Source organism: Myotis yumanensis, unplaced genomic scaffold (genome assembly GCF_028538775.1).
Source record: "Myotis yumanensis isolate MYYU_CA2020_CCGP unplaced genomic scaffold, mMyoYum1.0.hap1 SCAF_1, whole genome shotgun sequence".
In the NCBI taxonomy this organism is placed as follows: Eukaryota; Metazoa; Chordata; class Mammalia; order Chiroptera; family Vespertilionidae; genus Myotis; species Myotis yumanensis.
In genome coordinates this window covers 44,569,752-44,674,338 of record NW_027223752.1, presented here as the reverse complement: position 1 = coordinate 44,674,338, position 104,587 = coordinate 44,569,752, and the positions used below count along the sequence as shown (strand labels likewise).

Sequence of the window (104,587 nt, the reverse complement as noted above, 5' to 3'; positions counted from 1 at the left end):
CCATGGTCAGGAAGTTTGAGGAGACTACATATGATAACCTACTGGTGGGAAGGTACCACCAACAAACAAGGCATTAACCAGTCTTATTGCAAAGAAACCCAATATTTCCCTCGTGTGTTTAACTACAGGAACTCTGTCTGAATAACTCCCTTTCCACGGCAAGACTACCTGAGGGTGTTCCCGCTGCCGAGGATGTGGAACATCTGGACCCCCTATACACTATTGGTGGGAATGCAAAATAGTATGAATGCTTGGAAAACAAATTGGCAGTTCCTTAAAAATTTAAACAGATACATACTTCTAACCCACCCATTGTACTTTAGGACAAATGTAAGTATATGTCTGTACAAAGATTTGTACACATATCTTCATAGAATTTTTATTTCTAATACTTCAAAACAGAAACAACCCAAGTGTCCATCAGTATGTGAATGGATAAACAAATTGTGGTATGTCTACTGAGCAATTGACACACTCAGCAACGTGGGTAAATGTCAAAATATGATTCAATTCACATAATATTCTAGAAAGTGTAAGCTGCTATGTAGAGACAGACAGAAATAGTCTGAGGACAGGAAAAGGTATTACAAAAGGATATAAGGAAACCTTGGGGGGTTATGCATATGATCATGGTGATGGTTTCACAGGGATGCACATGTCAAAACTTATGACAATGTATACTTTAAACATGTATAGTGTATATTACATGTCAATTTCCTCAATAAAACTGTTTTAAAAAGATCAGAAAATAGTTTTCTGAAACAGAGTACCTATTTAAAAAAATAATAGCTAAAATTTATTGAACACTTTTAATATGCCAAACTCTATGCTAGTTAAGAATTATTACTACCGCCCTGGCCAGGGAGCTCAGTTGGTTAAAGCATCATCCTGATACACCAATCAGGGCACATACAGGAATCAACCAATGAATGCATAAGCAAGTGGAACAACAGAACAATGTTTCTCTCTCTCTCTCTCTGTCTCTCAAATCAATAAATAAAATTAAATAATTATTATATCCTTTCATACCCTCAATAACTTTGTGACAGAGGTACTATTATTTCCATTAGGTAATCGAATCACACAAGCCATTGAGATGCTAAGCCAGAATTCAAACCTGGGATCACTTCATTTCACTACCCACAATTATAACCACTGTATAACCTGGTTCCAGGAGGCCTTCGAGGAAATTGCAGTCCCGTGGGGACAGACACCCCTTCCCCCAACTTACAAGAGTCCGTGAAGGGGAAATTTTAGTGAAGATGGAACTAATCTCTGGGTTCAAACTGGACCACTGACCCCAATAGCATGGGCAGGGCCCTGGGGAAGGATGGGCAGCCTATGGCCGAGACTAAAGCAGATGGGACCATGCACACTTGGTTCAGGCAGCTCCGCCAGTCACGGCTCCTCCAGCTCTGCCCACATGAAAGACAATCAGAAGCCACAAAGCAGACATGGCCTTATTCCACTTCAGGAGTTCTGAGAGAAATTTTAAATAGAAAACACCCGAGATTTAGAACCGTGAGTGAGTCCTTTAACTGCTCGGTGTTCCCACTTCCTCATCTCTAAGTTGGGGAAGTTGACAGGTGTTGTTGCTGTGGTCCCTCCTCGGCCTCACGTGCTCTGTCCTGGCCTGTGTGGTTTTCCGTAAAAGGCCCCGTGGGCATCACTGACACGTCTAGGAGGGTGACTTCACTTCTCTCGGCAGCTCTCCTGCTTACACAGATATGTACTGAGATCACACAGCAGCGTCAAGAAGTCACCAAAAAAGAAAATCATTAACGGTGGGTGCCTTTATATTAATGGTTACTTTTCTGATTGTAAAAGTAATACAGGTTCGTTACTGGCATTTTAGGAAATACAGACTGAGAGGAAAGAGTTAACACAGCATATCTGGTTGCTTACTCCTTACATGTCTCCAAGGGACCCATGGTGAACCCTGGGCCAGTGCTGGCAATGCGGTCTCTAGAGTGTTCTTTCTGTTAGTGATTGATGGGTTGGTTCTGTACACCTGGAGCAATGGCTATACCTGCTTGTCTGGTTGCTTTGCACAAACATTGAGATCGACGATGTGCACCTGGTTTCATTGTTAGGGTCCTGAGTTTTGTTTGTCATAGGTGGTTGCGTAGCAAAATATACCTACGTGACCAGCTCCCCATAAAAGCCTCGGACTCTGAGACTCAAACAGGCTTCCACGTGCAAACACATTCCACACATGTCCCCATAGTTAAAGGGCGAGAGGAGTACCCTGTGTAGCCTCAGACAATGAATGACATTGGGAGCCTGTGTTGAACCTGTCTGGACCCCGCTAATGCATATCTTTTCCCACTGTTTTTGCTATGTACCCTTTGCTATAATAAATCTCAGTAAGTGTATAAGCTGCTGATGACTCTCGTGGGTCCTTCTGGTGAATCAGCTAATGAAAGGCAGACACATGTAAAAAAAAAAAGGAAAGAAAGAAAATATAAATTAACCAAAATCCCCCCACCTAGGGATCATTGGCTAGCTTTAGAAACATGACCAACCAAATCATCTTGCAAAAATTCTTCTCACTTGTGAGAAGCAAACAAAACTTCTAATTAAATCCGTAAGTTGCATTGTGGAGAAAAAGAGTAAATTTTATAGAGACCCCATGGTAAGTGTTAAAAGAATAATCTTACTGTTTTAAATGTTACCAACATTTGCTGAACTTGGCCTTTGTACCGTAAGAATGGTTTCTTCTATGACTTAGTCCTTAATGTGGAATCTGACTTTCCATCTTGATTGGGTTCCTATGGGAGGAGATCAGCACTTAATAAGAAATTGTGTATTAATGTCCCAGGAACAGGTGGTGAAAAGCAGCGACCGCCTGTCCGTGTGGGCTTTGGGAGACAAGGGCCGGGGGAGTGAACGGGACTAGCTACCCTTCCACGTACCCCTCACTCTTCTCTGACAGCTTCCCTCGGTAACCTTAATACTAATAACTGCTAACATTTATCAAGTACTTACTCTGAGCCAGGCACTATCCTAAGCACATGTTTTCTCTTATTTCATCTTTATAACAACCTATTCAGTAAATGTTACTATTTTATCCTTTATACAAACGAAGAAACCAACACTAAGTATGATTAAGTAGCTGGATAGGACCAGGGACTTAAAGCTCAAATCAAAAGATCAATTGCTACACTTCGTGTCTCTTCATGTTCGTTCAAAGGAGATGTCACTGTTATAAGTAGAATTTCTTCTTTAGGAAACTTCAGTTTTTACTCTTAAAAAATAAGGCTCACCCACATTATGGAAGGTAAAAAACAAAAGTACCAATTTAAATGTTAATCACACATAAAATCAACCATCACCGTTTGTTTGTTTTTTTTTATTACAGTTTGCACTCAACACTTTCATATTAGTTTTAGGTGTACACACAGTGGATAGTCACATAGATTATAACTGTTCCCTCTGATATTTTAAGTGCCCGCCTGACACCCCCATGTATAAGATGCCCGCCACTTTTCCAAACCAAAATTAAGATATCAATATTTTAAACATTTTGCTGGTTTTCCTCTTAAGGACTTCTTTTTTGGCATCTTAAGGAGTTGTTTTTCTTGTTTTCTCCACTGATCAGACACTCAGTGGGAGGAGGTCCAAATTGTCTCTCCGCAGCTCTATTTCCATGCTCTTTTGCATAGCTGATTACATTCAGCTTGAATTTTGCAGAGTAAGACAATCGCTTACAGGTACTTATCTTTGTATTTTTTGACATATTTATGGGCTCAGAACACTCCATTCCCTGTTGCATCTGCGCACTCTCCACCTCCACCTCCAATTTGGCATCAGCTGACCTCAGTAACAATAAGGCTTGTGGTTGGAGGAAGCCTGTTTGACAAGGTATGGGCAGCTAGGCACCCGTGAGGATTCCTCCTCAGCTCCCTCCGTATTTTTCCATGTGTAAGACGCCCCTCGATGTTCAGTCTAACGATTTCAGAAAAAAAAAGCATCTTATACACGGAAAAATACGGTAGCTATTTCAACATTGTTGACTGTATTTCCTAGGCTTTACCTTTCACCCCCCTGCCTATTGTGTAACTACCAACTAATACTTCTTAGTCCCATTATAACCATCACAGTTTTGAGTTTTCTTTTTTTGAAGAGGGTGTGTCTCCAAACATGCTTTATTAAGACTCATCCCAAGGGATCCTGCTCCCAAGTGAAAAATCAGTCCCGTGAGTTGGCAAGCCCCTTGGTTAAGCCTTGCAAGTGTGGCACTGGCCAGAAGAGGGCGCTGCCTTCTACTTGTGTAACAATCCGCATGGGAACCAATAGGATGGAAGAGATTTTGACACCACTTTCAATTAATGATTTTTTACAGCCCCTGATTTCAATTTTGGTAAAATAAGTGCCCATGAACTTTTAGTTTTACTATGAGACCAAAGCACCTCGTTGACACTTTATGTTCGATACTGCAGACATAAAATGACTGCGACCTTTGGTTTCCTGGTGTGTTGTAACTGACGAACCCAACCAGTTTTTCCGGATCAGGCCAGCTCAGGCTGATGCAGGAGAAGAAGCTGGGGCAGTTGGCGACTGAGAGAAAAAACTGGGAGGACCCCTGGGACTCCAGGCAGTTGAGGGATCTTCTACTGAGATACCGAGGGCAGGCTTGGGTTTGAGAGAGTAATACGACAGCAGGCCGCACTGGCACTACAATTCTGTCTAGCAGAGCAGTTAATCTAATCTCTGGGTTTTTAATTCGAAATGGAAATTCACATAAACATAGTTTTTCTTTAGTTCTCATTAATAATTAAGAGCCTCCCTCCTTTGCTCTCATTTTAATGACAGCTTACACTTGAGCAGCTCCAGCCTTCCCAGAGGGCTTTCCCACCCACAGCAAGTACTAGAGTAGGTACTAATTATTTCCAATTGACAGTCCGTTTGCTCTGGCTGCCCTGTAATTCAAGCCTGGGAGGGGACCAGAGGCCTGGGGCCTGGTCTTAGCTCTGTGCTCTGTCACCCGTCAAAAATACATTCCCAACTCTCACTCATTGCTGTTTCCAAGGTCCATTAAAGCTGAATGTATGCAAACACTGGGACCCAGCAATTCCACTTGTAGGAATGTCCGCAACAGAAGTGTCTGCATTGTTCATACAGTATCGTTTAAAATAGCCAAAACAACCCCACATTTCATTAGCATAGAATGGATAAATAAACTGTGGTGTATTTCTATTTTTTTTTTTTTAGTTTAATTCTTTATTTTTAATCCTCACCCAAAAACATGTTTATTGATTTTAGAGAGAGGGGAAGGGAAGGAGAGAGGGGGAGAGAAACAACAATGTGAGAAAAACATGTTTATTGATTTTAGAGAGAGAGGAAGGGAGATAGAGAGAAAAACATCACTGTGAGAAAAGTATCTATCAGTTGCCTCCTGTATGCACCCCTCCAGGACCAAACCTGGAACCTGAATATGTGCCCTGACTAGGAATCGAACCCACAACCTTTTGGTGTGTGAGATAATGTTCCAACCAATTGAGCCACCCCAGCTGGGCAACTGTGATATATTCCTATCATGGAATACCATATACTAGTGAGAATAAATGAATAAGAGTTCACAGAATGTGAATAAATTCCCCCTATCTATATAAAGTTCAAGAACAGGCATAATTCATGTACATCTCTAGGGTGAATGAAGTTGAACTGTTGACTCTGAAACAGCTATAATTCCAAAAAGTTAACACCACAGTGGAGGTAAAGAACCCTGTAACAGATTAATTATCCTTTTGATGTCCAAGAAAGGAACTCTAACTATGAGTGCTTATGCTACACTTACTATAAGAATGATCTTATTTATTGTCTTCTCCTGGGCTGGATAGTGGACTGCATTTTACTATAGTTTTGAAAGATAGCTGTAGTGTTGCATAATAGACTGCCCACCTTAATAACTAAATACATAGCATATCAAACTGTAAAAAAAAAAAAAACAGGCATAATTAATATGAAGTGTTGAAAGTCGGGTTATGGCTGTACCTCAAAGAACTAGTAGCTGGGAGGGGGCATGGGGTCCTCAGGAGTGCCATAATGTTCTACTTCTCGACTTAGGTAGCGGCTACCTGGGTAATATAGGTGTGTTCACTTCGCACATTCACCAATCTGTACATTTATGATGCGTGCACTTTTCTGTATATATGTCCCACTTCAACAGAAAGTTGAAAAATCCTGGTTTGTCTAAATAAATTACTTTTCCATGAGCAAACTTTAGTTTTGCTTAAACTGCCCACACATAGCTTATCCCTGATGAAAGCAGATTTGTTTATTGTTCTACTCTGACAGTGATCACACCACCATTCCCTGAAGAGTCTCTGAAGGGTTGAAAGAGCAGGTCAACATCTGCCTTTGCATCTGTGTGTGCAAGAATGCATTTCGGGAGGCTGCCACACAGCAAGTTCATCCCCTGCCTCCAAGACCACAAACACATGTTCCTTCTGTAAGGAAGAAGGAAACTTCCCATCAGGGTACGCCAACCACAGCAAACTTCTCATTCAAATGACTGTCCATTTTTAACAGCCAGTGACACTAGTACTATTTTGCAGGGAAAACGAGAAACCTAACCCCTGTGTCCCAAAGGTGCAGATGGCACCTCTAGATGAGGGCGGCCGAAGGCACGGAGCAGCAAACAAGCTGCTCGGAATTGCATGGCAGGCCCTGGTGAAGTCATAAATGGAACCAGATTTCCTGTTTCCCAGAGTATAGCCTGCTTCTCATTAGCTCCTATTGCTTCTTGCAGGACCCGGGTACTTGAAAATCTTAAAGGACAAAAAATACGACGACACATTAGATCAAAGTTTGGCTCTCTCTGTCCATGAGCCAAGGACATTTGGTTCAGGGCTAAACACACATACACATTTCCATGTGTGTACACACACACACACACACACACACACACACACACACACCACTCTCCCTAGCTCCCTCTGCTGCTTTGGAGCGCTTCAAGCATCACTTCAGCTCCTTGTTATCTTCTCTGTCAGCGATTCACTCCGTTGCAGTCCCACACTCCATCCCAGGGGCAAAAGAGAATCTTGAAAACCGCTTTGATAGACACCCACTCTCATGCTTTCTCCAGCTGAATTGCATTTGAAGAAGCTGGCCCCATTTCTTTCCTCCAAATGGTCAGAGGGACACCAGCTGTACTTTTGCATCTTTCTATGTCATGGAAGGGTCATCAGAACGGTGATGTCTGGACCATGAGGTATGCTGTGACCACCACAGCAGAATGACCAGGCAAGAGTGGAGGCAGCACCGAGCCAGGGGGCGTTCTTCCAGGGTCTAATTGAGTCCTGGAAGTAGCAGAGGTGCCGTAGGGTATGCACAGGAGTTTTCTGGCAGTGGCAATACTCAAGGCCAGGTAGACATATTTACAGAGGAGTTCATTGTAGCATTGTTGTTACAGAGAAAAAAATGAGAAGCCACTGAAGCATCCAGCAACAAAAGTATCGTATAATATGATATCGTTGTGGGCTATCACGCAACCATGAAAAGAATGAGGCAGCTCTATATTAACTAACACAAAGTGGTCTATGCTATAATGTTAAATGATAAAGGCAAGGTGGAGAAAACTAAGTATAGCATGGTTCCATTTATGTGTTTGTTTGTTTTTTAAATATATTTTATTTTTTTTTTACAGAGAGGAAGGGAGAGGAATAGAGAGTTTGAAACATCGATGAGAAACGCCGATCAGCTGCCTCCTGCACACCCCCCACTGGGGATGTGCCCGCAACCAAGGTACATGCCCTTGACCGGAATCGAACCCAGGACCTCTCAGTCCGCAGGCCAATGCTCTATCCACTGAGGCAATCCGTGTTTGGCCCATTTATGTGTTTTAAAATTTCTGTATGCATGCGCACACCGCCTCACACCCAGTAGCACTGCTAAACAAAAAGATCAAGGACACACGCTGTCAGGTTATCCCTGAGGAAGGGAATGGAAGTAGAGAGTTGAGGGGAAACTTTTCAATATTGCCTTATTTTTTCTATAGTATTTGTTTACGATATCCCAATAGGTCTTGTGTAATTTAAAAATCAATTTTAAACACTGAGGCCATGGGGATGGCGTGTGGAGAGGCCGTTTGATGGGGAGTGGTCAGCATAGTCAGAAGCTTCTGTGAGTCAGGACTGAGGCGGGAAGTGGGCTCTCCCACGGTTAAGGGAGAGGCTCCAAACTCCTGATGATGCATAACCAATCTTTTCTTTCTTTCTTTCTTTCTTTCTTTTTAAATATATTTTATTGATTTTTTTACAGAGAGGAAGGGAGAAGGATAGAGAGTTAGAAACATTGATGAGAGAGAAACATCGATCAGCTGCCTCCTGCACACTCCCTACTGGGGATGTGCCCACAACCAAGGTACATGCCCTTGACTGGAATTGAACCTGGGACCCTTGAGTCCGCAGGCCGAAGCTCCATCCACTGAGCCAAACCGGTCAGGGCTCTTTCTTTCTTGTTTGCCCGCTCTGGGCCATGTGCTCTTGGCTCTCTGTCTTCGGGGTCATGTGCTCTTGGTTCTCTGTCTTCGGGGTCATGTGCTCTTGGTTCTCTGTCTTCGGGGTCATGTGCTCTTCTACATAAGGTACCAAATATCCCTGGCCTTGTCCCTGCATATGGGGACTAGTGGGTCATGTGGTGGCCCCAGTAGGAAGTGAATCATACATTTGGGATCATGGCCAAATACCTTTACAGCTAATCACAACCAGAGATAGGTATACTCATTAGGAAATAGTTAAAATAATCTAGGGGAGAGTGAGAGCTTGAATTGGGTCAGGACAGTAGTGGGAGGCAGATTCTACACAGCTGGGCACCTGAGCAAATGAAGGAGACTACAGAGTTAGAACCAAATCCTGGAATGTAGGTGGCGTGCTGAGGAGGGGATCCAGCCCTGCAGAGCCCCTGGTTGTCTGCTTGCGGGTGTCAACCTCCCACAGTCTTATTATTAGGGATAAAAGCTGAAAGTGTAGAAGGTTTGCAACTAGGAGATTCTGGCAAGAGACGCATGCCTACAGGGCTCTTTAACAAGAAGACGGTACTGTCTATTTGTTGTTGGGCCAAAGGAAACATGAAAATGTAATAGGAGAGAGAAAACTCAGGAAAGGCAGACAGCGAAAGGGGTCTATCAGCAGAATATCATGATCCCTTTTTGACCCAAATTCTGAGGCCCTGAGGGAAAGAGTGGCAGTGATGTGGCATGATTGGTGGGGCACCAAAGAGCCCCCTGCTAGCAAATGTCCTCCTCACCCAGGCTCCCTGTTGCCACTCTTAGGTCAATTCCACTGGGATTATCAAGCATTACACATTTATGGTTGACCTCTTATAAAATGCAGACTCTGAAAGTAGTAACACTTGGATTCAGGAACAACTTAGTGGAATTATGATTTACTCAGTCAATTTGAGTACATTGTAGTACCAATCAGTACTGGGTACTACACTGGGAACTAGGTAGGATACAATGGAAAGAAGACTTTGTCATGGTGCTAAGACTCAATTCCATGCAGAAGTACCTACTGGACACCTGTCACCTGATAGGGAGCTGGTGCTGAGACAGGAGGAAACAGAACAATGCACAACACTGTCACCTCCCTCAAGGAGCTTTTCGCTTTGTTGGGGGAATCCAGCACACAAAAGACAGATGGAAAAAGCCACTGCTGCCCTAACTGTTTTGGCTCAGTGGATAGATTGTTGGCCTGTGGACTGAGGGGTCCCAGGTTTGATTCCAGTCAAGGGCACATGCCCAGGTTGTGGGCTTTATCCCCAGTAGGGGGCGTGTAGGAGGCAGCCAATCAATAATTCTCTCTCATCATTGATGTTTCCATCTCTCTCCCTCTCCCTTCCTCTCTGAAATCAATAAAAATAAAAAAACAAAAAGCCACTGCTTATGAAACTGCTAATATAATCAAGGGCCAACATGAAGAAAGGGGCTAAATGCCTGCATGTCAAAGAGCCTTTTCAGACGTGCTCACGATTGAACCACACTAACTCTTTTCATTAGGAAGCCTGGAAAAGAAGCTATTATAAACCCACTGTTTTCTGAATATTAACATGGGTGTGGCTTCTTGGCTCAGGCCTCACCTTAGTTTTTGCCCTACACCATATAGCTCTGGCTAGGCTGAGCACTGCTGAAAGGGAGTTATTCATTACGCATTTATTTATAGGGTGTATAGGGGCCCGTCTCTGCTTGTGCTCCCAGCTCTGGCCACTTGCCAGGTCCAAGTTCAGGTTTCACTTTTAATGAACACGCACAAGATAATGTAGTTTCTGTTTGTCATAGTCATGTCCACCAGATATCCTCCTGAGAACAGCCTACCAGCTGCTGGCTCTGGCTGTCACTAGGGAGGGATGACTGTGACAGTCACCCAAGTGGAGTAAGAAAGCAAGATGTAGTAACAGAGGAACAGACCTGGCTCAGAAGCCAGGCATCATGCAGCGCCAGACAGGGTGCTATTACCAAATCTTGAAGAACGATGCCTTTTTATGAAATTGTCATTAGTAAAGTATCCTGGAAGCACATTTGAGTCCAGAGATCCTTTAGGCCCCAGGAGGAAGGAGGAATGTGGACTAGTACAGGAACAAAATCGATATCTAGCCTGAAGGAGGGGCAAACTTGCTGGCTCTGGGGATAGGGACAGACTGGGGGCCGAACTGGAAATCAAGGAAGAATAGACAAACACAACCTGAGGCCAGGCACTGAGGGGGCATGAGCCTCAGAGGGGGGAGAACACAGAGTGGGCACAAGATGAAGATGGGAGTTCAAAACCAGGAAGTTCATTGAGACGAGAGAATAAGCAAAATGTTCATTGCTTCTGGTGGTGGTGGGACTGACTGGGAAGATAGAGAGGGAACTTTTTGAGGAGATACAGAGATTGTAACAGTGGGGAATTGCAACCCACCCCACCATTCTTTTGACGTTTCTGTAAATGCTGACTCTGACTCATGTGTAGCTTGTAGATAAACAGCATGTTTGTACAAGAATTCTGGAAGCTAACTTCCTAAGATATAGACTCTGACAGTCATCCCAGTTCCGGGAGATTTGCTGACCTTCAACTGTAGAACCAGGATGACAAAGACCAGCTGACATACACCAGACCATCATTTGACCAGTTTTGAGATCCTTATTGATAGATCCTCCCTTCCCCCAACTGGTGGGCGGAATATGATGTAACCTGCAGCCCAGAAATACCTGAGTGATTAACCATGTACTTTACATGCACTATACATTGGACCACCAATCCACACCTGCCAAATACCCTAAGCCCTTGTCCTATATGGACAATGCAGTAAGCCACCAATCAGTTTGCACCGAGTACACTAAGCCCCTACCCCTTTCCATTCCGCCCCTCAAAAGGCGTGCTCACCCCTGCATGTGCTGCTGTCCTCCCCTTGCGAGACAGCCCGGCAGGTCCTTCTCCTCTAATAAAGCCTGTAGTCCTGGTTTTCGGCCTCTGTCTGATCTTTCACTTATTGGAATAGACTGTGCTAGTCTGCATGTAGAGAACTTTACAACCTCCTCCTCTTGTTCTATTTGTTCTGCTTTCCCTCTCCCTCCTCATAAAAACCTCTCCCTGAACTGAAATGTTGAGATGGCCTTTGGACAAGAGTCCCCCATCTTCTCAGGTGGCCGGCATTTGAATAAATCTCTTTCCTTTTTCACCAGCACCTGCCTCACAAGTTTGGCTTTCAAACTTGAAATTAATAAGTACTTTGTGAGAGCATACCTTATAGCTCTTTAATTATCTATTTCTTATCAAACTACCCATCAGTATTATTATTTTTATTTTATTTTATTTTATAAACCTGATGGCAGGCAGCCGAACCTGGATTTTGATTACAAGATGAGTATCTTGTATTTTGAAAGAAGTGTGGGTTACACAGGTGTATCCATTTTTCAAAAGTCATTGAATTGTATATGTAGGTTTTGTGCATTTCAATGTTTGTAAATTTTACCTTAAAAATTATAAACAAGCCCTGACTGGGTTGGCTTGGTGGATAGAGCATCGGCCTGTGGACTGAAAGGTCCCAGGTTCGATTCCAGTCAAGGGCATGTACCTTGGTTGTGGGCACATCCCCAGTAGGGGGTGTGCAGGAGGCAGCTGATCGATGTTTCTCTCTCATCGATGTTTCTAACTTCTCTGTCCCTCTCCCTTCCTCTCTGTAAAAAAATCAATAAAAAATACATTTTAAAAAATTATAAACAAATTGAACTCTCACAGGCCTGCTTTTAGCAATGCTATGAATTAGCAATTCTGAAACTACAATCTGTGTATTATTGAGTTGGAGGCTAATGGAAGCTGAATTCCTCACTGTGCAAAAGAAGTTACAAAGGCAGAAGGGGTATTTTTGCATTGGAGTTGCAATTATCAGTATGACTATATATCATTGTCTAATCTTAATATCTCTCTCTCCAAATATACATATATATTATATATATATACATATATACATTTATCTACTTCTCTGTGTGTTTGTGTATGTAATATTACCTATTACCTAATTTTGTCTGTGAAGAGTGCCTAGAAGCAATAACACACCAGTAGGAATGAGCACATTTAGTACTCAGATCTTGGTTTCTAAATACCATTCCCCTCTAAAGGAACCAGCAACCCTTGAGAAATTATATATCCCAGGGTCATGCCATGGAAAGTAGAGGATGAACTTGGCACATCTTGTTTTATGCAAAAAAAAAAGTGTTTAAAGAACCATGGGAATATGTTGAAAAAAAACTCAGAAGCCAACTTGAAGAGACTCCCACTGGCCAAATTGAAGACAATTTAAGTATCAGAATAAGTAATATTTGTAATGGATTAGACCCCATTGAATAAATAAGAATCCATGTTAATATAAACAAATAAAAGAGGTGAAAGGAAACCTCTCATTACAGTAGAATGCCAACTAATAAATACAAAAGGAGGGACAGGAGTAAAGTCATTAATGGGTTCTAGCCATTTGGCTCAGTAGATAGAGCATCGGCCTGCGGACCAAAGGGTCCCGGGTTTGATTCCAGTCAAGGCCACATACCTTGGTTGCAGGCTCTTCCCCGGCCGGAGCCCTGGTTGGGGTTTGTGCAGGAGGCAAACTCACACTGATGTTTCTCTCTTTCTCTCTCTTTTCCACTCTTCCTAAAAATCAATGGAAAAGTGTCCTCAGGAGCGGATTAACAAAATAAAATAAAATAAAAATAATAATACTGATGGGTAGTTTGATAAGAAATAGATAATTAGAGAGCTATAAGGTATGCTCTCACAAAGTACTTATTAATTTCAAAGGAAAGAAATAACTTCACAGTAGTAGATACCACTTAATCAACTCATCAAATCTAACATCACTGTATTGGTTTAAACCAACATTGAATACCATGTGCCTTTTGTTGGGACACTTGAAGAAAGACACATCTTCAATTCTGTGATATTCCTACCAAAAATGCATCATCTGAATCTAATCATGAGGAACTGTGAGGCAACCCCAAATTAAAAGACATTTTACAAAAGAGCTGTGCTCTTAAAATGTCAGGGTTGAGAAAGGCAAAGAAAGGCTGAAGAGATGCTCCGGAATAAAGGAAAATAAATAGGTCTGACAACTAAATGCTGTGCACGATCAGGAGAAGGGGTGGGGCGTGGGAGGGAGAAGTACATTTTGGGCAATCAATGAAATACAGGGTGGAGCAAAAGTAGGTTTACAGTTATGAGTACACAAAACAGTTTATGCTTGTATTATTTATGTGTTTGTTTATTTAATTTATCTATTGTTGAAAGTATTACAGATGCCCCCCCCCCTTTTTCCCACTGACCTCATTCTCCCCACACCCACCCCTCCCAGGCCTTCACCACACTATTTTCTGTGTCCATGGGCTATGCATATACGCGTATAAATTCCCCGGTTAATCTTTCCCTACCCAGCCCCTCACCCCTGCCTTTCTCCTGAGATTTGTCAGTCTGTTCCATGTTTATCAGTTTATTTTGTTCATTAGATTCCACATATGAGTGAGATCATGTGATACTCATCTTTCTCTGATGGGCTTATTTCACTTAGCATAATACTCTCCAGGGTCCCTCTTTCTGTCTCAAAGGTAAGAGATCCTTTTTTTTTACAGCTGCATAATATTCCATGGTGTAAATGTACCACAGTTTTTTTTTATTATTTATCAATTATTGTATTATTTTCCATATGAACAACTATAAACCTACTTTTGCCCCACCCTTTGCCCACACTAATAAAGAGTGGTATTATGTTGGATGTTTAATTTCCTGTTTGTGTTAACTGTATTGTGGTTATGTCAGAGTACAGCCACCTCTCTCAAGGAGCTTTTGGAAAATGCTCACTGGAGTATTTATGAGTAAAGGGCCACCACATCAACTTACTGTTAAATGGGAGAGAGAGAGGAGGAGAGAGAGGGAGAGAAAGAGAGAAAGAAAGGCAAAAATGTAAACAAATAGGTCAAAGTTTGTACTATTCTTGTAATTTTTCTGTAAAATGAAAATTATATCAAAATAAAAGGATCCTTCCTAAAACAAAACATGCAAATAAACCTGCAGCTGTGGTCAGTAGCCAGGCAACCAACACTAGGCTCACCGCAGCCAGGAGGCCTGTGCTTCCTGTTGGAGCGGGAGCCAGCCCAGAGTGTGGCCGTTCCAGAGCCTGCCGGAGGCGACGGGCAGTCACCCTGCGGGGTCGGCTTCGTTGGCTGCAACAGGTATTATGAAAATTCTGTCTGAATAATCCATAAATTGGTGTGCAGTTCCTGACAGTGACCATCATGTTCTTCCAGCAGAGAGGCCTTGTGTATAGCAGCTTTGTGTCAGATGATTCATAGATACCATGCAGCAAACAGAGAAGCCATTGGTAAATGTGTGAATTGTGCTCAGATTTCATCTCTTTTTATAAAACTAATAATTGTGTAAGTCTTTTGTTTTTGTTACAGCCCATCAAGAAATAGAAATGTGCCCTGGCCGGTTTGGCTCAGGGGATGGAGCTTTGGCCTGAGGACTGAGGGTCCCAGGTTCGATTCCAGTCAGGGGCGTGTGCCTTGGTTGCGGGCACATCCCCAGTGCGGAGTGTGCAGGAGGCAGCTGGTCGATGTTTCTCTCTCATCGATGTTTCTAACTCTCTATCCCTCTCCCTTCCTCTCTGTGGAAAATCAATGGAATATGTTGGAAAAAAAAAAAAAAGAAATAGAAATGTGTTTGCATTTTTTTAAGGAGGGCTGATTTCTTGTTTAATCTGGTAAGAGTTTAAGGTTAAAAGAGTTTAAGGTAAAATCAAAGTTTTCTCATTTAGTTAGAGTACAATTAAAAACACTGTTTCTCTAGGCCCTGGCCCGCTAGCCAGGCTGCGGGTTCAACCCCTGGTCAGAGCACATATAAGAATCAACTAATGAATATACAAGTAAGTGGAACAACAAAATGAATGCGCTCTCTCTCCCCACCTCCCTTTCCTCTCTGTCTCTAGAATCAATAAATAAAAATGTAAATATATATATACCATTTCCCTAAGCAATTCCTTGCCAAAGAGAAGCACACATTCACAAGCAAACACAATCCACTACTGTCTCTCTGTGGTCATTATCCAGGGCCCGGCCGTTGCCACAGCTCTAGTGCACAGTGTTCTCTTTCCCTGTCCCATCTTTTGATGTGGCCAGAGATTCTGAAAATCTCTGAATTGCTAATTGTATGATTTTCTCCACCTTGCCCCCAGAAGCTTAATAGCCAGATCGTTTTTTCCCCAGCAAACTGAATGCCCCACAAATCAAAGACCCAATTAATTAAAAGTAAACAGGTTTCACCAGGCTGGCGTGGCTCAGTAGTTGAGCATCAACCTATGAACCAGGAGATCATGGTTCATTTCCTAGTCAGGGCACATGCTGGTTGCAGGTTTGATCCCCATTGTGAGGTGTGCAGGAGGCAGCCAATCAATGATTCACTCTCATCATTGGTGTTTTTATCTCTCTCTCTCCCTCTTCCTTCCTCTCTGAAATCAATTTATTTTTAAAAAGTAAACAGACTTCTCCATGAAACCCCTAGTAACTGTATTTATCTCAAAGAAGAAATCACCGTGCCAGATGCCTTCAAATCGATCCCACTGTGTAGGTTCCTCCTGACATTTAGCTTTTACCTCCCAGGCTGGGCCTGGGAAGGGCCAAGAGATTGCACTGTTAGGGAGTGGAACAACCCAGAATTCACCTTGCCTTTCCCTCGGCCTGCCTGTGGAGGGCGTTTTTCACTCCCATCCTGGCTCGAGCAGGGCAGTGCCCTGGCCCGGGCAGCCCCTGGACAACATTAGAGGAGGCGCTGCCCCAGGAAGGCCTGGAAAACACAGCTCATTAGCTGAGCTGAGTCACTGGGGTGTGGACGCTGGTGAGTCACATTCTTGCAACATAACAAACAACCGAGAACAGGGAGAGATTCTATAAAACTCTTTCAAGGTCAGGCTCGCCTTCACTCTCTGGCCGGCAGCCAGGGCAAGGTCATCGTGGAGCAAAGGGGAAGGTGCCACCGGCCGGGATGGCCGGAAGCAGAGCCTGCGCTGGCGACTCTGTGTCTACCAGCTGGTGGGGGACATGAAACACTGGCCCAAAGACACCCTGGAGCCCATCCTCACGCCGTCGGTAGAGGAGCTTGGAGTCCGGGAGACCTGGTTTCAGTGAAGAAATCTGGGCCATATGACTCCTTCCTCCGAGACTGGCTGTACGTGCACCCCCTGGGAACAAGAAGCCGTTTGAAGAGGAGAAACTGCGAAGATGAGAGGGAAAATGAGAAAAGATCCAGACCAAGGCAGGTGAGGCGACAGTGAAATTTCTGAGAAGCTGTCACTGCAGGTGGGGATGAAGAACAATGTCAAACGGGAGCTCAACCCTGACACAGTTGCCTGCTCCTTTCCCAAAAATCTGTAATAGAGTTAACAGCAACAACAACAATAAAGTAAAAAATAAAAATATAATTTGAAAGGTTGAAGAAAAAAACCGTGGTGTTGTGGTAGCCCTTCATGCACTGAAGTTACCAGAAGAGCCCGTCCCACGGTGGGGCGCGTGTTGGTGTGTGGCCATGGTGAATGGGCTTGACACTGTCAGGGTAGCTGTGACTGTGGTGAACTTCGAAGGCCCAAGACCAAAAGATGTAAGTACTGCTTAGCCCAGCAAGCTGCCAAGGGAGTGACCCCCAGCTTCCAGACGATCTGAACCTACTCTCCCTCAGAAGCTGTGACGCAGAATCCGAGGCGCAGGGGAGCTGTTAGGTCGAAAGGGGGTCCAGGAGCTGATGCATGCCTCCACCAGGCAGATGGTGACGTAGATACTGGGCCCTTCCTAGAATGGGTAACAGGCCAGTGCCCCAGGTAGATGGTGACGCAGATACCGGTCCCGCCCTGGAATTCCTAACAGGTCAGCTACCAGACAGATGAGGACACCTGGAAACCGTGACGACCCCCGTGGCGGGAACTCCCACAGCTCATGCTCCCCTGCCCTCACTGAACAGCTGTATAAAAAAAGCGTCCCCCTCCCTGTTGGTGCGGATCCACGTGCCCTGTCTTTGAGGTCTGTGGGCCGCCCTGGGGACACAGAATAAAGCCTTTCCTTTCTTTCTTTTCTTATTAACTGGACTCTCTTTATTTCCTACGCCGCCTCCTGAGCCACCTAACCTAACAGGAGCCACGATGAGCCAGCTCTGACCAAATAGGGAATTTTAGAGAGCCTGTGGGGACAGGGGCTAAGCTGCATATGCGTGTTGAATTCTCCATGTCTGCCCTCTCCATCCTTGACTGTTATCATATCCGGCCTTCCTGGGACAGTCCTGCTCAAGAGGTACCGAGCTGTAGATTTGATAAGCTGAATATTAATAGACCAACAGATACTATGTCCTCTTCCCCCATTGGAATTCATTGGAACAAATGGAAGAGCTAGCCATTGTCATTAGTCCTTGGCTCGTCTGCATCATCCAAACTGAACATTTATGTCTCAAGAAGAAATAAATAGGTTGTGTTTAAAAAAAAAAAAAAATCCACCAAAATCCTTTTTCTTTTTTTTTTTTTTTTTAATATATTTTATTGATTTTTTACAGAGAGGAAGGGAGAGGGATAGAGAGTTAGAAACATCGATCAGCTGCCTCCTGCACATCTCCTACTGGGGATGTGCCCGCAACCAAGGTACATGCCCTTGACCGGAATTGAACCTGGGACCTTTCAGTCCGCAGGCCGACGCTCTATCCGCTGAGCCAAACCGGTTTCGGCCCCAAAATCCTTTTTCAAGGCCAGTTCACAAAAGCACTCACAGCTCTGCAAGAGTGAAGTAAAAGGTGAGCAGAGCCACAGCTCCCGACTCAGGCCAGTCCCAGCTCAACAGGTTAGCCTAGGGCTGACCCCAGAGAGCAAAGGAAGAGACCTCTTGAAAGGCAATACTCTCTGGGGTCTGAAGGCCTCGGCAGAGGAAGGGCATGAAGTCCTAGTCATGAAAAAGTCTTCAGATTGGAAATGACCCCTCCCGGGCCATCTCGGCAAATCTCCTACCAGCCTCTGGTCTCCAGCTGTAATTATTCTTGGTCTTGAACTCCTAGCCGGACAGAATTTACCAAGACAGAACGTAGCCCTTCATAACCCAAGGACCCAGGCAGAGAGGAGTGCTTTGAAACTGAGCTCTGTTTCCAGGGCATAATTGGTTCAGACCTATGAAACCGGAAGACAACACCCCAGTTTATTAGGGATCAAAAGCATCTGAGAGGCAGGTTTGCTGGAACCTAAAGTTTCACTGGACTAGTAGAGGCAGGCCTGGCTTGTTTTCCTCGGAGCTCAGCACCATTTCTTTTAGGCAATGATCTGTAGTGGGCCACCTCGGCCTGAGACCCAAACTAAATGTTCATCCTTATGAGTAAATGCGTCTGGTAGATCAAATGGTGGGAACCCACAAGAAGCAAAGAATGCTGAGATTAACACGCTGGTGTGATGGCCACACCTGTCTACAGTGTGGACACCACTTCCCCGACAGGACATCCCAACCTTGGCTTTTAATAAACTGAGACACTGTTTTCACTCTCTTGGTGAAAATACAGGGAGATGCTTCCTGAGTTGGCCTGGGGAAAGTCAGGAAGAAAGGGAAGGAGAAACCCAGGAAGACAAGAGAAGCTGCTCTGGTCCTTTGACAAATTTCTGCCGTGCTCCTCTGGCTGATCTGCCCACTCACATTCTGGTCATTTTCTCTCTAAAATAAGGCTGACCAGTACCTGCATTTGTGTTGAATGTTTCCATCCAGGGCTTGCGGACAGTCTTGCAAATGTGTCATTGGCAGCAAGGAGGTCTAGGTGTGGTTGTGGATGGTGAGATGCAAATTCATCTTTGCCTCTGGAAAAACAAGTCAAAAGGTAGGGCTTGCTGTAGGTAGTCAGGTCCTCTCTAAATCCAGTATATTTTACTGCAGAGTGGGATACAGAAGAGACGAGAACTAACATTTATAAGTGTGCTGGGCGCTTTAGTTATGTTCTCACTTCATCCCCCAACAAGTCTGAGGCAGGTGGCATTCTCCCCATTTTACAGGTGATGAAACTGGGGCTGTGTGTTTGATAAGGTACTAACTAGGGGATCTTAGGGAGCTGGTGAGTTGGATTTGAAGCCACGTTGGTACATTCAGTAGTCCATGTGCTTTCCACAGGATCATGCAGCCTGTGCTATAACCACCTCTGGTCATCCAGCACTTCGTAAATTTCCATGGTTTTTCAAAGAGTGCCAGGAGTGATTGGCACTAGTGATTTGGATTTCATCTTTTAAACATATTTGATTTAAATTTAAATTGATTTGAATTTCATATTTTAAATATATTTGCTTTGTCTTTTTAAAATATATTTTCTTTGAATTTTATATTTTAAATATGCTTCGATTTCATTTTTAAATATATTTAAAACTGTTTTTTTTTATTATAATTAAAAACACAAACATGCAGTTGTTAGCTACCAAATTATAACACAATGGAAACCCATGGCACATAAACTTGTGTTGACAGATTATTGAGCCAATCTTGAGATAAAGCTTCTTGGGCTCTCCCTCCTTTCTCTCTCTCTCTCTCTCTCTCTCTCTCTCTCTCCTAACAGAACTTTAAAAAAATTTTTTTTTTACTGATTTGAGAGAGAGAGAGGAAAGGAGAGATAGAGATAGAGATAGAGAGAGAGAGAGAGAGAGAGAGAGAGAGATTTGTTGTTCCACTTATTTATGCATTCATTGGTTGCTTCTTAGGTGCCCTGACCGGGGATTGAACCCAAAAACCTTGCCATATCGGATGGCGCTCTAATCAACTGAACTACCAAGCCAGGGCTCCTAACAGAACTCTTACATATAAATGTACCTATGGTAAAATGCACAGTTCCTAAGCATACAGCCCATGACTACTCACACATGCAGTATACTACACCCACATAACCACCACCTCTGTCAAGATAGTCACAATGTCCAACACTCCCAAAAGTTAGTTCCCTTGTGCCCTTTCAAGTCACTAGCACCCCTCCCCCTCACTAGTCTGACTCTAGAATCAGAGACTAGTTAGTCATATACCATTGGTTAGGAAGGTTGTGGGTCTGCCCTTCCAAGAATGCAGCGCTCAGTCAACAGCCACACAAGGCTCAGAAGCACGTATTTGGTCCATGCTCCTCTCAGGCCTTGGTGAGCTGTCACAGGCCCATGTGGAAGCTGCTACAAGGCTCTACTGCTTATAAAAAGGGGTGTGTATTTCAGGTCTGACTTTTGTATCTAGCTCAAGAAATTTAATAGTCCTAATAATAATTTGATTTGGAAATTTTAAAATGTTCTAGTGTCAGGTGGATACTAACTTATCTGAGCAATCTGTTATATAAATATCCAACCACTATGTTGTATACCTAAAACTAATATTGTATGTCAACTGTAATTGAAAAATAAAGTAAAAAACATCTGTGAAAAATGCAATAAAATGTGGTGTGCCTATAAAAAAATGACAAGACAAGCTTTAAAAAAATATTTGCTTACTCTTTGCAACTAAAATAATAGAAGTAAATTAAATGCTGAGCTTGATATAAAGTTGCAATGGTTATACCTGTATTAATTATTGCAAATTTTGGTATTCATCAAAATAGTAATTTTTTCTCATAGATTAATTTCATGGGAAGTATAAGCGAAATAATTTTTAATTTAAAATGTATAAAAGTAAATTATTTTTAAAATATTTAAAAATTAGGGTTAATATAAGATTTGTCTGAAAAAGTTATACTAAAAAGTTTGCAACCCACATCCTAGGACATAATTTGTTTGGGCATAGAAATTTGATGCCCTTCAAGTAAATGAATTTTTCTCTTCTTGACATGCAATTTATCTCAGACTTACATTTTTCTGGACCGCCCTTGTTCTTTTCCTATCCAGTTTGAAGCACTTCCTCTATTTGTGGGCACAATGGAAACAAAGTAGTTGCCATTCTGCCACCTTCACTAGGAGAGCCCCACCTGAGACCTTCCTTGTAGGCCTGGATTGTGGGGTGTGTGTGTGTGTGTGTGTGTGTGTGTGTGTATTAATAGCATTGGAGACTGTCATTCTTGTCCCATATATCTAAAAAGAATTTTACTATTTTTTTTAAAGAGCAGTTTATTGATTTAGAGAGAGAGGAAGGGAGAAGAGAGAAACATAGATGTGAGTGTGTGACATCAATCAACTGCCTCCTGCACCCCCTCTACCCGGGATCCCGCAGGAAACCTGGGCATGTGTCCTGACCAGGAATCAAACCAGCAAACTTTCGGTGAACAGAAATGATACCCAACCAAGTGAGCCACACCAGCCAGGGCTTAGTATTCTTTTTTTTAAAAAGGGAGAGAGACCATTCTCAAAAGTCATTTCTTGAAGTGGGGGGGCGGGGGGGAGAGTGCATAGGCCTGAGGGCAGTGATTCATCACAAAGCAGCTTGGAGAGAGCACAGGGCTATGAGCAGGTGAGCTGGGGAACCTCGCTTAATCCCCACAGGACTCAGGTCAGTGAGTTGAGCTAGACATCGGGCCCTTCTGACACAAGGACCAGAGGGGGCGGATTTATGTACAAGATGGTGGTCATCAGGGGCTGTTGGAGGTACAGGTAGAAGGCAGACGGGTCCTGGGATGTCGGCTGGGGCCTCTCAGCTGCTGGAAAATGGAGGCTCAGAAAGCTGCTTGGACTGTGTGAAGCTGGACTCAGGATAGAACCAACCTAACACTTGGTTGGGCAACACACACTGAACTGGACCGTGGAAACAGGCAGGACTTCCATGGTGGGAAGCGGGAGAGGAGAGTGGGAGCAGGATGGGCAACTCAGTGCAGAAACCTGAGGCTCCGAGAGAAATCACAGGGTTCCCAACCTGGACTAGATTCAAGCAATTGCTGAGTAGAAGGGCCAAGAGGCAACCCAGAGGGTCTAACCAGAATGGAAACTGAGGAAGAGGTTCTGAAAGAGACTGCACAGCTCACAGTCAGGCAAAGAAGGGCAACCTAATTCCACTCCCCACCCACTAAAATTGGAGAGCATGACTGTTGCATCCAACCCTGTAGGCTGTGGGTGTGGGGGAGGATGACTTTCTAGATAAAACCTAAGAAGGAATTAGGGAAGTGGGACCACGAGATGTCTGGTCCCATGTGTGACATCACCAGTGACTTATTCTGCTTTGCTGTGGTTAACTGCCCACCCCTCAACTTGCTACCTTCGTTATTTTCTATTTTTCAGTAGTTACCAGTACACAGCAGCGGTTATGGTGGTCAGCCAGACTGCCTGGCTTCATATTCCAACATCGCCACTTACTAACCGTGTGGACTTGGCCAACTTGTTAAATGTCCCTCAGTTTCTATTTCTTTTCTCTGTGAAGTTAGAATAATAATAGGACCAACTCATGGGGTAACTAAAATTAAGTGAGGTCATGGATGTATGGCACAGGGTAAAGGTTCAATAACCATTTGCCTGTGTTGATGGTGAGGGTAGAAATACTGGTAGCAGTAGAAGCAATGACAAACCAGTGGTCATGCACTTGTTTCAGAGATGGGGGCGGGGGGAGTAGAAGGGTTTGGGGAATGGTGCCCTATTGGCTTGGGGCCCAGAAGAATCTGAGAAGGAGAGCTTCCTACTGTGATTCATCTCTGGGCACCTCTCATTCCGGGTTGGTCCCCACAAGCCTTGCCCACTGGACAGCCTTCCTTCCTTCAGATCTCTGCACTGAAACCGTCTCAGTAGATTTTTTTTCCTGCTGGGAACCTGACTGTCCCAGTACCTGATGGTGTTGTGTGCCTTTCCATCAGTCTTTTGTGCTAGTCCTCAAACCAACCCCTTCTCCCAACTTGGCTGTGGGTACCAGCATTCTCCCAAGCGCCTGAGTGTGACTTTTAGTCATCGCTGAGTGGTTCCTCCCTCTCACTGAGGCCCCACAATCCAACGAGTCCTCGAATCCTGAGACTCTTACCCACAGAATCCCTCAGATCCTCCCCCTCCGCTCCCCTCCCACGCTATCTCCTTCCCATTCAGATCTCCTTTTCTGCCCACTTGAGCTAGGTCAAGAGCATCCTAGAATTTCAGCCTCCAAGTTCCTCCTCTGCATTCCTAATTTAGCCTATGATTTGCCACCAGATTAATTTCCCTAAAGCTGGGGTTTACAGAGTTTTTTGGCTATGACTCACAATAAGAAATAAATCTTACTTCCCAACCCTGTACATACATACAGAACTCACAAAGCAATACTGTGCTTTGATATTGTTTTTATTCATGACCATGAAATTGACTTTGTAACCCACTAATGGATCATATTCCACAATGTGAAAACACTGCCCAACGGAGCTCTAATTATATCACCACCTTAGTGAAAGCTTTCGATAGTCCCCATCATTGACTGTTTACTATAAGTTCTTTTTTTAAAAAAATATATATTTTATTGATTTTTTACAGAGAGGAAGGGAGAGGGATAGAGAGTTAGAAACATCGATGAGAGAGAAACATCAATCAGCTGCCTCCTGCACACCTCCCACTGGGATGTGCCCGCAACCAAGATACATGCCCTTGACTGGAATCGAACCTGGGACCCTTCAGTCCATAGGCCGACGCTCCATCCACTGAGTCAAACCAGTTAGGGCACTATAAGTTCTTTAACCTAGCATTAAAGGCTTCTTTCTATAGAATGACCCCAATTTTTCTGTCTAACCATTTTGGTACCTACTTCCATTCATGTCATTTAACCTCTCTGGGCCTTAATGATCTAATATATGAAAAAGGAAAAATATTCCCCCAGCCTGAAGGCCAGAGATAAACATGATGATCCATTTAGTTTCTTCTATAACAGCTATGATTCTGGGATTGTAAACGCCCAGAATCCAATAACCACACATCTCTCTTCTCTGGTCTCCAACACTCCCATATCTACTTATGTCTTTGTTCGTGTTGCCTCCTCTAGCTGCCTCCATTGAAATCCCATCAAAATCCAGCAAGAGCAAAGGACACAGGAAGAAAAGGTCAGGACATACTCAAGGAATGCAATTAGTCTACTAAGACTGGAGCCACTAAGCCTGGTATTTTACACACCAGTGGGAAGAAAGATGAAACCAAAGAAGTGGGCTAAGCTAGTTTATGCCAAACTTAAACCCTCAGACTGAGATTTCATCTTAATTTAGAAATAATTGGGAGTCATTAATATTTTCTGAGTAGGTGTGACACGAGCAAAGGTGAGATGTAAGAAGACTGATTTGCCTGGAGTTGGGGACATCAGAGGTTATTTCAATAGTAAAATGGACATAACCTGGAGGCAGTTGGTGTTGTACAGGCCAGACCAGAGATGGGTCCTAGAAATCCAGGCAGACAACATCAAGGAGGTTCAGCTCCGGCCACAGATAAGCCTCCTGGAGAGCAGAAGGAGCACATTGTCGAGATACAAGGGGCAGACTCGACCAGAGGGCCAAGAAGGTGCTGGCTCCTGCCGGCTCTGGCAACACAGCACCAGGACATAGCCAGAAACTGATACTCCGGAGCAGGAGGCCACTCCTTGACAGGACTGCTGAGAGCAAAGCTTCTGGCGGAAAAGAAAAGGAACCACACTTTCCTTGTGTATGTTCCCCCACGTCCCGCGTGGGGTTCAGGGTTCAGGATCTGGAGGAGGGGCCGCACACAAATGAAAGAGACGAGACAAGAATATTAATTTGGAAATATAGGGGGCCAGGCGGGCAAGCCCAACTCAAGGGGAAGGACTTCCACTGCTGCCCAGGCCTTGCCAACCTTTTATTCAATCTTGGATACACATCTAGCTCGTAGGCAGGCAATTGCGGTAGCAGACAGACTATCTTGAAGGTCAGTAAATATTAGAAGGATTTACTCTGAGACTATTTGATCAGGAAATAGCTTGAGCCCCCATTGTCTGGACTAGACAATCGGTGCATAACTCTGGCCCTTGCCATGGGTTCAAGGTTCACCAGCGTTCCGGGATCCTTGTTTGCACTTCTCTGCTGGTGAAGATGATGGGCGGCTTCCTGCATTTCCTCAGGTTCTTTATGTGATAATTTGACTACCAAGCACTTTCACAGGCTGGTCTGACTCACAGCCTGAAGTCTGAGTGACATCACACTGCCTCCAAGGTCTCTGAGGATCAGAAGCAAATCCTCTCTCCTCCTGGGCCCAGTGCACGGCTCATTCAGAGTTAGCCTACATACCTGTGTGTTGGATTGGATTGAAAAGGGATTATGATCTCTATCACCCCACAGATGTCACTGGCTGTTTGTCTATCTTAACTGGTGATTCTTGGTGTCTGCACCTTACACTGTTTATCTGAAAAAGCCTGCATACCCATGCTTTCTGGTGGATTATGCTGATACTGTGAGTTCATTAACCTGAATGTCTTTCTAGATGAAAGGCTTGAGGTGCAGCCTTGACGACGATGGTGTGTGAACGGCTAAGGGAGAAGTGAGAGTTATGTGGTCGTAAGATTTGTTTCCCCTCATGCAGAGAGAAACCAGCACCATTCCTATTTCTCCTCATGTGCTGTCTTCCAGATTTACCATAAACATCATGGTCTCCCACCACCCAAGGTGCTCAGTGGTTGGGTGGAGCCCCTCAGGGCGTAGTGGGGGTTGCGAGGAAGCTGAGTCTTGTGCTGGAGCTGCTGGAATCTGTGTGGGTCCCACCATAGACAGTTCTGGCAGCCCCACCACAGGTGGGAGAGGCTGGCTGTGGTTCCTTCGGGGCAGCACGCTGCTGGGGATGGACAGGGGGCATCTGACTGCCAGGAAAAGGGCACAGAACTGTTTCTCTTGGTAAACTCTCTATAAGCACCCGTTAGTGAGATTTCATGGTTCGTAGTTATTCAGTCAACACATACTAAATGCCCCTCTGCCAGCAGGAAAACAGAGAGAAGGCAGGTCAATTCCACTTTTGTTTTTTGTTTTAAAAATATATTTGTATTGATTTCAGAGAGGGAGAGAGAAATAGAAACATCAATGATGAGACTCATTGATCGGCTGCTTCCTGCATGCCCCCCACTGGAGAGCGAGCCCAAAACCTGGGCATGCGCCCTGACCAGGAATTACCATGACTGCCTGGTTCATAGGTACATGCTCAACCACTGAGCAACACTGGCTGGGCCACTTTTGGGCCTCCTAGTATATTTTTTAAATATACAAATGGCTAAAGATTTAAAAATCTTAATATATTTTATTTTTAAAAAATGTTTTTATTGATTTGAGAGAGAAAGAAACATTGATCAATCAGTTGCCTTCCTTATGCACCCCTACCGGGGACAGAACCTAAAATCTGGGCATGTGCCCTGGGAATGGAACCAGCAACTTTTGGTGCATGGGACGACGTTCAACCAACTGAACCACACAGGCCAGGGCTACAAATCACAGTGTTTTGTAAGTTTGTGTTTTTAAAATTAAAATTGCATGATGACTATTGTCTTCTTTTCCTCCTATAGGTACAACTTGTGTCTGAATTCATGATTTCGTTTACAGAAAGCACAGAAGTCCAAATCTGAGGCTCTTTATGAACATGGAGCCTGGATCTCTTGCCACTCCACCCTCCCACCCCAATCCCTCCCAGGGCTCCCCTCCAAGGCCCTGATGCAGAGAAGACAGAACTCCCTCTCATTATGGCTTTGATCAATGCCAGACTGTTCACTGCTTTCATTCAACCACAGAAGGATCTCCCTTAGACTTCAAATTGAGCCTGGAGCTTTGATCTGCCCCAAGGGACTACACCCAGATGCAAGACTCTGTCCGTGTCTGAAGCAAGTCTTCTGGGTCGTGAGAGCCTTTACTGCCATCTCATCCAATAAACCATGCTTCTTGGCTTGAGTTCTCTCTATGATTCTCCATAAGCACGAAAAATGTGAGAACGCCCTATTTCTAAAAGCTTAGACACGCTCACCTGTAGCAACAGGAAAAGAAGGGATTCCCCAAAGAGACTCTTTGGCTTGGGCACGTGACAACCGCCTCTAAACCACTGAGCCAGCAATAGAGGTGCCCCGATGTCCGAACACTGAAGCACGTGATTTGATTTCCATCGTGATAATATGAGGAACTGCCAGTACCCTCTTTTAAAGAAACAGCCAAAAGGACCTAACCCAAAGCATTAACATATTTACAAGATTTTGGTTTTAGGGAGCAATGGTCAGAGGGACCTATTTCTTTGAAATCTGCTTCCTTTCCAGCTTTGAGGGGACCCACACTGGGGGCTTCTATAAGGCCAACTGACCTCTGAGTCAAAACCTTGCTGGGTTTTCCTTACTCAGACTTTCCCCCTAAGAATTTCAAGCCAGTTTTGAGAGAGTTAAGGAGTTAGCACTCAACCCTCACCATCTTCGTGGAGAACAAGGGGTCTGTCTCTTCTAGAAATGGGGAATCTGAGACCCTGGCACCTCTTCTGTGTCTTGGGTGGTGGGTTGGTTCCTGCCCCAGAGTGCACTGACAGCTGAAAATACAAAGAGGTGGTGAGGACCGAGGAGTGATGCGGGTAGAGAGAGTTGTCGAGAACTCGGTAACCTGGAGAGTGTTGGTGTGGAAAAGTGTCTACTCTTCAGAAAAAGTAGATAATCAGGTGAGAAAGAGCGGAAGGAATAATACAGAATCTAATAATAATATGATATCATTAAAGGAATAAAAATATTTTTTCATATCAACCTCATCTTAATTATAAAGAGGTAAATATGATGATGTAGTCGTCACGATTGTGGTTTTTGGCAAACAGCTATGTAATTTTGTTTCTTCATAGGCTGTAGCAAAGGAAAACATTTAAAAATGTTTTTTCATCCCAAGGAGGAAAAAAGACACAAGTAGAAGGATCTGTTTTTCTCCAGACCTGATCACACATTTGAAAACATAGGACACCCTTAAACATATTTATTTTAGAAAGTTTCTGTCCACTAGAGAAATGCTAGAAAACAGAGCTAATTACTCTGTGTTTATCTTAGTGTTAGTTTTTGAAAGAAGAGGAAATTATATAGTACCACATCCATCATTAACTACTGAGCTTTGGACATCCTCAGTCAAGTGACTTTTAGTGTGTAATTCTAAAGGAAATGACTGTTTCCTTCCCTTTCTTTGCCTTTAAAAGTGAAAATTCAGGTATAGATTTTATATGAATCCTGGTAAATGTGATCACCACAAGATCTCCATCTCCTGATAGCAAGAACATTGGCCCTAGTGATTCTTTTTTACGTCTAAGAAAAAAAAAATGCCATTCAGCATGTATTTATTCAGTGTCTGATGTTTTACTGGGCACTGGGGATAAAATAATGACATCCCCCTACCCCCGCCAAAAAAAATAGAGCCTTGTGAACAGTATGGAGACTCCTCAAAAAATTAAAAATATGGCTACCATATGAGCCAACAAATCCATCTCTGGGTATTTATAAAAAATAAAACACTAATTTTAAAAGCTGATGTACCCCTATGTTCCTTGCATCATTATTTACAATAGCCAAGATATGGAAGCAACCTAGGTGTCCATTAATAGATGAATAGATAGTGAAGATGTGAGATATAATGGATTGTTACTCAGCAATAAATAAGGATGAAATCTTGCCATTTGTGACAACATGGATGGACCTAGAGAGTATTGTGCTAAGTGAAATAAGACAGAGAAAGATGAATTACCATGTGATTTCATTTATATGTGGAATCTAAAATATATATAAAATCTTATCTAATAAAGAGTGGATATGCAAATTGACCATCACGCAGTAATGGTCAAGATGGCTGCACCCACAGTGGAGGCAGGGATTCCATAAGACAAGATGGCTGTGCCCACAGCAGAGGCCGACAATGAGCCTTAACAAGCAATCAGCAGGGATCTGAGGCTGCGTGGCGCTGGGCCAGACAGGGTACCTGAGGCTGCGCCCCCCACCTGGTGGGGCTTAACAGGGCACCTCAGGCTGCGCCCCCTGCCCTGGCACTGGGCCACGGGACCTGAGGCCACACCCCCATCCAGTGGGGCTTGATGGGGGACCTCAGGCCGTGTCCCCCGCCTGGCGGAGCTTGACAGGGGACCTCAGGCTGCACCCCATGGCCCAGGCTAGGGAATCTCAAGGTGCACCCCCCAGCCCAGGCCGGGGGACTTCAGGCCATGCCCCCAGCCCTGGCACTGGGTCAGGCGACCTCCCCACCCAGTGGGGCCACGGTCCCCACTCAGTGGGGCTTGACAGGGGTTAGGCTGGCCGGGTCTGGGTCTAGCCCAATGGGGGTGGGGCCAGCTGGGTCTGGGTCTCATGCAATTTCGAGGTGCACGTGGGTGGGTGGGTGGAGACTTGACTCTGGTTCCTGTGGCGCAACCCAGACTCTGACAGGAGGAAGATTTTCATATACATTTTACTAATTTTCTTTCATCTCTGACACTTCTATTATAAAGGGCAAATAGAAATATTAAAATATTTCCTCTAATTAATTCCCTTTTGATGTGCATGAATTTTGAGTTCAACCAAATGAACGCTGGGGGAAACCCATATATATATGAAAGGGGCCACATGCTAACCTGACAAGCTCAGGGAAGGCCTGCCTGGCAGTCTTGCAAACTCAGAGACCTAAAGTAACCACAAAGGATGGTCTGAAATTAAACTTTAACTTAAAAGTTTAACTGCTTTTAAGTTATGGTGGGTAGTTACGTCCTAGGCCAGTATCTTTCCTGACAAGGCCAACCTTTACCTTAACCGAGCCTATCTGTCATTTTGCATCTATAATAACATATCCTTGAAATGTCTGGGTAACTTGTAAGGTCCCTTTTCCCAGACCCCGTGGGGCACAACCTGATGTGGCTGGGCGCCAGGACAGATACTACAAATTCCTTCATTGTTATCATGTTAATTGTTGACTGCTGGCTATCCTGCACCCACCTAAGTATGTGTCTGTCATTCTACTTTTTATCCACTCCCAGAGGTCTCTCTGCTTTGCTTTCTCCCGGCTCTCTAACCTAACCCTAATGGATTTCATGTAAACCACTATATCCCTCTTTTGATTGCAATGTATAAAAATAGATGAAAAAACCCCACCATTCTCAGGAGCATTATCCCAACCCATTGAGATACTGCTTCCCGGCAATTGTTGACAGTTTGGCTCAAATAAACTCACAAAATTTTTTTACAGGTTTGAATGTTTTTATGTTAATATATATCTAACAAATTAATAAATAAAACAGAAACAGAACCACAGATACAGAGAGCAAGCTGATGGTTGCCAAACGGGATGGATGTGGGGGTTTAGATGGGGGAAAAAAGAGAGAGCTTTGAACTAGTGATAAGAACCACATCAATAGACATAAAATTACAGTCAATGATAACTGTTTATTTTTCCGAAGAAGGAATCCTCCTTGTACTTAATTCATCCCTCTTGCTTCCTTGTATACCAGTGGCTTCCTCCCTCCAACTTCAATCTCTTCCTGTTCACTAGATCTTTCTTCCCAGCATGCTCCAGTGTCCCCCTTTAACCCTGCCTCCAAACATCTTGAAAGAATAGTTTTAGAATCTTCACCTTCTTTGCAGCCTCAAAACAGTGTAGCTGGATCCCACTGACACCCACTGAAAATGCTCCCTCAATACTGGCAACAAGGATCTCCCGTTACTGAGTCCTCAACCTCCCCACAGTGTCCAACACCCTGACTACCTCCACCTGCTCATCTTCTTTCCTTCTCGGACAGTGCTTTTTCTCTCTCCTTACACCGCTGAGAGAGTGGTGCTCCCAGAGTTCTGTCCTCAACTGTCCCTGTCTCTGACCATTCTGGGAGATAGCATTCTCTTTCCAGGCTTCAGTGACACTCTCTGTAATCATAGCTCCGGTCTGAGTTTCTCCTGAGTTCAGATCCGCATTTCCATCTCAGCCTGTACTCTTGCATGCCCTGTTGCTTCCACTGCCCTGCCCCACTCTTCCACTCCCAGGAAGAATGCATTGTTCCTTGCTCTGTCCTCCCATAGCACGTGCCACACCCCTCTGCGCCAGCAGCTGTCACGCTGTAGCGTATTTGTCTGACTCAATAGTTGGGGGTTCCTTGAAAGCAGGGAACATGTCTTACTTACTTTTATATCCTCCACTTCTAGCATGGGGTAGATCCTAAATACTAAATAATAGTTTATTTTCTGGAATACTATTGCCGTACCGGGTATGTGTTCTCCTGATCTACCGTACATCGCCAGGAATCAATTACCCAGCTCTGACTTTTTCTCCGCCCTCCCCCCCTGCCCAAGGGCTTTTATTAACTTAAATGTTATAATGCTCATTCTCATCTCTAGAAACGTGCACTGCACTTCTCCTGACCCAATTCCAACCCTGCCAATTCTGTGCTAGATGTAGAACAAAAAACCAGAAGCTCGCTATTTGATTGTAAGACTCTTGCCCTATAGTCCTGATGGGATGTTGGCCTGAGGTCTGAGGGTCAGTGCAGAATATCATTGCAACTAATACCAATAACAAGGGACTTGGAGAGCTTTGACTTACAAGTTGGAAGAGAAAGCATCCGCCCTCTCCTGAAAAATACCTACCACTCTGCTGCCACATTTTCTGGGTGTCATTTAGAATGTGCTTTTGTGGGCAGCAGACTTCACAGTTTGTCCGAAAACATCCAGGCATAACAATATACCTCTTAGCTTCTCTTTAAGGTTTATGACTTCAGTTCCGCCTTTGTAGATTCAGAGCACCTGGCCTGCCCTTCAAACGTGCAAAGAGAAAATCTCTCTAGGTTCTCCTACTTTCTGCATAAACCACATCCCCCAAACATTTATAGTTGCTAAGTACCAGATGCACTGAAAATCCGCACAGCACGTTCCAGATGTACAGATCTGGAAGGATCTCTGAGCAGGAACCTGTCAGTCCTGCTCCGCCCCACCCTGCCACCGAAGAGCTCTGTTTGGGGCTCCACTGAGGCGGAGGCAAGAGATGCTTATCAATAGCTGGTGGCAGACGGCTTTCCAGCTGACTCCTCTCTGCTTCTCCTAACCTAACAGGCAGGTTGGAGAAGACGTACCCTGAGAATATTTTTGACTGTTCCACCTTTAGTAAAACGCTGGGGGAAATACTTATAAAGTAAGCCTGTGTGTTTGGGGAGTGGAGAGTATGATTTTAGGAGAGAGAAAAGAAGAAGACAGAATCTGCTGAGGGAGTGGTAAGCAGAGTGACAGTCCTGGAGAATGCAGCGAAGTGGAGGCCAGACTCCGGAGGATTTGTTAGGGGTGAAGACCAGAACATCGTGGATCTGAGCAAGCCTGAGCCAACAGTGGATAGGCAGCTTAGCAGAGACAGCCCAGCCCAATGCAGTTCCCATTAAAGCCTCCCCGGGAGCAGGGTGTCTCTAGGGCCCCTGAGCCATGGGTGGCAGTGTGGGTTTCAGTGGGGAAATTCTGGAACATGAGTCAAAGAGCAGTAGCGATGGCAACAACACTGAAAGCCAGCTCTGTCTGGCTCAAGTCTGGAGCAACACACGCAGAGGACCCAGCCTCCCACAAGTCACATGGCCCTCACTGAGGTCTCTTGAGGGCTGCGTTGGGGCTTTCTGCTGGCAAGCGACCAGCTTCAGCAAGCCCCAACAGAAAAGGGCAGGGGTGGGCGGGGCAAGAGTGACATATAAAATCCAAATGCAGAAATGAGACTAGTCCCCTGCAAGGGCCTGGAAACGGACAGAAATGCTTCAGAACTCTCTGTGTGTCTCATCTTCCTCTCCACGCAGATGCTTTTTTCCCCCTTTTCCTGTGCAGATTCTTGATTCGTCTCTACCAACCATCTTTCTCTGCTCCTCATTTCGTGGGGCAGAGCATTTCCTGTGGTTCCCGTTTCCTGGTACAGACACAGCCACATATACCAACTGACTGATGGTCTCTCCGGAGCACAAATCCAAGCTTCCAGGTGAGAGAATCCAAATGGCCAGCTTGGCCCTGACCGGTTTGGCTCAGTGGATAGAGCGTTGGCCTGCAGACTGAAGGGTCCCAGGTTCAATTCCGGTCAAGGGCATGTACCTTGGTTTCGGGCATATCCCCAGTGGGAGGTGTGCAAGAGGCAGCTGATCGATGTTTCTCTCTCATCAATGTTTCTAACTCTCTACCCCTCTCCCTTCCTCTCTGTAAAAAAATCAATAAAATATATTTAAAAATGGCCAGCTTGTTTCAAGAGCTCACTCCTGATTTTATCAACTCCAGCTGGGGTGCAAGGTCACGAAGTGCCAACATGGCTGGCAGGAGCCACCCCTGTGAGGATGGCATGGAGGGAATTCTCAGACAAGTGGGCAGGAGAAATATCCAATCGATATCTATTCTGTCACTTGTCTCTGTTGCCACTCTCAATGTTGTTCTTGCTGTCCTCTCTTTCCTGAGATCTTTACATGGCGGTACCCTTCTCATTATTGAGGTCTCAACTCCAATATCACCTCCTTGGAGAATTGTCCCCTGAGCACACTTGCTAAAATAACAACTTCCTCTCCCTCCCCCTTTCCATTCTCTCCCTGTTATGGGCTGAATGTGCCGCTCCAAAAGTGATGCGTTGAAGTCCTAACACTCAGTATTTCAGAATGTGACTGTATTTGAAGATAAGGTCTTTAAAGAGGTAATTAAATTAAAATTAGGTCATTAGAGTGGGTCCTAATCCAATATGACTGGTATTCTTATAGGAAGAGGACATTTGGACAAAGACATGTACAGAGGGAAGACCACATGAGGATACAGGGAGAAGGCCATCTGCAAGCCTAGGAGAGAGGCCTCTGAAAGAAACCAACCCTGCCAATACACCGATCTCCAACTTCCAGCCTCCAGAACTGGGAGAACATGCATTTCTGTTCTTTAAACCACCTATTCGGTGGTACTTTGTTACAGCAGCGCCAACAAACTAATACACTCTATCCCTTTCCCTCATTTTATGTTTCCTCAAAGAGGCAGTTTGCATAGTGGTTGAGTGCACACGCCCTAGATCTGGGCTCAATCAACAGGACTGGCAGAAGCTACGATGGGTCTGGCGGGTATGCCAGAGCTCTGTGGGCATAGAGAAGTGGCTGTGGTTGGAATGTGGGTTTTGATGGTAGCTAATGCAGAAGGCAGGCCTGGGGTCGGGCTTGAAGGACAGACAAGAAAGGGCTGAGGCTGGTCTGGGGAAGGGCCTTTCCACCTGCTGTCGCATCAGGGAGACCTTTCACTCCCTGGTGCTGCTGCTTCCCCATCCAAGAACAGGGAAGGGTCCCCTCCTAAGCGGGTTATGACCTCCACTGCACCCCTGAGCGTATGCAGTTTGGCAGGGAACCTTGCAAACCAGCATTTGGCATGTCACTGCCACCGACCCCATTTCATTTGTTGACCAGGTTTTGCTGAACCTGTTCATTTGATGAGTTGGAAGGGGTGGGTTTTGTGAAGTGGTTGAGGCATGTGTTAGGACCCCCACTAAACACTTCTGAAATGAAGAGCATATGTGCACATAACGAAATAGAAACAGCATATAGGCCCAGTCATTTTGTTCTGGATTTGGAAATTGCTCTGTCTTCAAAGCATTAATTGTGTCCCCATGACACCCAGCCTCTCCTTCAATCCCCCGTCTGCCAGCCACATGTCCCACATGTTTCAAACTCCAAATCCAGTGTTGGCATCAAATAGGCCAAATGTCCCAATGCCTGACTCACCTTCTCACTTGTCACCTAGAAGTGTCGACAGTCTGTGGACACAGAATTACTAAACTTGCCATCAGTTCCCAAGTGTCCAAATGTGAAAACTGGAAAGATCTGTTTGTTTCCCCTTTTCTGGCTATTCCTGTATTCTGCTGTCTGTAAGACTTACCAGTAATATACTACTTTTGTTTATGCCTCGTAAGAGCTTCATCTTTTGTGAGATGTTCTTTCCTTATTTGGCCTTGTTGTGCTCGCTTCTGGGTGGTTTCTCATCTCTACTTCCAGGGTCACAATTCTATTTTCCAACTTAAAAATGGGCTCTCCTGGTGTCATTTTGAAGGAAAAAGTGGGTTCTGAAAGTTGTAAGGCTTGTGAGGAAGGGTAGTTTGTAAGTTATATAAATGACACATTCCAGTAAGCCAGGGCAAGTAGAATAGGGAAACTGAGATGGTTAAAGGGCAATTTGGAGCTACCTAGTAAATCCCATCTTCCCTAAACTGGAAACACTTAAGAGTAAATGATTTGCATTTTTCATCCCTAACCAGAGGGCAAATAGCTTATATCAAAGTGCTCAGGGAGACAGATAGCAGAAGTCCAATTAGTGTCATTTGCTGACCATACCCAAGGAGAAATGGAGTTAAACTTTTTTTCTTGACCTAGAATTGGCCTTCAGTGATTCCATTAGGCCCTGGAATGCCTCAAGATCTTCCTACAATGGAGACTAGGGACCAATTTCTTAAAACTATGTACTGGGTATCTCTTCTACTTTAATGTCTCTCAAGTTAGAAGGCCTTCTGGCTCAAAGCCCTCCTCTTGAGTTTCCGGTTCATTACCATCCACTGGGAGACTATATTCATTCTAATCAAGACTTGGAAAGGAAACAAGTTGGAACACTCCTGGGAAGGACTCTACCACGGAGACTGCTGTTCAGACTGCAGAAGGAGGTTGGCCCCATCACACACGGGTTAAGGGCTGACCACCAGCTTCTCTGGTGGAGACACCTCAACTTGGACGGCCATACCAGGACATAGCCCCTTGAAATTAACATTAAAGAAACTGTAAGCTGTCTATTTGCCTTAGGTATGGCAAATTGCAGGGGCTTACAATGTGGGCCTGGGAAATGTGTACAATCCAGATCGTGCTTACCCAGTTAAGTTATTGATCATAGATAACTTGAATGACTTGGATATTTCGGCCTTTAGGCCAAAAAATTGGCTAGGACTAGATTTAGGAATAGATGTCACAAGACAAGATCCCCTAGGCCACTGCCATCACCATGCAAACAGAAGTAGGATATAAGGGAACGAATGCCTGGGTAGAATGGATTAAATATTCTGTATGAGCCCTGAATAAAAGCGACTGTTACGCTTGAGTAGCAGGAAGGCTAGAGGCCCAAGTGGTCCCATCCCCATTCGGATGGACCTCAGCCAGTAACGGGGTGGAATGTGTGCTTGCCCTGTATCAGGAGGAAACCGCTTGGGGAAACGCTGCCCGTAAGACGCTCTCCCTGTTGTTCCCATTCAACAGAGGTAAAGAGCAGGGATTCCCCAAAACGATCAGGCCCCGATCGGCCCCGTCCTCCAATGTAAACTATACCTCCTGCCTCTCAAGGGGAGGAACAGTGCTCAGAGTTTATGAGACATTTATCCGGATGCATAAATGGCCGAGTATCCTCAGAAGCCAATCATGCTGCACTGTCGATACCCTGTGCTGATGTCTGGTGGTGTTATGGAGGACCCTTACTTGGGCCTTGCCCAGCAAATGGAGTGGAACTTGCACTCTGATACAATTGGCTATCTCTTTCACGTTGGCATATCGTAAACCTTTTTCAATGGACAGACAGACTAGGAAGAGGAGAGAGAGTCCAAGGGGCTCCTTTGATCCTTATATGTACATAGATCCCAGTGGGGTTCCAGAAGGAGAGCCAAGGAGTTTAAGGCTGGAAATCAGATTGTCCTGTTCTGGTAGTCCACTGTAAACAAGAATGTGGTTGGATTAATTATATTTACTAGGACCAGCAAAGGCTTGTTAACTATACTTGAGATGCAGTTAAAGGGACAGCGAGCAGCTAGATGCCAGCAGAGGATGACGTGGGAAAATAGATAGGCCTTGGATATGATTCTGGCAGAAAAGGAGGAGTTTGTGTAATGTTGGGGACCAGTGTTGTACATTCATCCCTGACAACACAGCTCCAGACAAAACCATCACTAAGGCCCAACAGGGATTAACAACTTTAGCCAATGAGTCAGCTGAGAATCCTGGAATTGAGGGTCCTTTCTCCGATTTAGCAATGGTCCGGAGAATGGAAGGGAATGACAGTAGTGGATATTATATCATCCCGTGTATAATAGGTCTTATCCAAAGGTTAATTGAAACCATATTAACCAAGCAGCAAAATAATCTTCTCCTAGAGTCTAGGACCTAGACACTGCAGAGCATGAAAGTCAACAAATGTTAACCAAGTTTGAAGAAAAGAGTTAAATAAGAAAAAGGGGGAATTGTGAGAATAAACAAGTAATCTTTTCTGTCAAAGCAGGGAGTTTAGGCAGCTGCCATTTTGGCTTACATGACTTGCAGCAACCCTGCGGGCTGCCATCTTGAAACGGCAAAGGTCAACCCCTTCCTTTAAATTAGCCAATCATATAAGAGTGTGAGCCTAAGCTCTGTGACCAATCAAGAGTGAAGGACAGATCACATGCATCAGAATAAAAGCCCAAGCAGACCACCCACTCAGTGTATGTGCTGCCAGACTCTGAGTTGGTACATACCTTTCTGCAGAAGTAAAAATATTTGCCTTGCAAAAGAAAAAAAAAAATTGACTCTTCTCTCTCCTCCAATTTTTTTCTTTCTCTTTTTAAATCATCCTAGAAAACCCTTCCTTTGCTTTTATTAGTATTTTCATTTCCTACTTGTTCCTGGCTCACTCTAACCCAAGTTCCACTCATCCAGATCGGCCTTCTGGCATTGCCACCAGCTCCCTCAAACTTCCTCTTCCTGGTCCTGGAGAGATGCCTCTCATATGCTTCTGGATTTTTATCAGGGTCCCCAAATCTCTGTATTAGTAGAAATCAGCCATCCTGTTGCTTGAGGGCTAATACTGCACTGGTCCCTTATTTTATTTTTTTATTTTTTATTTCAGAGAGGAAGGGAAAAGGAGAGAGAGATAGAAACATCAATGATAAGAGAGGATCATTGATCAGCTGCCTCCTGCACGCACCACACTGGGGACTAAGCCCACAACCTGGGTATGTGCCCTGACCAGGAATCGGACTCTGACCTCCTGGTTCATAGTCAATGCTCGACTACTGAGCCACGCCAGCTGGCCCTGGTCCCTTATTTTCAATAGCACAGTAGTTCATACATAAAAGTTACTTGACAATATTTTTATCATTTTTATTAGATTGCTTTCTACATAATCTTGGAGGAGTTTATATAGACCTCAGGTTGGGTACTAATGAGCCATTTATTGCATGGGTACAAATTTAAATTCCCATGTACACCCTGATCACAGCAAAATCCTGTTAGCTTCAAGGGGCATGAAGTTGGCACCCAAGGATACATGGGGATGTGCAAGTAAGGAAGTGAAGCCAAACATACGTCTTACCACATTATGTGCAAGGTGTATGTGAGCCCAGGCGTAAGTGAATAAGAGTATGAGCTTTACCTATTCCTGAAATCACCGAAGATTACCAGAGAGAAAGATAAGGGGGTGGTGACTCACCCGTCATCTTCATAACAGCCCATTGGCTATCCCTTTTTCTTATTTACCAGCAGCTAATCCACTAAGAGCACTGGTGCCACTCCTGCCTATGTGGCCTCATGACTCAAAGTCTTAAGATTTACAGCATTTTCTTAAGAGACAAAGGCCATGCCTGTGGGTAACTCCTTTTCAACACCCATAGGTTAGTCATTTATTGCAGATGATCCATTCATGTGAATTGATTGCCATGTTCCCTCTTCAGAGGAGAGGTCGTGTTTTCATAATTGGTCCCCAGCCACACAGTGACTCATCCCCAGCACACTGTGACTTCTGTGTGCCAGCCTGGAGGGGACAACGAGGCAAGAACAGCACCAGCCACTAAGGACCTTTCTAATTTACCTTAGAGCAGCGGTTCTCAACCTGTGGGTCGCCAACCTGTGGGTCATGACCCCTTTTGGGGTCGAACAACTCTTTCACAGGGGTCCCCTACGACCATCGGAAAACACATATATAATTACATATTGGTTTTGTGACTAATCACTATGCTTTCATTATGTTCAATTTGTAACAATGAAAATACATCCTGCAAATCAGATATTTACATTACGATTCATAACAGTAGCAAAATTACAGTTATGAAGTAGCAACAAAAATAATTTTATGGTTGGGGGTCACCACAACATGAGGAACTGTATTAAAGGGTCGCGGCATTAGGAAGGTTGACAACCATTGCCCTAGAGGATGCCAAGACGACTTCTCAATCCCAGCAATGGGTCCTTCATTCCACATTTCCCCCTATGCTGAAAACTGGGTGAAATAATTTGTCTTTCCACCATTTATTAATTATTTGGTTATTTTAGGGAGTACAGGAATTACTGAGGGACCAGATGATATACCTGGTTTTCTCCCTAGTTCACATAAGCCAGTCCCTGCAAGCATTCTTTGCTCAGTGTTTTTCCAGCTGAGTTGTAAAAGTCAGGACTCTGGATTCTGCCCCTGGACAAAGAGGATGAGCTTAGATAAGCAAATCACTTTCCCTGACGGTAAAATGAGATGATAATACCTATTTCTCCCAATGAAAAAGAGAGTATACACAATTTGAATTTCCTGTGCAAAATGTATTAAAGAGGTGGCTGATAATTGCTTCATAGTGAAGTTGCTTTGAGACTAGGTCACTTATCCAAAATAAGTGGTCAGTCTTGAATCAGTTTCCTGGGGAATAGACATTACATTTTTTTCATTGTATTTTACAAATGTAGTAACTCACTCACTGAAGTTTTCACTCTTATATGTTTTATCATTTTTAAGGGGCATTAAATAGCTAACTAGCCCAGCCAGCATGGCTCGGTGGTTGAGTGTCGACCTATGAACCAGAAGGTCATGATTCCATTCCTGGTCAGGGCATATGTTCAGGTTGTAGGCTCGATACTCAGTACGGGGCGTGCAGGAGGCAGTCGATCAATGATTCTCTCTCATCATTGATGTTTCTATCACTCTCTTCTTCTCCTGTCCTCTCTGAAATCAATAAAACTTAAAAAAAAAAGTTAACTAAAGTGGAAAAGCATTGAAAATGATAATAGCAAACAGCCAAAGGATTTTCCTGCAATCTCCATACTATATGAATTTAGTCATTTAGCAAATATTGAATGCCTACCATGTACCATTTAGCAAACATTGAATGACTAACATGTACCAGTCAATAAAACAGCAAAGACACATGGGCATGTGTTGGGGTGAGGTGGTGGGAGGCCTGGGAGAAGTCAATGAGGGAAAAAGGAGACATATGTACTACTGTTTGTAAGACTTTAAACAATAATAAATAAATAAATAAATAGGAAACAGCACAGAATTCTGCGTTCAGGGAGGGGAGTGGAAGAAAGGCAGGGGCACCAACAATAAATAGTAGACATAAGAAATAAGTGCCAAAACCGTTTTGGCTCAGTGGATAGAGCGTCGGCCTGCGGACTGAAGGGTCCCAGGTTCGATTCCGGTCAAGGGCATGTACCTGGGTTGTGGGCACATCCCCAGTAGGAGGTGTGCAGGAGGCAGCTGATCGATGTTTCTCTCTCATCGATGTTTCTAACTCTCTATCTCTCTCTCCCTTCCTCTCTGTAAAAAATCAATAAAAAATATATTTAAAAAAAAAAGAAATAAGTAAAGTCTATAGCATGCTGGAAATTGATAAATATTATGAAAAAATTAGAAAAAGTAGAACAGTGTAAAGGGGGATCAGCAGCATGAGGAACTGGGGAAGGTTGGAGCTGCAATTTTTAAAAAATCTTTTATTTATTTTTATTTTTAAAATGTATTATTGATTTGAGAGAGAGAGAGAAAAGGGAGGGGAGAGAAACATCAATTTGTTGTTCCACTTATTTATGCATTCATTGGTTTCTTCTTTTATATGCCCTGACCAGAGATGAAGCCCGAAACCTTGGCATAGCAGGATGATGCTCTAACCAACTGAGCTACCCAGCCAGGGCCTGGAGCTGCGATTTTAAACACAGTGGTAACATGGTACATGCATGGAGAAGGTCATATTTGAGCAAAGACTTGAAGGAGATGAGGGAGTTAGTAGATAATGGGAGAAGAGAGTTCCAGATACAGGCAACAGCCTGTGCCAGGATGCGAGCGGAGAGGGAGTCTTGTGTTCAAGGAAGACCAGCCAGGGGGCGCCCATGGCCTGGGTGGGGTAATCGAGGGGCAGGGTCATAGCAGGGAAGGCCCAAATGTAATAGTTTGCTTCCTTCTGGTTTCTTACAGCTTTATGGATCACGTACTCATTGTTCTCTGACATCCCCGGATCCCAAGTCGCCAACAAGATAAGGCTACTTGGGTCACTTTCTGTAATTTCTAAGTTCATAGAAACATTGCAGCCCATTAGCGCCGTACATTTTAAAAACATTAATATACCCATGTCTTGTCTCTTGTCAATAATGCTGCAGTGAGCATGGTGCAGATATTTCTTCACGATAGTGATTTCATTTCCTTCAAATATAAACCCAGAAGCAGGCTTGCTTGATCATATGGTGGTTCTATTTTTAACTTTTTGAGGCACCTCCATACTGTCTTCCATAATGGTTGTACCAATTCACATTCCCACCAACTGTGCTTAGGGTTTCCTTTTCCCTACATCTTCGCCCAGATTTGTTACGTCCTGTCTTTTTGGTGCTAGCCGTTCTAACAGGTGTGAGGTGATTTACATCTCCCTGATGGTGACTGATGTTGAGCACCTTTTGGTGTACCTGTTGGCAATTTGTATGTCTATTCAGGTCCTTTGCCTGTTTAAAAAATTGGATTATTAGTTGTTTTTTTACAATTGTGTGTATGTATATTTGGAGGACTAACCTCTTACAACTATACAGTTTGCAAATCTTCTTTCCCTTTCTTGTAGGTTGCATTTTCATTTTATTGATTGTCTCCTTTGCTATTGTGGGAAAGGAACACAACTTCTCAAGGTTCTTCTGCCTGACCTAATAATCAAATAGACATGAGACAGATTAGCAAGAGGAAATAACCAAATTCAATACACACAAATGTATGGGAGCCACACATCCATGAGAGAGTCAGAGGTCCCACATGCAGGAGAGGTTCCGAGATAGAAAGGGGATGGAGGTACATGACGTTCTGAGGTAGGAATGAGGTAACACACCTTGGGGGCTTCAAAGGGTCATTCCAGGATGATAAGAAGAGCAGATGTTTAGTTAATAAAAGTCTGCCTTCCATATAGGTCAGTTGAAAAAGTTACCACTGATAATCTCTACGGGCAAGGCCCCTAATTCAAATTCTTCTAAGCAGTTAAAGGGGGTGCAGAGGGTAGATGTTTCTCCTGACCCTGAAGCTAAAGTTGCCTTTAGCTCAAAACAGTTTGTTTACTACAGAGGCATAGCTTGGGGTGACTCGTTCTGGACCCCGCACTGTGCAGCTGTTTAGTTTGGTGCAGTCCCACTTGCTTATTTTTGCTTGTGTTGCTTGTGCTTTGGTGTTGTCCAAACAAATCATCGCCAAGACCAATGTGAAGGAGCTTTCCCCCTGTTTTCTTTTTTCTTTTTTTTTTTTTAAATATATTTTATTGGTTTTTTACAGAGAGGAAGGGAAAGAGATAGAGAGTTAGAAACATCGATGAGAGAGAAACATTGACCAGCTGCCTCCTGCACATCTCCTACTGGGGATGTGTCCGCAACCCAGGTACATGCCCTTGACCGGAATCGAACCCGGGACCCTTCAGTCCGCAGGCCGACGCTCTATCCACTGAGCCAAACCGGTTTCGGCTCCCCCTGTTTTCTTATCGGAATTTCTTTTAACACTTTTATTTATTGATTTTTAGAGAGAGAGAGGAAGGGAGAGAAAGACATCGCCACCTAGCCACACACTCACTGGTTGTTTCCTGTATGTGCCCCACCAGGGATTGAACCCACAACCTTGGTATATGGCCACGACGCTCCAACTAACTGAGCTACCCGGCCAGGACTCTTCCAGGAATGTTATATTCTCAGGTCTTACATTCAAGTCTTAATTCATTTCAGATAATAAGGTTAATTATCTGAACTTAAAAAAAATTAATCTTGGATGTCCTTAACCATTTCAGTCAGCTATTACCCACTTACATGAAACCGAATACTACATGCAATCTCTCTCCCAAGCATCAATATTCTTTTAACAGCCTTTCCTAGAGGAGTAGCTGTGCCCTATTCCCCCTTTACTAAAGGTATTTTGTATTTAACTGTTCCCTCCTTCATCTCCAACTTTTGTGAAAAAAGATAGATTTTCTAGGAAGTGATTCATTATCTCATTCATTCATTCATGAAGCAAATATTTCCGGAGAAGCTGCTACGCACCAAACACTGGGTAGACGCTGAGGATGCAGTGGGGAGCAAAGAGCAAAAACAAATGAGCTCTCAGTGTGAGAGGCATGTGTCCACGTCAGAAAGCAACGAACATGGGAGCAACTCACCTGGGATCTCAGACAACTGGACAGGGCCTCTCCCCCGACGCAAGTGACTGGCACTTCTTGGGACGGCTTTGATTCTGAGAGAAGGGTTACGTCAAGTCAGTGCAGAAGGGATGAGATTGCCTGCAATTCAGGCAAAAAATAAGCAAACGCCATTAAAACAAGCAAGCAATCATGCCCTGACCGGTTTGGCTCAGTGGACAGAGCGTCAGCCTGCGGACTCGAGGGTCCCAGGTTCTATTCCGGCCAAGGGCATGTACCTTGGTTGCGGGCACATCCCCAGTGGGGAGTGTGCAGGAGGCAGCTGATTGATGTTTCTCTCTCATCGATGTTTCTAACTCTCTGTCTCTCTCTCTTCCTCTCTGTAAAAAATTTTAAAATATTTTTAAAAACAAACAAGCAAGCAATCAAAAAATAAGTAAACACCATTAAAACAAGCAAGCAGGCGCAGTACGTGCTTCGCAGACTCTTCCTCCCCACCCCACCCCCCCTCCCCCCGACCCCGCGCGTCTTAGGTGAGGATGGTGAACTGACCACCCTCCAGGCCCGGGGGGCTGGGGAAGGAGCCGCCCTTCAGGGTCCCACCCGCCGTCTCCCACGCCCGGAGGGTGTCCTTTGCACCCGGCGGGGCCTGGGGCTCACCCAGCAGGTTCCGCAGGGAGAGGCCGGGTGGGCAGGGGTGGCGGCCCCGCCCTGGGAGAGGCGGGCCAGGCCGGGCGTATTTGAGGCGCGGAGCTGCCGCCCCGTCCAGCACAACACGACCTCCCCAGGAGCCACACCCGGAGCAAGCGAGCGAGTATCGAGGCGCAGGGTGAGTGGCCTGGGCGTCCGGGACCGGAGACGGGGACCCGACCTGCTGGCCGCTCGGCTCGGGCAGGGGCGAGGGCACCGGGCACTGCTCGGTGCGCGGCCCCCTTTGCAGGGCTCGGGGGGCAGGGGGGTACCTGGGGCGGCGCTTGGCTTCCCGGGGCCCTGGGCGGCGGGCTGCAGGTGGGACGGCTGGAGAGCCCGGAGCGGAGCGGTGGGCGCCGCCTGGGCGCGGGTCCTAGTCTTTGACCCCCGGAGAAGCGGACTCCGGCGGAGTTAGCAACCTCTCAGGGAGACAGACTCACATGCACCTCCTGGGTGTGGTGGGGACGGGTGTGTCCGGACGCCGGGCGTCGGCGCAGAGCACCCTCTGTCGCCACTGGGAGGCTGAGCCGCGCGTCCCGCCCTGGCGCCGCGGGACCACCTCGGAATCGGTGCTGGGAGGGCTCGCCCAAGCTCGGCCTTAGGAACTAGGTCCCCCGGCCCAGCACGCGGACGTACTCCCCGGGGCCTCTAGGACGGCACCAGGCACCCATGACTTGGCTGCCCCGCCACTTGATCTTGCTGTGAGCTGTCTACCAAGCCCAGCAGCGTCAGGGGTGCAGCTGCCCTCTGAATGCTGATCCCACAGGAAAAGGTGCTGCCCCACGGCCGGCAGGGGCAGGTGACCGGCTGGGCAAAGACCGAAAACCCTAAGCTTTTGCAAATCCCTCATCTGAGCATTAACGATCACAGATCTGTGCTTGAGGATGTGTAGGGTGTGGCAAAATGTTGGTCCGAGTGTGCAGAGCTAGTTGAAGTTGGGTGTGTGTGTGTGTGTGTGTGTGTGTGTGTTAAAAACACGTTTGAGGATTTATTCTGAATGATCAGTTATGCAAATAAAAACACTAAAATGCACCAACTCTGAGGATTAGGAGCTCAATACCAGGGAATCGGGGACACATAGGTTGAGGCTGTGACAGGTTGCAGGCTAGCCCTTAAAGCTAGTGATTCCTGTTCCAGATACTGTGGAATATTTGTAAAGTGACTCCTGGGAGTTGGGTTGCTGGACAATGGGGACAGTTGGTCCTCCGTGACCCAGGCTGTTTCTGCTATTCTGGGAAAGAAATAGAAGGCAGGCGCAGTTAATTCTGACAATAGTAGTAACAATAATTAAATGATAGCAATAAAAATTGACAACTTGGGCACAGAACATGAGAAAAAAAATTTCACCAACTTCCAAAATTCTGACTCACTTGTCTCAAGTTCATAACATTCATCTTTCATACTAGGGAATTCTGTTTCCATAAAAGTTAAAATTTAATAATAATAATGTATTTTTCCACAATGGTCATTGTGGAAAAGACATTGACTTTGAATCCTTAGGGTTTCTCCTTTCTTTATGGTTGTGCCTCATGCTTGATCTTTGGGAGACTGGAGCTGCTTCCTAATCTCATTATGTTGGGGGGGTTACACTTAGAATCAGCACATTTGATGACAGTCCTGGGATGTTCTGAGACCATGGTAACTGATCTAGAAGATAGCCTCTCCTTTGGAACGCAGGCTCCTGCTGGAGACAGCTAGGTAACATGGTGTCTGGTGCCTAAACTGGTTCTGCTCATTAAATCCTGAGTGGCTGGCTTGCCAGATAGGGCTTGCTGCGGGCTTACAGTTTGCTGCTGACTAAGTATCATGTGTTCTATCTTGACTGATGATCAGCTTTTCCATGGGGGGAAAAATCAGTAACTGAGAGGCACAAAGTAACCTTACCTTTCTTGATGCTGAGGAATTATGATGAGAAAGAAATCCTAGTGAAGGACCCGTTTCCTTTATTCCAACTCATTCTCACCGACTTTGGCTTTGGAAAGTGGACTTTTCTCCAGTCCTGCCCGGTGTTTAAGCGAGGACAGGAAGTAGACGCCCCGCCTGTGTTCTGTGGAGAGAAGTGCCTTGGGGTTCTGAGGAAATACACTCACAATCGACTTCCCTTACGGCTTGTGTAAAAGGCAGGGCCCTCTGTGAGCAGAAATTTCAGAAGAGCTCCTGGGAGCCCGAGCAACTGGATTAACTGCTAGGTGAGCCTAGAATAACATAGTAGTGTGGGCACTGCTGTTTATTAAAGAGAAAAGCTACAATTAACAGACGGTCAACCTTCAGACTCATGTTTAAATTCCTTATTCCAAACCAAACTGAAGCACTTCCTGCAGGATTTTCCAAATGTGAAGACTCCAGCAGTATTTCCCGTCCTTTTTTGTTTGTCTTTAATGGAGTCTTTCTTTTCTGACTCTTCAAAATTCTCTGATTCTGGAAATGCCAGAATGGAGTTTACATATTATAGATTCAGTTGCATGGGGAGAGTTTTCTTACATTTGATTGTCTCTCGCAATAAAAACTACTCATCTAAGAAAAAGAAATAAATTTTCCAGGCAAGTAAGGAAGGTATTTATCTAAATAGATGTTTATCTATCTATCTATCTATCTATCTATCTATCTATCTATCTATCTTAAGTTCTAAGTTTGCTGACCTTGATTTCAAAAGAACATTGGTTGCCCTGGCCGATTTGGCTCAGTGGATAGAGCATTGGCCCACAAACGGAATGGTAGCAGGTTCAATTCCAGTGAAGAACACACACTTCAGTTGCAGGCTGGATCCCCGGCCCGTTGGTGCAGGAGGCAACCAGTTAATGTGTCTCTCTCCTCTTCCCTTCCTCTCTCTCTCTCTCTCTCTCTCAATCAATGGAAAAAATATCCTCAGGTGAGGATTAACAACAAAAAAGGATCATTGGTTATAACCCTTTTCAAAAAAAGAGATCTGATGGTTATGAGTTGACAAAATCAAAATAGCACACACCCAACTTTTGGAAAAGTACAAGTTGTTGGTTTAAATGTGTTTATAATCAGCCCGGTGACTGTGCACAATGGCATTCTTGTGTTCAATATCATTGCACACTGAGTCACCCATGATCAAAAGCATGATCTCTTTTTAAATTTGTTTACAACTTCAGCATGTTATGTAGCTCTGAATGAAGAAGCTACATCATTTCTAAATGAAGTAATTAACACTTTCAAAGTGTGAGGTTTAATATTAGTGTAAAATGAGCCTGAATTAGGGGTCATGTTCCTTGGGCTGCTAATGACAGAATGACTTTGGGCCACCATGTCAGCTCTCTGAGCCTCAGTTACCTCACCTCTAAAAGTGTGAATATTTACTTTTCCCTGTCAATTTCATAAGATTATTATCAGACTCAAAATAGGTAAGGCATGTGAAAGTGCCTTGTAAACTGCAAAGCGCCACACAAACGCAGGCTGCAATTATTCTGATGGGCTCGCCTAATGTGTCACAACACAATCCAAGCTGCCATCCCAGGCGTATGTGAAACACAGTGGAAGTGAAGGGAAGTCGGCTTTGTTCCTCAGATTGTTTTGGTCATGTTGGAAAATGAACTGAATATGCTTGAGCAGAGACTTTATAAAGAATAAGTGTTAAATCTTGGACATGCCATTTTCATGTGAATTTCTGGTTGCCTTTAAACACATCTTAGTTTGATTGGAGTTATGATAATAAGCCACTTTATCAGGCCAATGGCACAGATTTGGCTGGTTTTAATCATTGAAACTACCCTTGTTTCTTATTGACCTATATGTAGGGAACCACATGCGAATCAGTCTAGACCAGTAGTTCTCAACCAGACAGGTTTTGCCTTTTCCCCACTTCCCCCAGTGATATTTGGCAATGTCTGAAGACATTTTCTGTTGTCACAATTGGTGGTGGGGGGGGGGGGGGGTGCTACTGACTGTTCATTAAAGCCAGGGATGCTGCTAAACATCCTACAATGCACAGGACAACGCCCCCCCCCCCCCGCCCCCCGCACAACAACAACAAAAAGCATCCGACCTGAAATGTCAGTGGTGCCGAGGTTAGGAATTAGCCCTACACAAGGGGGATATTTAAAAGAAGTGAAGACACTCATAAAGTTATCTCTGGGTCTTTGGTATGTTGCCCAGGAGTGGACGTTTATGCAATAAAAGGATCTAAGCTCTCTGTCCACCATGAAGTTCAAGACTGTTTTCTATTGGTGTCCAAAATGACACTAGCAGAGGCTTTAGTTTCTTGACTTCCTAGTAAGTAATGTCCTTTCTCCTCCTTTTCCGTAACAACTCCTCTCTCGAGTTCCCCCTGTGGTAGCAGCGGTTTCCTTGACAGTGGCAGCCTTTTGGGGAAGGAAGCGCAGGCAGAAGAGCGCCCGCCTTTTGCTTCCAAAGGTCAATTACTATAGGAAACACAGTGAATGGAGAGTCAGCAGTTTCCCAGCTTGGAAGGTGGACACGGTGATAACCTACTTCCAAATACGTTTGAGAACGCCCGGATTATAAGGGAGACGGCAAGAAATAAATATCGTGTGTATAGATGAAGCACACATGGAGTCCTGGAGGAGCTCTGTCTGAGTTTTTACCAAAAAAATCTAATATTTTACATTTTTAGGGCCTATCAAATAGCTACCATTTGTTGGATCCCTTGTCATTTTTAAAAATGATTGAGCCCGGCTGGCGTGGCTTAGTGGCTGAGCGTCGACCTATGAACCAGGAAGTCAGAGCACATGCTTGGGTGGCAGACTCAATCCCCGGTGCGGGGTGTGCAGGAGGCAGCCAGTCAATGATTCTCTCTCATCACTGATGTTTCTCTCTCTCCCTCTCTCTTCCTCTCTGAAATCAATTAAAAATATATTTTAAAAAAGAAAATAATTGAGTAAATATCATGAGTGAGCAGCTCAAGGAAAACAGAGATTCTGACTGTTTAAGGTCCAGGCAATTTTGACCATAGCATAGGTGATCCTGAGTTGAGAAAACTCACACCCTGGCCTCAGGATTCAGACACCGCCCTCCTCCCCTCAGTGCTGGAGTGTCTGCGGTGGGAGCAGGTATCAAACACCCTGGCAGTTACAAGGAGGAGCAGGAGAAAGCAGGAATGGTGTGTCAAGCAACGCCATCCCTTGAGGCAGCTTTGGGCAAGGCAAACCCAAAATATTTTCCTCCACATTACCCAACCTTTTTTTTTTTTTTTTTAACTTTAGTCTGTTTTAATGCCAAATATTTCACTTGGAACAACAAGTACTTTTTCAAAATAGCAAGCATTTGTGCCTGCCTGTCTTCTCCATTGCTCCACATGCGAGGCTTAGCTCAAACAACACCTCCCTCTTAGAAGCAACTGTTCTGGTTGTGACTTCCCGCAGCTCACAGTCTGGCTCATGGCATGGTTGTTTGTGATCCCTCCGGCCTGTGGAGCCTTTGACCACACAGGCCTTGGCTTATTCATCTTCACACCCAGACAGGAGCCTTCACCGTGCCCGTGCAGAGCAGGCACAAATGTGTGCAAACGAAGGAATACATAATCTGCAGAACTCCATCTGAGGGGCATGTCTTTCAGATCCTAAGGATCAACCAACTCTGCTTTCCTCCTAAAACCCTGAAGAGGGCAAGGGGCTGTCGGTGAGAACCAGGGCATCAGGGGAGGTTGATATTAACATGCAGACCTTTGTAAGAGGTGGTGGGGCAGGAGCACAGGAAGGACGGTGATTGAGGACCAAAGGTAAAGTAGGGCTGTGCGCATTCATCACCTAGGAAAGGGGCAGAACGTGTTCGCCCTCCATCTTCTCTCTCCTGCATTGTGTGGCTGGCGCTCCCAGGATTCAGAACACCCGCTAGTGTGATTGGAGCTGAAAGCTCGGGTTAAAGAGGATTTGGTAATCCAGTTGGAGTGCATCTCCACCCTTGGATGAGACACCTTTGTGGTTCCATGCTATTGATTTAGACGGATTTTGGAAGTAGATTGCCTTGTGCTAGAAAAATGCCTGTAAATTGACTAGAACTGCACAACAAACTATTTGTGATCTTAAATTTTAATGGCAACTCGTGAAATCTTTTCAGGTCAAATCATAACCTATCTTCTTCTTTTTTTTCTCCTCTCAGGAAAATGGCAGACGGTTTTTCGGTAAGTGATTTTTGTCTGCTGTCTTACTTTCTAATCCCATGGAGGTGGAGAGTTTTGTTTTCAACACCAGACTTTCCCTTCTAACGCTTTGTGCCTTCCTCTGGCCTCACCTGTCCAGTGTGGGCTTGTTGGCCGGAGCCGTGTTTTTCCAGTAGTAGATTTGGGAAGAAAGCCGGCTAGAGAGAGGCCTGGGACTCACTAAGAGCAGCCCCTTTACCGAAAGGTCTGGGGCAGAAGTGGGTGGATTCTGTGGGCCAGGAGCTGAGAGATAAGCCAACAATGGGAAGTGTGGTACAGTCTGAGCATCCTGATTTTTGTGCTATTTTTCTCATGTCAGTTAGAAAATACATGCTTTTACATTGAGGATGGATAGCTCTATTTTAGCAAATTACCAAAATGCAACCCTACACAATATAGACGATGGGTGACATATACTGATAAAGTGCACATAATCCCAAAGTCTAATTTTAGCCTTTGGGACTCAAAACTATTTAATAGGTGGAAACATTTTTATGGATATGAGTTGTATATCTTCATATGTCCCTCCACTTTAGATCTCTGATTCCTGTTTTCCTGAAAATTCTGTTTTTGTGAATGTTTTTCATCCAGGAATTGTATCTTTTTTTTTCCAGCTTAATGATGCCGTATGTGGGTCTGGGAACCCCAACCCTCAAGGATGGCCCGGTCCATGGGGAAACCCGCCTGCTGGGGCAGGAGGCTACCCGGGGGCTGCCTATCCTGGGACCTACCCCGGACAGGCACCTCCTGCCGCCTACCCTGGACAGGCACCTCCTGGCGCCTACCCCGGACAGGCACCTCCTGCCGCCTACCCTGGACAGGCACCCCCTGCTGCCTACCCCGGACAGGCACCTCCTGGCGCCTACCCTTCCCCTACAGCACCTGCTTATCCCGGACCTAATGCCCCAGTAACCATCCCCGGACAACCAAGTGGGCCTGCGGCCTACCCTGGTGCGGGCCCCGCTGGTGTCCCTGCTGGACCACTGGTAAGATGGAGTCAGTCATTTCATGTACTTGATTGTGACCAGGGCAAAGCTAATGAAGAACACGGGAATCGTCTGGGCTGTGGTGCCATCACTTCGCAGTGCTCTGGCTGGGAGCTGGTTCTGGGCACTCACACCTGCATAGCGCTGCAGGGAGACGCGAAGCTTTACTCTCACTGCTTAGGGCCATATTCTAGGACCAGCCACAGTGTATGCTGGTCCAATAGAAAAAAATCGTTATTTGTATTGAGTTTAGTATGAGCAGTGTTGGCATAAAGAGACGCTAATGCGTCTTTTGAAGGCATCTGTAAAGCAGCTTTAATAAAAATCAAGTTAAGAGCATAGTAATGGGGGAAAGTTTTCATTATTAGTATTAATAACACTACGTAAACAGCATGTCCAGCAGTGTGCTTCTACATGATGATCTCATCTGAACCCATAACCACCCGATAAGATACTGTTATTATCCTCACTTTCCACATGAAGAAATGGGACAATAGCATTATATTCGCTTGCCCAGGACCATAGAGAGAACATGGGGGAGGCGGGGAACCAGGTAATCTAGTTTTGAAAAACCTTCTAAAGATAATTTTGTGATCTAAGGATTGAATTTTCATTTATATTAAATGAAACCTTAATTCTGTAGGGCTTTAGACACAAAACCTTAATTCTGTGGGGGCTTTAGACACATCTCAGACACAGATCCTTCCCTTCTAGAGTTACAGTCCAGCTGGGAAGTAAGTAGATATGAGGAAAGAGTTCAGTAACAGCCTAGGGGCAGACCCTCTCAGGAGTAGGTGGAAGGTGGCACAGGTGGCATCTGATCTGCTTTTAGGTCAGCTTAAAGGAAAGTGCAGAGAAAGCGTTGGGGGTGTGGGTGGCATTGGGCAGGGTCTAGACCCAAATGGTTAGTCCACTTCAGATACAGGGCATAAGGAGTCTATACAAAGGAAGAGGCAGGTGGGAGAGAGACTACAGAGGAAGAACCTCAGGATCTGCTGGTTAAGTCTTAGGAGTTAGACAGGACTGGCTTTTCAAGACAGGACAGCTAGGGCACCAGGAAGGGGACTGGTGGGGAAGGAGGCAGGAGAGACGGTTCGTACCTGTTGAATCTGCAGCACCAGGAGGAAGTATGGGACTAGTACTGATCAGGGCTAGAGATAAAAGACTTGGATGATAGTTGGACCTGGGGTTGAGGGGAATTATAAAGGGGAAAAAGAAGAGGCCAATGATGGGGCTTTGGGAATATTTACAGTACCTTGAACATAAATATTTGCAGAAAGGACTAGGAAATGTATTAACTGGAAGATGTTTATTCCACAAATACGGAGTATCTGCCACACACTAAGTACTCTGCCGATGCTGTGAGTAAAACATATTGTGCACGCAGGGGATTTATCTCTTCAGACCCTGGGCAAGGTGGCCCGAGTCTGGACAGATGGCTTAACTTAAGGTTGTGTTAGTCACACGTATTAATAGTATTTGAATGTTAGCAACATCTTTTTCTTTCTTTCCCCAAGAAAACATGACTCTGTATTAATACACATGTTTTTCATCCCCAGACTGTGCCTCATGAAATGGCTTTCCCTGGAGGAGTCATGCCTCGCATGCTGATAACAATTATGGGTACAATAAAACCCGATGCAAACAAGTAAGAGCAAACTTTAAACATCTAACACATTTGTTGATTGGTTTTTGAATAAAAACTGATCTATATTGAAATTTAATAGACTTTTTAAAACTACACATTTAGAGTCTTGGCTCTTCCATAGTATGGGATTATCCCATAAATCAATACGTGTTCCCACCAAGGGGACAAGGTTTCCCTCACTAAATCTTGGTTTTCTCTCAGAACCTGAATAGAACTGAGTTCTACATTGTGAGGAGAAAGAGGAAGAGCAGGGTTCTTCCTGGCAGGGAAAGCTTTAGCATTAAAGGCCAGTAGAGTCTTTATAATGTCATGTTTGGCCATCCCTCCGCTCTGAACCATATAGTGTCTGAAAAGCCAAGCCTGCACTTTAGATAACCATAAAAAATTAGGATGCCAAAGCAAGAGGTCCCACTTGACATCGTGGTGGGTTGATCCGAGAGCTTGAATGGTATCCCACTGCGTCCTCATGCTCATGCAAGACTCACAGGTCACCGTGCCGTCTCCGCTCTCGAGCTTGGCTGCCATGCCCGTCTTCACAGTGGGTGCAACTGCAGGGTCACAGATTCCCATGGTGTTGGCCTGGTCTACAGATGACAAGGGGCAGGGTGGGGAAGCCCAGTCTTCTGAGTAGTCACTATTTACTTGAAAGGTTTGAAAAAATTGTTCAAGTTAAAGACTTCATCCAAATAAGTCAACCTTTGCCATTGGAACTGGTTTGATTGAGGTGAGCTAGGAGGGGTAAGACTTTAAGCTGCTTTAGAGAAATCCATGCTGACTTGTGGCTGCCCTGGGACGCCTGGCTCTGGTTATTACCACTGGTTATGCTTACATATAATACAAACAGGCTAAGGATATCTATCCTGAAGCCCTCCAGTCTGCCTGTCGCTGAGGTTAGTGGTACCACTAAAGCTCCTGCAGCCATTAATTAATGTCTCTGGGTCTTATAAGTAGTATACAAAAGATACTAACTCAAGCTGTGTACACAGGTTTATTCGAGGATCCACAGACAGCCTCTATGAGCATCTGTCACCTTGCTCCTCGTGAATCAACAGGAACCACCTCCTCTGTTACCAGGAGATGGACTGGCTTCTGCTCTGTTCATTTTACATTCAAATAGCCCATTCACTCCAACCTCTAGCCAGCCTCCTCTGGATTCTACTCTAAAGCTTACCTCACAGCAAATTACAAAACATATGTATCTTCTGCCTATGTTCTTAGCCATCTTTCCTCCCAATAAGTACACCGTATTCTGTGCATACAGCACTCACAATTTGTTAATTTTTAAAAAATATATCTTTATTGATTTCAGAACAGAAGTGAGAGGGAGAGATAGAAACATCAGTGATAAGAGAGAATCATTGATCTGCTGCCTCCTGCACACCCCCTACTGGGGGAGCGGGGGGATGGAGCCTGCAACCTAGGCATGTGCCCTGGACTGGAATCGAACCTGGGACCCTTCAGTCTGCAAGGCTGATGCTCTCTCCACTGAGCCAAACCATCTAGGGCACAATTTGTTAAGTTCTGCTCCCCTCTCCCAACCCCTGTTGCACAAAACCACACTGGTATCTTTGTCTTTATTTCGGGTTATTGTACTGGAAACTTAAACTCCAATCACACCAGAGATGTAGACTGAGACTGTGGTAGATCAAAACTAATTTTGGTTGAAATGGCCAAGGTGATAGGAAACTGAAATAATTGTTGCTTGGTCCTGCACATTCTATGTGAGGAATTAGAAGAGAATGCTTAAGGTGGTAGAGATGACCATATCTCTAGCCATTAAATATTTAGTCAAATACAATTTCTATTGCCATTTGACTCTTTTGGTCCTTTCCCTGTGAATACAATCTGTGGTCGGGTCTGTTACAGGGTGAATTCAAATACCCAGGGAATTATTATTAGTGGGTCAGGAGTGCAGATTCTGCTTTAAAACAAGAGTACCAGCAGATTCTGATGTTAGTGGTCTGTGGAGCACACTTTGAGAAATTGGGGGGTAGGGTTAGTACTTTAACAGTCAGGGGACTTGTGTTTGTGTTAACATCCCAGGAGAAGGAACGGGGTCAAAAAGTTAAGCCAGCACTTGCATCAATTCCACTTCATATCTTGGAAAGTTCAACACATTGTCATGATTTTACAAATTAGCAACAGGACATTAACTGCATAATCTCATTCTTTCCGTTTTAGGACTAGGTTTTTGGTTAACTAGGAGGAAGCCAGGAAGTTGATCTCTTATTTACGTGACTGGCTTGTCGTCAATAGGTATTAAAATCAACCTGGCAGGGCAGCAAGAAGGTAACCATATCATCTGCAATGGAAAGCATAACCTGCCCTTAAAGTGGCCTCAAACCTCTATAAGGAAACCCTGAAGGGTTTTCATGAGTAGAAGGATAAGTAGGGAATTACAAATGAAGAGAATGATATGACCAAAGACTGTGAGGCAAAACAATCCAACACGTACTGTTCTGTTTACTTTTAGTATTTTACTAATATTTGGCCTAGTATACAGCTTGAACACATTCTCTGGTTTGTTTTCTGTTAAGAAAATTTTCTTGTATTTTATAAAACGGTTTGCTCTTTAGAAAAATCGCGTGTTCTTCACTTGATGCAAATCCACAGCTTGAATCATTTTACTAACTCTGGCCTTTGGTTTGAACAGACTTGCTTTAGATTTCAAGAGAGGGAATGATGTGGCCTTCCACTTTAACCCACGCTTCAATGAGAACAACAGGAGAGTCATTGTTTGCAACTCAAACCTGAACAATAACTGGGGACAGGAAGAAAGACAGATGATTTTCCCATTTGAATGTGGCAAACCATTCAAAGTAAGTTATTGCTATTGTTATGTATTGATAATTCATATTGCTCATGGGGAAATCACTCTAAAATCAAGATGCACTTGAAATGAATTTTGGGGAGCTATCCTGGGACACCTAAGCAGCTCCTCCCCATCCCAGGCGCCCATGATCATCAGTAGGCTGAAACAGGACTAGGATTTTGGAAAGGGTCCCCAGCTCCATACTGTTACCACCTCTGAATTTAAGCTTTTCTGGAAATGAGAAAAATAGCATCTTTAATAAAAAAGGCAGAAAGTCTCAGAGGGACTGAGACTTAGTCCCTTAAAAAACATAGTGACATAGAAACCAAAACTAAAAATTTTTTAAATTAAAAATTAATTTAAAAAGAAATTAGGTGACATTTAATATTATATTAGTTTCAGGTGTACAACACAGTCAAAAATTTTTAATTCTAAAATTAATACATGCTTATGAAAAGAAAAATGTACAGATTTTTAAATTAACTGAAAAAGTTCCCTAGCCTTTATATACTGAAGGTTGCAACTTAGTGAATATCTTTCCAGTATTTTCTATGACATACAGCATTTTTGATTTTTAAGCACTGCTTCACCAAATATTTAGTAGGTTCACAGTACTAGTTAGATTGGCTGTAAAGTGGGCAATAACACAGCTAGACTATAAGCTTCTTAAGGGAAGAGACAAATAGGGACCATATTCTACATTTAATGGACATCTTTCAGGATCAGAACATTGTTTAGATATGTTTCATTGTTTAGATATGTAATAATTCAACTAGTACTCTATTGAGGAAACTTTGGCAATATTACCAATAAAATCTGGGAAGGTTTTATTTTACTAAAACACTGTTACTAACTTTGCTTATTCTTCTTTGCTTTCTAGAAGAATAATTTTATTAAAATATACATGTTTAAAACTCAGATATTGCCAAAGTGCTACTTCAAAAAGGATTAAACACACCCACTATTGGAAGACTATGTTTTCCCTCTTCTTGCCCAAAGTGGTTATTATCCAACTTCATAGCATTTGCTGCTCTATGAGGGGATCCCTACTTTAGTGTTTATTTTTACTTTTAGATGCTGTAGGCCATATGAAAACTTTTTATGTAGACACATTATTTTATGTAACTACATCATTTAGGTAGACAGTAATTATTCCTTTGTGGCTTCAACTATATATCTTCTAAAAATTTTGTCCTTTTTATTTTGTGTAAATCTTTGACTAGTCTGGAGTTTATTTTTGCTGTAAAGTTACTTTTTCAGGATTTTAATCTGTTCCACAAAAGATGAAATGTGGACACCCTGAGCTCAGGACAGACTGGTTTTGAAATCAACAGGCATTTCTAACAGTTTTATGTACGTGCCATTTCAGATCCAAGTACTGGTTGAATCCGACCACTTCAAGGTTGCAGTCAATGATGCTCACTTGCTGCAGTACAATCACCGGATGAAAAATCTCAGGGAAATCAACGCATTGGCAGTTAGTGGTGACATCAGTCTCAATAGTGTTATACACACTATGATATAATCTTAAGGGGCAGATATTCTTTTAAGAAATAAAAATGAATGTAAACCTTACCCATTTAAAAGTTTCATGCTCACTGTAAGTGAAAAATTTTGCCTTTATTCAACAACGTCCTTCTTATAAATCATTCATTTAATAAATATTCTACGAGTTAATGGTTTATATGTCACTTATTTGGGGCAGTCTATTCTTGATAATGAATAATGGACTCAATGGTAAAAGAAATATGTAGCAGAGGGGCTATTATATAGTAGGTCCTCAATAAATGAAAATTCCCTTTTGATTTTGGAAAGGGTCTTGTTCTACCCAAGCAGTTTTCTTTCACTTAGTCTTTAAGGATTTTCCTAATACCTCATAATTCTGGAGTCCAATAGCCCACGAACACTCTATCTAGTTGTAAAGGACACTGATGGCTGCCAACACAGAAATCCATTCCCGATGTCCCGATAATTGTGGTTTTATTCAGGTATGATCCCAGATTCAGTAGGGAATCATTAATTTAAGTCAATCCCCCACTCACTCAGTCTTACTGCAGAGAGACATGTGGCATTAGCTGGCCTGACTAGACCACAGGGAAGGACAGAGCTCTGATTACCACTAGCAGCTACATTATGATCCCAAAGGACCCAGCCTCAGACACGTGCCAAAGACAACAGAATGCTGGCTCTTGATGCCAACATTGAACTGTTAATTGTAAAGTGCCTAGAATCACTCTGACAACTTATGAAATACATTCCTTATTGCTAAGCCAGTTTGAGTTCATTTTACTATTACAGAGCAGCAAAAGCTTTCTAAATGATTCACTAGTACACCTTACTAAACTTACCACCATAGATTCTACGTCTTTGGTTACTTTGCACCAACATCTTTTACATATTCATTCCTGAGCCCTTGGAAAGCCCTAACTTTTATATATGCTACTTTGTTCTGCCTGTCTTGCTTGAATTGTTCAATTACAGGTTGTTAATGAATAAAAGCTATTTTCATCTTTTGGTACAACTTTAGGCATTTAGAGAACATTCTTCTAAGTCAGCACCCTACACAGCCTCCCAACTGCTCGCATGGATTTAATAAATACTGTCTTTCCCACAAGCCTAATACCCCTTCCTCTGACAATAAAACAACATGTGTTTTCTTGTTTGAAAACCCCTAATCTTATGGGGGGTTATCCATAAAGTTCTTGTTTATTGTTCAACTCACTGGAAGACAGAAATGACTGGGCCCGGGTCTTGTACAAGCGTTAGCTACTCTGAATCTTCTTGGTGCTCTGTTATTCTGACAGCCCTGCCTTCTACAAATCTATAGCTAAGATTTTTATAAAAGAGAAAACATTTCAAACACATTAAGTGATTGACGTAATTTTCTTCAAAGGAATAAGGCATTTCCTTCAAAGCCTGTCATTCATGTCATGGGGAAAATGGGAAAGGCAGGAATTTAATGGGCACCTAGTTAACCATTTGAAACTATAACATGTAAACTGACATCAGATGAGCCAGAAAGTTCATCCAAACAAACTCAGTATGCCCTGGAAAATCAATATGCAAAGCTGTTCAACACTGACAAATTTAAAGTTCAAACTAAAAATAAAGTATGAAAAGATACAAATATTTCTGTCAAAGTTTAGTATTATATTTTAAGCGAGTAGTCATAAGCTCTGAGTAAGTGATCTTAGCTTTAAGCTTATACAGCTTAAAGAAGAGAGGCAAGGCATGGTATATCTTTTATTCTGCATGGCTGTTGTACAAAATATCCCCACTTCCCTTGAGAAATAGTATCATATCTAAAACACACTTGAATGAACACTGAATATTAAAATATTACATGACACCATATAAATCGGTTGAATAGAAGCAAACAAAAGTACAATCTTCAACCTTTTGGTATTCTAAGAATATACCCCACAGTATTGATAATGACAAGAAAAATGTTTGGAATTATTTTTACATTCAAAGTTCTTCTGGTTGTTCTCCACTGAGGGCCCTTAGAGGTGAAAAGGTAATCAGGTTACCACCAAAGGAAATGTGTCTGGCATGTTCTCGATGTCTCCTCTCCACCGGAGTAAATGGATTACTGCAGTTTAGGTCCGTCTGGAGAATAAATTCAGAGAAGTCACTTACGGAACCATTAAGAGTTTCACCAACTGACTTCAACATTGCAAGTTAATAGTAAATTAATAACATAAATAACATTTCCACATAACAATAAATTAATTAATAACATGATTGTGCAACTTTTCAATAGATCTAATTTCAAATAGTTTTTAATTGAAAAGGTATATTATTAACAGTACATGCCTAAAAAGGTGATTAGTAATATGCAAATGCACTTCAGCAGCATCTGCATGATGAATACAATTGAGGCCATATCTTACGTCATATGCAGATTTCACAAACCTACTCTAATCATATAACAGCATTTAATAGGCTTTGTACTTGAAGGCCTATTTTTATATTTTTTTGTTAATCCTCATCTGAGGATATTTTTCCATTGATTTTTTAGAGAGAGAGGAAAGGAGACAGAGAGACAGAGAGAAAAACATTCATGTGAGACACATCAATCAGTTGACTCCTGCACACACCCAGACTCTGGCCTAACCAGGGATGGGGATTGAGCCTGCAACCGAGGTGCGTGCCCCTGACTGGAATCGAACCCAGGACCCTTCAGTCCGCAGGCCAATGCTCTATCCACTGAGCGAAACCAGCTAAGGCTGGAGTAAGTAATATTTTTTGTCTAAAATAGACAGATGAACATATAAAAAAATTTAAAAATAATTTCTAGTATTTATGAAAGCAGAAAAGAATTCACAAGGAGAAAAAAGAATAAGGAAAAGTATAAGGTACTAAGATTTACCAACAAGGTAATGTATAATTATGAAACAATTTGAATCATATTATGAATATATCAGGACCATCTGGCTTGTAAAATTTCTGCTGAATTCCCTTGTACATACTAAGTTGTTTTTCTCTGTCTGAATTTAAGTTTCTCTCTTTTTCCTTAACTTTTGCAATTTTAATTAAAATATGTCTTGGTGTGGTTCTCTTTGGATTCATCTTATTTGGAATTCTCTAAGCTTCTTGGACCTGGATATGTTTTCTTTCCCAGTTAGGATTATTTCTTCAAATAATTTTTCTGACCCTCTCTTCTCCTTTTGGGAGCCTTACAAAGCAAATGTCATTCTGCTTGATGTTGTTCCAGAGGTTGCTGAAAGTGTCTTTACTTTTAAAAATTCCTTTTCATTTTACTGCTGCCTGGGTGTGTTTCATTGCTTTGTCTTTCAGCTTGTTGATTTGTGCTTAATTTTTATCCTATTGAATCCCTCAGTCTCCTACTGAATCCCTCTAGTATATTTTTCATTTCAGTTATAATTTCTGTTTGGCACTTATGTTCTCAATTCTTCTTGCAAATTTGGTGAGCATCTTTATGACAATTACTTCGAACTCTTTTTCTCAGGTAGGCTGCTCAATTCTGTTTCATTAAGGTCCCTGACCCATTTGGCAGTGGGCATTGGAAAATTTCAAGGTAAGGCTGTAAACCAGAGTTGTTGACCCTGGCTACCCAGTAAAATCACTTGATGAAGGACCTACTACAGATCATTGAAATAAAAATATCTGGCATAGGGCTGAAAAACAATGTTGTAAACACTGAGTAGGCAACAGAGCACTTTTTTATTTGTGCCACAGTGAATATAAGTCAGACAGCTCTGCCTACAGAAGAATTTATAGTCAATAAGGGAAATAGATTCCTGAAATTATAATAAGTTAAGAATATAATATATTCATATTATTCTCTTAAGAAAAGATTATATACACCGATAATGAACTCACAGAAAGAGAAACTTTTATCCCATTTATCACTACAACAAAAAAATTAGGATACCTAGGAATAAACTTAATTAAGGAGATAAAAGACCTGTACTTGGAAAACTACAGGACGTTGAAAAAAGAGATAGAGGAAGATATCAACAAGTGGAAGAATATACCATGTTCATGGATTGGTAGAATCAACATGATTAAAATGTCCATACTACCCAAAGCAATCTATAGATTCAATACAATCCCCAATAAAATACCAATGGCATATTTCACAGATCTGGAACAAACTCTCCAAAAATTCATATGGAATGAAAAAAAGACCCCAAATAGTCGCAGCAATCTTGAGAAAGAAGAACAAAGTTGGAGGGATCACAATACCAGATATCCTATCCTATCCTCCTATATAATAAAACAGAAACATGTAAATTGACTGCCCCTTCGCTATGCTCACCAGCCAATCAGGAGTGAATATGCAAATTAACCCAACAAAGATGGCGGGTTGATCTGCATACACAGGCGCCAGGCGGAGAGCAGAAGCGGGAGAGCCAGCAGCTTGGGGAGACGTGGCTCCCAAGGTCGCTCCCTCGGTCACTCCCTTGGGGGAATGTGGTTCCCTCGGTCACCAGGCAGAGAGCAGAGCAGGAGAGCCGGAGGCTTGGCGGGCCATGGCTCCCTCGGTTGCTCCCAGCCTGGGGAGCACCAGGAATTCTGGGAATAGTAGTTCTGATGGCAGCCCCAGGACAGGAAGCGGAAGCCCAGAGTGCGGGGAGCACCAGGAATGCTGGGAATCGTAGTTCTGGTGGCAGACGGATCTCCTAGACACTAGAGCAGAGGTTCTCAACCTGTGGGTCACGACCCCTTTGGCAGTCGAACGACCCTTTCACAGGGTTCGCCTAAGACCATCCTGCATATCAGATATTTACATTACGATTCATAACAGTAGCAACATTACAGTTATGAAGTAGCAATGAAAATAATTTTATGGTTGGGTCACAACATGAGGAACTGTATTTAAAGGGCCAGAAGGTTGAGAACTACTGCACTAGAGCAAAGTGAGCCTGGAGCAAGTTACTGTTGCAGTGGGGGATGGAGGGAAAGCAAAGGTGAGAGACATAAGTAAAATCAGAGTGTCTACGAAAAATTAAAGGGAAGATAACCTAAAACTTCCAGGAAATCTCCACCAATGAAGCAAAGAAAAAAAATGCCTCTATTATTCTGTGAGCAACAAACCAAACTGGGTTGGGGGTCTCAGACAATTCGCCCATATGATTGCAAAGACAGACAGAAACTCCTGGATTGGAGAGGGTTCCCTTGAGGACTCCCAGATTGTAAAGGGTGCAGGTCAGGCTGAGGGACCCCCTTCCTCCACCCTGTGCACAAATCTTCATGCACTGGGCCCCTAGTCAAGTTATATTACAAAGCCACTGTTCTCAAAACTGCCTGGTACTGGCACAAGAACAGACATATAGACCAATGGAATAGAACAGAGAACCCAGAAATTGACCTAAGCCATTATGTTCAATTAATATTTGACAAAGGAGGCAAGAGCATACAATGGAGTTAAGACAGTCTCTTCAGTAAACGGTGCTGGGAAAATTGGTCAGATACATGCAAAAAAATAAATAAAACTAGACCACCAACTTACACTATATACAAAAATAAACTCAAAACAGATAAAAGGCTTAAATTTAAGATGGAAAACCATAAAAATCTTGGAAGAATCCATAGGAAGCAAAATATCAGACATATCTTGCAGCAATATGTTTACCGAAACATCTCCTAGGACCATGGAAACTAAGGAGAAAATAAACAAATGGGACTACATCAAAATAAAAAGCTTCTGCACAGCAAAAGAAACCATCAACAAAACAACAAGAGAGCCCACTGAGTGGGAGAACATATTTGCCAATGTTACCTCCAATAATGGTTTAATTTCCAAAATTTATAGGGAACTCATACAACTTAACAAAAGGAAGACAAACAACCCAATCAAAAAATGGGCAATGGACCTAAATAGACATTTTCAAAAATGGACATAGAGAAGGCCAAGAGACATATGAAAACATGCTCAAAGTCACTAATCATCTGAGAGATACAAATCAAAACAACAATGAAGTACCACCGCACACTTGTCAGAATGGCTATCATTAAGAAATCAAAAAATGACAACTGCTGGCGAGGATGTGGAAAAAAAGGAACCCTTGTACTGCTAGTGGGAATGAAGACTGGTGCAGCCACTGTGGGAAACAGTGGAGTTTCCTCAAAAATAAAAAAATGGAACTCTCATTTGACCCAGTAACCCCATTTCTAGGAATATATTCCAAGAAATCAGAAATAGCAATCAGAAATGATATATGCATCCCTATGTTCATAGCAGCACACTTTACAATAGCTAAGATTTGGAAACAGCCTAAATGCCCATCAGCAGGTGAGTGGATTAAAAAACTGTGGTACATCTACACAATGGAATACTATGCTGCTGTAAAAAAGAAAGCACTCTTACCATTTGTAACAGCATGTATGAACCTGGAGAGCATTATGCTAAGCGAAATAAGCCAGTCAGAGAAAGGTAAGTATCACATGATCTCACTCATTTGTGGAATATAATGAACATAAACTGGTGAACAAAAATAGATCCAAAGACACAGAAGCATCGAACAGACCATCAAACCTCAAAAGAAAGGAAGGGGAAGGTGGAAGGAGGGTTAAGAGATCACCAAAAGACTTGTATGCATGCATATAAGCATAACCAATGGACACAGACAATAGGGGGGTGAGGGCCTGTGCTGGGGGGCAGGAACAGGCTGGGAGAGGTCAATGTGGGGGAAAAAGGAGACTCATGTAATACTTTCAACAATAAAGAATTTTTTTTAAAAAAGAAGAGATTAAATGTGTCCAATTGTATGCACCTGTGTCTATACATTAATTAACTTGGAGAGATGAGAGCTTTTATAGGAAGACTTCACAGAAAGGCTAGTGTCTGAACTAGACTTAGAGGCAAGAGATCACCAAAAGTAAAGCCAATGGAGCTTGCAAATAAAATAGCTTCCAAATACAATAATATAAAAGGGATGGGATGAAAATAACCAATGACTGAAGGCAACACAGACATTATCTTCCCAAGTGCATGCTTCAGATGGGCAGAAACCTTGCCTTATGTTTTTCTTGCATCACTTAGAAATACCTATCATAATTCGAGCCACATATTAGATATTCAAATATTCAATCAATTTGTCATAAGAAATTTGATACATAAATCATATGGCAAAATAAATCTTCAGAGTTTAATACTAAAAATTACTATATTTTAAAGTATATAAACATGAAAACTTTGTTTCCATTGATAAAATTAACAAATGGATTTCACAGTAAAGAAAACAATGAAAAGATGTAAATTTTAAACTTTGTATACAAATTAAAAAGTGAGTAATATTCTTTTTATAAAACAAGTCTAATACATAAAGACACTTTTCAAATTAAGTTGAAAAACTTACTGACTCAAGAAGATGGCATTCAGTAGTAAGACCTTTATTATCAAATAATACTGAAAAACAAAAAAGAATTATTTTTAACTTTTTAAAGAATATTCTTGTAGTTAGAAATAAACAGAGCACTGAGAAATATGAAAAGTTCCATATTATCAAACGCTAAGACAAAAATATAGGTCATCTTATGTTACAAGGTTTTTAAAAATGTGTTTGACTTTCGCCCAGCCGGTATGGCTCAATGGCTGAGTATTGACCCATGAACCAGGAGATCACTGTTCGATTCCTGGTCAGGGCACATGCCTGGGTTGTGGGCTCGATCCCCAGTAGGGGATGTGCAGGAGGCAGCCAATAAATGATTCTCTCTCATCACTGATATTTCTCTCTCTCCCTTCCTCTCTCCAAAATCAGTAAAAACATATTTTTAAAAAATGTTTGACTTTTTAAATAAAGTTCTTATCCTTAATTTTAGTATTTTAAAGAGTCTTCTATAAACAAAGCTCATGCTTGTAATAGTAAAGGTACGTAAAAGGTGCTAGAAGAAGAACATAGCTGGAGTGTATTCAATGTCTGGCCAAAGTAATGATGATTTTGCCTTAGGCTCCAGCCAGGACAGCACCACAGAGTAGCAGATGTAAATAGTAGGTGAAAATGTCATATATTATAACAAAAATACAAGAACCAGGATTAAAAATGGCGGCGGAGAAAGTAGATACTACACAGACATGCTCCCAGGACCAAAAAAAGAAAAGCCATTTACTACTGCAGAACAATCACAACAAAGTAGGTAGGAATAAAAGCATTAGGGAAGAAAAATAAGGCATTTTGAAGAAAGGCTTGAGGATGTATGTGCATTGAAAGAAGAACTAAAAAACACTTCAGGGAATTTTTCTAATTCTGAGTTTTCATAAATAATGAAGGATCCCAAAAAGTTAGGTCTAGCCTGGCCAGTGTGGCTCAATGGTTGAGCATCTACCTATGAACCAGGAGGTCATGGTTCGATTCCCAGTGAGGACACATGCCCAGGTTGCAGGCTCGATCCCCAGTGGAAGGCATGCAAGAGGCAGCTGATCAATGATTCTCTCTCATCATTGATGTTTCTCTCTCTCTCTCTTCTTCCCCCTTCCTCTCTGACATCAATTAAAATATACTTAAAAATGCTACTTATGTCCAATGTGGACTAGTATCTGCTGTTGATTTTTAATAGGTTTACCTCAGAACACTTTGAGTGGAGAATGGCACACTACAACACAAACTAATTCTCATAAAATATCGACTTTGTCCAATTTTTCAACCTTTGTTTTTAGAAACTGGTACCAGAGGTATTTACAATAATCTATGCATTAGTGCAATTTCATTTATTTAACAAAGCTTCATTAAATATATTAAAAAGACCTCACCTGACTGGAAAATCTTAGTCTCTTCTTCCTGTGAGATGTTATGTTGTGATGGTATATCTTTTTCAGGGCTACTCATCAAAACATCCTGTGTTGTCATTGAAGAATTTAGTTCCATTCCTTCCACAACATCTGAAATTTCTTCTGTTTTGTTAGTATTAATATCACACGCCACTTCACCAGCAGGTAGAGGCAAGCTCATTCTTTCACTGGGTAAACAATCCATCTTGAAGTTTATCTTACTTACATCCTGGAAATAAAAATGATTATTGTATTTAATTATCAAACATTGAAACAATTATAAAAAGTAATTTTGCTATTAAAAATAATAAAAACAGAAGGAAGACATTCTGAATACAGGCTAAAGAACACTATAAATCCTACTATTTTCTTCTTAAATAATGAGTTCAGATAATATTATAGCAGCAGTATGATTGAAGCAAAGTACACAGCAAGTATCTGTATTCACTTCAGAGATTGGCAAACATTTTCTGTCAAGTGGCAAATAGTACATTTGACCCTATGGCTCAAAAAGCTTTTAAGCTTTTTGAGCCATAGGGTCTTTGCCACAACTATTCAACTACATTCTATTGCAAAAGCAACCAGATAAAGACATGAAAAAACGCCCTAATCGGTTTGGCTCAGTGGATAGAGCGTCGGCCTGCGGACTGAAAGGTCCCAGGTTCGATTCCGGTCAAGGGCATGTACCTTGGTTGCAGGCACATCCCCAGTGGGGAGTGTGCAGGAGGCAGCTGATCGATGTGTCTCTCTCATCGATGTTTCTAACTCTCTATCCCTCTCCCTTCCTCTCTGTAAAAAATCAATAAAATATATTAAAAAAAAAAAAAGACATGAACAAACAAATGTGGCTATGCTATAAGGAAACAATTTACAAAAATAATCTTGATGTGAGTTGGAAAATACAAAATGGCACTATGGTCTCAAAGAAGCTAAAGGCCTTTGAAACAAGAACTATTATTTAACATTACTGATTTTATTTTATTTTTAAAATATGTTTTTATTGATTTCAGAAAGAGGAAGGGAGAGGGATAGAAACATCAATGATGACAGAGAATCATTGATCAGCTGCCTCTTTTACACTCTCCACTGGGGATCGAGCCCATAACCTGAACCATGACAGCTGGGCCTGACTTTAGATTTCTAACAGAAATTCTGGGAGCTGTTTATGGAGTTACTATGTGTAATCATGTAAGTAAGTAACATGCTGGGCTGTTTGGTACACTAGAGCAGGACTTACATGGTTTACTTCAATTAAATCTGGTAATCTAGGACACTGAGCATCTTCTACTATGCTGTTCCTGAAAAAAGAAAAAAATAGCATTGTACTCAGATAATCAAACATATTGCAAGCTTTTGTGTTTGAGACTATCCTTTATGGTCAAAGATGGCACCTGGTCCAAGATCAGGCCTGATGCAAACAGATTAGTTTAGGACTATAGCTACTACAGGATGGTCTTACAAAGCAAATGCATTCTTCCCCAGAAAGCTCATGAGCTTGTTTCCGTGCTGGTATTTCACCAGCAACTCTCTGAACCTCATGCAAATCCAGAGCTACATACTAGAGAAAGGTTAGGACAGCGGTTCTCAACCTTTGGGTTGCGACCCCTTTGGGGGTCGAACGACCCTTTCACAGGGGTCGCCTAAGACCATCGGAAAACACATATATAATTACATATTGTTTATGTGATTAATCACTATGCTTTAATTATGTTCAATTTGTAACAATGAAAATACATCCTGCCGAAACCAGTTTGGCTCAGTGGATAGAGCGTCGGCCTGCGAACTGAAGGGTCCCAGGTTCGATTCCGGTCAAGGGCATGTACCTGGGTTGCGGGCACATCCCCAGTAGGAGATGTGCAGGAGGCGGCTGATCGATGTTTCTCTCTCATCGATGTTTCTAACTATCTCTCTCCCTTCCTCTCTGTAAAAAATCAATAAAATATATTAAAAAAAAAATACATCCTGCATATCAGATATTTACATTATGATTCATAACAGTAGCAAAATTAGTTATGAAGTAGCAACGAAAATAATTTTATGGTTGGGGGTCACCACAACATGAGGAACTGTATTAACGGGTCGCGGCATTAGGAAAGTTGAGAACCACTGGGTTAAGAGAAAGCTGACTTCTAGGGAGTAAGGAGAAGGGGTGAAGAGACAACTCAATTATTGTATAGCTGGAGTTGGCTATATTTATTGTTAGTTATAGAATACACAGCACATAATCCTGAAGTTCTTTTTTTGTTTTTGTTTTATTGCTTAAAGTATTACAAAGAGTATTACATATGTCTCCTTTTTTTCCCCCGCCCTTGACAATCCCCTGGTCTCCCCTACACCCCAGTGTCTTATGTCCATTGGTTATGCTTATATGCATGCATACAAGTCCTTCAGTTGATCTCTTACCCCACCCCTCCTGCCCCCCAACCCTCCCCAGCCTTCCCACTGTAGTTTGACAGTCTGTTCGATGTTGCTCTGCCTCTGTATCTATTTTTGCTCATCAGTTTATAATGGTCTTAATTATCCATAAATGAGTGAGATCATGTGGTATTTTTCTTTCACTGACTGGCTTATTTCACTTAGCGTAATGCTCTCCAGTTCCATCCATGCTGTCGCAAATGGTAAGAATTCCTTCTTTTTTTACAGCAGCATAGTATTCCATCGTGTAGATGTACCACAGTTTTCTAATCCATTCATCTGCTGATGGGCACTTAGGCTGTTTCCAGATCTTAGCTATGGTGAATCCTGAAGTTCTTAACTTGCAATTTTATTTAAAGTATCTGTCTCAACCTCATGCAAGTTGTAGGGTTTTTTGTGTTTTTTTAATATACTAAATTTTTCTATCTTCGACTTCACTTTGCCTTCGTTGCAAGAAGTCATTTATTTGCAAGATACTTTCTTTCTGGACTATTTTTGGGAATTAAGCAAAAAAATTTTTAGAGAGTACCTGTACTAATCACTTAAATACAATTAAGGATCTTCTTAGAACAAGATAACACAGAACATACAAAGTAATATGACTTGCATTTAAGAAATGACAATAAACTGGTATTTTATAATCCATATTTCTAGAACATCTGAAATATTTTAGTCCCCACAAAAACTAAATATATTTTGGTTTATATCAAAAATTAAAAATTCTAAAACCTGCACCATGACTGTCTCTTTCTGATAATCTGAAACCTCAGGAGAAGATATACTTCAAAAACTCCGTGGAGACAGCTTTGTAGCATTTTAGTCACATCTCTCAGGTGTGGAATTTCCAGAAGAACACAAACAGATCTCCTCATTGACTTTTGTAAGCACAGAATTACAAAGTTAGAAGCAGCCATGCAGGAGGTGCAGCCATGCAGGAGTGACCAGCCAGAACAAAAAGCTGTCAGTCTTAAAGAAAGAGAATAGAGAACTAAAAGAATTTCTGGCCATCCTGAAGGAATCACCAAGTTGGTATCAAAGAAGCAGGCCAACCACACCTCGACCAGTGGGCATTACTTCCCCAACACAGTCAGTTCTCAGCATAGCAGCCAAGTGGTCAGTCCATCCTCCTCAGTGGCGTCTAACTCTTATAGAGTGGCTGGCTGTAGGAGTGTGGGACAAAGAGCCAGAGGCCTTCAGGGAAGGAGCACTCCCAGAGACTCATACTGAAGCCCCTTCACCGGCTTCCACTCACGGCCTATCTTACAGAACTTCATTTGCCTCCTCTGAACTGGGGATTTTTTCTTTCAGACCATCCCTAAATAGCAGGGATTCAGGCCACATACAAGTACTCACCCCCAACAATTCAGGTCAGAGGGAAAGTAGAAGCCCACTAGAGAGGCTTCCTGGTTTCCAGCTACCAGCCCTGCAGACTCTACCAACAAAGGCAAGTGGGATTAGCCACAGGGAGAGAAGCATGGGCCACTCCCAGACAGATCACCTTCAAGGTCTGATCTACACATACTGCTGAAGGACAGACAGTAGCACCCAATACCCATTAGGCATGATGGCCTTAGAAAATGTGCCCCTGGCTGTTTTCATTCTGTACTTCCTATCAATCTTTACCATGTACACCAACCATGTCAAATTTGCAGCCCATGGGCCGCATGCAGCCCACAATGAATATTTTTGCGGCTCAGCCAATATAACGGTATGTAAGAAATGTTTTAATAAAAATTTCGTAACTTAATTTTTACAATATCCTGTTATACATAACCTATATATATAAAAACCTAATATGTAAATTATCCCCTCGGGAGTTCGACCAAGAGTTCGATCACTCGCTATGATGTGCGCTGACCACCAGGGGGTGGCACGGAATAAAGGAAGGCCCTGGCCGGCAGCCCGAATGCCCCAACAGGCTCTGATCACAGGCCAGGCTTAGACCCTACCCGTGCACAAATTTTGTGCACCGAGCCTCTAGTTATTAATAACAAACTACAATGTTCGCTAATGACTAATTACTATAATTGTGTTGCATTCATTTCCCTTACACGCCTTACGCGCAGGTGAACCATTTCTCTCCACTAATACTAGCAGCAAATATTTTAGCAGCCAATTGCCACATCATTAATCTTGGACTGACTTGTTTGGTGTGAGCAACAGGAAATATTTCGCTTTTGGAGAACAAGGAAAATAGGTTTTATTTGTGTTACACTTATTAATTTGTGCAGTTATTCAATGTCTGGTAAGTTAATGTTCAAGAAAAAAATATTAATTTTTATTAAAATGTTCTATTATTTTATGTTAACTATTACTCATTTATTTCAGCCCTTTGTATTCAGCATGTCTCTATCAAAATAAACCTATGTTTCTATGAAAATTGAAACTTTTTGCCCTAGCTCAGCGGATAGAGCGTCGGCCTGCGGACTCAAGGGTCCCAGGTTCGATTCCGGTCAAGGGCATGTACCTTGGTTGCAGGTTCCCCAGCCCCTGTACAGGCTCGCTCAAGAGGCAACCAATCCATGTGTCTTTCTCATGTTGATGTGTCTCTGTTTCTCTTTTTTTCTCTCTCTCTCCCCATCCTCTTCCCTCCCCTTCCACTCTCTGTAGAAATCAATGGAAAAAATATCCTCAGGTGAGGATTAAAAACAAAACAGTAACTTTCATTTGTTTCCCCTATTTCAAAGTACATGAACATTGTGAAATTAAGTTAAAAATGTCTTGCATACTAGTATTTTACCAGGTTAACAATCTGAAATAGTATTTCATATCAATATCTATTAAACTCTTAATAACACATTAAAGAACTACCTGTTTTCAGGAATATTTGAAAGCAAAGTCTTCTCATCAGCCTGTTCCCTTCGGGTACTCTGAGGACCAGGATGCTCTGGTGAGGCAGTTTGGCTGAGAAGGCCCAGAGCAGCCCTGCTGTCAGACACAGCTTTGCTGACAGACGTAGGTGTCCTAAGTCTTTGAGAAAGACGTTCAGAAGAGATAGAAAGTCCTAGAAGATGAGAGAAATCACCTCAGAACCAAAAGTTCTTTCATTCACTTTTCATTACAACTAGGAAGGCAGTGAAAATTCTTCCAACTCCCCTACCAAGTACTCTCTTTCTCCTGTAAAATAATGTTTGTTAAAGTCAAATGCCCAGGACCTTCAGTTAAAGACAGTATTGAACACACACATTACACTCTGCTTCATCTCGACATCCCATTACTGTAAGCAGAAAGAGATCAACTTAAAAGACAGAATGCTACAAAGACCAAGGAATCTAAAAAAGAGACAATAACCAGAAAATTTTGAAAGCTGAGGTGTAGATGGTGAGTGAATCTTACTTAGTAGACTCAAGAAAAGAAATCCTAAGCAACTCGTCAGGAAAGATGAGAATCAACCCCTCAAAAGAGCTGGTGGCCTCAAGTTTCTCTGGAAGTGGAGATAAAGATGGAGCTAAAACAAGATTGGTTCAAAGTCACTTCAAAGAACAATTAGAGCCCAGGTTTCTTTCCTCATTCTGCACAGCTGGGCAACTGTCATCATCCCCTTCCACCACCAATATCAGAATACTGGAGGCTTATTTTCCCCAAAAAGGAAACAGAGGGTCTCTGGCTTAGGAATAACAGGTGAGGCTAAGAGCTGGGTCCTATATGGAAAACAAGGGGATTAAAGTGAGTATTTACAAATAACCTGTTGAGACACAGGTTTCCTCCCCAACATGGCTCCCAAAAGACTGGCAGCCAGAATTATACCCTCCAGGCAAGCGGCTAAAAGGATGTTCTCTGGGGAATCTAGCCCAAGAGAAAAGACAAAAACAGTGATATGCAGGTTCTCAGCATGAGGGCATAGCTAACCCACCCACAGTAAAGACCCTGTCGGCAACCATGAGCAGGTTGTGAACAATCACCGGCATCCGAGGAAAGCCTCTAATGCAGTGGTTCTCAACCTTGGCTGCACATTAAAATCACCTGGGAATCTTTTTTAAATCCTGATTTCTGGGCCCTGTCCTCTGGAAATTCTGTCTCTTTGTTATGGGGTGAGGCCACAACATTAGTAACAAAAAGACAGAATTTCCGGAGGATGAGGCCCAGAAATCAGGATTTAAAAAAGATTCCCAGGTGAGTTTAATGTGCAGCCAAGGTTGAGAACCACTGCTCTAATGTGAGAGAGAAACCAAAACCCAACAGATGAAAGTATCTTGGAACAAACACTGACGACAGGGGAAGGAAACATAAAAGCTATCATCACTGCCCGCAGAAAGATAAGATAGTGCAGTTATGAAACAAGTACAGGCTGTAATAAAATGAAACACCCAGAGAATGAGAAAGGACTATTGGGAATTAAAAACATCATAGCTCACATGAAGTTGAGGAAATCCAGAAAGTAGGAGAAAACAAGCACAGGAAAGAAACATAAAAGTAATCTCTGTACCAGGAGAAAAAATATGTATTTCTGAAGAAAAAGATCAGAGAGAACACGAGCGAGTAAATCAGAGGAATAATTCAAGAAAAAACAACAACAGCCCTACACTTGTTTAGAGAGGGTGTAAACAAGTTAAGACTCCAATACTCTGTGAAGAATTACTAATCACTCTGCTGTACACCTGAAACTAATATAAATAAATTCAATCAAGATAAATAAATCCAATCTAATAAAGATAGGCTATGAAAAATTGCTATTGAAAAATATACCCAGTTAGAAAATTATAAGAATTGTTTCCTGAAATACTAAAAACTGGTTTCACTGGCATTTTTTAAAGTTAGGAAATTAGTATACGTACTTGTCCCCAAAAGATCAAAGTTTTCATACAAATGAAAATAAAACCAAAACCACCCGTAAGTTTCATTTTAAAGCACAGCTAGAGCAATGTGATAGCTTGTTAACTAAGTTTCATTTGCATTTAAGTTCTAATCCAACTTCCAACTAAGAAAAGCCCTAACTTCTCATGCTCCCATTATGTTCCTTACCTCTTGGGATCCTGTAACAGGATTGTGGGGGTCAATAATAACAGATGTGAAATCACTTAGAAAACATAAAAGCAATTTCAGAAGATATATCGCACTTAAAGGACCCATCCAAATGTGATTTGCATGTGTTTGTGAGTGAGTATGTAGTCTATTTTCCAGAAATCACGGAGAGCTTATATCCCTTCATGTGAAAACTATCTTTCACTTCCTATACAACCTCCCATCCAATCCAAATATTTAAGTAGTCTCAGCAGAAAAACTAACCGGAGAATGATTTAACAGGACTTTCAACTCTGAAAAAGCCAGCATCAAACACAATTTTATCAACTTCCTTTGGCACTACAGAGGCTGCTGCCTCAGCATGTTCCTCCTGCTTAATTCTCTCTCTCATTGCATTTTTTATGGCAGCGAGGCGATTTCTAGCTGCAATTCTTCCACCATCGTCCTGTTTTGGTTTACTTGCTATACCGGAGACGACTTTTTTCTGCAAAAAGAAATGATGGAATTTATTAAAGCTACTCATTACTACCTTACACGAAAAATAAAGCATACATAAAATATTTCGCACATTCATCATATACTTATCAAGTTCCTCGTGTGTGCTAAAAATGCTGGGGGTCAAAAGGTAAAGGACAAAGTCCTTGCTCTCAAGGAGTTCATAACTTCAAGGTGGAAGAGCTAAATAAGGACACTGAGAAGGACAAATGTCGTGTTAGAGACAAATTCAGAGGGCTGGAGGAGAACATAAGGATAACACTTAATCTCAGAGGCATCAAGAAAGGCTTACAGGAAGTAGCACTTAGGCGGAAATCACAGTTAGGCTAAAAAATGATGTGAGGGAAGGGCTAGATAGAGAAAATAGTATGTTTGCAAAACCAGAAGCAAAAGAAAGCATAGAGGAGTTGGCAAGAGATCCACAACAGCTAGATTATAAAATCCCTTACATGTTATGGAGCCACATTTATACAGAGAACAAAGGAACAAAGATTATTGATGATTTTTAATCATGAGATTAAGATGATTGCATTTGTATTTTAAAACGGTCACTCTGGCTATAGGCTAATAGACTAGAAGGTTACAAGCAAGGGAGAAAGGAGACTGCTACAATGATACTGGGAAAGATGATGGTAGTTAAATTGAGGAAGAAATGGAAAAATGTGAAGAGATATGTAAGAGGCCCAAATGAGAGGACTTAGTGTATTTGATGGGTGTGGAGTGGAGATAGTGAAATGGAGAAAGGAAAGAACCAAAGAATATATCAGGTTTCTATCTTGGTGGGACCGTAATAGCATTCTGTGAGGCAGGGAAACATCAGTGTGTGTGGAGGTGATTTCAGTTTGAGATACAGTGATTTAAGGTATAGTGAGTCAGGATACATAAAGCTTAGCACTAAGTATGGTCTGATTTTGGGAATCATGACAGGGTGGGTAGGATTTCATAGGAAGAATATGGAAGAAGAGAAGAGAGTTGAGGTAGGAATTCTGAATATGACAAACTTTGAAGAGATAAATGAAAAAGAAAAAACTTGCAAACATAACTAAAGAGGTAGGAAGAAAATCAGTAGAATATAATTTTAAGAAAGCAAGTACACTGTTGTTTAATACTGCAGAAGGAACATTTTATAATTAAGTGTCTGGTAACATCAGCAACTACTGGATCAATAACCTTGGTGATATCTGTTCTAGAGGCATAAAGAGGGGTCAAGCTGAATTGCAGTGAGTTGGAGAAATAAATGGAAACCCAAATAGTATGGACAACTTTTTCAGGAAGCTTGTCTGTCATTGCAAGAAAAATGGGAAAAGGGGTACAGATAACTAGAGGGAGCTGTGGACAACACAACTTTAGGTTTTTTTCTTTTTAAAATGGAAACAAATATAAGATCCTAAACATGTCTAAAATCTAATGGGGAAAAAGGGAAAGAGAGAAAACAAAGCTAACTGATGGAATAAGAAGTCAATGAATAAAAAGTAGGAGGGAATAGTATCAAAGTACAGATAAAAGATTCATTTTATTTTATTTGATAATCTTAACAGTGGCCTAAAAAATAAAGTAGAAGGAGAGAGACATCTGGTGATAAGGGGAAGAATTGCAAGGCTCTGAAATAATGCTATACTCATACAGCTATTATCTACATCACTGATATTAATGTTTCCATGACTCAAAAAGAAATACCCACAGTAGCTTCAAAGTATTCAAGCATCCTTCACTCTTTAGCAGATATGAAATTCATTCAATCTATTTCATCACTGTCCTCAGGGTATTTGTCATGGGACTTAATTACTACAATAATTTTATAATAAGGTTCTCTCAATACTTTAACATCTTTAACAGATTCAAAACAGAGTTTTTATTTAGATTACATTGCATAATAAAAAACCAACCTAGAAACCTGATTTTATAAACAAAGGCATTTTTCTAAAATCTAAAAGAAAAACTGGCAATGCTCCAGGTGTTTGAGAAGTTTCCATCTGAACCAAAAACGGAGTTAAAATATTACTAGCCGGAACCGGTTTGGCTCAGTGGATAGAGCGTCGGCCTGTGGACTGAAAGGTCCCAGGTTTGATTCCGGTCGAGGGCATGTACCTGGGTTGCGGGCACATCCCCAGTAGGAGATGTGCAGGAGGCAGCTGATCGATGTTTCTCTCTCATCGATGTTTCTAACTCTCTATCTCTCTCCCTTCCTCTCTGTAAAAAATCAATAAAATATATTTTTAAAAAAATGTTACTAGAAAAAAAATTATTACAAATAGATTAAGAACAGAATCTATCATGTTAACATAGAGAATTTTATAGAGAAAAGTAACAGGAAATTTTGTAAGAAAGTAAATGGAAGAAGGTAAATGTTCTAAAGAGCCACTGTTCCTCTTTTCTATTTAAAAAATTATTTCCATTTTGAAATACATCACACAAAGGGTATATATAACAGAGAGGCAGCATAGCCTACTGGTTAAGAACAAGGATTCTGGACTGAGAAAATGTGGCCAGAAACCCAGCTACAACCTGGACAAGTGATTTAATCTTTCCTCAGATCCCTCAACTGTGAAATGGGGATAATAGTACCCATCTCATAGGATTGTTGAGAAGCTTAAATGAGTTAATACATGTAAGGTACTTGGAACAATATTTGGTACAATATAAATTATCTACTACTACTACTAGTACAGAAAATATATAAGCATAGTTTAAAGAGTAAAACAAATGTGCACATATTCACTACCTAGCAATTTAGAAGCTCTCAGGGGGCCCTAATTCAATCACAGCCCCTCCGTCTCTCCCTCCAGAGATAACCATTTTGAATTTTATGTTGATCATTTCCTTATTCTTTCTTCTAAGACAATCAGTATATTGTAAGTAACATATGGAACTCATTTTGTAAAATGATGAAAAATCTGAAGCTAAATGTTTTTAAAGCTTGAAAATAAAAATTCACTACAGTAGAAGAGTCTATATTAGAAAATCACAAACTTACCCGAAAGACCTTTTTGCTTATATTATTATTATTATTATTTTGCCACCCAGAGTCCTCAAGTTTGGTCAGATTATTGAACTTCTGGTTTACATCTTCTATCTGTTAATAAATAAAGCACAACCGTATCAGTTTAATGCTAACCATCTACATTAATAAAAGACAAACATGCAAATTGACCGTACCTTCGCTACATCATAAGCCACGCCCACCAGCCAATCAGAGCGACTTTATGCAAATTAACTCAACCAAGATGGCGGCCAGCAGCCACAGAGCTGGAGCGAGCAGGAGGCTTGGTTGCCCCAATGATGGAGGAAGCCAAGCTTCCCACTTGCCGCGGCGGCTCTGAGCTCCACTCAAAGCAACAAAGTTTCAATTATAGAAGGTAAATAAACCCCAGATACCTGCTTTCAGCAGGCCGTGGCCACAGAGCTGGAGCGAGCAGGAGGTTTCCCTCCCACCCGCCCTGGCCGGCTCTGAGCTCCTTTCAAGGCTACAAAGTTTCAATTGTAGAAGATAAATAAATCCCAGAATAAAAAAAAGAAAAAAGAAAAAAAGGAGAGGCTGGGAGCTTCTGTCGCCAGGGGGCTTGGCCAGCCTGAAAACGGCCCTCAGCCCCTCACTCAGACTGGCCAGGCACCCCAGTGGGGATCCCCCCACCCTAAAGGGGGTGTGGCCAGCCTGCAAACAGCCATCAGCCCCTCACCCAGGCTGGCCAGGCACCCCAGTGGGACCCCCACCCTGATCCGGGACACCCTTCAGGGCAAACCAGCCGGCTCCCACCCATGCACCAGGCCTCTATCCTATATAATAAAAGGCTAATATGCAAACTGACCCTAACAGCAGATTGACTGGAAATGACTGGTCACTATGACACATTGACCACCAGGGGGAGCTCTGCTCAGCCACAAGCCAGGCTGATGGCTGCCAGTACAGCGGTGGTGGTGGGAGCCTCTCCCGCCTCCTCAGCAGTGCTAAGGATGTCCGACTGCAGCTTAGGCCTGCTCCCCGCTGGCAAGTGGACATCCTCCGAGGGCTGCCGGGCTGCCAGAGGGATGTCTGACTGCCAGCTTAGGCCCGATCCCCCAGGGAGTGGGCCTAAGCCAGCAGGTGGACATCCTCCGAGGGGTCCCAGACTGCAAGAGGGCATAGGCCGGGCTGAGGGTACCCCCCCACCCCTGTGCACAAATTTTTGTGCACCAGGCCTCTAGTCTATACTAATAAAAGGGTAATATGCTAATTAGACCAGGTGACCGGCCATATTCTGGATGTCCAACTTCCTTCCGGACAAAGCCATCGTGGTGGGGGCCAAGGCAGAGGCGGTTAGGGGCGATCAGGATGGCAGGGGAGGGCAGTGGGGACTATCAGGCCAGTAGGGGAGGGCAGTTGGGGGCCATCAGGGCAGGGCAGTTGGGGGCCATCAGGCCGGCAGGGGAGGGCAGTTGGGGGCCATCAGGCAGGCAGGGGAGCGGTTAGATGGTGATCAGCCGGGCAGGCAGACGAATGGTTAGGAGGCAGTGGTCCCGGATTGTGAGAGGGATATCAGACTGCAGGCAGCTGGACATCCCCTGAGGGGTCCCAGATTGGAGAGGGTGCAGCCCGGGCTGAGGGACACCATCTCCCGTGCACAAATTTCGTGCACCGGGCCTCTAGTATTATATCTAACAAACTAGTGAACTGAGACTTCAAAAGAAATTGACTGACTTGGATTGGTGACATATAAAATTACATGAAATCATTCTCAATTTAGTATTTAAATGAAGAATTATTATGGTAAAATTGTTCATTATTTTTGGTCTTATAAACCTCCACAACCTACATAAAGCATGTCATATATGAATAACTCCCCTAAATTATTTTTGATTACTAAAATGGTAAGAGATATATTCTAAGTTATGCAAGGTGAACAAAATATCTGTCTCTTTTTAAACAGTTTATTCTCCTACTGAAGAATATATATTGGTTGCTTCCCAGTTTGGGCAATTAAAACTAAAGCTGCTATAAACATCTGTGTACATGTTTTTGTGTGGACATATGTTTTCAACTCTTTTGGGTAAATAGCAAGAAGTATAATTGCTGAATCCTATGGTAAGAGTATATTTAGTTTTGTAAGAAACTGCCAAGCTGTCTTCCAAAGGGGCTGTACCATTCTGTGTTCCCACCAGCAATGAATGAGAGCTCCTATTGCTCTCCATCCTCACCAGCATTTGGTGCTATCAGTGGTTTAGATTTTTTTTTTTTAATATATTTTTATTGATTTCAGAGAGGGAGGGAGAGATAGAAACATCAATGATGACAGAGAATTACTGATCAGCTGCCTCCTGCATGCCCCCTATTGGGGATCGAGCCTGCAACCCAGGCATGTGCCCTTGACCAGAATCGAACCTGGGACCTTTTAGTCCGCTGCAGGCTGACGCTCTAGCCACTGAGCCAAACCAGCAAGTAGTGGTTAGATTTTTGTAATTCTAGTAGGTATGTAGTGGTATCTCACTGTAGTTATAATTGGCAATTCTGTAATGATATGCTGACCTGCTGTATATACCTTCTTTGGTAAAGTGTTCAGGTCTTTTGCCTGTTTTTAACTCAGGTTGTTTGTTTTCTTATTGTCGAGTTTTAAAAGGTCTTTATATATTTTGGAAACAAGTCCTTTATCAAATGTGTCTTTTGTAAAGATTTTCTCCCAATCTGTGGCTTGTCTTCTCATTCTCTTGACACAATCTCATTTTAAAAAATTTAAATAATGTACTAGCAGCAGGATGGGAATGTATGATCCCCATTCTTCTGGTATGTCCAGTCTCCTTCAAAGTGATAGTCATTGTCAACAGTTTGGTAAACATGTTTTGAGTCCCTTTACTACGCATCTATACACACAGCTACTCACAATCTCTCCTTAAAAAATTTTATAATATGTAGATGGTACCTCAATACAGCTCTTTAAAAATAAATAAATAAATGCCCCAGGAGCCAACTTGAAGAGGTCCCCCCACTGGCCAAAGCTGGAAATGAGCATCAGAAAAGATAATAATTTTAGGGGGCTGGGTGGGGACTGGCTAAGGGGGGAACAATGGAGATATCTGTAATAGTGTCAACAATAAAAATAACATTTGAAAAAAATTATAAAAAGGATAAACAATGCAGACACATTAAATAACTTTAATTTCAGAAATGATACTTAAAAACAAATGTAAATAGTCATCACTAAAGGATGCTAGTAAACTAATTATTATGAAAACTGATAAACATATTAAAACTGGTAATAAAGTAATACATTATGATGAGTAATGATTGTTAACTACTAGTTATTGAAAGAGTATTTTATATGCTTATTTCTAAAATAAGTTCAAAAAGCTAGAAAGTGTCATCTCCTCCACACTTTTACTGATCTTCCTAGTAATTCCCTCTATCACAGCATTTTTTTACATTAGATTGGAACTGCATGTTGTATCTGACTCACTAATGTGCCTTATTAACAACTCCTAGTACAATGCCTGGCACACAGTAGGAACTCAACAATGGCTAGATGAATTGAAATACTAAAGACTAGTTACTTATTTTCTCACATGTATAATCATTATAGACTATTCAACAGTTGACTAATCTCAACTTCCAGCTCATATAGAAATTATTTTGACAATATGGGGAAGGGGGACATCAGTCATAAAATACAGACAGTGCTTTACAGTTTATAAAGGTGCTATGTAAGATCTCATTTACTATTATAGTTATCTAAGCAGCTTCTATTACCTCCATTTCACTACTGTTACCTCACTTAAAGAAAAAAAGAAAAGATCAGACTCAAAGTTAGTGTATTCAAAACACTTGACCACATACCTGAAAACTAACCATGTCCCAAAATCCATCCAGATCTGTACAGGTAGTCTCCTTTTCACCTCGTTTATATTCACAATCATCCACTAGGCCTTCAAACTGTTTGAACCTTTCTTTCATAAGGAGTCTTGTTTGACCAACTGTTGTGCGAATAAGATCTTTAGCTAAAGGAAATACGAGGTTTTTAAAAGTTAAAGGACAAAACAGGACCTTTATTGCAAAACCAACCAACTGATAAGATACCTTACCCCAAATACCCTAGGGCTTGCAGAATCAAATTCTTACCTTAAAGCAAAACAAAAGTTTCTTCTACAAAGTGTTGTCATACAAATACTATTCCATATTGATTTGGGTAATTTTCATTCAGAAAATATTTTTATATAATTAAACAATACCAGATATGGATGTCACTCATTGAGTCATAAGAAGAAAATCTGATAATAAAAAAGGCAAATGTCTAATTCTCAGGAATGATAATTAATATTCTAGCCCAGCTGGCATAGCTCAGTGGTTGAACATCAACCTATGAACCAGGATGTCAGCCTGGGTTGCGGGCTCAATCCCCAGTGTGGGGCGTGCAAAAGGCAGCCAATCAATGATTCTCTCTCATTATTGATGTTTCTATCTCTCTCTTCCTCTCCCTTCCTTTCTGAAATCAATAAAATATAATGTTTTAAAAATATTCTATTTACACCTTTTAAATCATGTATCATTTTAGTACAGAGATGTTAATGAACATACATTGAGATATGAAAAAAATTCTTCCTTTTTTGAATAAAGTATAAAGTTGGACAACACTATATTTTTAAAGTTTCAGATCAATGTAACCAAATTAAGATGAACAAAGCTAAAATGTAAAAAATACATAAATGTTCCCTCACCATCATCTGGGATGTCCAATTCAAGCTTCCTGTCCCATTCGAGGCAGTGAGAAGTTAATTTCTCAGTTTCTGACTGGAGAATATTTCTAAAATTATGACATACATTTCAGTTTTACAAATGTTTCCCACACTAATATCTAAGCATTAGCATTATGACACTTATAAAATATTAATTTCCTAGAGGTGATTTTATGAACTGTGATATGTTAAAACCCAAACAGCACAAGTGCATATCCTACATATATGGCCATCCTTCTACATCTAAAAGTTATGTGTATGATTAATGCCAAGAACCCACTTTTCACACTAATCTTTCTAGTTTTTTCTATTCTTATTTTTCAGAAGCTGAACAGAAAGAATCAGACACCCTATAGTTCTTAGTACTCTGTTACCATCTACGGAATTAAGACCAATCCAACTACCAAGAGTAAGTTGAAGATAAAAACTGTTAAGTCTGGAATTTCAGTGATAGGGCCTTATAGATTCTGATCATTAAACCTTGCCTGTCCAAAGGCAGTGGTTCTCAACTGGAGTCAATTTTGTACCCTCATCCCCCTTACCACCGACATCTGACAATGTCTAGAGGCATTTTTTGGTGTGTGTGTGAGTGTGTGTTTAGGAGGCTTTTTTATTTTTGGTCTTGAACTAGAGGAGTGCTACTGGCCAGGGAAGCTACAAAACATGTGTAGAGGAGCCCTCCCCATACACACACCCAGTGAGAATTGTCCAGTCTAAAATGTCAACATGCCAAGGTTGAGAAACCCTGGCCTAAGGTAAATTGAATGTGACATAAAAGAACAATTTAATGAATGAGAAAGGAGACTTGGCTTAGATCTGACATTATTTAGTTGGCGATGTCTGGAGGCATTGCTTATCATCTCAATTGAACAACACAATGGACTAGGTCAGTGGTCGGCAAACTGCGGCTCGCGAGCCACATGCGGCTCTTTGGCCCCTTGAGTGTGGCTCTTCCACAAAATATCATGTGCGGGCGTGCCTGTACAGTGTGATTGAAACTTCGTGGCCCATGCGCAGAAGTCGGTATTTTGTGGAAGAGCCACACTCAAAGGGGCCAAAGAGCCGCATGTGGCTCACGAGCTGCAGTTTGCCGACCACTGGACTAGGTAATCTCTAAAATCCAATTCTAAAACTTTATGTCATAAAAACAATTAAAATGGCTCTCAAACATATAAAAAAGATAACTCATTCATCATACAGAAAATGAATATTAAAACTACAGCAAGATATTATCCCTATCTATTTGATTGGCAAAGCTCAAAAATTTATTAATATTGCATTGGAAAAGGTATTAGAATTTTCCTGCTACATTCACTCAAGAATAATAGTATGTAACCACTTCCTATGTGATGTGCTGGGGGTCTTTTTCCAATTGCAGCACTCTGATTTGTTTCCAAGGGATTTAGGTGACATGAATTCTGTTAATTTTCACTCTTCACAGTTCGAGAAACAATCCCATCTCATGATTTAGTGGGCCAAAGAGCCTCCTACTATCTCCACTATCCAGTTTTCATAAAGTAAACATTAACTTGGTTTCTTGGGGGGTGGGGAGTAGGAGAAAACAGAAATTCCCATACCTTGCTGGAGATAATATCAATAAAGATCTTTATATGAAAGAACTGAAAAGCATACAAGGTTGTTCTTTGAAGCCTTGATTGTAATAGTAATAGAGTGAACCAAATGTAAATAACCAGCAAGTAAACTGTGGTACATCTATATACCTATTAAGAAAATTGTTGTACATCCATGTAATTGGATACTATTTGGCCATTACCAAAACACATACAAAACAACATGAGAAAGCTTTTCAGGTACTAAAATAGAATGTCTCCTATTTTATTTAGAAAATAAAATGGAAACAGAATAGTATGCTATTGTGGTTTTTTTTTTAGTTCTTTATTGTTGAAAGTATTACATATGCCCCCTTTTTCCCTCATTGACCCCTTCTAGCCCACCCCTACTCCAGGCCCTCACCACCCTATTGTTTGTGTCCATGGGTTATGCATATATGCATGCAAGTTCTTTGATTGATCTCTTCCCACCCAGCCACCCACCCCTGCCTTCCCTCTGAGATTGGACAGTCTGTTACATGCTTCCATTATGCTATTGTTTATATGGAAGGAAGGAAGGAAGAAAGGAAGGGAGGGAGGGAGGGAGGGAGGGAGGGAGGGAGGGAGGGAGAAGGAAGGGGAAAGGAAAAGGTAAGGAAAAGGAAAAGGAAAAGAAATGAAAAGAAAAGAAAATAGCACTCTCTCCCTCTTGGGAGCACACCCTTGTCTTTCTGTCCCGCCTCTTCTCTATAGGCACGTTACCTCTGCCTTTCCTTCTCCTAAGCTCCAAGGACCCTTCTTTTGTTTCTGTAACTTGTTTCCTGAGCCTGCGCAGCCCAGCTGGCTCGCTTCTACTACCTCTGTAACTTTCTAAAGAAACTTTCTCTTATAATTTGAAAAACAACAACAACAACATGTTTCTGTTTGTCTACATATGCATTATCCATCTCTGGAAATATTCAGAAGAAATAACACTTGCCTCCATGGAAGCTTCTAACTATGGGGTTGGGAGATAGAATTGGGAAAGGAGACCTTTTCCTACTTTTTGAAAATGACCCAAAATCAGTTTCCCCCAAGTCATCTATTATATTAAGGTGAAAACAATTTAATGTTGGTCTTAAATGTCTACACATTACAAATTTCTTACAGTAGGAACAAATGGACAAACCTGAAATATGGCACATCATGCTGTGGCTGAGATAACTGATCTTCATTTATTTCAAGTGATGGAACTTCTTTTATTAGAAGGCCACTTGAATTTTTAGTAGTATCATTTGTATTTAAGACATTTTCTACAGGTTAGAGAAAATATTACATATAAATTTCAAAGCAGCAACTCCTAAAATGACATCCCCCACAAGACAAAATTTTTTAATCCTTCAATTTTTTTCATTGTTGAATTTCAAAACTTTATTTCTGCTTCAATTTCATTCAACACATCTCTAAAGTGTCTTTCAATATTTTCATCTCTTCAAATTTAAAGTTATGTCCCCTCTTCTCAGTCTGTATTCCTTCTATGAACTGTCCCTCTCTCCAGACCTTTTCCTATGCTCTCTAACTTCTATTGACCCTGAGATCACATCCCTGAACTATATGGTGAGGAAGGCTCTAAAACAAATCTGTAGTAAATAAAAATCCAGAAAAGTAAACATTTGATTGCAATACCACACATACCTTTATTCCAAACTGTTAGAGAATCCAGAGGGTATTGTAATTTATTTGAATCTTGACGCACTGTCTTGGCAGAGGCAATTTTACATTTTTGTCCCAAGATTTCTTTTGTTGCGTCTGGAGTCTTATCACTAAAAACAATAGCAAAAATATACTTCATGAAACATGGACCCCATATATCTGAATAAAGGATTTCAAAATTAGTTTCTTTTTTTTTTTTTAAATGTGTCTATTCTATAAGGGAAAAATTTTAAAGATCATAGTGAGAATGTTCATCTTTACTAAATGTAATGAGATCCAAAGATTCTGAGGGTCTCTTAATAGAACATAAGCACTTAGTAGTCTTGGATGCTGCTGGGCAGTTGCTAGTAAATTTGCTGCCAGCCAGTCTTTGCAAAACAACCTTGTCCTTTCTTTTAAAGATTCCAACTCATTTCCTCCCACCCGTCCCTTTACAAGTTAAGCATTTTTGTCTCTACAGTTTTTCTAAAGCAATACTCAGCAAAATACACAAACAAAAACCCAAACAATGTCTAAACTACAGTATTATAGCAGCTTCTTCTTTCTAAAAATTTATTTGTAAGTATTATAATAAAGTCACTTATTAAATGCAAAAAACTACAAATTATATCATAAAAATGATAACACATAGGAAATAGCAAAACTGTCAAACATTATTGTAGCCTTCTGAAGAATTTTTTAAGAGACCAAATTTTCATGATTTGTAATTACATCAATTACTAACTAAATAACAACTTTAAAAAGCACAAGACAAATCCAAGAAAGGCATTTGTTATCCATCTTTGCAAGGAATCCGCTATTAATATTACATTCTTACACTTCTGTTTTTAAAGGGGTCCAGGTGAAGCTGGGTGTCAAAAAAGCATTGGCGCTTCTTGGAGTCATAGGTGTGACTTGATAGGTCTTCAGACCATCCAGGGGCTGAAACATAAAATCTTTAGGTGCGAAGGAATTCTTTCCTTTCATTTTTACAGTATTTGTGTTAGGTAAGTTTTCCATTTTTGATAAGACTCCATCATTTGTTGCACTGGTTTGCGAATCCAAATTATCTTCTTCACTATCAACTTGAAAAGAAATGACCTAGACGTGAATAAACAAAATAAAGTGAGAATTTCTCTTCTGAGGATATATTTGGCCAATTTTTATAGGCCTAAAAATGTGAAAGTTGAGATATATGTGCCATGTACATAATTTAAGAGAGAAAAATAAATACCTCTAAATATATACAAAGAATCAGCCAATCAGCTACCCTAAACCACTGCTATGATCCAGAAAGAGAGAGAACCAATCCTATTAAAAGAACTAAATAATAAGTTTTAGGTATTACAATAAATTGAAATGTATGAAAACTAAGGAGGAAAAATTTACTCACCTGACAAACATATATCTTTTTACTTTAATTATAGTGATAACTAGAGGCCTGGTGCACAAAATTTTGTGCACTTGGGGGGGTGTCCCCCAGCCCAGCCTGTGCCCTCTCGCAGTCTGGGACCCCTCGGGAGATAACAACCTGCTGGCTTAGGCCTACTCCCCGGTGGCAGAGGGCAGGCCCAATCCCTAGGTGCAGCCCCTGGTCAGGCTCAGAGCAGGGCCGATTTGGGAGTTGGGGCGCTGCCCCGTCATGCACAGAGCAGAGGGGATCGGGAGGTTGCGATGCCACCCTCAGTCATGCTCAGGGTAGGGCCGATAGGGGAGCTGGGGCACCGCCCCCTGTCACTCACAGAGCAGGGCGGATCGGGGGTTGGGGCTCTGCACCCTGTCACACTCAGGGCAGGGCCAATGGGGAGGTTATGGCTCTACCCTGTCACACACAGAGCAAGGCCCCTGGAGGGGGGTTGGGGCGCCACCCTCTATCACCCACAGAGCAGGGCCGATCAGGGGGTTGGGGCACCGCCACTGTCACACTTAGGGCCGGACCGATGGAGAGGTTATGGCTCTACCCTGTCACACACAGAGCAGGGCCCGGGGGGCGAGGGGGGTTGGGGTGCCGCACCCTTTCACACACAGAGCAGGGCCGATCAGAGGGTTGGGGAGCTCCCCCCTGTCACACACAGAGCTGCAGGGCGATCAGGGGATTGGGGAGCTCCCCCCTATCAGACACAGAGCAGGGCTGATCAGGGGGTTTGGGCGCTGCCCCGTCACGCTGATCCCAGTGCCGGGAGCCTCGCTGCTCCACTGATCCCAGTGCCGGGAGGCATATTACCCTTTTACTATATAAAATAGAGGCCTGGTGCATGGGTAGGGGCAGGCTGGTTTGCCCTGAAGGGTGTCCTGGATCAGGGTGGGGATTCCCCACTGGGGTGCCTGGCCAGTCTGGGTGAGGGGCTGAGGGCTGTTTTCCGGAAGCGGTTGACTGAAGCTCCCAACCGCTCCTTTTTTTCTTTTTTTATTCTGGGCCAGCTTTAGCTCTGAAGCCTCACTGCTGAAAACATCGATACAATGTTGCGGTGGCTGGCTGAAGCCCGGCTGAATTTCTGGGGTTTTGTTTAGCTTCTTATTTGCAACATAGTACATAGTTGCTTAGAGTTGCAGCTGAGAGGCTGGCAGTGGCAGGCGGGGAATGTTGGAGTCTGCAGTCACTGAAGCAGCAAGCCTCCCTGCTCCCTTCAATGCATGGCTGCCGGCCGCCATCTTGGCTGACAGTTAATTTGCATAAGGATTTGCTGATTAGCCAATGGGAAGGGTAGCGGTCGTATGCTAATTACCATGTTTCTCTTTTATTAGTGTAGATTACAACGGTGTGAGAATCATAAATCCAAAATTTATTGGATGACTACTATTGTCAAGGACCAAATCCTTTATCACATGAACAAAAATATTTTTTCAATGTGACACAGTAAGATTAACCATATAAAATGTGAAGCATATTTTCTTTTTCAAGTCAATTTAAATGCTACTTGATTTTTTTACTGGAAATATAATTGACATTTAATATTATACTAGTTTCAGGTGTACAGCATAATGATTCTATATTTGTGTATTTTGCAAAATAATCACCACACATAGTTACAATTTTTTTTTTCTTGTGATGAGAACTTTTAAGATCTATTGCCTTGGTAATTTTCAAATATATAATGCAGTATAATCTATATATATAAAAGTCTAAGTGACAGTTTGACCGGTAGCTATGACACGCACTGACCACCAAGGGGCAGACGCTCAACGCACAGGCATGGAAATAAGGAACAGACTGATGAATCTCAGAGGGAAGCGGGGGGGGGGGGGGGGGGGGGGCAGAGGGGAGGGGAAGGCGGGAAGAGATTAACTGAAGATCTTATATTCATACTAGAGGCCTGGTGCACAGATTCATGCATTGGTGGGGTCCCTCGGCCTGGTCTGCAAGGACCGGGCCAAAACCGGCAGTCCAACATCCCCCAGGACTTACTTATTTTATAACTGGAAGTTTATGCCTTTGACCACTTTTACTCACCCACTTAAACATAATTTTTAGAGGTTTCTATGTGTCTGATGCTTAATGAATTATGAACTGAAACCAGAGTATTTCAATCTGGACACGAGTTTAAGGGTAACACTGTCCCTGAGGCCAGCATGAGAATGAAAGTAAAAACGAGTGATATACAGATCATGTATCATAGAAATATACACTTGAAACCTACATAATCTTATTAACCAATGTCACCCCAATACATTTCATTAAAAAAAAATAGACAATAACAAAAGAAAACGAGTGATAATCCTTAAGAAGAAAATCAATTTGAAGGGAGGAGCTCTGAGGTATAGCTGCTTGTCTGTGAAGATTCACCCTATATTGCCTTCCTGGAGGATCTGTTTGATTTTCAGTAGAATCTAGTCAGATTTTTATACTTTGACATAAGATTTTTTTGTTTTGTCTTCAAGGTTATGGAATTGTAGTATGGATTATAAACCAAGGGATTGGTCTTCAAAACTGTGGCTTTTTTTGAAAACTCTACTAGGCCCTATGCTAGATGTTACCAGAAATGTTAGTTTATTTAATTCTTCATACTAGTCTATGTAGGTATTACATGTTAGACATAGGAAAACAAATGCATATCTTGTCCAACGTTATATAATTAATTGGGGAATGGTGACAATATTCAAATTCAGGCCTAATTAAATCCAAAGTCAATGCATTGCACCCTTCCCCATCAAAGCTAATTCTCATAAAAAGGTTTCTGTCAACTGTGTTCTTATTATTTATTATTATTTTTCTATAACCGGTAAACCAAATTATGTTTTTTCTACCTATAAAGCTCTGAGAAAGATACCTGAAAACAACAATAAATCCTTTTATGCTTCTTTATGATTCAAAAGTTTTTAAAACTCATGTAGATTAACTTCTTGAGCAGTTCTCTATGTTTAATTTCAACCTCATGAAAGCAGCAATAAGGTTTCCAAAGCATCTAGAAATAAATAGATGTTTATAGATTACCTTGTCAGGTTTAGTTTCTACATTGTTCGCAGGCCTTCCTTGCTTTGTTGCTTTTCTTTCTGCTTCATTATCTAAAATAAAAATAAGTCATCCATTTTGACTAGACAAAAAATGCTGCATTAAAAGCACTAGGGCCCAGCCAGCGTAGCTCAGTGGTTGAGTGTTGACCTATAAACCAGGAGGTCACAGTTCGATTCCAAGTCAGAGTACATGCCAGGTTGTGGCCTCGATCCCCTGTAGGGGGCGTGCAGGAGGCAGCCAATCGATGATTCTTTCTCATCATTAATGTTTCTATCCCTCTCTCCCTCTCCCTTTCTCTCTGAAATCAATAAAAATATATATTTTTAAAAAACAGTAGGTAATTTGGGAAAGGAAACAAACAAAAAAAAGGCAACAATAGGAATGTACATCTTAAATAATTTTATGATTAAAAGCCTTATTATAAAATCAGATAAAAACAAATTAAATTTCATGCCAAGTATAGGCCATCTGTTTTAAAAAACAAAACAAGCCCTAGTTGGTTTGGCTCAGTTAACAGAGCATCAGCCTGCAGACTGAAGGGTCCCAGGTTCAATTCAGGTCAGGGGTCATGCCTAGCGTTGTGGGTTTGATACCCAGTAGGGGGCGTGCAGGAGGCAGCCAATCAATGGTTCTTTCTCATCATTGATGTTTCTATCTCTCTTTCCCTCTCCCTTCCTCTCTGAAATCAATAAAAATATATATATATTTTTAAAAAGGTGTTAAAGTACTTTACCTTTTGCCTCTGAATATCAAATATATATGGTAGAAAATTAGGAAAATTTTAAAAAGCACAAAACAACAATAAAAAATAATCACCCAATATTGTATTAGTAATAATCACTGTTGACACCTCAGGGTACATTTTTCCAGTTGTTTGTTATGTTCACATATTCACATACATGTTTTAGAACTGTGCTCATACTGTTCACCTTCTGACCTGTTTTTCTTTCCCCACTTAATATACCATGAACCATGTTATTAAGCGTTTTTTCACAACATTGTTCTTAAATGTTACACCACTCCATTTTCCAAATGCATGGACTGTAATTTATTGGGGCTATTAATTCTTCACTTTGAAGCACTTATTCCAACTGAGGATTCCCATGTTCAAGATCCCAGTGTTAACTGGATGTTGGGGCATAGAACCTATCTTCAGGGAACAGGAATCTCTCATTTCCTCCTCTCCTATTCAAGAAAGTACGTAATGAATACCTCAAAGACCAAAACATTCTAGTTTAGTCATTTGATCAAGAAGTAGTTGTTACCATTAGTAGCTCTTGTCACTGGCTTTCTTGTAGTAGATGAGACTGTTCTGGCCATCTGCTTTGCTGCTAGAGTAGCTGATCGAGTCATTCTTATTGATGTGGGCATTTCAGGCTGGTCAACTGTGGGGAAAAATAATCAAATCAAATTCTTTTTGTAATTATTAAATTATTGTTATGACAACATCAGAGCTTATAATTGCTAATATTCCTACCTTTTTTCTCTTTATTCAACACTTTCTTTTCAGAAGTTTGTCTTTGACCAGGTCGAGTTGCTTGAACATCATTCCCAATAGTAACCTATTTAAAAGATTAGGTGCTATGTGATTTAATTGCATAATAAATCAAACCTCCACATTTTTAATCTGTAAATTGATCCCCTCACCCGAAATCTGATTATAGTAAATAACCCAGCAAAATATCCACTACCTCAAATAAAATGGGATAAAGAAAAAAGTTTTCCATTATAAATTTTTTTTTTAAATATATTTTATTGATTTTTTACAGAGAGGAAGGGAGAGAGATAGAGAGTTAGAAACATCGATGAGAGAGAAACATCGATCAGCTGCCTCCTGCACATCTCCTACTGGGGATGTGCCCGCAACCAAGGCACATGCCCTTGACCGGAATCGAACCTGGGACCCTTCAGTCCGTAGGCCGACGCTCTATCCACTGAGCCAAACCGGTTTTGGCTATAAATTTTCTTACTACCTTTTTTTAGATTCCTAGAATTTAGAAAATGCTAATAATTCAGCATTTTCTAAATTCTAAATGCAACCAAAGCTATTTAAAGGACTATAATCACCATAAGTCCTTAAACATATCAGGCATGTCTTCACTTCAGGACTTGTAAATTTTGTCTAGAAAATCATTCTCCCTGATAGAAAACTCTTTGCCATAGTTCACTCTTCTATTTCCTTAAAGACTTTATTAAAAATGCCACTATCTCAGTAAGACCCAGTCAAAATCCTACCTAATTCACTAACCACCATCTCCCTTCTTTTTTTATTCCATCTGATATAATATGTACTTATTTTCTTATTGCCTATATCAGATAAAAACAGAGAATTATTTTGTTCCCTATTATATCCTACCTAGAGCCTAGAAGAACATGGTAGTAACTCAAAAATGTATTAGATACATGAAAGTTAGCTTCCTCACCTGACAAAGAGGCATGCAACTTCCTCCTTCCCCACTTTACTATTAGTAATCTTCCTAGTAACTTTATCCATCTCAGTGTTTTGAAAATCCATAATTTATAACACCCACCCTATATGCTGTATATTCCTATCTGCATTTTATGGTGTTATGGACTGCATAATAGAAGAACAGTAAACTACAAACAAAAAAAAGAGTGTGACTCAAAGACAAAGTTTGGTATAGAGCTCATAAGGGATGTCTGGGCAAAGACTACTTTTTAAAAAAAAAGTTATTGATTTCAGAGAAGAAGGGTGAGGGAGTGAGAGACAGAAACATCAATGATGACAGAGAATCATTGATCGGCTGCCTCCTGCACACCCCACACTGGGTGGGCAAAGACTATTTTAAGAAAATATTTCTTTAGCATTTAGTAAAAACTGCTCTATGTCACCATACTAATAACAGTGATTCTGGTACTATTAACTCTAGTAAAATAATCACTATACCTGAAGCTGGCAAATTAAAAATAAATTTACTTATTCTGAGAAAAGAAAGTAGAATTTGTCATTTTAGTAACAATTATCTATTATCAACTATACCTTAGTTTGCTCCATTTGGTCTTTGGTCTTTGACCTTGTCATCCGTACAAAAGATGAAACAGCCTTAAAACAATCAAAACAAGATAAAAAATTTTAAAATGAACTTGCAAAATTACCTCCATGTCTCATTATGAAATAAAGTTCTCATTTTAAAGTTAAACTTTATCTGTAGTCATTTATGTCAAAAAGATACTTGCTAACATAAATTACTATTTTTTTTTCTGGTTCTGACCTGATTTAAATTATCTTTAAGTTAATTGAACCCTCCACCTTTTAATGTACAGGACAATGCTCCAACCAACTGAGCCACACTGGCCAGGGCTCTTCCTGCATTATTAATTTTTTAAAATAATATTTTTTTATTGCTTTCAGAGAGGAAGGAGGAGGAAGACATAGAAACATTAATCATGATTGGCTACCTCCTGCACACCCTCTCCTGGTGATCAAGCCCAAAACGTGGGCATGTGCCCTGACTGGAAATCAAATTGTGACCTCTTGATTCATAGGTAGATGCTCAACCACGGGGCCACACCCACCAGGCCTGCATTATTAATTAGATAATGGTACAACCTCTTTTAAAAGCCTCCCTTGACTCTCCATATCTCACAGGATAAATGCCAAGTCCTCTGGCATAGCATTCCCTGTCTAGCCTGGGTCTACTTGCTTTCCTTGTTTTATCCTATTGCAATCTACCTACAGTTACAACGAGAGACCTGATTTTGTGTGAATAAAGGGACTAGGGGAATGGGTAATTTTAGTCATTTAATCTCTTAAAATAATTGTTTCTCAGCCTTTTGGCTAAAATCGAGTATAATCTCTTAAAGAAAACGGAACTGTTAAAAGGAACTATTCCTCTATATCTACTTAGGATACTAAATTTACCTTTATTGGCTCAGCTTTCGTTGTATTCCGGTTTGAAAAAAGAAATGAAGGCACATCAGGTCTATAAAGACCCACTTTAAACACTCCTCGTTTAGCTTTCTCTCTCTGCTCTTTCAATTTTTGAAGTTGCTTTTCTTCTTTGTATTTCTGGAGCATTTGTTTCCGTTGCTCATGTAGAAGAGTTTTCACTGACTCTAAGCAGGAATAACAAACAACCAAACACAGTATATAAAAAATTTCAGATCAAAAAATCATTTTGTCTAACTTCAATAGCAACTAAGAAATGCTTTGAGAAACTTCTTAACTCCTTAGCACTCTAATCATTTCAATCCCTATTCTTTTAAAATTTCTATTTCATTTGCTTTTAATTGTTCAAATATTTAACTGCTTGCTATGTACGAGACATGTATTACTATCCTTTTCACTTAATTAATTTCTATGACAGCATCTAAGCTGACCTCCCGTGATTCTAACCACCTGGTGAAGTCATGCCCCTGTGTTGTCGTCCCCTCCATCAATGAATAGGGCTTTAACAAAAAGAGTACTATGGAAAAGGAGTATGACTTCCAAGACTAGATCATGAAAGACATTCCAGCTTTTGCCTTGCTCTCTCTTGGATCACTTGCTTTGGGGGAAGCCAGTGGCTATGTGGAGCCAGAAAGAGAATTGGGCAGCCCTATGGAGATGTCTACCTGACAAAAAACTAAGGCTGCCTGCCAAAGGCTAGCATCAACTTGCCAGTCGGTGAGTTATCTTAGAAGCAGATCCTCCAGTCTTAGTCAAGCCTTCAGATGCACTACTGGATGACATCTTGACTGCAACCTCCAGAACTACCATACCCGACTGAGCTGCCCCTGAATTCCTGACCCACAAAAATTGTGTGAAATAATAATGTTCTTTGTTGTTTTTAAGCCACTAAGTTTTGGGGTAACTAATAGAATGTTTTCTTTTTTAAAGAAATATTTGTATTGATTTCAGAGAGGAAGGGAGAGGGAGAGAGATAGAAACATCAATGATGACAGAGAATCATTGATCGGCTACCTCCTGCACTACCTCCCTGGGGATCGAGCCCACCACCCTGGCATGTGCCCTTGAACAGAATCAAACCCGGGACTCTTCAGTCTACAGGCCGATGCTCAATCCACTGAGCAAAACCAGCTAGGGCTACAATTTTTTCCTTTGATATTAAAACTACTTGTCAGTTTCTCTAGCTCCCACTTATTCTTTTTTCTTTACTTTATTGATTAAGGTATTACATATGCGTCCTTATCCCCATATTACCCACCCCCCCACACTTGCCCTCACGCCTCTAGTGTCTGTGTCCATTGGTTAGGCTTATATGCATGCATACAAGTCCTTTGGTTGATCTCTCCCCCTAACCTCACCCTACCCTACCTTTCCTCTGATGTTTGACGGTCTGATCAATGCTTCTCTGTCTCTGGATCTGTTTTTGTTCGTCAGTTTATGTTGTTCATTATATTCCAGAAATGAGTGAGATCATGTGATATTGATCTTTCTCTGACTGGCTTATTTCGCTTAGCATAATGCTCTCCAGTTCCATCCATGCTGTCGCAAATGGTAAGAATTCCTTCTTTTTTACTGCAGCATTGTATTCCATTGTGTAGATGAACCACCGTTTTTTAATCCACTCATCTGCTGATGGACACTTAGGCTGTTTCCAAATCTTAGCTATGGTAAATTGTGCTGCTGTGAACATAGGGGTGCATATATCCTTTCTGATTGGTGTTTCTAGTTTCTTGGGATATATTCCTAGAAGTGGGATCACTGGGACAAATGGGACTACCATTTTTAGTTTTTTGAGGAAACTCCATACTGTTCTCCAAAGAGGCTGCACCAGTCTGCATTCCCACCAGCAGTGCATGAGGGTTCCTTTTTCTCCAAATCCTCGCCAACAATTGTCTTTTGTTGATTTGTTGATGATAGCCATTCTGACAGGTGTGAGATGGTACCACACTGTCGTTTTGATTTGCATCTCTTGGATGATTAGTGACTTTGAGCATGTTTTCATGTCTCTTGGCCTTCCTTATGTCCTCTTTCGAAAAGTATCTATTTAGGTCCATTGCCCATTTTTTGATTGGGTTATTTATCTTCCTTTTGTTAAGTTGTATGAGTTATCCCACTTATTATTCTTAACTTAAGGTATTCTCATGTTTATTTAAACTGGTTTGAAAAATATGTATGGCTACTATGTGCCAGACATTTTTAGGCAGTAAGGATAAGTAAGAGAATTTCTGCCCTTGAAGGGCTCACACAGTATTGTAGGGAGATGAACACAGTTTCAATTTGGCTTAGCACAGATCAAATAGTAGGAGAATATACACTCAACAGAGACTTGATACAAACCTGTCTGGGGAGATCAGGAAAGGTTTCTTAGAAGACAGATAATCTGAGAAGGGTTCTGAAGAATGAGTATATGTTTGCCACTGGCTAAAGGTTAAAAAAATTCCAGGAAGATACCTGCACAACTCAGTAAATTTACTTTTTCAAAAGCATATATTTAAATGGGTGAATTTTATGCTGGAAATTAGATCTCAATACAGTTACTTTAAAAAGATAATCCAGGCAGAGAATAGAATGTACAAAAGATGACGAAGTGGTAAATCAACAAAAAACACCCTATATCCTCAACTTCTCTGATTGTTCCCTTCATCTTTTGATCTCAGTAAAACTGGTTCTCCCTTGAAGACCCTGCTTCCCTAGCTGTCCTTTCCAGTGTTTGACTGTTTTTTTTTCTCCCATACTGGTAATATCATTGGGCCTAAAGAGGGAGGTGTCTCATCACTGCTCCCCAGTATTTCTTCCCTAAAAGATCCCAGCTTCATATTTCATGTCATCAGATCATACTATCAAGTACCACAATTAGTCATCTTTAGACCCCCAGGTTTCACCCTTGTTCCTCAAAAGTGTTAGCTCCTAGTTCACTGTCACTGCCTCCATCACTATTCTTGTACAAATGTTGATGACCCCTCCAATAGTCTGGCCTCTCAATTCTTAGGCTTCCTTTCCTCCAAGTATCTTGCTTCTACTATACCTCAGCTATCCATTCCCATGGTCACATCCATACCAGCATTTCACTGGAATGTAGCTCCTAGTCACTAGTGCCTGCTATATAAACACAACTAAATAGAAGTCCAGTGACTCCTTCTGGTTAAATGCAAAAGTTACTTCCCAGTTCTCTTTCTCTCTATAGCATCCTTTGCCTTCTAAGACACTCTATTATTATCATTTGTTGAGATCATTTCTTTTTTTATCAGTTGGTTTTTTTCCTTCCTGATGACCCTTTTAGGCAAACTGCATGGAAGAATTCCTTGTCCTTCTAAGAAATGTTTTCATTGGCAAAGTATCTCATTTCATAGATTCTCCAATCAGTTCTATTTTATGTCCCTTTTCAATTTATCTTGCCAACACTTATCTTACCCAAGCTCCAGAAATAAGAACTTTAGAATTCCTATAAGGCAATATAGAAAATAAAGTTTTATAATATTCCATAGGTGAATGGCTCCAACCTAGCTAAAATAGTGTTAGCCTAGCCTTTACCTTAAATAGACAGAAAACATCAAGTTATTCAAAATGGTATTATAAAACTCCATTCTTCTGGTCAGGGATTTTTTAACCTCAGTTATTAAATCAATTTCTCTTCACTCTTCAAAGCACTTAAAATTACAATAAACCTTTACTTACTTGTCTTGACACTGGCCTTTTCTGGAACAAGCTCTTGGGATGTCTCGTCTAATTCAAGAAGATATCTACCTTCTAAGGTTGGAATGTTGACATCTTTCAAGCCGAAGTGTCTATTTCGTTCATATTCCTTATGTCTGTGCTCTTTTTGAGACAGAGATTTCCTATGAGCAATTTTAGTTCTAATCATGTCAGTACTTAAATCCTTTCTGCGTCGACTGGCAAAATGTGATGAAGACATCCTGTCAGGGAAAAGATAGAGACAGACCAACTCACATGGTTTTTCATTTTATTACGTAAAAAATTAAGATTCCAGTTCACCTCCTGTCCCAACCTCAGAGCCTTCTGAAATAAAAATGTTCAAATACAAAATGGAATGTGACACTGAAGAGTGGGAAGGAGGTCATCAAAAGATAAGACGGTTCGACCTATTCTGGGGTTCTAAATAGGACCTTGTTTGTCAGATAAAGTGAAGCTCAGGAAGCTACAGCCCATAATAATACAGGGTAGTTTCTTAACCATCCCCTAGTGATGAATGCAGGCAACCTGCTATATTTTTCTCAAGCCAAAAACCAAACCAAAACAAACAAAAAAACATATGAGATGCCTAGGAGACAAGTAAGGATGATAAATAGGCACTCAATATATGAGATTAAGAAAAAGAAGGGTTTTCAGAAGAATTACCAGGGTGCCATAGAAGGATAATCAAATCAGTCTGCCCTTGGGGGGGCAGAATAAAATTATTTTCGGCCATGTGAGACATTATATAGTTTAGCTGGCATATGCCTGTTTCATAGAAAGATCCTTGGAGAATGTATTCAAGCAATACAAGGGAGAAGAACAAGAAAGAGGATGCCATGGGTTCCAAGAAACCATGGATCGAACTGACAAAAAGAATATAGGAAAGTGGAAAGTCTAAGGGAATTATCTGCGTGTCTGGTATAGCGAACAACCAAAACAAACTGGAGAAAAAGGATTGGCTTTCCAGAGAAAATTATTGCCAGGTTAAAGGAAAAAGGGGGTGGGGAAAAGAGGGAGGGTCTGCAATCAGGAAGTTTAAAAAGTTATAAGCACACGATGTTCTTCAACAATAATAACTAAGGAAGTCCATTAGAAAACTCCAAATAAAAGAAAAATCCGCACAAGAAATGCAACAAATTCAAATGTTACATTTTTAAGCAATCAACAAGAGTATAAAAAATGAGAATTCTTCTAACCTGGATGCTAATAACATTCTCCTTTAGGAGGGGGGAGGCGGGGGGTGAGTAACAAAGGGCTGTGCTTTTCATCAAGAACTCTCCCCTATATGATGTGCCACCTCCCACAAGCATTAATTTGCTAAATATTAATAAAACTTATACATTAGTTATTTTGAAATACAACTTAGCACTATACACACACACACACACACACACACACACACAGAACTAGTACTAATGGCATATTTAATTATCTCCTAAACCCTAAAGGGTAGTTAGATATTCTCGCCATTATACAAATGAGGTAAATTAACTGCCCGCGTGAGCACAGCTAAAAAGTGCTGCAGCTGGGATCCCAAGCCGGGCAGTCCGGCTCTTCACAAACATGTAAATCCTCTTCCCTGGCTGCCTGGAGCTCCTTCCAGCTCAGAGTCTGCAATGCCTTATTCTGGTTTGCCTACACGTTCTCGAGCCGGGTGTTTACAGTCGCCCCAGGATGGAGAGGAGCTGCTGAAATTTGCTGTCAGAGCCAAGGATGCTAAGTATCCACCCGCTCCACAGGCCGATTACGCCCCGATGGGGAAACGCTGACAGCGACCTAGATCCAGTCGACAAATATTTAATCCGGAGGGCTGTGTTTTCAGCTTCGGGAAGGACAGGGAACGTGATCCCAGCGGACCCTCCCCCGAACGCGGCGCGTCCAGCTCGCAGCTGCAGGTCCTCAGATCCTTCTAGAAGGAAGCAGGCCAGCGCTCTCCCTCCGGCACCCCAGCACCCACCTACCTGAGGCAGGACTAGCGTGAAACCTCAAGCAAAGAGCAAAGAACTCTCTCGGTGTGGAAACCAACGCCGCCCCTAAAGCAGGAACGTCTACTCCACGGGCCCCCGCTAAATTCAAACTTCCCACACCCAGCCTCTGATTGGAGGGATTTTAACCAACACTTCCGGGAAGCATGCCCGCCTCTTCCCTTCGAAGAAGCTTGCGATTGGTCTGCTCCTTGCGATATTTGAATTGATTGAAAGGCGAACGGACTGTTCAGATGGGTGTGAGCGGGCCGATGGGCGGGTCCGCGGCGCGCTGTTGTTGACAGGTCCGCCACGCGCTGCGGACTCGGGGCGGGGCAGTGGGGAAGGGAGCGGGAACCTGGGCTGGTGCGGCCGGGACTGAGTCCGCCCCGACCTCCCAGGGGCCCGCGGGTAGCCCAGAAAAAGACGCAGGAGCTCTGACGGAGAGGGCACTCAGAAAGTTTGCAGGGATTTTTAATGTCCTTATTTGGTTGCATAAGTCCAGCAGAGCTTATTGGACTGTTTTTTTTTTTAATCTTTATTGTTGAAAATATTACATAGGTCTTCCTCCCCCCCCCCCCATTAACCTCTTCCAGTCCCGCTTGTGCTCCCCCCCTCTCTCCCAGTCCCTCACCATCCCATTGTCTGTGTCCACGGGTTATGCATATACTGTATGCATATAAGTTCATTGGTTGATCTCTTCCCACCCCCTCCCCTGCCTTCCCTCTGAGGTTCAACAGTCTGTTTTAAAAAGGGCTTCCCATACCAAATTTCTCCTTACATGGGTAAGTGTTACTTTTTTACCCCCATTTTTTTTATTGAGGTAAAATTTAAGTAGCGGAAAAGCATAGTTTTTTAATATACGATTTGATCAGTTTTGCTAAATGTAAACAGCTGTGTGACTGCCACCCAATCAGGATATAGAACAATTCCATCACCTAACAGTTCCCTTACACCCCTTTCCAATATGCCTTAAGCAGCCATTCCTCTGATGCCTATCATCTCAAAAGTAAAGGTGGTAGGTACTCATTAGTGTCTGTCTTTTTTCTCACAGCATATTGTTTTTAAGAGTCATCCCTACTGTTGCATGAAGCAGCAGTTATTTGATGAAAAGTATTCTATTGAATACTTTATCCGGCCACCTGATGATGGACATTTGGATTGTTCCAGCTTTTAGCTGTTATGAATCAAGTTGCTGTGAATATTCTTGTGGGCATGTTTTATTTATCTTGGGGAAATATAGATGTGGAATTTCTGGGTCATTCTGGATATGCTTAACTTTATATAAGAAATTGCCGAGCAGTTTTCCAAAGTGGTTGTAACAATAAACCCCTCTAGTAGGTGTGAAATGGTATCTGGGTTTTTTTTGTTTGTTTGTTTTAAATATTTTTTATTGATTTTGTTTAGAAGAAGAGGGAGGCGGGGAGAGGGAAGGGAGAAGAAGGGGGGCCTGGCAGCGATTACCCCAAATAGATGTGATTTTAAATTGCCACTTTATATGGGGCAAGTTTTCTGCACTTCTCTGAATATCCTTTTCCTTATCTATCTCTTAGGAATGTTGGGAGGATTAAATGGAATGATCAGTTCCAGTTCTGCTGCCCACCAAGATGCTGAAAAGTATCAACTTCAGAGGAGCTTCAGAGGGAGAAAACTCCAAGTTATTGTAACATTCAAGAATGTCGCCAAAGCCGGTTTGGCTCAGTGGATAGAGCGTCGGCCTGCGGACTGAAGGGTCCCAGGTTCGATTCCGGTCAAGGGCATGTATCTGGGTTGCGGGCACATCCCCAGTGGGAGATGTGCAGGAGGCAGCTGATCGGTGTTTCTCTCTCATCGATGTTTCTGGCTCTCTATCTCTCTCCCTTCCTCTCTGTAAAAAATCAGTAAAATATATTAAAAAAAAAAAAAAAAAAAAAAAAAAAAAAAAAAGAATGTGAGCAGTCTTTTGTTGGTTTTTCCCTGCAGTTAACTGATTAACCTCTCTTGTCTCTTCTTTTCATTCTTTGGCCTGTCCTATATAATAAAGAGCTAATATGCTAATTAGACCAGATGGCTGAACAACCTTCCGGAATGACCTTCTGGAATGACCAGAGGGTGGGGCTGAGGGGCCGTGAGGCAGCCAGGACTGAGCCCCTTGTACAAATTTTGTGCATCGGGACCCTAGTTGTATTTTAATTTAGGATATCTCAGAATTTTTTCCTGTCACTTTTTTACTGTGACTATTAGGAAATTTTAAGTTACATGTGTAATTCACATTATACTTCTATTAGAAAATGCTGTCATAGTTTATAAGAAATGTTGCTGTTTGAAATATCAGGGAAAAGAGACCATCTCACCCCTACTCAAAAGATCTGAGCACACAGAAGCACCCTCAGTTGCCAACCCAGAACTTCAGATAAGAGGTATAAGGGTCAAAAAATAACTTTCCTCCCACTTTTCAAAGTTCTTTTGGCAGTGCTAATAATAAATCGACATGAGACAGATTAACAGGAGAAAATGTCAAAAACTTATTATGGATACACATTCAGGAATGCCATTTGGATATGAGACTCAAAGCCTGACCATTTTGCTCAGTGGTTGAGCATTGGCCCATGAACCAGGAGGTCACAGTTTGATTCCTAGTCACGGCACATAACCTGGTTGTGGGCTTCATCCCCAGTAGGGGGCGTGTAGGAGGCAGCCAATTAATGATTCTCTCTCAGAATTGATATTTCTCTCTCTCCTTCTCCCTTCCTCTCTTTGAAATCAATAAAAAACATATATATGAATATGAGGCTTGAGGATGCATTGGGTCATTGAAGTTTAAAACCAGTCTGGATTAAGAAGGGGTCTGGAATTTCAAAGGGAAAGTAGGCAATTCACAGATAGAAAGAGCAAATGTAATATACAAATTTTTAATGGATTACCAAAAAGGAACAAGTGGAATCATTGATTGATTCAAGAATATAATGTAAAGAGTGGAGAGCAGTTTTAGAGTCCAACCCACCTAGCTCTAGACCTGGAGCTGCTCAATTTCTGTTTTTAAATCGCCAACCATTTTAAATTGCCATTGACAGGGATAACATCAATACCTACTTCTTAAGGTTGTTGTGAGAATTAGAGAGCTTAGCATAGAAGCTGGCATATAGTGAGCACTTTAAAGATGGTGATTACCATTAGATGTCCACAAAAGGGGGAAAGTTAGGATGAAACCCAAATCCTGCGGGCATTCATCTGTTCTCTGGACGGGCCCTATTTCCAGCAAAGCAGGGAGTGGGGAGTGGGTGGCTAATTAATTATTTAATCAATCCATTTGCCTTTAACATTTAAAGCTGAAAGGAGGGTGAAAGGGCTCTAAATTCTCCATTGCAATTACAGGATGAAGGAATCACATATTTTTTTTTCCTATCTTTTAAAGATGCTCTTACTTTATATGCCTTCTAAACGTTTAATGCCCAGGGGACAGAATCCATCTAAACCAGGACTTGGATTTGCAGGCTCCCAAGATGAGTATTTAAAGTAGTAGGGAAAGAATGTGGTTTTGGGCCCCACAGACTTGAGTTTAAATCCCCAAATTGCCACTTTCTAAACCAGAGGTTAAAGACCATATATGGCCTCCTGCACATACCCCAACCGGACTGTGCCAGGGATCCAACCTGCAGCCCAGATACATGCCCCTGACCAGGAATCAAACCCTTTAGTGTGTGAGCCAAGCTCTAACCACCAAACCACACCATCCAGGGCCAAGTGAGCTGTCTTGAAAGAGGATCCTTCAAGTCCTCGGTTGAGCCATTTTATTTTTATTTATTTTTTTTTAAATATATTTTATTGATTTTCTACAGAGAGGAAGGGAGAGGGATAGAGTGCCAGAAACATCAATGAGAGAGAAACATTGATCAGCTGCCTCCTGCACGCCCCCCACTGGGGATGTGCCCGCAACCAAGGTACATGCCCTTGACCGGAATCGAACCCGGGACCCTTGAGTTCGCAGACCGACGCTCTATCCACTGAGCCAAACCAGTTCTGGCTGTTGAGCCATTTTAGAGCAGAGAGCCTCCAGTTTGATAACAGTATCTTTCCCATGGATTTTAAGCTAAAGATAAATTATATAAAAGTATCTGGTAAATAATAATTTTCAATAAATGGTACTTTAAAATACTAACAACAACAATAGTAATAACAAAATCCTTGAATCTACCAATAGAAACCAAGTGCATTTTTAATTAAAATATTGAGAAATAAAGGGCAAGAGGTATTACTATAAAAAATTAGTAATAATGATCAAATTTAACCTTAGTTGGTCACCGCTATAAACTGGCAGAATCTTTCTAGCAAATAAACATAAGAGATGTTTCCCAATCAGTCTTTTTTTCTTTTTTCTTTTCTTCTCTGGCTGATTTTTTTTCTTTATTGATTAAGGTATTACGTATGTGTCCTTATCCCCCCATTGTCCTCCTCCCCCCCGCCCCGCCCCCCCAGCTCATGCCCCAATCATTCTTACTTGTGTAAAGGGTGGTTAAGGTTTCACACAATTCCTAACTTTGTAGGCCATTGCTTTGGATCTGCATTCCGCACCCTAACCCTACCCCAAGGTTCACTTTGAAATTTAAAGAGTGTAGAACTCAGTCAAACTTTTCTTATCCACTTATTGCTGCTCTCTTCCACAAATAATTAAAATCTGTCTATGATTCTTCTCTTGTTGTATCGTAAATCAGCGAATGAGATACGAGATGCCTTAATGAGCCAATTAATTAGGAGTCCTTTATTGTGGGCGGCCCAGAGGAAGGTGTCTTTTTCAAATCTCTGAGGGAAGTCACACAGGAAGTTTCCTGTATTTTATACTTTTCGAGCTTCTTTGTTTGCAGATATTACAAAGGGCTCTGTGTGAGTTATTGTTACAGACAGTTGTAACCTTGAATACATAATGAGTTTGAACTTGGCTTAAGAATATGGGAATTATTATCAGTATTAGTCCATATTAGTCTATTACATTGGATGGCTAGCTTGCAAGGTCAGACAGTTAAGTTTATCTTTTTCTATTATTTGAACTAAAAACAAAGTCATTTTATAGAATAGGAGACTGTCTTAAAGTGACAGAGCTTACAATGACAGAGTCTACAAGACAAGGGGTTATCTAACAATAGCAGAGAATTTCTAACAGCAGTTTTTTATACAAGATGGAAGTTACTATGCTTCACTCTCAGAACTGTCTGAGAAAATATAGCAGTTATGCAGTGAATATGTTGATTGACATTTTTATTACATAGAGGTTTTCAAGAATTATATAACGTGACAACTATTTCATTTTTTATGGTGCTAGGAATTCATAAAATATGATTGAAAACACTTTTTAAAAATCTCTGTAAAATTTAAGTATATACTTCCAAAATGATCTCTGAATATGTGTAGGAATTGACAGATTACAATTATTTAAGTTATGCACACATGTTGACAAAGCCTGGAAAGAACTCTGTGATATAGCAAAATTGTTGAGACTTTCTTGTGTTTTAATATCTACCAGCATTGTAATAATGGTTTTTGTACACTAAGTAGCTTAAAAATTCTTGCAAATAGCTGAATCTAACTATATGTCCCTGAGGATCTAATCAAATGTTAGATTTTTATTA

The 104,587-nt window shown here is 42.0% G+C and overlaps 2 protein-coding genes and 1 pseudogene across 3 annotated transcripts; 2 read left to right on the top strand and 1 right to left on the bottom strand.

Moving 5' to 3' along the window:
* The first annotated feature begins 44,425 nt into the window (after positions 1–44,425).
* On the top strand, positions 44,426–57,613 carry LGALS3 (galectin 3). The gene is made up of 6 exons (XM_070419332.1): positions 44,426–44,508; positions 50,451–50,472; positions 51,105–51,476; positions 53,036–53,124; positions 55,778–55,943; positions 57,306–57,613. Exons 2-6 carry the CDS (start codon positions 50,455–50,457, stop codon positions 57,459–57,461), a joined length of 801 nt encoding a protein of 266 aa, XP_070275433.1. The 5' UTR covers positions 44,426–44,508; positions 50,451–50,454; the 3' UTR covers positions 57,462–57,613.
* A 1,438-nt stretch (positions 57,614–59,051) lies between these two features.
* DLGAP5 (DLG associated protein 5) lies at positions 59,052–99,072 on the bottom strand. 2 transcript variants are annotated; one of them, XM_070419318.1, is made up of 19 exons: positions 98,982–99,072; positions 97,003–97,241; positions 93,301–93,494; positions 92,419–92,481; positions 90,895–90,979; positions 90,683–90,802; positions 89,397–89,467; positions 85,803–86,065; positions 84,968–85,095; positions 84,462–84,585; positions 81,726–81,811; positions 80,848–81,008; positions 77,020–77,118; positions 73,815–74,034; positions 71,400–71,592; positions 67,411–67,471; positions 66,156–66,402; positions 64,765–64,814; positions 59,052–59,545 (listed from the first exon to the last, which is right to left on the bottom strand). In XM_070419318.1, exons 2-19 carry the CDS (start codon positions 97,238–97,240, stop codon positions 59,405–59,407), a joined length of 2,544 nt encoding a protein of 847 aa, XP_070275419.1. In that variant the 5' UTR covers position 97,241; positions 98,982–99,072; the 3' UTR covers positions 59,052–59,404. The 2 variants fall into 2 exon arrangements, with proteins under 2 accessions (XP_070275419.1, XP_070275425.1); XM_070419324.1 differs by lacking the exons at positions 59,052–59,545; positions 64,765–64,814; positions 66,156–66,402; positions 67,411–67,471 and adding an exon at positions 68,639–69,077.
* Positions 69,335–70,099, top strand: LOC139010885 (E3 ubiquitin-protein ligase RNF212B-like; annotated as a pseudogene).
* Positions 99,073–104,587: the final 5,515 nt, after the last annotated feature.

What these genes read in the sequence shown, in the direction of transcription:
- LGALS3 (XM_070419332.1), top strand. An exon ending in GTGTCCCTGCTGGACCACTG is followed by an intron (nt 51,477 to 53,035) that starts GTAAGATGGAGT and finishes TTTCATCCCCAG; the next exon opens with ACTGTGCCTCATGAAATGGC. An exon ending in ATAAAACCCGATGCAAACAA is followed by an intron (nt 53,125 to 55,777) that starts GTAAGAGCAAAC and finishes TGGTTTGAACAG; the next exon opens with ACTTGCTTTAGATTTCAAGA.
- DLGAP5 (XM_070419318.1), bottom strand. Translation starts at nt 97,240, where the DNA reads ATGTCTTCATCACATTTTGCCAGTCGACGCAGAAAGGATTTAAGTACT. An exon ending in TAGAAACTAAACCTGACAAG is followed by an intron (nt 86,066 to 89,396) that starts GTAATCTATAAA and finishes ATTCACGTCTAG; the next exon opens with GTCATTTCTTTTCAAGTTGA. An exon ending in GGGACATGGTTAGTTTTCAG is followed by an intron (nt 77,119 to 80,847) that starts GTATGTGGTCAA and finishes ATTTATTAACAG; the next exon opens with ATAGAAGATGTAAACCAGAA.